The sequence below is a fragment of the Amblyraja radiata genome, chromosome 1, assembly GCF_010909765.2.
Source record: "Amblyraja radiata isolate CabotCenter1 chromosome 1, sAmbRad1.1.pri, whole genome shotgun sequence".
In the NCBI taxonomy this organism is placed as follows: Eukaryota; Metazoa; Chordata; class Chondrichthyes; order Rajiformes; family Rajidae; genus Amblyraja; species Amblyraja radiata.
In genome coordinates this window covers 177,679,787-177,823,965 of record NC_045956.1, presented here as the reverse complement: position 1 = coordinate 177,823,965, position 144,179 = coordinate 177,679,787, and the positions used below count along the sequence as shown (strand labels likewise).

At 46.4% G+C, this 144,179-nt stretch overlaps 1 protein-coding gene and 1 long non-coding RNA gene across 2 annotated transcripts; both read right to left on the bottom strand.

Moving 5' to 3' along the window:
• Positions 1 to 87,255: 87,255 nt before the first annotated feature.
• LOC116985874 (5-hydroxytryptamine receptor 7-like) lies at positions 87,256 to 143,036 on the bottom strand. Its single transcript, XM_033041016.1, has 2 exons — positions 142,531 to 143,036; positions 87,256 to 88,124 (listed from the first exon to the last, which is right to left on the bottom strand). The coding sequence occupies exons 1-2, from the start codon at positions 143,034 to 143,036 to the stop codon at positions 87,353 to 87,355; spliced, it is 1,278 nt and encodes a 425-aa protein (XP_032896907.1). The 3' UTR covers positions 87,256 to 87,352.
• On the bottom strand, positions 109,874 to 136,060 carry LOC116982370. The gene is made up of 3 exons (XR_004414448.1): positions 135,967 to 136,060; positions 111,458 to 111,462; positions 109,874 to 109,886 (listed from the first exon to the last, which is right to left on the bottom strand). It is a non-coding gene; the product is annotated as an uncharacterized LOC116982370 (long non-coding RNA).
• Positions 143,037 to 144,179: the final 1,143 nt, after the last annotated feature.

Below are 144,179 nucleotides of genomic sequence, written 5' to 3'. Positions count from 1 at the left end.
TTTATAAATCAGAGCATTGAGTATAGAAGCTGGGATGTAATGTTAAAATTGTACAAGGCATTGGTGAGACCAAATCTGGAGTATGGTGTACAATTTTGGTCGCCCAATTATAGGAAGGATGTCAACAAAATAGAAAGAGTACAGAGGAGATTTACTAGAATGTTGCCTGGGTTTCAACAACTAAGTTACAGAGATAGGTTGAATAAGTTAGGTCTTTATTCTCTGGAGCGCAGAAGGTTAAGGGGGGACTTGATAGAGGTCTTTAAAATGATGAGAGGGATAGACAGAGTTGATGTGATCAAGCTTTTCCCTTTGAGAATAGGGCAGATTCAAACCAGAGGACATGACTTCAGAATTAAGGGACAGAAGTTTAGGGGTAACATGAGGGGGAACTTCTTTACTCAGAGAGTGGTAGTGGTGTGGAATGAGCTTCCAGTGGAAGTGGTGGCGGCAGGTTCGTTGGTATCATTTAAGAATAAATTGGATAGGCATATGGATGAGAAGGGAATGGAGGGTTATGGTATGAGTGCAGGCAGGTGGGACTAAGGGAAAAAAAAAAAATTGTTCGGCGCGGACTTGTAGGGCCGAGATGGCCTGTTTCCGTGCTGTAATTGTTATATGGTTATATGGTTATATGGTTATAAAGTTTTGTGTTGGGGGAAACTTTACTTTTCTATGTGGGGGAGGGGGGCAGGGTAAGGGGGAAACCGTTTCCCAGTCTCTTCCTGGCGGGGACGCGACTATTTCTCCGAGTCGCGTCCTCGCCCCCCACCTCGCGGCCTACCAGCTGGATCGGAGCGGGCTTTCCTGCCGGGGACCGGGAACCGGACCAGGGCTGCTACAGCGGCGGCGCAGTGCTGGAGTCACCGTGGAGCGGGCGATGCCTACCTGGGTCGCCGTTTGGAGCTCCGGAGCGTTGGGCCGCTGCTCCAACATCGTGGAGCTCTGGTGCGGAGAGCTTCCAACGCGGGCGGCGCTGAACGGCATCGTGGAGTTCTGGGGCGCCATGCAGAAGGCCGCCAGCAGCAGGTCTCCACCCGGCGCCGCCTGCGGACTTTGGGAGCCGCCGACTCCGGTAGGAGGGGGCCGACTCTGTGTCCACGCCGCTGAGGACGTCCCGCAGCCCCGACGTCGGACTTATAACACCCCGGCGAGCGGTCCTGGACATCGGGCTGCCCGTAGCTGCAACTGCGGAGGGCACGGGGAGGCCCTGACCACGGGGAACAATGGAGGAAGAGACTGACTTTGGTGCCTTCCCACACAGTGGGAAACTTTGATTCTGCTGTGTGGGGATGTTTTATGTTAAATTCTATTGTGTGTTGTGTCCTGTTTATTTTTTTTATTATATGGCTGTATGGGAATTCATTTCACTGTGCCATCTGGCACATGTGACAATTAAATCTATCTTGAATCTTGAGATCAGCCATGATTGAATGTCACAGTAGACCTGATGGGCCGAATGACCTAATTCTACTCCTATCCCTTATGAGCTTATGGATAATATGACCCTATGGCTCTAGGAGGCACAAGAACTAAAAGGGACTTGATGGATAGGTGGAAAAAATAAATGGTATGATTACAGAGGATTACAGAGCAGTGAGGAGAGGGATTGGACTTGGTGGGACTGCTCTGCAGGGAGTAGACAGGGACCCTCAGATGAATGGCTTGTACTGAGTAAGTTATGATTCACACTTTTCTGCAGCTGTGCCAAAGCCACTGATTTATAAAGGTTTAACATCAGAGATCTATGCATTGACTCTGTAGCTGTCTCCTATGTACATTAATATTGTAAAATATTTCCTCCTTCTGCTATCCAAGCTGCTTCACTTCACACTTCTCTGCTCTCAACTCGACAAGCAATGTGTCTGCCTATTTGTGCAGCCCACAGCCCCGCCTGAAGCCTACAAACTCTCGCCACCCATTCTGTGTAAAGAACCTGCGCTGCTCGTCTCGTAGAGTAATAGAGTCAAAGAGTTGGGCCGAAGGGCCTGTTTCCACACTGTATTAATCTATGACTCTCTGTGATACAGTGTGGAAACAGACCCTCAGACCCAACTTGCCCACACTGGCCAACCCAGGGGGGCACCGTCCTGTGTGGGTATGGCTGCCCAGCCTGCAGCTGTCTGTTTTGTCATCTCTTTTTTTGTTTTTCAGAGTTTGAGTCTTTTTTAAGTGGGGGTGGGGTGGGGGGGGGGGGGGGGGGGGAGGAGGAAACTACTTTTTAGGGTCCCTACCTGGTTGGAGAGGCGGCTTTTCTCCGGGTAGCATCTTCGACCCGTGCTCGCGGCCTAACAGCAGGGCCTGGAGCAGCGTTTCCTGAGGGGACCTGGCCAGAACCTCGGCTTCGGCGGCGGCGGCACAGCGCTGGAGCGCTATTGCGGAGCGGAGCGGACGATGCCTTGCCTGGGTCGCCGAGCTGGAACTGCGGTGAGCTGGGGCCGCCGATAAAAACATCGCGGAGCTGCGGGTCTGTGGTGGCGGCGCTGAACTTTAACATCAGGAGCCTGGGATCCCTCGGCGAGATCGCCAGTTGTGGAGCTCCATCCAGTGCGGCCAGTTGACTTCAGAAGCCGCGGTCTCCGGTAAGGAAGCGGCCGTTCCAGGTATCCCAAGCCGCTGTGAGGATTCTCCCGATGCTGAAGCACCATCATCCGGCGAGAACTGCCTGGAACATCGGGCCTCCATAAATGCAACTGCGGAGACCTCGATAGGCCCGACAATCGGTGGACATGATGATGGGGACTGGACTTTGTGCCTTCCCCCAAAGTGGGAACCATTGTGGGGGGATGTTTTTTAGGTTTAAATTTATTTATTATTGTTATGTTGTTTTCTTTTTTATGTGCTGCTTTGTCAATATGCTTTTCACTACACCAAGATTAGATTAGATTAGATTATTTAATGACCACACAGTCAAGCTGGTGGAATTCAGGTTCAGTACAGGATGTTACAAGGTAGGCTGATTCCCGTCAAACATAACATAAAACACAACATCATACACTATACAGTACATGCATGGGGAGCATATGTGCTGTTATAGTGTGTTCAGAATTCGGATTGCGTGTGGGTAAAAACTGTTTTTAAATCGAGATGTCTTGGCGGGCAGTGAGCTGTAGCGCCTTCCTGATGGCAGCAGGTGGAAGATGTTGTGAGCTGGGTGGGAGGGATCAGAGATGATTTTCTTCACCCTTGACACAGACCGTTTGTGATGGAGTGATTCTATTGATGGAAGGGGAGTGCTGATGATTTTGGATGCTTTGTTAACTATGCGTTGTAATTTATTACGGGAGTGAGTGTCTAAACTGCTGAACCAGACTGTAATTGATGAAGTGAGCATGCTTTGGATGATGGCTGTGTAGAATTTGATTAGGAGGTGTTTCCTTACTCTAAAATTCTTGAGCTGGCGGAGGAAGAAGAGTCTTTGGTTGGCTTTTTTGTAGATGTGATTTGAATTGATTTTCCATTTGAGGTTATTGCTTATGTGAGTGCCAAGAAATTTGAATGAGTCAGTGGTGGATATGGGTTCGCCTGAGATGAGTAGGGGGGTCTTGGGTTGTGCCTTACGTCTGAGATCAATGATGAGTTCGTGAGTTTTTGATGTGTTGAGTAAGAGGTTATTATCTGTGCACCAAGTGACTGCTTTGTGTGTTTGAGTGTGGTATTCTGTTTCATTATTGTTCGAGATGAGACCTATGATGGTTGTGTCATCTGCGTATTTATAAATTTTAACTGAACTATGCTGGGATGTGAATTGGTTTGTGTAGAGTGAGAATAACCAGGGTGACAAGACGCAGCCCTGAGGGGCTCCTGTGCTGAGGTGCAGGGGGTGAGATATTGTGTTATGTATCTTCACCCTCTGTTGTCTGTTCCAAAGGAAGCTGTAGATCCAGTGACAGATGCAGGGGTCGATGTTCATGTCCGTTAATTTATGGAAGAGTTTAACCGGGTTGATGGAGTTAAATGCCGAACTGAAGTCCATGAACAGGATGCGGGCGTACGTGTTGGCGGTTTCCAGGTGTTGCAGAGTGTGATGAATGGCCAGATTGACTGTGTCTTCCACTGACCTATTGGCTCTGTATGCGAATTGGTGTGGGTCCAAGTTGGAGGAAGTGCTGGTTTTGAGGTGAGCAAGAATAATGCGCTCGAATGACTTCATGGCCACAGATGTAAGGGCAATCGGTCTATAGTCATTGAGGCAGGATGATGTGTTGGACTTGGGCACAGGGATGATGGTAGATTGTTTGAAGCACTGGGGCACTGTACATTGGCAGAGGGATGAGTTGAAGATGCCGGTGAATACAGGGGCCAGTTCTGCTGCACAGTGATGAAGCACTGCTGGGCTGATGTTGTCTGGGCCTGCAGATTTATTTTTCTTCTGTCTCCTGAAGGTAGTCCTCACCTCGGCCTCCTGGATGTGAAATGGAGGGGGAGGAAGAGGAGAGGGGGACAATGGTGGAGGGACTGGAGACTGTTCAAACCTGCCATAGAAAGTGTTCAATCTATCTGGAAGTTGATGATCATTATCTGGGATGGGGGTGGATTTCTTTTTGTAGTTGGTCATTTCCTGGAGTTTTTTCCAGACAGTTCTAGTGTTGTTTGTTGATATTTCTTGTTCTAATTTGGTGGCATAATTGTGTTTGGCTTTCCTTATTGTGGACCTTAATTTATATTTTGCAGCCATGTAGTCCTGCTTGTTTCCAGATTTATATGCAGCATTTTTATCAGTTCTTAATTGTTGAATTTCTTTTGTGAACCAGGGCTTATTGTTATATTGTTTAATAGTTCTTGAAGGGATACAGAGTTGCTCGCAGAATTGGACATATGACGTTACTGTGTCCGTGTAGTCGTGGAGGTCTCCAGCTGCGCGGAAAACTTCCCAATCAGTGCATGCGAAGCAGCCTTGCAGCTTTTCGATGGCGTCTGTAGACCACGATCTAACAGATTTGGGCGAAGTTTTTGAGGATTTTATTTTTTGCCTATACTTTGGGATAAGCAGCAGCATCGCGTGGTCTGACTTGCCCAACGGAGCTCCTACAAAGACACGGTAAGCCTCCTTAAACGGAGTATAGCAGTGGTCGAGCGTGTTGCTCCCTCTGCTGGGGCAGGTCACGTGCTGGTGGTAGTTTGGAAGCTCAGTGGACAGGTTGGTATGGTTGAAGTCGCCTAACACAATTATTGCTGCATCTGGGTATGAATTTTCTGTGTTGGATATATGACAGGCTAGTTCGCTCATGGCGGCGTTAGCATTAGCCTCAGGTGGAATATAAACACCGATTACAATGACCGATGCAAATTCTCTGGGGATGTAGGTGGGTCTGCATGTGGCAGTAAGGTGCTCCAAGAGTGGGGAACATACATGGCTGAGTGAGGTGGAGTTTGTGCACCAGCGTTGGTTTATCATAATGCATATTCCACCACCTTTTGACTTGCAAGATAGTTCAGCTGACCTGTCGGCTCGGTGAAGTGTATATCCTGGCAGCGTTACTGCTTGGTCGGGCACTGACTGATCCAACCAGGATTCAGTCAGGCAGATGGCAGAGCAGTTGCTGTAGTTCCTGTTGGTCTGAATCAGAAGCTGGAGTTCGTCCATCTTGTACCGGAGAGATCTAACATTTGCCAGCAGGAGGGCTGGGAGAGGAGGTCGGAATGGGCGCCTCTTGAACCTCGAGAGGATACCGGAGCGTCTGCTTCGTTTGGCGGTCTGCGGTCCGTGGTCCGCGGTCTGCGGTCGGCTTCGTTTGCCGGTCTGCGGCCAGAATGTAGAGAGACCCGGGGAGAGACCCGGGGAAACAAGCGTTATTTCCTTCGGTAGAGATGGCCTCAGGACTCCGTGGATGTTAAGTTTGAAATTTAGAAGTTCCCATCGGGTGTATTGGATTAAACATGACACATTGCGAACGTATAACACAGACACGAGTACAATAGACAGGAGCACAACTTGTACTGGGGCGCGCCTCGCGGCCGCCATTTTTCTCGGGTTTGTGTATGTGACTAATAAAGAACCTTTGAACCTTTGAACATGTCCCAGCTACACTTGTCCCACCTGCCCGTGTGTGGTCCATAACCCTCCAAACCTGTCCTATCCATGTCCCTGTCTAACTGTTCCTTAAACATTGGGATAGTCCCAGCCTCGACTACCTCCTCTGGCAGCTTGTTCCTTACACCCACCACCCTTTGAGGGCAATAAACAAATCTCCTTTCAACTTTGTCCTTCTCACCGACTGTAACTACCCCAAATTGAACACAGTAGTCTTCATGCGATACAAGGGTGTTGCCAGGACGCGAGGGCCTGAGCTACAGGGAGAGGTTGGTTAGGCTTGGACTCCATTCCTTGGAGTGTAGGAGGTTGAGTGATGTTCTTATAGAGGTGCACAAATTATGAGTGGAATAGATAGGCTGAATGCTCAAGAACAGGGTGACAGCGCTGAAGTAGAGATGGTTGAAAGCTTTAAATTCCTGGGAGTATATATCAGCAGTAACTTCTCCTGGACCACCCATATTGAAGCAACGACCAAGAAAGCACACCAACGTTTCTACTTCCTTAGAAGGCTTAGGAAGCTCGGCGTGTCACCAAGAAATTGGGAGGTCAAGTTCCATTTGTCAAAGACTGGATGTGCCAAAATTTTCTCCAACTAAATAAGGACAAAACGGAAATAATTGTTTTTGGTGCTAAAAAAGAAAGGCTTAAAGTAACCCAACACCTTCACTCTCTGTCCCTGAAAACTTCAAACAAAGCCAGAAATCTTGGGGTCATTATGGATTCAGATTTAAATTTCGACAGTCACATCAAATCAGTAACAAAATCGGCCTACTATCACCTCAAAAACGTAGCAAGATTAAGAGGACTCATGTCAGCTCAAGACTTAGAAAAACTTGTATGTGCCTTTATTACTAGTAGGCTAGATTATTGTAACGGTCTCCTTGCAGGTCTTCCGAAAAAAACTGTCAGGCAGCTACAGCTTGTTCAGAACGCTGTTGCTAGAGTTCTAACAAAGACCAAAACATTTGAACACATTACACCAATTCTTAAATCCTTACATTGGCTCCCTGTATGTCAGAGAATTGATTTTAAAATCCTGCTGCTCACCTATAAATCACTACATGGTTTAGGACCAAAGTATATCACTGACATGCTTCCACTATATAAGCCTTCTAGGCTTATAAGATCTTCTGAAACCAATCTGTTAGTGATTCCCAGAGTAAATACAAAACATGGGAAAGCAGGATTTAGTTACTATGCAACAAATAGCTGGAATAAACTTCCTGAAGATTTAAGACTTGCCTCAACTTTGACCACTTTTAAAACAAGACTGAAAACTTTTATGTTTACTTTAGCTTTCAGCTAAATCTTAACTACATTGCACTTTTAACTTTTGCACTTTTTATAATGCATTTTTAATTTTGCTTTTCTTTTCTTTTAGTTTTTCTATTTTATTTCATTTTATTATTTCATTTTATTGTATGACATGTTTTTATGTGAAGCAATTTGAGTCTGCCTCGTGTATGAAATGTGCTATATAAATAAAGTTGCCTTGCCTTGCCTTGCCTTGTTTAAGACATTTAGAGTATTGTGTTCAGTTCTGGGCACCGTGTTGTGGGAAAGATGTTGCCAAGCTGGAAAGGGTACAGAGAAGGTTTCAGGTACAAGGGTACTGTGAGGCTGTTGCCAGGGCTAGTGAGCCTGAGCTAGAGCTTGAGTAGGCTGGAGCTTAAGTCCTTGGAGCTCCGAAGATGAGGGAAGACCTTATAGAGGTGTATAAAATCGTGAGAGGATTAGGTCGGGTAGATGCACAGAGTCTCTTGCCCAGAGTAGGGTAATCGAGGGACAGAGGACATAGGTTCAAGGGCTTTATTCTTTGGAGCGCAGAAGGTTAAGGGGGGACTTGATAGAGGTCTTTAAAATGATGAGAGGGATAAACAGAGTTGACGTGGGTAAGCTTTTCCCACTGAGAGTAGGGAAGATTCAAACAAGGGGACATGACTTGAGAATTAAGGGACAGAAGTTTAGGGGTAACATGAGGGGGAACTTCTTTACTCAGAGAGTGGTGGCTGTGTGGAATGAGCTTCCAGTGAAGGTGGTGGAGGCAGGTTCGTTTTTATCTTTTAAAAATAAATTCGATAGTTATATGGACGGGAAAGGAATGGAGGGTTATGGTCTGAGCGCAGGTATATGGGACTAGGGGAGAATACGTGTTCGGCATGGACTAGAAGGGTCGAGATGGCCTGTTTCCGTGCTGTAATTGTTATATGGTTATATGGTTATATGAAGGAGAAAAATGTTAATAGGAATCTGAGGGGTGACCTTTTCACAGAAAGGGTGGTGGGTGCATGGAACCACCTACTAGAGGAAGTAGTTGAGGCAGGGACTATCCCAATATTTAAGAAACAGTTAGACAGGTACATGGATTGGACAGGTTTGGAGGGATATGGACCAAACGCATGCAAGTGGAACTAGTGTAGCTGGGACATTTTGGTTGAAGTGGGCAAGTTGGGCTGAAGGGCCTGTTTCCACACTGTATCACTCTATAACTCCATGACTCATTGGAGGCCCTCGGATTATCTTTAATCGGATCTTATTGAGTTTTATCTTGCACTAAATGTCATTCACATTATTGCCTTTATCATGTATCTGTGAATGGTTTGATTGTAATCATGTATTATCTTTCCGCTGAGTGATTAGCACACAACAAACGCTTTTCACTGTATAAACAATACAATACAATACAATACAATACAACGAAACTCAACTAGCAAGTTGTTCCTGTGCATTCTTCTCTGCAGCTGTTTACGTTTCGGCATCTGCAAATACACTCAAGGAATTCTAAAGATATGCAGGTTTGTAGGTTAATTGGCTTCTATAAATTGTCTCTAGTGTGTAGGATAAAACTAGTGTACCGGTGATCACTGGTCGACAAGGACTCGGTGGGCCGAAGGGCCTGGTTCCATGCTGTATCTCTAACCAAATACTGCAGATGCTAGAATCCGGAGCAAAACTCAAAGTGCTGGAGTAACTCAGCTGGTCGGGCAGCATCTGTGGAGGAAATGGATAACTGTCCATTCACTCCACGTATGTCTGAAGATGCATCTCGACCCGAAACGTCACCCATTCCTTCTCTCCACGATGCTGCCTGTCCGCTGAGTTGCTCCAGCACTTTGTGTTTACCACATGCCGCATTAATCTGCTGTTATAACCAGCTTAGGTATCGAGATTAATATCCCTGAATCAATTTTCTATCCAAAAATAATTGTGTTTTGCCTTTACTGACATATTGGCTTCAATGGTCTGAAGATTTATTGCAAAATGGTATTATTATACCTGTCTTGAGAACAATCTGTGAACTATTCACCACAATCAATGGTTATCTTTGATTGATGGTTAAACTTTTGACATTGGTAATCCTCAAAACTTTAGCTAAGTTTTTATTTTTGCTCAGCGATCCTTAGCATTGATGTCTTCAGCTTTCCTGTATCTATACACTGTGGACGGCTCGATTGTAATCATGTATAGTCTTTCCGCTGACTGGATAGCACGCAACAAAAAAGCTTTTCACTGAAAGGGCTGAAAGTGGATAAGTCTCCTCATCTGAGGAAAGACATTCTTGCCGTAGAGGGAGTACAGAGAAGGTTCACCAGACTGATTCCTGGGATGTCAGGACTTTCATATGAAGAAAGACTGGATAGACTCGGCTTGTACTCTCTAGAATTTAGAAGATTGAGGGGGGGATCTTATAGAAACTTACAAAATTCTTAAGGGGTTGGACAGGCTAGATGCAGGAACATTGTTCCCGATGTTGGGGAAGTCCAGGACAAGGGGTCACAGTTTAAGGATAAAGGGGAAATCCTTTAGGACAGAGATGAGAAAAACATTTTTCACACAGAGAGTGGTGAATCTCTGGAACTCTCTGCCACAGAAGGTAGTGGAGGCCAGTTCATTGGCTATATTTAAGAGGGAGTTAGATGTGGGCCTTATGGCTAAAGGGATCAGGGGGTCTGGAGAGAAGGCAGGTATAGGATACTGAGTTGGATGATCAGCCATGATCATATTGAATGGCGGTGCAGGCTCGAAGGGCCGAATGGCCTACTCCTGCACCTATTTTCTATGTTTCTATGTTTCTAATCACCTGGACCAGATGGACTGCACCCTAGGGTTCCGAAAGAGGTGGCTTTAGAGATTGTGGAGGCATTGACAGTGATATTTCACGAATCACTAGTCAGGAGTGGTCCCAGATGATTGGAAAGGCTGCAACATTGTGAGCAATTCTGGGCACTAAATCTGAGGATGGATGTGCTGGCTCTGGAGAGGGTCCAGAGGAGGTTTTCAAGAATGATCCCAGGAATGAGTAGGTTAACCTATGATGAGCATGTGTCGGCACTGGGCCTGTATTCGCTGGAGTGTAGAAGAATTAGAGGGGACTTAATTGAAACATACATAATAGTGAAAGGCTTGGATAGAGTGGATGTGGAGAGGATGTTTCCACTTGTGAGAGAGTCTAGGACTAGAGGTCATAGCCTCAGAATTAAAGGACGTTCTTTTAGGAAGGAGATGAGGAGAAATTTCTTTAGTCAGAGAGTGGTGAATCTGTGGAATTATTTGCCACAAAAGGCTGTGGAGGCCAAGTCTGGATAGTTTGTAAGGCGGAGATAGATAGATTCTTGATTAGTACGGGTGTCAGAGGTTATGGGGAGAAGGCAGGAGAATGGAATTAGGAAGGAGAGATTGATCAGCCATGATTGAATGGTGGAGTAGTCATGATGGGCCGAATGGCCTAATTCAACTACTATTCCTTATAACCTGATGACCTTATGTACCTCGGAACCTCTTTGATGTCTCACAGACTATTCTTGACCGGACCGGATAAGTGAAAAGCGCAACGCTATTCACTTATCATGTAGCTGTACACTATAAATATATTGTCTCTCTTCTGGCTGGTTAGCAGGAAAACAAAAAGCTTTTAACTATTCGTATGTGAGATATATTGTTTGTGCTCACAATCACTACTCAGAGACTAAATCGTGGAAACAAGAAATGCTTTATTTGCGAGTCTGCAGAATCGGGTGCCTCTCCAAGTTGAGACACCCCGAGCTAAGGAAAAACGTCTATTTTTATACAATTCAGTATACAGTCTTTATTGATCGGACTACTCCCCTTCTGACCCCTTCCAATCAGGGTACCGAGGTTCACAATCTTCCAACCCTCCCCTCCGTGCGTCATCAATCATTCCCTCTCCTCCCACATCATACATCGCATGTACATTTATATTAGGTTCTTTGTCATGAGGGGCGTAAAGTTAATATTCATTTAACTTATTAAGCATGCGCAGTATCTGTTCGCCTAACCTATTTAATTGCCTTTGACCTAAAGAATAGCTTCTGTGTTGTCAGCTACATTCCTTACCTCATCTTGTTATTCTACAATGTTATCAACAGCTCTGAAGGTCTGACTGTTTGTTCGAATCACAAGGTTGGTGATTCCAGCTGCTCGGCCCATCACAAGGTCGGTGACTACAATTAGTCGGCCCCTCGCAATGATGGTGGTTTAATCATCTTATCCCTCATACGTAGGTACACGTGACAATAAATTAAACTGAAACTACACGTGACAATAATAAACTAATTAATAATAAGCTAATAATGAATCAAGTTAATTAGAGTTGGATTAGAGTGGATGGCCGGTATGACACTGTTGGGCCATTGGGCCTGATTCCCTGCAAAAAAAACCTGCAGATGCTGGAAACCTGAAAAAAAAAAATGATGGAACCTCTCACCAGACCAGGCAGAGAGAGATAAAACTGTTAAGTTTCTCAAAATATTGACATGAACATTAACACTAGTTCTTGCTCCAAACTTACTGCAACTTACACACTGTAGCAATGTTACAAAATTTTGAGATTTTAAAAATCAAATCTGTAATTTATCCCATCAGATAAAGCATAAAAATAAGTTTAATTTGACACCTAATTCACTTTCATATCTCAAGTATTTAAAAAGTTATGGCCATTTTCATACTCGGAAATTAGCATCTTGTTCCCTATTGATTTTCTATGGACATAACAAAAAAGCTGTGATCGTGAACAGTCAAAAGCCCATAACTTTCTTAAAAATTAAGAGAACTGAATGAAATTTTCAGTTATCATAGATTGAAGCATTCTGAAACAAATATAAAATAATCTTACTTGGATTACCTGAAATTAAAGCATATAATTAGTTAGTTACCTAATTGTAGCTAATTTCAGACTTCAATTACTAGATCTAAACATCTATCCATTTCTTAATAAATGATTAACATTTTTAAATAGCCTAAATGTCCAAATAATATTCACAAATAATTCACAATAAAACATGATTTTTAAATCTCATTTACATTAATTTATAGACCAAATGGAAGGAATTCAGTGTTCAATTGCTGTAAATAAATGCCCATTTAAATCAGCTTTCCAGTGGGTTCCTGTGAACACGCTGGTTTAGAACGTTCACATTGCGGTAGTTTTGTGCCCCCAAATGCCCAGAAAAATACTGTGGGATATAATGGGCCCAAAATGAGCTACTCGCAATATTAAACTTTGTATAAAGGGATCTTTAGAAGCCCTTTTTAATGTAAAAATATACAGTCTAACTTCAATTATGTGCTTTATGAGACCCTGCGGTTGCTGGCGGTCGCGGGTTTAGAGATGGATTTTTAAACTACTATAACTATTATACGAGGCCTTTAAAACTAATAATAGCTTTTGCGACGGGGTCTTCCAGCGATTTTTCGTTAATAATTAACTAGGCTGAACATCTTCGATTTGAACAGCCTAGAGAAAATCGCGTTTTAAACCCGCCCCCCTCTAAACGGCGCCAAAATCGCGCACACCCGCAGCGGCAGATTTTCAACGACGCTTCAGGTAGGCTTTGCAACATACCTACACACTGCAAACGTTTTACAATGTCCAATTAACCTACAAACCTGCATGTATTTGGAGTGTGAGAAGAAACTGGAGCACCCAGTGAAAACCCACGCAGTCACGGGAAGAACGTACAAACGCTGTATGGACATCACCCGTAGTCAGAATGAAACCAGGGTCTCTGGCGCTGTAAGGCAGCAACTCTACCGCTGCTCCACCATGCCGCCATCTTGAGTTTAAACTGATTGTATTCATGTACAGTGTGTTTTATCTGCTTGGGTAGCATGCTAAACAAAGCTATTCACTTTACCTCGGTACACATGACAATAATAAACCTAAATTAAACATAGAAACATAGACATAAAAACATAGAAAATACATGCAGGAGTAGGCCATTCGGCCATTCGAGCCTGCACCGCCATTCAATATGATCATGGCTAATCATCCAATTCAGTATCCTGTACCTGCCTTCTCTCCATACCCCATGATCCCTTTAGCCACAAGGGCCTCATCTAACTCCATCTTACATATAGCCAACGAACTGGCCTCAACTACCTTCTGTGGCTGAGAATTCCAGAGAATCACCACTCTCTGTGTGAAAAATGTTTTTCTCACCTCGGTCCTAAAGGACTTCCCCCTTATCCTTAAACTGTGACCCCTTGTTCTGGACTTCCCCAACATCGGGAACAATCTTCCTGCATCTAGCCTGTCCAACCCCTTAAGAATGTTGTACGTTTCTATAAGATCCCCCCTCAATCTTCTAAATTCTAGCGAGTACAAGCCGAGTCTATCCAATCTTTCTTCATATGAAAGTCCTGACATCCCAGAAATCAGTCTGGTGAACCTTCACTGTGGCAAGAATGTCTTTCCTCAGATTAGGAGACCAAAACTGTACGCAATACTCCAGGTGTGGGCTCACCAAGATCCTGTACAACTGCAGTAGAACCTCCCTGCTCCTAAACCTAAATTAAAACCAAAAGCTATTTGATAATTTTCTTCCATCTGAGATTAAAGTTGTGGGTTCGAGGCTAGCTCTGAGGGATATAACATCATTATTATTTAAGGGCAAGAGTTACTTATCTAGTTCAATTTATGACCGAAGTACAGTTCGTTCGCTCGTGTTTCAGACAATGTAGCTCGCTGTTGGCCTCTATCGTCGTCCAACATGTTGACAGAATTGTCGCCCGACGTGTCACAGAGTGCATCGCGTCGTTGCTTCCAGGGATCGCAACGAGGAGGCTTCTGTCATGATCCCCACCGAGGAACAGTGAAAAACATATTTGTTGTGTGCTATCCAGTCAGCGGAAAGACTATACATGATTACAATCAAGCCGTCCACAGTGTACAGACACGGGATAAAGGGAATAACATTTAGTGCAAAATAATTTCCAATACAGTTCAGTTTAGTTCAGTTAATTGTCAAGTCACCGAGATACAGTGACATGTGTTTACAGGATAAAGGGAATAATGTTTAGTGCAAGATAAAGTCCAGTAAAATCCGATTAAAGATATTCCAAGGGTCTCCAATGAGGTAGATGCTGGGTCAGGGACATTCTGTAGTTGGTGAATAGATGGTTCAGTTGCCAGATAACAACACAATAGAAGTTTCATGTAGGAGCAGAATTAGGCCATTCGGCCCATCAAGTCTACTCCACCATTCCATCATTGCTGATCTATCTTTCCCTCCCAACCCCATTCTCATGCCTTCTCCCCGTAACCTCTGATATCTGTACTAATCAAGAATCTATCTATCTCTGCCTTAAAAATATCCACACGCTTGGCCTCCACACCCTTATGGGGCAGTGAATTCCAATGATTTACCACCCTCTGACTAAAGAAATTCCTCCTCATCTCCTTCCAAAATTTTGAGGCTGTGGCCACTGGTCCTAGACTCTCCCACTAGTGGAAACATCCTCTCCACATCCACTCTATCCAAGCCTTTCACTATTCAGTGAGTTTCAATGAGGTCACCCCTCATCCTTCTAAACTCCAGCGAGTACAGGCCCAGTGCCGTCCAATGTTCATCTGTCAAACTGTCCCTGGATCTGGAGGTGGGAGGTGGTGTTGTGCTTTAGTTTGAAAATTGAAATAATGTATGTTAAACTGAGCATGATTCAGCGCGGAGCAGATGGCTGTCACGATGAGTCCTTCGCGAGTCAAACACCAATGTTCTGATTAACTGCTCATCCATCTCATTCCGCCTGGTTTTTGGGTCGAGCACCTGTGTGCCACGTTTTCACTGCCTTCACCTGCCGGGCGATAGTGAACGAATTTCTCTATAATCTCTTGCAGAATGAGAGGGTTTGGAACAGTAGACAATAAAGCAATAAGCAATGATTTAATGCAGAGTAACTTTCATTTTCAAAGAACAACAAATGATGAGGATACGGAACAATCCTTCTCTCTGTGCCAGCACAATAAAGATAATCTGAGCCTCTGGTTGTTTTCCGATGCTTGCCTGTGTGATTCCATTGATCATAGTGTTTGCCCAAAGAACAACAACTCAATCACCTCAAATAGAAATATAGAAGCATAGAAGGTAGGTGCAGGAGTAGACCATTAGGCCCTTTGAGCCAGCACCGCCATTCAATATGATCATGGCTGATCATCCGAAAATCTGTGCCTCGTTCCTGCTTTTTCCCCATATCCCTCGAATCTTTTAGCCCTAAGAGTAGCAATGTTACAACATTTTGAGATTTTAAAAATCAAGTCTGTAATTTATCCCATCAGATAAAGCAAAAACAGAAGTTTAATTTGACACCTAATTCACTTTCATATCTTCAGTATTAAAAAAGTTATGGCCATTTTCATACTCGGAAATTAGCATCTCGTTCCCTATTGCTTTTCCATGGACTTAACACAAAAGCTGTGATCGAGGACAGTCAAAAGCCCATAAGTTTCTTAAAAATTAAGAGAACTGAAAGAAATTATCAGTTATTATCGATTGAAGCATTCTGAAACAAATATGAAACAATCTTACTTAAATGACTTGAAATTAAAGCATATAATTAGTTAGTTACCTAATTGTAGCTAATTACAAAATTCAATTACTAGATCTAAACATCCATCAATTTCTTAGAATAGATTAACATTTTTAAATAGCCTAAGTGTCCAAATAACATTCACACAAGAATTCACAATATAACATAATTTTTAAATCTCATTGTCATGGATTTATAGGCCAAATGGAAGAAATTTAGTGTTTAATACCTGTAAATTAATGGCCATTTAAATCATCTTGCGAGTGAGAAAAATACTGCCGGTTCATATGGGAAAGATACTGCCGGTTCGTATGGGGGAAAAAATCACCGTTTCGCAACTTAAAATGTGAATTAAAGGCATCTTAAGGAGCACTTTTATACATAAAATAAACGGCTTTCGTTTACCTGTCCCGTACGTGAAATCCGTCCCCATTGTCAGCGTTGACGGCTTTTGAAGCTGATTTAAAAATTACTCCAGTGCTGAACTTGTCGGGCGATTTAAAAAAAAATACACAGAACGCCCGTCGGATCGATTCTTCAGCAAAAGCTTGCACTCCAACAAAATATAATCCAGGACAAGGTAGGAAAAAACGCATTTTAACCCCGCCCCCACCCCCCCCCCCCTCAAAGGCACCAAAGTCGCGCACACGGCCAATGGCAGAATTGCAGCGCCGCTGAATGTAAGTATTGTAACATACCTACTAAAAGCTAAATCTAACTCTCGCATGAAAACATCCAGTGAATTGGCCTCCACTGCCTTCTGTAGCAAATAATTTCATAGATTCACAACTATCTGAGTGAAAAAATGTTTCCTCATCTCAGTCCTAAATTGCCTACCACTTATTCTTAAACTGTGACCCCTGGTTCTGGACTCACCCAAGATCGGGAACAATTTTCCTGCTTCCAACCTGTCCAATCTTTTAAGAATGTTATATGTCTCCAAAAGATTGCCTCTCATCCTTTTATATTCCAGTGAATACAAGCGCAGTTGACCCATTTTTTTAATCATCTGTCAGTCTCGCCATTCCGGGAATTATCTATTGAACCTACGCTGTACTCCCTCAATAGCAAGAATATCCTTCCTCAAATTAGGAGACCAAAATTGCACTCAATACTCCGGGTGCAGTCTCACCAGGGCCCTGTACAACTGCAGTAGGACCTCCTTTCTCCTAAACTCAAATCCTCTCGCACTGAAGGCCAACATGCCAATGGCTTTCTTCACTGCCTGATGTACCTGCATGCTTACTTTCATAGACTGATCTACAAGGACCCCCAGATCCCGTTGTACTTCCCCTTTTCCCAACTTGACGCCATTTAGATAGTAATCAGCCTTCCTGTTCTTGCCACCAAAGTGGATAACCTGACATGTATCCACATTAGTCTGAAGAAGGGTTTCGGCCCGAAACGTCGCCTATTTCCTTCGCTCCATAGATGCTGCTGCACCCGCTGAGTTCCCCCAGCAATTTTGTGTACCTTCGATATTCCAGCATCTGCAGTTCCCTTTTGAACACATGTATCCACATTATACTGCATCTGCCGTGCATCTGCCCACTCACCCGATCTATCCACGTTACCCTGCAGCCTCTTAGTATCCTCCTCGCAGCTCACACTGCCACCCAGCTTTGTGTCATCCGCAAACTTGGAGATGTCATATTCCCTCGTTAATATATGTTGTAAATAACTGGGGTCCCAGCACCGAGTCTTGCGGCCCCCCACTAGTCACTGCCTGCCATTATGAAAAAGACCCGTTAATTCCTACTCTTTGCTTCCTGTCTGCCAACCAGTTCTCTATCCATGTCACTACCCTACCCCCAATGCCATGTGCTCTAATTTTGCACACTAATCTCTTGTGTGGGACCTTGTCAAAGGCTTTTTGAAAGTCCAGGTACACCACATCCACTGGCTCTCCCTTATCCATTCAACTTATTACATCCTCAAAAAAATCCAGAAGATTAGTCTAGCATTATTTCCCCTTCATAAATCCATGCTGACTTTAACTGATCCTCTCACTGCTTTCCAAATGTGCTGCTATAACATCTTTAATAATCGACTCAAGCATCTTCCCAACTACCGATGTTAGGCTAACTGGTCTATAAATCCCTGTTTTCTTTCTCCCACCTTTCTTAAAAAGTGGTTACATTAGCTACCCTCCAGTCCACAGGAACTGATTCAGAGTCTATAGAATATTAGAAAATGATCACCAATGCATCCACGATTTCTAGGGCCACCTCCTTGAGGCCCTGGGATGCAGACCATCAGGCCCTGGCTCTTTTTTTCTCTTCTTAATTCTCTGTTGAGTTCTAAATTTCTCCCAGTCCTCCAGTTTGCTGGCCAATTTATATGCGGCTTCCTTGGATTTAACACTATCCTTGACTTCCCTCATCAGCCACGGTTGAGCCACCTTCACCTGACAGGGATAAACAATTTCTGGAGTTCATCCATGCAATCTTTAAATCTTTGCCATTGCATCTCCACTGTCAACCCTTTAAGTATAATTTGCCAGTCTGTCCTGTCCTAGCCAATTCCCATCTCATACCTTCAAAGTCTCCTTTCTTTAAGTTCAGGACCCTTGTCTGTGAATTAACCGTGTCACTCTCCATCCTAATGCTGAATTCCACATATTATGGTCACTGTTGCCCAAGCGGCTTTGCACAACAAGATGGCTCATTACACAATACCCAGTCGAGGATGGCCTGCCCTCTAGTCAGTCATATGAACTATTTCATGAGGATGGGACTTTCTTTTAACGATATCCACAGCCTAGAATGTCAGAGTCCTCATCAGTTCATAAGTTGTAAGAGTAGAATTGGGTCATTCAGTTCACTAAGTCTACTCCGCAATTCAATCATGGCTGATCTATCTCTCCCTCCTAATGCCATTCTCCTGCCGACATGTTGGTCAGTGTGGGCAAGTTGGGAAGAAGGTCCTGTTTCTGTGCTGTATGACTCTTTGACTCTATTATTAGTCTATTTAAGGCACTGTTATGGGCTTGATTCTCTACTGCCACCCTGTTCATTGAGACTGATAACATCATACAACGCGGTAACAGGCCATTCAGCCCAACATGCCCATGCCAACTAAAGTGCTCCATCTATACTAGTCCCACCTGCCTGCCTTTGGCCCATATCCCTCTAAACCTTTTCCTGTCCATGTACCTGTCCTAATGTCATAGCCCCAGCCTCAACTACCTCCTCCAGCAATCCATTCCATACACTGTGTGAAAAAGTTACCTCTCAGATTCCGATTAAATCTTTCCCTTCTCACCTAACACCAATGTCCTCAGATTCTTGGTTCCACTAGTCTGAGTAAAAGACTATGCATCTCTGCATTTACCCTGTTTTACCCAATCTATTCCCCTCATAATCTAATACACCTCTACAAGATCACCATTCATCCTCTTGTGCTCTAAGAAATAAAGTCCAAACCTGCCCAACCTCTCTCTATAGTGGCGGCACGGTGGCGCAGTGGTAGAGTTGCTGCCTCACAGCGCCGGAGACCTGGGTTCAATCCCGACTACGGGTGCTGTCTGTATGGAGTTTGTTCGTTCTCCCCTCGACCGTGTGGGAGTAAACCGAGATCTTCGGTTTACTCCCACATTCCAAAGACGTGCAGATTTGTAGGTTAATTGGCTTGGTATAAATGTAAATTGTCCATAGTGTGTGTAGGATAGTGTTAGTGTGCAGGGATCGCTGGTCAGTGCAAACTCGGTGGGACAAAGGGCTTGTTTCCACTCTATATCTCATACTAAACTAACCTAAACTAAACTATAGCTCAGGCCCTCAAGTTCTGGCAATATCCTTGTAAATCTTCAATGAAGTATTTCCAGCTTAACAACAAAACTGAACACAATACTCCAAATGTGGCCTCATCAACGTACTTGAGACATGGACTTCTCTCTCTTCATGTCTTTTCATCTCTGGCCTTTGTTATCTGCCCTCCCCCCCCCCCTCACCCCAACTGTATCCACCTATCACTTGCCAGAGAGAGAGAGATACAAGGTGCTGGCTCGAAGGGCCGAATGGCCTCCTCCTCTACCTATATTCTACATTTTCTATGTAAGGAACTGCAGATTTTGGTTTACAAAAAAAAGTGTTGGAGTAACTCAGTAGGTCACCTCTGGAGAACATGGGTAGGTTGCATTTCGGGTCAGGAACTGTCTTCGGACTGATTGCAGAAGGGAGGAAGAATGCTGGAAGAGAGGTGGGGGTGAGGCAATGTCTGGCAAGTGATAGGTGGATATAAGCGAGGAGGCTTTTGAAAGGCAGATGTGGGACAAAGGACTTCTTCTTCTTCCGTATGGCATGCACAGCCTAAAGGTGTAGGACAACTTATTATATTTGATCTTCTGTTTGTGCATGTCAGGTTGATTGCATTAGTCGAAACAGGTTGGACCATGTGAAGGTTGCAATCTCCCACCCCAGACAAAGGGCTGTTGAAAAGACAAAGAGTGTGAGATGAGGAGATAAGAATAGAAGAGACATGAAATGTGAATCTCTGGAGAACATAGATGGTTGAAATATCAAATACTGCAGGCCACAGCATACCAAAGATAGACACAAAGTACCGGAGTAATTCAACGGGTCAGTCAGCATCTCCGGAAAACATGGATGGGTGATGATTTGGATCAGAACCCTTCTTCAGACTGAAAGTAAGTTCATTAGTTCAGAAGTTCTAGGTGCAGAATTAGGCCTTTGGCCCATCAATCTACTCTGCCATTCAATTATGGTTGATCTATCTTTCCCTCTCAACCCCATTCTCCTGCCTTCTCCCCGTAACCCCTGATGCCCGTACTAATCAAGAAAGTAAAGGGGAGGGAACTGAAAGTAGGGAAAGGCCAGAACAAAACTGTCCTCTTAACCACTCTGAGTACTTGTGTTGCCACTCTTAAGGAGTTATGGACTTGGACCCCAAATCTCTCAGACCACATAGAAAAACAGAAAATAGGTAGAGGAGGAGGACATTTGGCCCTTCAAGCCCATGCCACCATTCATTGTGATCATGGCTGATCATTCACTATCAGTAACCCGTGCCTGCCTTCTCCGTATATCCCCTGATTCCGCTAGCCCCTGGTGAATCCAGTGAATTGGTCACCACTGCCTTCTGTGGCAGAGAGTTCCACAAATTCACAACCCTCTGGGTGAAAATTATTTTTTTCACCCAGATATTACAATTCTACCAAGCCAATTAACCTACGTCTTTGGATTGTGGGAGGAAATCGCAGATCCCGGCGAAAAACCCATGCAAGTCACGGGGAGAACGTACAAACTCCGTACAGTACCCGTAGTCAGGATCGAACCCTGGTCTCTGGCTTTGTAAGGCAGCAACTCTACTGCTGCGCCACCATGCCACCCTTTGCTTACTGAAGCATTTGATATTGAATTGAATTGAATTTCTTTATTTGTCATTCAAAAACAAGTTTGAACAAAATTTTGTTGCCATGCAGTCATAACAGTAAAAAAGCAACAAAACACACAAGTAAATATAATTTAACACAAACATCCACCACAGTGACTCTCCTCCAGGCACCTTCTCACTGTGATGGAAGGTAAAACAAGTCTTATCTCTTGTTTGCTTCTTCTCCTGCGGTCAGGCAGTCAAACTGCTGCGTCGAGGCGATCGAGGCTCCTGATATTGAAGCCCCCACCAGGCGATGGAAGATCCTGTGGCCGATTTTAAGCCACGCCGGGCGATGAAAGGGCCTGCGATCGGGCCGATCCAAGCCTTACGATTTGGGGCAGATGAAGCTGCTGTTGCTGGAGTTCCTGAAAATCGGTCGCCAACCAGGGACCTGCGAGCCCCCGACGTTGCAGTCCACAGGGCCCGCGGCCGAAACATCCGAAGTTCCGATACGATACGATACGATACAATTTATTTGTCATTTGGACCCCTTGAGGTCCAAACGAAATGACGTTTCTGCAGCCATACATTACAAACAAATAGACCCAAGACACAACATAATTTACATAAACATCCATCACATTGCTGTGATGGAAGGCCAAAAACACTTATCTCTCCACTGCACTCTCCCCCCCCCCCCCCCCCCCCCGATGTCAGAGTCAAAGTCAAAGCCCCCGGCGGGCGATGGTGAATTGTCCCGCGGCCATTAAAGCCAAGCCGGGTGATGCAAGGTCGCACACCGGGTTCTTGGTGTTAGAGCCCCCGGCGTGTGCTCGCAGAGTCCCGCAGCCATTCCAAGCCGCGCGGGGCGATGGTGTAAGGCCCCGCTCCAGGAGCTCTTCAACCCCACAACTCGGGCGGGAGAAGTCGCCATTGCGGGAGCCCTGAAAAGCGGTCTCCCTCCAGGGACCCGCGGGCTCCCGGTGCCGCCGTCCGCCAGACCCGCAGTTGCAGCCTCCGAATATCCGGGGGTCGGGCCGCAGCAGCGCTCCACCACCGCTCACCCGCTCTGGACTCGGCCAGATCCGCGACGGTGAGGTGAGTAGTCGGCACCAGAGCCCCCGGTCTTCCTGTTGGAGGCCGCTCCTCGTTGCAGCCCCAACGACAACGGAGACCCGACAAAGAAAAGGTCGGGTCTCCCGTGCAGGGAGAGATTTAAAAGTTACCCCCCCCCCCCCCCCCCCCCCCCCCCCCCCCCCACACACATACCCCAACAAAAAATAACAAAAACTACATAAAAACATAGACATAAAAAATGAAAACGCAGACGGGCTGCAGAGGCCGCTGCTGACGAGAGTCGCGCCGCCCACCGTTCCGAAGTCGGGTCACAGCCACAGCGCCACCACAGCCTCCGAAGTCAGCCGGCTCCACGATGGTAAGTCCACAGGTTCTGTGACCGGAGCCCTCAAGGTCGATTCCAGTCGCGGGCCGTCAGCTCCCCGATGTTAGGCCTCAGCGCAGACAGAGATAGGACACGGAAAAAGGTTGCATCTCCGTTGAAGAATGAGATTAAAAACAAGTTTCCCCGACATATACACAACTAAAAATAGACTATAACATACATCTAACATTAACAATAAGACAAATGAGTGGAAAAAAAGGACAGATGGACAGCAGGCGAGCTGCAGCTGTACCACAGTGCCGCCAATTTCCATACCAATTTAGATTTTAAGCACCAGTTTCAGGTGACTAGGCTTGTTAAATGGCTATTTACCAGATGTAGATTTTCAGATGCATACTCAAACTACAGTACCAACACTGCCTGACCCACACTGATCAGCTCATTCATCAGCTGCGACTCCTCTCCACAAATGCTTATGCTGCAGGCAATACAAAGGAGATCCGCCAGGATGTTTAATTCTGTTCAGCTTAAAGATAAGCCATGGAAACAGGCCCTTTGACCCTCAAGTCCACGCCGACCATTGATCACTCGTTTACACTAGTTTACATTCTTCCACATCATCATCCTCTCCCTACAAACGAGGGACAGTTTACAGAGGACAATTAAGGGTCATAGAGTTTTGTCCCTGTCCCACTTAGGAAACCTGAACGGAAACCTCTGGAGACTTTGCGCACCACCCAAGGTTTCCATGCGGTTCCCAGAGGTTGCAGGTGGTTGCCAGAGGTTGCAGGTAATGGAAGCAGGTAGGGAGACTGACAAAAACCTCCGGGAACCTCCGGGAACCGCACAGAAACCTTGTGTGGGGCACAAAGTCTCCAGAGGTTTCCGTTCAGGTTTCCTAAGTGGGACAGAGGCATTATACAGCGTGGAAACAGACCCTTTGGCCCAACTTGCCCACACCGGCTAACATGCCCATCTACACTAGTCCCACCTGTCTGAGTTGGCCTATATTCCTCTAAACCCATCCTATTAGAAACATAGAAAACAGGTGCAGGAGCAGGCCATTCGGCCCTTCGAGCCTGCACCGCCATTCAATATGATCATGGCTGATCATCCAACTCAGTATCCTGTACCTGCCTTCTCTCCATACCCCCTGATCCCTTTAGCCACAAGGGCCTCTGTATTCTTGTACGTATACCTGCCACCCTTTGTGTGAAAAAGTCACTCCTTAGTTTCCCATTAAATCTTTCCCACCTCACCTTAAACCTATGTCCTCGGCTTCTTGATTGCCTTACTCTGGATAAAAGACTGCGCATTTACCTTATCTATTCCTCTCTTTATTGTGTACATCTCTAGGCACAAAACATTTTTTCTAACAGAGAGTTGTGAGACTGTGGAATTCTCTGCCTCAGAGGGCGGTGGAGGCCAGTTCTCTGGATACTTTCAAGAGAGAGCTAGATAGGGCTCTTAAAAATAGCGGAGTCAGGGGATATGGGGAATAGGCAGGAACAGAGTGCTGATTGGGGATGATCAGCCATGATCATATTGAATAACGGTCCTGGCTCAAAGGGTGCAAGAATAGCCTACTCTTGCACCTATTTTCTATTGTCTACTTACCCCAGCTTTTCCTCTAATGATCTTATACACCTCTATAAGATCACACCTCATCCTCCTACACTCCAAGGAATAGTGTCCCAGCCTACTCAACCTCTCCCTGCAGCTCAGGTCCTGGAATCCTGGCAACATCCTCGTGAATCTTCTCTGCACCATTCTAGTTTGTCAATAGACAATAGACAATAGGTGCAGGAGGAGGCCATTTGGCACTTTGAACCAGCACCGCCATTCAATGTGATCATGGCTGATCATCCCCAATCAGTACCCCGTTCCTACCTTCCCCCCATATCCCCTGACTCCGCTATTTTTAAGAGCCCTATCTAGCTCTCTCTTGAAAGCATCCAGAGAACCTGCCTACACTGCCCTCTGAGGCAGAGAATTCCACAGACTCACAACACTCTGTGTGAAAAAGTATTTCCTCGTCTCCGTTCTAAATGGCTTATTCCTATTCTTAAACTGTGGCCCCTGGTTCTTGACTCCCCCAATATCGGTACATGTTTCCTGCCTCTAGCGTGTCCAAGCCCTTAACAATCTTATATGTTTCAATGAGATTGCCTCTCATCCTTCTAAACGCCATAGTGTACAAGCCAAGCTGCTCCATTCTCTCAGCACATGACAGTCCCGCCATCCCGGGAATTAACCTTGTAAACCTACGCTGCACTCCCTCAATAGCAAGAATGTCCTTCCTCAAATTAGGGGACCAAAACTGCACACAATACTCCAGGTGTGGTCTCACTAGGGCTCTGTACAACTGCAGAAGGACCTCTTTGCTCCTACATTCGATTCCTCTTGTTATAAAAGCCAACATGCCATTCGCTTTCTTCACTGCCTGCTGTACCTGCATGCTTACTTTCATAGACTGAAAGACCCCCAGATCCCATTGTACTTCCCCTTTTCCCAACGACGCCATTTAGATAGTAATCTGCTTTCCTGTTTTTGCTACCAAAGTGGATAACCTCACATTTATCCGCATTAAACTTCATCTGCCATGCATCTGCCCACTCCCCGAAGTCACCCTGCATTCTCATAGCATTCTCCTCACAGTTCGCACTGCCACCCAGAGAAATCCACGCATTCACAAGGAGAACAACAACTCCACACAGATAGCAACCGAGATCAGGAATAAACCTGGGCCCCTTGCGTTGTGAGGCAGCAGCTCTACCAGCTACACCACTGTGACGTTGTTTAGAATGGTGAATTTCTGCTATGAAGAAAGATTGACGAGGCTGTTGAAACAGGGAAATGCAGATGCTGGTTTACAAAAAGGCCACAAAGTGCTGAAGTAACTCAGTGGGACAGGTTGTCACGGTGCCTGTTAATGCCTTTGCTGACCACTGGGGGTAGCATAAACTGCATGTTTTATGGTTAATGATGTTCATGTATTTATACCTGTGTGTCATTACCATTTGTGTGACCAATTGAGTGCCCTATTTAAACTCTGATATTTACCTGTTTTTGCTTTGGTTTTCTCATCCTGTGCCCCATACTCTGGTTTATCAGCATTCTAGTGAACTAGACTTGGGGGCATTAGTTTTGTCTTTTTGCATGATTATTGTTTGCTTTCTGTGTGTGTGTGTGTGTGTGTGTGTGTGTGTGTGTGTGTGTGTGTGTGTGTGTGTGTGTGTGTGTGTGTGTGTGTGTGTGTGTCTGTTTGTGTGTGTGTGTGTGTGTGTGTGTGTGTGCGCGTGTGTGTGTGTGTGTGCGCGTGTGTGTGTGTGTGTGTGTGTGTGTGTGTGTGTGTGTGTGTGTGTGTGTGTGTGTGTGTGTGTGTGTGTGTGTGTGTGTGTGTGTGTGTGTGTGTGTGTGTGTGTAAAGGGCCTGTCCCACTTAGGTGACTTTTCAGCAACTGTCTTAGACCTTCAGGCTCGAGGGCACTCGCCTGAAAAACTTCGAGCTGGATCGACCGTCAGTGATGAAACTGCGAGCCGGATCGACCGTCTGCACACACACACACACACACACACACACACACACGCAAACTCATTGCAAGAGCGGGGGCCAGGGAAAGCGGGGGAGCGCTGTCTGAAATTCATACCCGCGATGAACAGGAAGGCAAAAGACGGCTGGCACAGTGTACGGTTTGAACTGATTGTACCCATGTATAGGATATCTGATCCGTTGAGAGGAGACCTGATAGAAGCATATACATTTATGAGAGGCGTCGAGAGGGTACACAGTCAGAATCTTCAGGCATGCGGGGCGGCACAGTGGCGCAGCGGTAGAGCTACTGCCTTCCAGCGCAAGAGATCCGGGTTCGATCCTGACTACGTGTGCTTGCCTGTACGGAGTTTGTACTCAGCAGGGCCGGTTCAGGGCAGCGATAGCTCTGGGGATGAAGCTGTTCCTGAGTCTGGAGGTGCGGGCATAGAAGGCCTTGTAACGTCTGCCGGAAGATCGGAGTTCGAACAGACTATTACAAAGGTGTGAGGAGTCTTTGTGAATGCTGACGGACTTCCTGAGGCACCGTGTGTAGTAGATGCCCTCCAAGGCTGGTAGCTGTGTCCCAATAATCTTGAGTGACTATTCTGTAAGACTTCTGACTTAGTGTTTCTTTAGTGACAGAAAGCTTTAGAGTTAATGAGCCATTTTCCACAGACAACACAAGGTCCATTCCTTCTTGAATAGTGTAGGAAGGAACTGCAGGTGCTGGTTTAAAACGAAGATAGACACAAAATGCTGGAGTAACTCAGCGGGACAGGTAGCATCTCTGGAGAGATGGAAAGGGTGACGAAGGAAGGGTGGAGACCCTTCTTCAGACGGGAGATACATAGATAAGAGAATGTTAGGTGTGAAAACAGGACAAAGGGAATTGAGATCAAGGAGAATGTAGAATAAATGATTGTTAGCTGGGAGAAGGTAACAACTAAGCAAACAGAGATCAAATGTAGTCAGAGAAAGTAGGACTGGTCGGAGAACTGGGAAGGAGGAGGGATGGAGAGAGAGGGAAAGCAAAGATTAGACAGTATCACCGCTCGTAGAACTGGGTGTAGTAGGACTAGATGTTTTTCCTTGACTGGCCTCGTAAGGGTTCTTGTCTGTCGTAATTGTCAGGATGTACACAAAGTCTACTTCAACGTTGAACAGCTCATTGAGTACCAAGTAGACGTTTGCTAGATTTTCCGCTGCTAGGTATGTATGTGATGCTAATGTAACTTGTCACCTACCAAGCTAATTCTGGACATTGTCCAGATCGCATTGCATGAGCGCACAAATTGCTTCATTATCCAAGGAGTTTGTAAATGGACCTCGATATAGTTAAAATTATCAGTAAACAGCCCAAATTCTAACATTGTAATGGAGGGAGAAATTGCAATGAATGAACAAATGAACCATACTTTATTGTCACAAGTGATAAGAAACAAATTAGACCATTCAGCCCATCAAGTCCACTCTGCCATTCAATCATGGCTGACCTATCTCTCCCTCCTAACCCCATTCTCCTGCCTTCTCCAAATAACATCTGACACCCGTACTAATCAAGAATCTATCTATCTCGGCCTTAAATATATCCACTGACTTGGCCTCCACAGCCTTCAGTGGCAAAGAATTCCACAGATTCACCACCCTCTGACTAAAGAAATTCCTCCTCATCTCCTTCCTAAAAGAACGTCCTTTAATTCTGAGGCTATGACCTCTGGTCCTAGACTCTCCCAATAGTGGAAACATCGTCTCCTCATCCACTCTATCCAGGCCTTTCACTATTCGGTAAGTTTCCATGATGTCCACGATGACAAGTCACTATGACAATATCACAAGTGATATTCTTTGTTTCGCATACCCAAGGTATACAAAGAGTTCCCCCAAAAAGGACTCCAACAAAGTTACAAACTATTCCACTTTACCCAAACCATTTTGAACACTGTTTAACACATTTAGTTTCGAGATACTACATGGAAACTGGCCCTTCAGCCCACCGAGTCATCATGTACCATCGATTTCCCAGAAAGAGTCGTGGGTGCATGGAACGAGCTGCCGGAGGAGGTATGTGTAAGAAAGAACTGCAGGTGCTGGTTTAAACTGAAGATAGACACAGTCTGAAGAAGTCTCGACTTGAAACGTCACCCTTTCATTCTTTCCAGAGATGCTGCCCGTCCTGCTGAGTTACTCCAGCTTTTTGTGCTGGAGGAGGTAGTTGAGGTCAGTAATATCGCAACTTTTAAGAAACATTTAGACAGCTCCTTAGATAGGACAGGTTTAGAGGAATATGGACCGTACGCAGGGACTAGTGCAGATGGGATATATTGGCTGGTGTGGGAAAGTTGGACCGAAGGGCCTATTTCCACATTGTATAACTCTGTGACACCCGTTCACATGAGTTCTTTGTTTTCTCATTTTCTCATTCACTCCCTACACACTGGAGGCATTTTGGGGCCATTTAATGGGATGGTGGGGAGAAACCAGAGCACCAGGAGGAAACCCACACAGTCACAGGGAGAATGTGCATAGATATCACCCGAGGTGAGGATTAAACTCTGGTCTCTGTCCATACTTCCTTGGAAGGCTGAAGAAGTTCAGCATGTCCCCAACAACTCTCAACAACTTCCACAGGTGCGCTATAGAAAGCATTGTATCAGGATGCATCACAGCACGGTTTGGGAACAGCTCCATCCAAGACCTCAAGAAATTGCAGAGAATTGTGGATGCAGCCCAGGCCATCACTCAAACCAACCTCCCTTTCTTTGACGATCAACACAAAATGCAAGAGTAACTCAGCAGGTCAGGCAACATCTCTGGCGAAAATGAACAGGTGACGTTTTGGGTTGAGACCCTTCTTTTTGCTGACTGGTTAGCACGCAGCAAAAGCTTTTCACTGTACTTCGGAAAATGTGAGAACAAACAAGAACTAAACAAAACTAGACTGGCATCATTCAAGGTGGGAACTTGAAGTGTAGGCCAAGTTGGGATCAATAAACCATTAAAGATGGCTGCCAACGCTGCACTCAAATATCGACCTGCATGGTTCCAACCATTTACATTTAAATGGTTTCAAAGAGATGAGAGCTTTCCTTGGTTCCTGTTGACTTCAATTCACTTAAGTAAATTCAACATAATTTATGCCTTCATAAGAGGGCAACTTGTTTTTGTAAACAAGCAAAGTTTAGGAAGCACTCAGCAGGCAGCATCTTAATGGAACAGATAGAATACTTAAGGGATTGGGCAGGCTAGAGACAGGAAAAAAATTCCCAATGTTGGGGGAGTCCAGAACCAGGGGTCACGGTTTAAGAATAAGGGGTAGGCCATTTAGGACTGAGATGAGGGAAAACTTTTTTCACCCAGAGAGTTGTGAATCTGTGGAATTCTCTGCCACAGAGGGCAGTGGAGGCCAATTCACTGGATGTTAGATTGAGCTCTTAGTTAGATAGTTAACTAAGAGAGAGTGAGATTTAGCTCTTCGGGCTAGCAGATTCAGGGGATATGGGGAAAAAGCAGGAACGGGGTACTGCTTCTGGATGATCAGCCATGATCATATTGAATGGCGGTGCTGGCTCGAAGGGCCAAATGGCCCACTCCTGCACCTACTATCTATGTTTCTACGTTTCTACTGTATGTTTCTATCTTCAGACTCAATACTTAAGATGATAGAAACATAGAAACATAGAAAATAGGTGCAGGAGTAGGCCATTCGGCCCTTCGAGCCTGCACTGCCAATCAATATGATCATGGCTGATCATCCAACTCAGTATCCTGTACCTGCCTTCTCTGCCTTCCTGATGATGTTTAAGATACTGAAGAATCTATTCCTTCGCTCCATAGATGCTGCCTCACCCGCTGAGTTTCTCCAGCATTTTTGTCTACCTTTAAGATACTCCACATCATTTACTTTCCTTAATAGTTCTCAATTGTTCAATGCATCAATCATACTTCATAGTCACATGTACAGTGAAATTATTTGACTGCATATTTTTCAGCAAAAATCTTACTAGATATAAGCACAATCATACTTGCATTGAGGTGACAATAGAGAATAGACAATAGGTGCAGGAGTAGGCCATTTGGCCCTTCGAGCCAGCACCGCCATTCAGTGTGATCATGGCTGATCATCCCCAATCAGTACCACGTTCCTGCCTTCTCCCCATATCCCCTGACTCCGCTATTTGTGTAAAGTGTGTAAGAATTGTAGACTACACTGAGGCACATTCATCAATCGTAAATTCTAGGAGAATATTTTGGCCATTCAGCCCATCAAGTCTACTCCGCCATTCAATCATGGCTGATCTATCTCCCCCTCAACCCCTTTTCTCATCATAGGTCAACATGTGATGAGCGTTTGTGGGCACTGGGCCTGTATTCGCTGGAGTTTTGAAGAATGAGGGGGGACCTCATTGCAACATACAGAATAGTGAAAGGCTTGGATAGAGTGGATGTGGAGAGGATGTTTCCACTAGTGTGAGAGTCTAGGACTAGAGGTCATAGCCTCAGAATTAAAGGACGTTCCTCGCTTGTGGGATAGTGTTAGTGTGCGGAGGTCGCTGGTCGGCGCGGACTTGGTGGGCCGAAGGACCTGTTTCCGTGCTGCATCTCTAATCTAAACAAAGCACAAAGTGCTGGAGAAAGTCAACAAAGTCGGGCAGCATCTGTGGAAGAAATGAAGAGACGCCGTTTTGGATCGAGACCCTTCTTCAGATCTACAGACGTTGCCTGACCAGCGAGCATTTCCAACATTTTCAGTGCAAAATATTAAAAAAATCAGCGGGTATTTTAGAAATGAATTGCCATCACCGTTGGAATGTCGTGAACGAGAGCAGACTGTGTCTATGACTGTGAAGTATGTGTCTGTGTAAGCAGACTTTGATAGTGTTGGCTGAGAAAGAATTGCTGGCGAGGACACAAGGAATTCCAGGCTCTCCTTCCAACAGTGGCATAGGCATTGGCAATTGAGTCATGGAGTTGTTAGTTATGGATATGTACAGCCCTTTGGCCCAACTAATCCATGCTAACCAAGCTGTCTAACAGAACTAGTCCTACTTGCCAGCACTTTACATAGAAATACATCGTGGAAGCAGGCCCTTCGACCCACCGGGTCTGCAGTTATCTCATACACTAGCGCTATCCGATACTCTAGGGACATTTTACAAATTTACCAAAGTTGAATGACCTACAAACCTGCATGGCTTTGGGGCGTGGGAGGAAACCGGAGCACGCTGATCAAATCCACACGGTCACGGGGAGAACGTACAAGCTCTATACAGACAGTACCCATAGTCAGGATTGAACCTGGGTCTCTGCTGCTGTGAAGCAGCAACTTGACCATCCTAACTGGTACCACTCTCACCTCGGTCACTCCCTTCACTCCCCTTTCCCATTGGGCAAGAGGTACAAAAGTGTGAAAACGCACACCTACAGATTAAGGAACCGTTTCGTCCCGGCTGTTATTTGACAACTGAACCATCCTCTCACCAACTAGAGAACGGTCCTGACCTCCAATCTACCTCATTGGACTCCTTCAAACTCTTTTTAATAGGACTTTACTGGACTTTATCTTACGCTAAACATAATAACCTTTATCCTGTGTCTGTACACTGTGGATGGCTTGATTATAGTCGAGACGTACCGTGGCCCTATCCACGAACTCTACCTCCGCTACATCGATGGCTGCATTGGTGCTACCTCCTGCGCCCACACACAACTCACTGACTTCATCCATTTCACCACTAACTTCCACTCAAATACACCTGGATCATTTCCGACATTTCCCTACCATTTCTTGACCTCACTATCTCCATTGCAGGTGATAGACTATAGACCGACATCCACTATAAACCCACTGACTCCCATGGCTATCTGGACTACGCTTCTTCCTACCCTGCTTCCTGTAAGGACTCCATCTCCTACTCCCAATCCCTCCTTCTTTGCCGCATCTGCACCCAGGATGAGGTGTTCCACAACAGGGCATCAGAGATGTCCTCATTCTTCAGAGAACGGGGGTTCCCCTCCTCCACCATAGATGAGGCTCTCACCAGGGTCTCTTCTATACCCCATGACTCTGCTCTCACTCCCCATCCCTCCACTCGTAACAAGGGCAGAGTCCTCCTTGTCCTCATCTTCCACCCCACCAGCCGTCACGTACAGCAAATTATCCTCCGTCATTTTTGCCACCTCTAACGTGACGCCACCACTCGCCACATCTTCCCATCTCCCCCCATGTCTGCTTTCCGCAGAGATCGCTCCCTCCGTAACTCTCTGGTCAATTCATCCCTTCCCACCCGAACCACCCCCTCTCCTGGCACTTTCCCTTGCAACCGCAAGAAATGCTACACTTGTCGCTTTACCTCCCCCCTTGACTCCATTCAAGAACCCAAGTAGTTTTTCCAGGTGCGGCAGAGGTTCACCTGCACCTCCTCCAACCTCATCTATTGCATCCGCTGCTCTAGATGTCGGCTGCTCTACATCAGTGAGACCAAGCATAGGCTTGGCGATCGCTTCGCCCAACACCTCCGCTTGGTTCGCAATAACCAACTTGATCTCCCGGTGGCTCAGCACTTCAACTCCCCTCCCATTCCGAATCTGCCCTTTCTCTCCTGGGCCTCCTCCATGGCCAGAGTGAGGACCACTGTAAATTGGAGGAGCAGCACATCATATTTTGCTTGGGCAGTTTGCACCCCAGCAGTATGAACATTGACTTCTCTAATATCAGGTAGTCCTTACTTTCTCCTCCCCTTCTCAGCTCTTCCTCCGCTCACTGGCTCCAGCTCTTCCTTTCATCTTCCCCCCCTCCACCACCCTCACATCAGCCTGAAGAAGGGTTTTGCCTATTTCCTTCGCTCCATAGATGCTGCCTCACCCGCTGAGTTTCTCCGGCATTTTTGTCTACCTTTGATTTTCCAGCATCTGCAGTTCCTTCTTAAACAGATAAGCAAATGTCCTGTTACCCTTTCAACCTTCTTTAAAGCACAGAATTATCTATCTATCTATCTATCTATCTATCTATCTATCTATCTATCTATCTATCTATCTATCTATCTATCTATCTATCTATCTATCTATCTATCTATCTATCTATCTATCTATCTATCTATCTATCTATCTATCTATCTATCTCAAAAACTCTTCTGGTTTGCACATTTATTTCTATTTGAGCAAAATACGGTGCGTGATAGCGCTACGATTTTTCACCAGCTCACTCAACGTTCCCCTGTACTGCGAGTGCACAAAGTTTCTTTCCGATCGGTGGTCCATTGTAAAGGTTAGCGAGGTTTAAAGATCTTAAACACCGTGCATGAGCAGATTGATCGTCGCTCCTGCACATAAGCGCCCCGCAGATTAGTAACTCCTCCTGTCACTCCGCCGGACGGTCCGCCCTTCCTGCGCCATCGTGTCTTTACTGAAACTGAGGGATGCTCTGGATGGCTGGCGGAGGTCTCCAACCGAATGCATTTTCAGAGGGACCGGAAGCAGCCCAGCCCGGCACGGAGTCGGAGATGTTGCCGATGTAGCCAAACGGAAAGCGAGACTCTGATCCCGGCGAAGGACAACGACCAACGACCAGCGCCCGCTGTGAGCCCCTTCCCCTCTGGTCCCCCTTGCTGGCTATTGCCCCCCTCCCCTTGATCCGCCCCTCTCCCCCATGGCTCTTCCCCATCTTTTCTCCTCCCTCCCCCCCCCTCCTCTCCAGTCCACACACCCCTCTCCCCCCACAACAACCCACCAGCACACAAACCCATCCCCCCCACAAACCCCCCTCTCCCCCCACACCCCCACCTCCTCCCCCCCAGCCCACAAATCCCCTTCACCCCTCATTGAAACAAAACTAAACTAAACCTACTTACCAAACAGTGAACGGCCTGGGTAGAGTGGATGTGGAGAGGAGGTTTCCACTAGTAGGAGAGTCTAGGACCAGAGGCCAGAGCCTAAGAATAAAAGGAGGCACATTTAGAAAGGAGATGAGGAGGAATTTCTTTAGTCAGAGGGTGGTGAATCTGTGGAATTCATTGTCTCAGATGGCTGTGGAGGCCAAGTGAATGAATATTTTTAAGGAAGAGAGTGACTGATTCTTGATTAGTATGGGTGTCAGTGGTTATGGTGAGAAGGCAGGAGAATGGGGTTGAGAGAGAAAGATAGATGACTGGTGATTGAATAGCGGAGTAGGCTTGATGGCCGAATGGCCTAATTCTGCTTCTGAACTTATGCACATGAGCCAATAATAAGAAATAACTACACCACTAAGATCAAAGGAGTGATTTTCATTCTCTGTAATCCTATTTTATAGTGTGAACATTCTGTCCAAATGATCCCTGTCATCGGAGAGCAAAGTTTACTAATGTAAATACCTTTGGAAGTTTTAGTTCTTGAGCTCGAATCTAATTTGATTTATCAAACAGGTCACAAGCTAAAATTGGAATGTCTTTGTTCTCACACGTGGGAATGTAAAAACTCATCAGCACATTTTACAACTAGTCTTGGGCGGGCGACATGCTGAGTTTGATGCGGCTTGCCTTTTCGAGTCAGCGGGGAAGGGGAAGACTAAGTGGTCAACTTTATTTTCTCGGCTACCTCATGCGGTGAGCCTTTAAGTGCCATCCGTCTTTCGATTTTGCCGAGTGGGAGCAGGACTACACATGATTCACTGCATAGTGATGTTTCAGAACAAGCCGAGTGCTTTAACCAGCCAACAGATCCCTGCCGGGCTATTCATTTCTTTCACTGTGCCTCGGTAGAAGAGTTCGGCGGTAAGGAGAGGAATAAAGTTTCTTCAGTTCCTTACAGGCTTGCAGCTGAAGCTCTGATGTTAACAGTGCCTGTGAGCTCAAACTGACATTGTTACCTGGGCCCCTTGTTGATCCACAACACAATGTAAAGAAGTACAACACTAAGTGTTTAGTTCAGCTTAGTTTAGTTTGGTTTGAGTTTTAGTTTTAGTTTAGTGCAGAATAGTTTGGTTTAGTTCAGCTTACTTTAGTTTGATTAAGTTTAGTTTAGTTTAGTTTAGTTTAGTTTAGTTTAGTATAGTTTGGTTTAGTTTAGTTTAGTATAGTTTGGTTTAGTTTATTTTAGTTTAGTTTAGTTTAGTTTAGTATAGTTTAGTTTAGTTTAGTTTAGTTTAGTTTAGTTTAGTTTAGTTTAGTTTAGTTTAGAGTAGTTTAGTTTAGTATAGTTTAGTTTAGTTTAGTTTAGTTTAGTTTAGTTTAATATAGTTTAGTTTAGTTTAGTATAGTTTAGTATAGTTTGGTTTGGTTTAGTTTAGTTTAGTTTAGTATAGTTTAGTTTAGTTTAGTTTAGTATAGTTTAGTTTAGTTTAGTTTAGTTTGGGTTAGTTTAGTTTCATTGAGTTTAGTTTGGTTTGGTTTGGTTTGGTTTTTAGTTTAGTATAGTTTAGTTTAGTTTAGTATAGTTTAGTTTAGTATAGTTTAGTTTAGTTTAGTTTGGGTTAGTTTAGTTTCATTGAGTTTAGTTTGGTTTGGTTTGGTTTGGCTTAGTTTAGTTTGGTTTCATTTTAGTTTTAGCTTTACATTTTTAGATTAGTGTATCTTAGTTTAGGTTGGGTTGGTTTAGAGATACAGCATGGAAACAGGCCCTTCGGCCCACCAAGTCCACGCTGACCTTCGACCACCCGCTCACACTCGTTCTATGCTATCCCACTTTCTCACTCGCTCCCTACACACTAGGGGGAATTTACAGAGGCCCGATTAACCTGCAAGCCTACATGTTTATGGGAAGTGGGAGGAAACCGGAGCACCCACCCACGCAGTCACAGGGAGAAGGTGAAAAGTCCACACAGAGAGCACCGTAAGGTCAGGATCGAACCCGTGTCTCTGACGCTGTGAGAGCGGCTCTACCAGCTGCATCACTACACCACCCAACTGAAATAACTCAGCAGGTCAGGCAGCATTTCATGAAAACATTGATATGCAATGTATTGGGTCTGCACCCTTTTTCAGACCCGAAACATCACCTGTCCATGTCCTCCAGAGATGCTGCCTGATCCGCTGAGTGTCCTATGCAAGATTCCAGCATCTGCAGTTCCTGATGTCTCCAGGATTAAAACCCCCACTGGTCAACCTGCTATAGGTACGATACCATTAGACTGAAAACAGTGCAGAGAAGATTAATGAGGATGCTGCCAGGATTTGAGCTATAGGGAGAGGTTGGGCAGGCTGGATCCTTACTCCTTGGTGCACCGGATATTGAGGGGTGATCTGATAGAGGTGTATAAGATCATGAGGGGAATCCTGGCAGCATCCTCATTAATCTTCCTGGCGTGGATGTAGCTACTATCCGAGTCGCGTCCTCGCCCCCCCTCGCGGCCTACCAACTGGATTGGCGCGGCCTTTCCTGCCGGATCGGACCAAAGCTTCAGCAGCGGCGGCGAGGCGTTGGAAACATCGCTGAGCAGGCGAGGCCTTACCTGGGATCGCCGCTTGGAGCTCTGGAGTGTTGGGCCGCTGCTCCAACATCGCGGAGCTGTGGGTGCGGAGCTCCCAACGCGGGCGGTGCTGACTTCAACATCGCGGGTCCTGGGACCCTTTGCCGGGGGTCGCCAGTGCGAATCTCCGCCCAGCGCGGCCTGTGGACATCGGGAGCCACGGACTCCGGTGGAAGGTGGAAGGTGGCCGATTCAGAGGTCCAGGCCGCTGAGGATGTTCGGGGTTCCATTGTTCCCGGCGAGAGGGCTGAACATCGGGCCGCCCGTAACAGCGACTACGGGGGGCTCGTGAGGCCCCGGCCACATGTGAACATTGGGGAACATCAGTGAGGAGGTTGACTGGACTTTGGTTCCTTCCCTCACAGTGGGGAACTTTGGTGCCGCTGTGGGGATGTTTGTGTTGTGGACTATTGTGTTCTGTGATTTTGTGTTTTTTTAATTTTATTTTTTTGTATGACTGTAAGGGAAAAAGAATTTTGTTGTCTCTTAATTGAAGACAATAACAATAAATTAAATCAAATCAGAGGATGTAGTTGAGGCAGATGTACAAACCATGCCACACCTACTAAGATGCCCACTTCTTGGTGAACAATGCTGCCTGGAAGATCTAGCGGTGGCAAACGAGAAGGCTGTCCACTGTGCAAGATCCTGGCCAAACATTTGAAACATAGATGAGGGACATGAAAGAAGAAGAAGCTGGTCGGCGCAGACTCGTGGGCCGAAGGGCCTGTTTCCGCTCTGTACCTCCAAACTAAACTCAACTAATGGCATTTGTGCAGTGATCTTGGTGGGAAGAGTTTAGAGGGATTGATAAAGGCTTCCGACCTAAAACATCAACCATTCTTTTTCTCCAGAGATGCAGCCTGGCCTGTTGAGTTACTCCAGCACTCTGTGTCTATCTTTGGTATGAACTAGCATCTGCCATTCCTTCCTACACAGGGTTTAGATGGATTTGGGCCAAACGCTGGCGAACAGGACTGCTGGAAGATCTACTTATTCCAGTATTAAATGGGTTTTTGTGGTTTGTCTGAATGTTGTTTCATATGATTAGGAAACACTTGTTCAGTGAATGCATTGCCTTTTTTGTTAGATTAGTTTAGTTTAGAGATACAGCACGGAAACTGCCCCTTCAGCCCACCGAGTCCACACTGACCAGCGATTCCCGCACACTAAAATTACCCTACACTCACTAGGGACATTTTTACAGTTACACCAAGCCAATTAACCTACAAACCTGTACGTCTTTGGAGTGTGGGAGGAAACCAAAGATCTTGGAGAAAACCCAAGCATGTCACGGTGAGAACGTGCAAACTCCGTGCAGACAGCACCCGTGGTCAGGGTCTCTGGCGCTGTAAGGCTGTAGCTCTACCATTGCAACACCATGCCGTTGATCTACTCAACATGAATGTTAAATTAAAAACACTGAATGCCTCTTTAATCATGGTTGATTATTTTCCAGTAATTCCCTCCTGCAAGAAGTGACCTGGTCAGGTTGTTTATTGAAAGCACAATCCTCTGGACTGCTGTGAAGTATGAAAACACACACCTCCAGATTCAGGGACAGTTTCTTCCCAGCTGTTACCAGGCAACTGAATCATCCTTCCGCAAGGAGAGAGCAGCGCTGAACTACTATCTGCCTCATTGGTGACCCTCGGAACACCCTTAATCAGAATGAGACACAAAAAGATGGAGTAACTCAGCTGGACAGGCATCATCTCTGGAGAGAAGGAATAGGTGACGTTTTGGATCCAGACCCTTCTTCAATATATATTAATGATCTGGATGAGGGAATTGAAGGCAACATCTCCAAGTTTGCGGATGACACTAAGCTGGGGGGCAGTGTTAGCTGTGAGGAGGATGCTAGGAGACTGCAAGGTGACTTGGATAGGCTGGGTGAGTGGGCAAATGTTTGGCAGATGCAGTATAATGTGGATAAATGTGAGGTTATCCATTTTGGTGGCAAAAACAGGAAAGCAGACTATTATCTAATGGTGGCCGACTAGGAAAAGGGGAGATGCAGCGAGACCTGGGTGTCATGGTACACCAGTCATTGAAAGTAGGCATGCAGGTGCAGCAGGCAGTGAAGAAAGCGAATGGTATGTTAGCTTTCATAGCAAAAGGATTTAAGTATAGGAGCAGGGAGGTTCTACTGCAGTTGTACAGGGTCTTGGTGAGACCACACCTGGAGTATTGCGTACAGTTTTGGTCTCCAAATCTGAGGAAGGACATTATTGCCATAGAGGGAGTGCAGAGAAGGTTCACCAGACTGATTCCTGGGATGTCAGGACTGTCTTATGAAGAAAGACTGGATAGACTTGGCTTGTACATGCTGGAATTCAGAAGATTGAGGGGGGATCTTATAGAAACTTACAAAATTCTTAATGGGTTGGACAGGCTAGATGCAGGAAGATTATTCCCGATGTTGGGGAAGTCCAAAACTAGGGGTCACAGTTTAAGGATAAGGGGGAAATCCTTTAAAACCGAGATGAGAAGAACTTTTTTCACACAGAGAGTGGTGAATCTCTGGAACTCTCTGCCACAGAGGGTAGTCGAGCCCAGTTCATTGGCTATATTTAAGAGTGAGTTAGATGTGGCCCTTGTGGCTAAAGGGATCAGGGGGTATGGAGAGAAGGCAGGTACGGGATACTGAGTTGGATGATCAGCCATGATCATATTGAATGGCGGTGCAGGCTCGAAGGGCCGAATGGCCTACTCCTACACCTAATTTCTATGTTTCTATGTCTATGTTGTACTTCCGGTGGTGCTGGTGCCAGCAGCCTCCACCTACAGCCCGGTATCTTTTTGTTTTTTTGTTTATTTAGTTATGTAAAAGTGTGTTTTTTTGTGGGCTTTTTGTGTTTTGATGTGGGGGAAGAGGGTACGGTGCGGGGGATACCGTCCTTCAGCCGCTTCCTGGTGAAGACGCGACTATTATTCCAGTCGCGTCCTCGCCCACTCCCCCCCCCCCCCCCCCCAGCGGCCTACCTACTGGATTGGCGCGGCCTTTCCTGCCGGGATCGACCAGAGCTCCAACAGCGGCGGGACAGCGTTGATACATCGCGGGGCTGGCGATGCCTTACCGGGGATCGCCGTCTGGAGCCCGGGGTGCTGGACCTGCTGCACCGACATCATGGAGCTGCGGTTTGCAGGCTCCCAACGCGGGCGGCGCTGATGGACAGCGCGGGGTCCTTCAACTCGGGAGCTGCGGACTCGGGAGCTGCGGACTCGGGAGCTGCGGGAGGCGGCTGATCGGGAGGTCCGGGCCGCTGAGGAGGAGGATTTTCACTGTCGGGGTTCGGCGTCGGCGTTCCACCGGCCCGGCGTGAGGGCCTGGACATCGGCCCACCCGGGGCGGCGACTGCGGGTGCTAGGAAGGCCTCGACCACGAGTGTACATCTGGGAAGAACGGAGGGGAGGCTGGCTGGACCATGGTGCCTTCCTCACCTTGGTGCCACTGTGTTATGTTGTGTCGTGGACTTTCAGTGTTTGTGCTTTTTTTTAAATTCTATTTTATTTTTAATATGTTTGATTATTTATTATTATTTATTTATATTTATTTTTATGATACTGCCTGTAAGGGAAATTCATTTCGTTGTCTCTAACTGAGACAATGACAATAAAGTTGAATACAATACAATACAATACAATACAATACAATGTTTCAGACTTCTTGATCGGACTTTACTGTCTTTACCTTGCACTAAACGTTATTCCCTTATCATGTATCTGTACTCTGTGAATGGCTCGATTGTAATCATGTATTGTCTTTCCGCTGACTGGGTAGCACGCAACAAAAGCTTTTCACTCACTGTACATGACAATAAACTAAACTGAACTGTCAGAAATGACATTGAATTCAATGGATCGCTGCTGTTTGCAGCATGGCCCAACTCTTCCTGATAGATAGCTCTCACTTCCAGCTCACATTTGATGTAAAATCATTTTTCTCCTCTCAGAGAATCTCCAGTAAGGAAGAAATGGCAAACCGACGCCATACTTTTTTAAATATTTGAAAAATCACATGAATTCAATCTGAGGATAGAATAAAAGATGTACCTGGAGATGTGGAAGAATGAGTTTAGTCAGAGGGTGATGAATCTGTGGAGTGCATTGCCGCAGACAGCTGTGGAGGCCAAATCAATGGATATTTTTAATGCGGAGATTGACAGATTCTTGATTAGTACGGGTGTCAGGGGTTATGGGGAGAAGGCAGGAGAATGGGGTTAGGAGGGAGAGAAAGATCATCCACGATTGATTGTGTGTGCTGTTCATAAGATGCAATATCGTCCGCTTCACCCGTAGCATCACCTTATATCGAACGGAAAGGTTTCTTGAAATGTTTTACCTGAACTACAGTTCATAAATTCATAAATCCAACCTTGTCAATTACACATAAAGTTTGTGCGTTCTGAGCGTGGAGATAGATTAGAGATACAGCATGGAAACAGGTGGTCTGGCCGACCATCGACCGCCCGCTCACGCTAGTTCCTCATTATGCCACGTTCTCATTCGCTCCCTGCACACTATGGGCAATTTAAAGAGGCCAATCAGCCTACAAACACGCATGTCTTTGGGATGTGGGAGGAAACTGGAACATCCGGAGAAAACCCAAGGGAGAGCGGCCAAACTCCACACAGACAGCATCGGAGGTCGGGGTCGAACCGGGGTCCCTGGTGCTGTGAGGCAGAAACATTCTACCGCTGCGCCACCGTGTTTGCCTATTCCAATCAAAAATGTGTATAAATGTGTATGAGGCAGTTGGTTCCAACTCAGGGAAAGATAGAATTTGTAATGAAATGATCAAGTACAGCTATCAAGAAGAAGAGTCCTGATATGAGGTTATTTATCAATGCAGGAGACCAAGTTCAAATAATGGGTCTCTGGGCTTTTCGAAAAAAAAGTTACTTTTCTCAGTAAACTGAAGGGAATCGAATGGATGAGTCAAGATATGTGGGAATGGCTGGTCTGCGCGGAACCGGTGAGCCGAAGGGCCTGTTTCCGCGTTGTATCTCTAATCTAATAAACTAATCTGACGAGAGCATCAAGTAGTTCAAAAGTGTAGCACTGGAGAGAAAGCATGGATTTTAAAAAGTACAAGGGCTGCAACGGGGTTGATTGGAAGATTGGGAATATATCTATAGGATAATCAACTAACAGGAGGCACTGAGTGGTGACGTGAATAAAACACCTTGGTCAGCCAGACTCAACACACATGAAGAATCCTTTCGTACTCTCAAGCATAAAGCACACAATTTGATGAGAATGACTTGGAGATGCCAGTTACCCACAGATGCAGGTGGTCTGAGGTTGGAAACTTTACGATCTCTCTCTCTCTCTCTCTCTCTCTCTCTCTCTCTCTCTCTCTCTCTCTCTCTCTCTCACTCTCTCTCTCTCTCTCTCACACTATGTCTCTCTCTCTGTCTCTGCCTTTGTCTCTCTCTTTGTCTCTGTCTCTATGTCTGTCTCTATCTCTCTCTTTGTCTCCCTCACTCTCTCTCTCTCTTTTCAGTTCAGTTTATTGTCACTTGTACCGAGGTACAGTGAAAAGTTTTTGTTGCGTGCCAACCAGTCAGCGGAAAGACAATACATGATTACAATCGAGCCGTTTATAGTGCATGGATACATGATGTGGTAAATAATGTTTAGTGTAAGGTTATGCCAGTAAAGTCCGATCAAGGATAGTCCGAGTGTCACCAATGAGGTAGATAGTAGTTCAGCACTGCTCTCTGCTTGTGGTAGGATGATTCAGTTGTCCAATAACAGTTGGAAAGAAACTGTCCTTGAACCTGAAGGAGTGCGTTTTCACATTTCTATACCTGTTGCCTGATGGGTGAGGGGAGAAGAGGGAGTGGCCGGGGTGCGACTCGTCCTTGATTATGCTGCTGGCCTTGCCGAGGCAGCGTGAGGTATAAATGGAGTCAACAGAGACTCTGAAGAAGGGTCTCGACCCAAAACGTCACCCATTCCTCTCTCCAGAGATGCCGCATGTCCCGCTGAGATACTCCAGCTTTTTGTGTCTATCTTCAATAGAAGTGACGTTGGTTTATGTGATGGTCTGGGCTGCGTCCACAATTTGCTGCAATTTGTTGCGGTCTTGGATTGATCTGTTCTCAAACCGAGCTGTGATGCATCCTGTTTAAACACTTTGTAAGGTGCATCTGTAGAAGTTGGTGAGAGTTGTAGGGGACATGCCAAACTTCCTAAGTCTTCTAAGGAAGTAAAGGTGTTGGTGTGCTTTCTTGGTCATTGCTTCAATATGGGTGGTCCAGGAGAAGTTGTTGGTGATATTGACTCCTAGATATTAGCTATTACGAATGGTGCTGTCAATGCAGACTGGGGTATGTGTACCACTTCGCTTCTGCATTCGATCACCATCTCCTTTTATCTTGCTGACATTGAGAGAAAGGTTGTTGTGTCGACATCAGGACACAAGGTTCTCGACCTCCTTCTTGTATTCCGTCCCATCATTATTTGGTGGTGTCATCTACAAATTTGTAAAATGAATTAGATTCTGTCTGAGAGATTGATAGTCGTCGTCATATATAGTGTGGAAACAGGCCCTTCGGCCCAACACACCCACACCGGCCAACATGTCCGAGCTATACTAGTCCCACTTGGCTGCACTTGGGACATATCCCTCCAAACCTCCTATCCACGTACCTCTGGCAGCTTGTTCCATACATCCACCACCCTTTGTATGAAAAAGTTACCCCTCGGATTCCTAGTAAATCTTTTCCCCTTCACCTTGAACCTCTGGTCCTTGATTCCCCTACTCTGGGCAAAAGACTCTGTGCATCTATCCGATCTATTCTTCTCATGATTTTGTATCTCTATAAGATCTCTTCTCTTCCTCCAGCGCTCCATGGAATAGAGACCCAGCCTACTCAACATCTCCCTATAGCTCACACCCTCTAGACCTGGCAACATCCTTATAATTCTTTTCTGAACCCTTTCAAGCTTGACAATATCTTTCCTATAACATGGTGCGCAGAACTGAACACAATATTCTAAATGCGGTCTCACCAACGTCTTATACAACTGCAACATGACCTCCCAACGTCTATACTCAATACTCTGACTGATGAAGGCCAAAGTGCCAAAACCTTTTTGACCACCTTATCTACCTGTGACTCGACCTTCAAGGAACCATGGACCTGTACTGTTAGACCCCTCTGCTCTATAACACTACCCAGAGGCCTACCATTTACTGTGTAGGTCCTGCCCTTACTCGACGTCCCAGAATGCAACGCCTCAAACCTCTCTGTATTAAATTCCAACAACCATTCCTCTGCCCACCTGGCCAATCGATCCAGTTCCTGCTGCAATCTTTCACAACCCATCTTCACTATCTGCAAAACCGCTAACTTTCGTATCATCAGCAAACTTGCTAATCTTGCCTTGTATGTTCTCATCCAAATCATTGATGTAGATAATGGGCCCAGTACCGAACCCGGAGGCACTCCACTAGTCACAGGCATCCAGTCTGAGATGCATCCTTCCACTATTACGCTCTGCTTCCTTCCATGGAGCCAACTTGCTATCCATTCGGCTATCTCTCCTTGGATCCCTTGCGATCTAACTTTCCAGAACAGCCTACCATGCGGAACATTGTTGAATGCCTTACTGAAGTCCATGTACACAACATCTACAGTTCTGCCCTCATCAACATTTTTGGTCACGTCTTCAAAAAAATCAATCAGATTTGTGAGACACGACCTCCCATGTACAAAACCATGCAGACAGTCCCTAATATGCCCTTGCCTATCCAAATGCCTGTATATCCTATCCCTCAGAATACTCTCCAGCAACTTACCAACTACAGATATTAAGCTCACCGACCTATAGTTCCCAGCATTTTTGGTGGTGGTTTTTGGAGGGACTGGAGAGTGTGGATGGAGAGAAAGAGTAATAGAGAGACTAAGAGCGAGAGAGAGAGAGAGAGAGAGAGAGAGAGAGAGAGAGAGAGAGAGAGAGAGAGAGAGAGAGAGAGAGAGAGATTGAAATTCAAGTTGACTGCCATTTCAAAGCCATCTCCTGTGTGACTCATATTATAAAATATTCATTTCCACTGTCACTTTCAGTCTCCACTTTCTCTTTTCCACTTGGCAAAATCTATCCCTTTTTCTTTGTTTCATTAAATGAGGATGGTTTAGCTTTGACGGTCGATGGTTCGGGCATTGTGCTACTTCACACACACGTTCGGCAGCTCTGGTTATTTTTTTCACACAGCTTAAAATATAACTCTCTTTAGAGTTATAGAGTGAAACAGGCCCTTCGGCCCATTTTGCCCACAACATGTCCTAGTCTTGTTGACCAGTGTGGGCCACTTGTCCCACCTGCCTGCATTTGGCCCATATCCCTCCAAAGTTGTCCTATCCATGTACCTTGTTTCTTAACTGTCGGGATAGCCCTTGCTTCAACTACCTCCTCTGGCAGCTTGTTCCATACACCCACCACCCTCTGTGTGAAAAAGATACACCTCAGATTCCTATTAAATCTTTTCCCCGTCACCTTAAACCTGTGTACTCTGGTCCTCCATTCACCTACTCTGGGCAAAAGAATCTGTGCATCTACCTGATCTATTCCTCTTGAGATTTTACACACTCTTTGTTGATTATTTTGATCACCAATTAGGAATCGCTCATGGTTCCAGGTCCTTTCGAGGCCCTGCTCTGTAAACCAATCATTTGAACTTACTGGCAGGCTCTAGGGCGGCATGGCATAATTTCAGGCGTGTCTTTGTACTGACACACAAAGACACACTCCTCTTGGCACACACTTTGCATGGTGGCGCAGCGGTAGAGTTGCTGCCTTACAGACTCGGGTTCGATCCCGACTACGGGTGCTGTCTGTACGGAGTTTGTACGTTCTCCCTGTAACCCCGTGGGTTTTCTCCGGGTGCTCCGGTTTCCTCCCACACCGCAGACATGTGCAGGTTTGTAGGTTAATTGGGTTCTGTAAATTGTCCCTAGTGTGTGCAGGATAGAACTAGTGTACAGGGGGATCGCTGGTCAGCGTGGATGCGGTGGTCCAATGGACCACGCCTCATCTCTAAACTAGACACTTCCAGACCACCTTTCTGCAATGTCATTTACAAAAGATTCTCTTTAAAGATGACTTCTTGAAGCAAGCCTTCTGCATAGCTTTCTGATATTTAAAAAAAACACAACATGCTGGAGTAACTCAGCAGGTTAGGCAGCATCTCTGGAGGACGTGGACAGTGATATTCCAGGTTGTGTCTTTTCTCAGCCTCCAGAGATGCTGTGTGACCCGCTGAGTTACTCCAGCACTTTGTGGGGTTTTTTTGTAAACCAACATCTGCTGTTCCCTGTGTCTGTCCTCTACTTTCTGGCCTACACCGTTCCCTGCTTGCGACTGCGGACATCAAGACCAGACCATCCCACACTTCGTGAGTGACTGCTCACCGAGGCTTTTCCCTGGTGGCATCAAAGCCATCCACCCAGTAACTGATGCTGTCCTGGCCTGGATGTTTACCCTTGACCTACAACTTTAGGCTGTGCACGCCATACGCAAGGAGAAGAAGCATGCAGGTACAGCAGGCAGTGAAGAAAGCTAATGGCATGTTGGTCCTCATTGCGAGAGGATTTGAGTTTAGGAGCAAAGAGGTCCTACAGTAGTTGTACAGGGCCCTGGTGAGACTTTACCTGGAGTATTGTGTGCAGTTTTGGTCTCTTAATTTGAGGAAGGACATTATTGCTATTGAGGGTTCAGATGGTTAATTCCCCGGATGTTGAGACTGACATATGATGAAAGAATGGGTTGACTGTGCTTGTACTCACTAGAATTTAGAAAGATGAGAGGGGATCTTATAGAAACATATAACATTTTTAAAGGATTGGACAGGCTAGATGCAGGAAAAATGTTCCCCATGTTGGGGGAGTTCATAACCAGGGGTTACAGTTGAAGAATAAGGGGTAGGCCATTTAGGACTGAGATGAGGAAAAACTTTTTTATCCAGTGAGTTGTGAATCTGTGGAATTCTCTACCACAGAAGGCACTGGAGGCCAAGGCACTGGATGTTTTCAAGAGAGAGTTAGATTTAGCTCTTAGGGCTAGAGGAATCAAGGGATATGGGGAAAAAGCAGGAACCGGGGTACTGATTTTAGATGATCAGCCATGATCATATTGAATGGCAGTGCTGTCTCGAAGGGCCGAATGGCCCACTCCTGCACCTATTTTACTATGTTTCTATTTTTCTATGTTTCTATGTTGTTATGTTCCATGTGAACGAATGAATGAACCAAAAGTTTGCCAAGTGTTTTAAAGTTGAGAAACACTATTGGTTTTGACTGATCTTGGTGCAGCCATGTTAAATGGAGCAGAGTTGATAGATTGCTTTTGAAGTTAAGAACAGTGCAGTGACAACAAATCTAAATTGGATTTGTTATTGGTGCGGTAAGGATTTCGGTTTGTGTCGAGCAGTGTTATTGACCTTGAGGGGTACAAAGAGAACAAAGGGCGATGATGGAGGTTTATCTGACTTTTAAGTTCAATTTAAGAGAAATTCTCTTCAGAGAAGTTTCAAACATCTGTAAAGTGGTGAATTGAAGACAATTAATGGTGTCAGTTGTAGTCATTTTACCTTTGATCACATCATAAGCATCAGTAGGTCATCATTCAGTAAGATCTTCTTATTCTTCTCACTGATTCACTTTCCCTCCCAACACTTTCCCATGGGCCCACCGGGTCCTCACCGACCAGCGATCCCCGCACATTAATATTATCCTGCACACGCTAGGGACAATTTACAATCATACCAAGCCAATCAGCCTACAAACCTGTACGCCTTTAGAGTGTGGGAGGAAACTGAAGATCTCAGAGAAAACCCACGCAGGTCATGGGGAGATCAACAGATAATAGACAATAGGTGCAGGAGTAGGCCATTCGGCCCTTTGATCTAGCACCGCCATTCACTGTGATCATGGCTGATCATCCACACTCAGTACCCCGTACCTGCCTTTTCCCCATATCCTTTTGCTCCGCTATCTTGAAGAGCTCTATCCAACTCTCTCTTGAAAGCATGCAGGGAATTGGCCTCCACTGCCTTGTGAGGCAGAGAATTCCACAGATTCACAACCCTCTGTGTGAAAAAGTTTTTCCTCATCTCCGTTCCAAATGGTTTATCCCTTATTCTTAAACTGTGGCCCCTGGTTTAGGATTCCCCCAACATCGGGAACATGATTCCTGCGTACAAACGTACAAACTCCGTACAGACAAGAACCTGTAGTCAGAATCAAACCTGCATCTCTGGCGCTGTGAGCGCTGTACTACTGCTGCGCCACCGTGCCACCCTAAATGGCTCGTTAATTTGAACTCTATTGTCTGTGTAAACTGAGAAAGGAGATCAGAAAGACAAAAGGGTGTCAGGAGATAGGTTTGGTGGGTAGCATTAAGGACTTTCCAAAATATTTTATAAATACATAAAGGGGAAAAGGGGAAATAGAGAGAGTGGGACCTCTCAGGAATCAAAGCGGTCACCTCTGTGTGGAGCCACAGGGCAAGGTCCTCCATGAGTATTTCTCCTCTGTATTTACTGAGGAGAAAGACAGTAGGATGAAGGAACTTCATTGGAAGTGTCTTGAGAACAGTCAGTGTTACCGTCGAAGAAGTACTGAAGGTACTGTCATGCATGAAGACAAATCTCCATGGCCAATCAGATATATCCGAGGACATGGCGGGAAACTAGAGAGGAAATTGCGGGGGTCCCGGTTGAAATTTACAGTTCGTCCTTAAATACAGGAGAGGTGCCGGAGGATTGGAGGGAAAAAATGTTGTACCTCTTTTCAAGAAGGGCTGCAGGGAAAATGCTGGGAACTATAGTCCGGTGAGTTTAACATCTGTAGTTGGTAAGTTACTGGAGAGTACTCTGAGGGATAGGATATACATGCATTTGGATGGGCAAGGGCTGATTAATGACAGTCAGCATGGTTTTGTACGTGGGAAGTTGTGTCTCACAAATCCGATTGATTTTTTTGAAGACGTGACCAAAAATGTTGATGAGGGCAGAGCTGTAGATGGACTTCAGTAAAGTGTTTGACAAGGTTCCACATGGGAGGTTGCTCTGGAAGGTTAGATTGCCTGGGATCCAAGGAGAGATAGCTGAATGGATTGCAAATTGGCTCCATGGAAGGAAGCAGAGGGTAATGGTGGAAGGTTGCTTCTCAGACTGATGTCTCCGACTAGTGGTGTGCCTCAGGGTTTGGTGCTGGGCCCGTTTCTGTTTGTCATCTACATCAATAATTTGGATGAGAACATATAGGGCAAAATTAGCAAGTTTGCTGATGATACAAATGTTAGTTGTTTTGCAGATAGTGAAGATGGTTGTGAACGATTGCAGCTGGATCTGGATCGTGGCCAGGTGGGCAGAGGAACGGTTGATGGAGAAGTGTGAGATGTTGCATTTTTGGACGTCGAACAAGGGCAGCACCTACACAGTAAATGGTAGGATTCTGTGTAGTGTTGAAGAGCAGAGGGATCTAGGAGTACAGGTGCATGGTTCTTTGAAGGTCGAGTCGCAGGTAGATAATGTGGTCAAAAAGGCTTTTGGCACTGGCCTTCATCAGTCAGAGTATTGTATAGAGGTTGGGAGGTCATGTTGCAGTTGTATAAGACGTTGGTGAGTACATTTCGAATATTGTGTTCAGTTCTGGGCATCATGTTATAGGAAAGATATTGTCAAGCTTGAAAGGGTTCAGAAAAGATTTACGAGGATGTTGCCAGGACTAGAGGGTGTGAGCTTTAGGGAGAGGTTGAGTAGGCTGGGTCTCTATTCCATGGAGCGCAGAGGACGAGGGGTGATCTTATAGAGGTGTGCAAAATCGTGAGAGGAATAGATCGGGTCGATGCATAGGGTTTCATGCCCAGAGTAGAGCAATCAAGGACCAGAGGACATAAATTCAAGGTGAGGGGGAAAAGATTTGGATGTACCTCTAAAGTCAAAAGTGCAAAGTGTAAAAGTCTAACCTTAACGGAAGTTTGAGAGAAAAAGGAATCTGATCATTGACATGAAGATCTAACTCTATTTCTCTGTCTTTTAGTGCAGACCATTTATTGTTTTCATATGGTGCAGATGCAGGATGGCACAGTGGTAGAGTTGCTGCTTTACAGCACCAGAGACCCAGGTTCGATCCTGACTACAGTCTGTATGGAGTTTGTACGTTCTCCCTGTGACCTGCGTGGGTTTTCACCGGGCGCTCCGGTTTCCTCCCGCACTCCAAAGACTTTCAAGTTTGTCGGTCAAATGGCTTAAGTGCCCGTTTCTGCGCTGTATTGCTGAAGTCTAAAATCTAAAGTCAGTCTGCCGGAGAAGACACGGAGTGCTGGAGTATCTCAGCGGGTCAGGCAGCATCTCTGGAGAACATGCATGGTTAATTTATTTGGATGTATCCCTGAAGTCTAAGAGTCTAAAGTCTAAAACTCTAACCCTAAAGGAAGATTGAGAGAAAAAGGACTCTGATCATTGACCTGAAGATCAAACTCTGTTTCTCTGTCTTTTAGCGCAGACCATTTATATTATTTTCGTTTCACATTCACCGACATCTCAGTGGGTGTATGGAGCTTTTTCCGGTCTAAAGTGCAGGCAGTCACATTGTAACTAACTCAAGCATTGCTCACTCAATGTGAAATTGTATTGCTTGCTTGCACTTAGATGAAAACATCAGTCCGAGCTTTAATTATAGGTTAATCAGTCCTGCAGGCATTTATCTGTTTGATCTTATATTTAGGCTTCGCCGAGGCAAAGGGATTAAGAGCAGAGAGGCAATGGGAGAGGATGTGATAGGATGTGACTGAGTGAGCCTTCGCTTTCAGTAAACTGCAAAAAAAAAACACACACATCACCACGAATAGCCGTGGAGCATCGCAGATCCACAAACATTCTCCAGCATCTGGATTTGGAAATGTGAAGCATATTTGCGAAGAATGCTCAGATCCTCGCCACAATGAAAACATCTCTATAAAAGGACCAGGGTTTAGATTATCCTCCGCCTATGTTTCCCTGAGAACTAAAGCCTCGGTTTACGGCTCCAGTTTGTTTAGACGTCTGTGAACCTTGGCATCTCCTCCCAGGCAAAGCAGGGCAACTCTTTGTAAGATCAGGGAACTTTGGCAGAAGTCTAAACTGCAGAGAATGATTTAGACACAAATCAATTGTGAATGTATATCTCTAACTACATAGATATATACACATGCATACGCATATATATATTCCATTAGTGGGAGAGTCTAGGACTAGAGGTCATAGCCTCAGAATTAAAGGACGTTCTTTTAGGAAGGAGATGAGGAGAAATCTCTTTAGGTGGTCAATCTGTGGAATTCTTTGCCACAGAAGGGTGTGGATATTTTTAAGGCAGAGATGGATAGATTCTTGAATAGTATGGGTGTCAGAGGTTATGGGAAGAAAGGCAGGAGAATGGGTTTAGGAGCCATTGAGGATAAATGGGGATCCTGTGGATAGGGTGAACTGTTTTAAATATCTGGGAGTCCACATCTCCGAGTATATGACATAGGCATCACACGCCTCAGCACTCGTGAGTAAGGCAAGGCAGCGCCTTTACCACCTCAGGCAATTGAGGAAATTCAGAGTGTCTCCGAGGATCCTCCAGTGCTTCTACGCAGCGGCGGTGGAAAGCATCTTGTCCGGGAACATTACCATCTGGTTTGGGAATTGCTCTGCCAAGGACAAGAAGGCTCTGCAGAGAGTAGTGCGTTCGGCCGAACGCACTATGGGAACTTCACTTGCCCCCCTGCAGGAACTATACATCAGGAGGTGCAACTCCAGAGCCAACAATATCATGAGAGACCCCTTCCACCCCTGCAACGGACTGTTCCAGCTGCTACGGTCAGGCAAACGCCTCCGTTGCCATTCGGACTGTAAACGCCTATCTCACAAAGGACTAACTCTACTGAACGTTTTTCCTTCCATTATTTATTATGTAAAAGAATATGTGTGTTATGACTGTGTTTATAGTTTGTTTGGTTGTTTGGTTGTTTGTCTTTTTCACAAAAGTCCGCGAGCATTGCCACTTTCATTTCACTGCACATCTCGTATGTGTATGTGACAAATAAACTTGACTTGACTTGACTTGACTTGGAGGGAGAGATAGATCGGCCATGATTGAATGGTGGCGTAGACATGACGGGTCGAACGGCCTAATTCTGCTCAAATTCCTTATGACCATATGAGCTAATGACCTTCGGCCCACCCTGTCCATGCTGACCAGCCATCATCTCGCACACTAGCCCTATCCTACACACAATGGACAATTTTACAACTTTACCGAAGCTAATCAACCTACAAACCCGCACGTTTTGGAATGAGGGAGGAGCTCCCGGAGAAACTCCACGCGGTCACAGGGAAAACGTACAAACTCTGTAGAAACAAAACTCATAGTCAGGCTCGAACCCAGGTCCATGGCGCTGTACAGCAGCAACTCTTTTGCTGCGCCACCATGCCACCCACAATCATTTCCACATATATGCTAGACCAAGTAGGACCCGTTGGGTCCCATCCCCTCAACACGTGGTTGCGGGAATGGAGAGAGGGAACGGTCTGCGGAGTCGCACACACATTAACCACCTCCCACACACACACAAACTACCCCCCGCACATACACAGACACACACTAACCAACCCCCTTGATATTATATTAATATTATTCATTGGGGGGGAGGGGAGAGGGGGACAAGGGAGGGGGAGTGATGGGGGGGGAGGGAGGGGGGGAGAGGGTAATGGGGGGAAGAGGGAGAGAGGGGAGGGGGAGGGGAGGGGGAGATGGGGGAGAGAGAGGGGGGGAGAGAGAGGTGGGGAGAGAGAGGAGGGGCGGAGGGAGGGGGTTAGAGGGGGAGTGGGGGAGAGGAGGGAGGAGAGAGGATGGGAAGAGGAGGAGGGGTGTGGGGCGGCAGCTCGCGGGGGGGCGGCAGCTCGCGGGGGGGCGGCAGCTCACGGGGGGGCGGCAGCTCACGGGGGGGGGCGGCAGCAGCTCGCGGGGGTGGCGGGGGCATCAGTTCGCGGGGGAGACTTCAGCTCGCAGAGCAGACGCAGCACACAGAGCCCACAGAGGCATTGTGACGTCATCAGCCATAGCCGCTCGGTTTTATTTTCAAAGACATTTCAGATTTGTGAACATTTTTATTAATAACTCAAGAAATAAAGCATGAACTTTTCAGGTAAGCCGATGTTTGACTCCAGGGGGTAAATCTCTACCGGTATATGTAAAAAATGTTCCCTTTTGTATGTCGTTTCTTCGAGTAGTGATTTCACACAAACAAATAAACAAATAAACACGCACACACACACAAACACACACACACACACACACACACACACACACACACACACACACACACACACACACACACACACACACACACACACACACACACACACACACACACATCCACATCCAAGATCAGAGTTTTATAGTTATAGGATATCTGAAATGTAGAATTAGAGTTATATGTGTGTGTGTCTGTGTGTGTGTAGTGAATGCGTGTATGTGAGTATGTGAGTAAGTGTGAGTGTGTATATGTGTGTGAGTGAGTATGTGTGAGAGTGTGTGTGATTGTGTGTGTGAGTGTGAGTGTGAGTGTGTATATGCATATACTGTATGTATACAGAGTTGACGTGGACAAGCTTTTCCCATTGAGAGTAGGGAAGATTCAAACAAGAGGACATGACTTCAGAATTAAGGGTCAGAAGTTTAGGGGTAACATGAGGGGGAACTTCTTTACTCAGAGAGTGGTAGCTGTGTGGAATGAGCTTCCAGTGGAAGTGGTGGAGGCAAGTTCGATTTTATCATTTAAAAATAAATTGGATAGGTATATGGATGGGAAAGGAATGGAGGGTTATGGTCTGAGTGCAGGCAGATGAGTAGGGGAAAATAATTGTTCGGCACGGGCTTGTAGGGCCGAGATGGCCTGTTTCCGTGCTGTAATTGTTATATGGTTATATGGATGTGTATATGTGTGTGTGTGTGTGTGTGTACTGTATGTGTGCGAGTGTGTCTATATATATATGTGTGTGTGTGTATGTGTGAGTGTGTGAGTGTTAGCATGTATATGTGTATGTATGTATGTATGTAAGTGTGTGTGAGTGTGAGTGTGAATATATGTGTGTGTATATGTGTGTGTGTGTGTGTGTGTGTGTATATACTGTATGTGTGCGAGTGTGCATGTGTGTGTATATATGTGTGTGTGTGTATATATAATATAGGGATAGAGATAGTTAGAGATGAGATTAAAAATATCTATAGATATAAATGGATATGGATATATTTATGTAAATATAGATAGATATTGATATATATAAAGATGGATATAGATATATTGAGATATAGATATATATTAATTATTAGGACACAAATATAGATGGGTTGAATAGCACATTTGCAAATGATTTGCAGGTGGATATATGAAATGAGCTTCCAGAAGATGCTGTTGAACATTAATAGCCCATTATCTGTTATTTGCACTTTATCAGTTTATTTATTCATGTGTGTATAAATTTGCATAATGGTATATGGACATACTGATCGTTTTGTTGTCAATGCCTACTATGTTCTGTTGTACTGAAGCAAAGCAAGAATTTCATCGTCCTATCAGGGACACATGACATTAAACTCACTTGAACTCACTTGAACACTTGAACTCACGAACTCACTTGAACACTTGAACTCACTTGAACTCACATGAACTTCTACTATGACAGCATTTAAAAGACATTTGGACAGGTAGATCCCCTCGATGGGGGGAAGGTCAATACACGTGATGGACTGGGCAGTGTTCACCACATTTTGCGATCTTCTCTGTTCCTGGGCGTTTGAGTTGCTGAATCAGGCCGTGATGCAACCGGTGACTATGCTCTCCACCGTAATGCGTGGCGGGAGCTTGGAGTTGCTGCCAAGGGAAGTAGCGGAAGCAGATATTGTTGCAACGTTTGGGAGCCATTTACACAGACACAGAAAACAGGCAGGGAATAGATCATAAAATGCTGGAGTAACTCAGCGGGACAGGCAGCTTATCTGGAGAGAAGGAATGGGTGACGTATCGGGTCAAGACCCTTCTTCAGACTGAGTCAGACGAGATTAGTTGAACGGCATCGGAGTCAACAGACACCTGGTGAGCTCAAGGGTTCTCGGGCTTGAATTATACGATGAGGCAGGACAAGCTGGTACCCGTATCCCTGAAGCATAGGTGGCTGAGGGGTTACATCGCCAAGGTTCAATGGTCCAACGGTGCTTTATTGTCAGATGTACTTTGGCACAGTGAAATTGTTTTTTTTGCATACAGCTCAGTAAAAATCTTATTATACATGTGCACAAACATTCATATAAAATCATATTAAGATGAAAGGGGAACGATTTAATCAGAACCCAAGGGGCAACATTTTTACACAAAGGTGGTGGGTGTATGGAACGAGCAGCCAGAGGAAGTAGTTGAGACAGATACCATAATGACATTTAAAAGGCAACTAGACAGGTACATGGATTGGACAGGTTTAGAGGAACACGGGACAAACCCAGGCTGGTCATAGAAACATAGAAACACAGAGATTAGGTGCCATTCGGCCCTTCAAGCCAGCATCGCCATTCAATATGCGCAGCGTGGACTCTCGGCGTGGAGTGGGCGAGCCCTCGCTGGGGCTCACCGGAGGGGAGCGCTCCATTTCGCTGGCCCGCGGCGGCCGGCAGCCTGAAGCCGCGGTCTGCACAGCTCCAGCTGGCGCGGCGTCTGCAGCCCGGGATCCCTCGTGGGGGGACCCGCGGGAAGAAGAAGCTACGAATGCCGGCCCGCGGCCAACTTCTACCGCGAGCCCGGCGTGAACTTACCATCACCCCTGGAGGGGAGCTTCGACCGCTGGCCCTGCAGTCTACGGTGCTTCTGGCTGCGGCGCGAACTTTAAATCTTCGACTTTAAATCTGCGGCCTACACCAGCCCAAAGCCGCGGTCTCCGGTGGGGAAGAGCCGACTCTGGACTTACCTTGACTTTTACCTTGTCCTTTTACCATCTGGACGCCCGCAGCGACGGCTGCGGAGGGTTGAGGTCCCGACCATGGGAGAAAATGGAGGAGGACTGGCCAATTTCTGTGCCTTCCACCACAGTGATGAATGCTGTGGTGGAAGTTTATATTAAATGTTTATTGTGTTTGTGAGTTCTTTATCATTGTACCGCTGCTGACAAATTCATTTCACTTGCACTTTATGTGCAATGTGACGAATAAAACTGATTGATTGATTGATTGAATATGATCATGGCTGATCATACAAAATCAGTATCCCGTTCTTGCTTTCTCCCCATATCCCTAGATTCCGTTCTGAGAGTTATATCTAACTCTCTCTTGAAAACAGAGGCCGGACTCTGGATCAGACGTGTGTAGATGGGGCATGTTGGTAGGCATGAGAAAGTTGGGCCGAAGGGCCTGTTTCTTAGTTGTATGACTCAGGCATAGATAAGGTGCTCCAGGCTAGAGGACATCAGTTTAAGGTGAGAGGGGGAAAGATTTAAAAGAGACTTAATGGCTAATTTCTTCATGCAGTGGGTGATGTTCATATGCAACAAGCTGCCCGAGGTAGCCGTGGAGATGAGTATTGGAGTTTAAAAGACATTTAGACAGGTACATGGATAGGAAAGGTTTAAAGAGATAGTGTGGCACAGTGGCGCAGTGGTAGAGTTGCTGCTTTATGCCCCTGTCCCACTTAGGAAACCTGAACGGAAACCTCTGGAGACTTTGCGCCCCACCCAAGGTTTCCGTGCGGTTCCCGGAGGTTTTTGTCAGTCTCCCTACCTGCTTCCACTACCTGCAACCTCCGGCAACCACCTGGAACCTCCGGGAACCGCACGGAAACCTTGGGTGGGGCGCAAAGTCTCCAGAGGTTTCCGTTCAGGTTTCCTAAGTGGGACAGGGGCATAACAGCGCCAGAGACCCGGGTTCGATCCTGACCATGGGCGTTTTCTGTATGGAGTTTGTACGTTCTTCCTGTGACCAAGTAGGATTTCTCCAGTTGCTCCGGTTTCCTCCCACATTTCAAAGTCATGCACATTTGTAGGTTAATTGGCTTAGATAAAATTGTAAATTATCCCTGTTGTGTACAAGATAGTGTTAATGTGCGGGGACCGCTGGTCGGCGCAGACTCAGTGGGCCGAAGGACTTGTTTCTGCACTGTATTTCTAAACTTAATTGGGAACAGGCCCTTCGGCCCACAATACAGCACAGTGGTATGAATATTGATTTCTCTAACTTCAAGTAACCCTGGCATTCCCTCTCTCTCCATCCCTCCCCCTCCCAAGTCGCACCAGCTTCTCGTTTTCACCCAACAAACAGCTAACAATGGCCTCTTGCCTTTATCATCGTTACTTTTTCGCATTTATTTCATTCATTGTCCTTTATCTCTCCACCTCACTGTCTATATCTCTCGTTTCCAAGTTGTATGATTTGAGTATAGGAGCAGGGAGGTTCTACTGCAGTTGTACAGGGTCTTGGTGAGACCACACCTGGAGTATTGTGTACAGTTTTGGTCTCCAAATCTGAGGAAAGACATTCTTGCCTTAGAGGGAGTACAGAGAAGGTTCACCAGACTGATTACTGGGATGTCAGGACTTTCATATCAAGAAAGACTGGATAGACTCGGCTTGTACTCGTTAGAATTTAGAAGATTGAGGGGGGATCTCATAGAAACTTACAAAATTCTTAAGGGGTTGGACAGGCTAAATGCAGGAAGATTGTTCCCGATGTTGAGGAAGTCCAGGACAAAGGGTCACAGTTTAAGGATAAAGGGGAAATCCTTTAGGACTGAGATGAGAAAAACATTTCACGCAGAGAGTGGTGAGTCTATGGAACTCTCTGCCACAGAAGGTAGTTGAGGCCAGTTCATTGGCTATATTTAAGAGGAAGTTAGATGTGGCCCTTGAGGCTAAAGGGATCACGGGGTATGGGGAGAAGGCAGGTACAGGATACTGAGTTGGATGATCAGCCATGATCATAGTGAATGGCGGTGCAGGCTCGAAGGGCCAAATGGCCTACTCCTGCACCTATTTCTATGTTTCTATGTTTCCCTTATGCCTAACCAGTCTGAAGAAGGGTCTCGACCCGAAATGTCACCCGTTCCTTCTCTCTAGAGATGTTGCCTGTCCCGCTAAGTTACTCCAGCTTTTTGTGTCTATCTTCGGTTTAAACCAGCATCTGCAGTTCCTTCCTACACATGTTTACATATTTTGTGGTGCTGCTGCAAGTAAGAATGTTATTGTTCTATCTGGGACATGTGGCAATAAAACACTGTTGACACTTCACTCTTGATAGAGGATTCGACAGATTATGAGGAGCAAAGTTGTGGTCAGTAGTTGACACAGGATGGCCTCTTGTATGTAATGCTTACAATTTCTTATTCCATTGAGAAATGTCTCACTGGCTCGCGTACAACATATTAATTCTCAGGCTGGTGATTTACTGAAGGATGAGAGGTGGAGACACAAGGAACTGGAGTAACAGAACCTCATTATCTCTAGGATAGCTTGCAACCCAATGGTATGAATCAAATTACAATGTAATACACTCTGCCCCCATCCCTCCCCCCCATTCTCTATCCCGTGACCAGCCCCCCACCACCCATTTCTCCCACTATCTCCCCCCCCCACTCTCTATCCGGTTCACTGGGCCTGTACTTGCTGGAGTTTAGAAGAATGAGGGGAGACCTTATTGAAGCATTCAGAATAGTGAAAGGTTTGGAAAGAGTGCATGTGGAGAGGATGTTTCCACTAGTGGGAGTTTAGAACTAGAGGTCAGAGCCTCAGATTTAAAGGACGTTCTTTTAGAAAGGAGATGAGGAGCCGACGGGGGGGAGAGAGGGGAGGAGAGATAGGGGGGGAGAAAGAGGTGGAGGGAGAGAGAGGGGGAGGGAGAGAGAGGGGAGGGGGAGAGAGGGGAGGGGGAGAGAGGGGAGGGGAGAGAGACCCAAGCCGAGACCCAAGCCGAGGCGCGAGCGGGCGGGCGAGCGAGCGAGCGTCAACCAAAGGAGCGCCGGTTGGGCTGACGCAGTCTTCAGCTACGATCTTTGGTCTTCAGTCGACAGTGCGACTTTTGAACAATGGGGGGAGGAGGGATGGGTGGGAGGTAACGTCAGTCGCAGCGCGAGAAGACGCCAGGCAGGCAGATTCATTGTCACGTCATCAGCAAAAAACAGGCTTTGTGATTTCAAAGGTTTTTTTGGGGTTTTTTTGGGAATTTTAACAATCACCATAGATTGATTTACGACTGATTTCAAAGTTTGATCTGATTTGTGAACATTTTTATTAATAACTCAAGAAATAAAGCACACAATTTTCAGATAAGCCGATTTCAGACTTCAAGGGGTAAATCTCTACCAGAATATATAAAAATGTTCCCGTTTGCGCGTTGTTTTTTCAAGAAGATGTGAAAAGACACAAACAAATAAATAAATACATACACACACATCCAAGATCAGAGTTTTATAGTTATAAGGATATGATTAAATCAAAATCATGAATTATAAATTCACATTTCAAAAATGGTTTCACAATTCAGTAGTACTTCTTCTTCTTGCGTATGGCATGCGCAGCCTAAAGTTGTAGGACAACTTGTTCTATTTGATCTTATTTGATTATGCACGCTGGGTTGATTGCATTAGTCGAAACAGGGCGGACAACGTGAAGGTTGCAATCTTCCACCCCGGTAGTACTTATTTTCAGTATTCCATACTGATATTTGAGAATACATGAGTTGCATGCAAAAAAATGATTTAAAAAAATCCAGTTTCTGTGTAGTACGTTCTATAGCATGTATGTGAAAAATACCGATTTACCCAACAAAATACCGATTTTCAGCCATCAAAACACGGAAATGCTCGGTGAAACTTGGCAGCTCTACAATTATTTACAATCACATTGTGTTTGATAATTCAAAATGTGATTTGTGATCTTGTTTATGAGTCATCATGGAACTAGAATTTGTTATAATAGTCTGACAGTAAAAGAGGTTCGCATGAAAGCGATCATATGTAAATGCACCATTTAATGTTTCAATTTTCATGATGGAAATTGAAGTCGAACTAAATGTTGTATTGATATCACTATTCCATGTTGAAATTGATGTGATGTGAAGTTGTTAGGTCAGGAGGACCATTAAAGGTGCACTGCACTGCACACACTCTTCTTCTTGCGTATGGCGTGCACAGCCAAAAGTTGTAGGACAACTTGTTCTATTTGATCTTATTTGATTGTGCACGCCGGGTTGATTGCATTCGTCGAAACAGGGTGGACCACGGGAAGGTTGTGTGAGGGATAAGATGATTAAACCACCACCATTGTGAGGGGCCGAAAGGTTGTAGTCACCGACCTTGTGATGGGCCGAGTAACTGGAAACACCAACCTTGTGATTCGAACAAACAGTCAGACCTTCAGAGCTGTTGATAACATTATAGAATAACAAGATGAGGTAAGGAATGTAGCTGACAACACAGAAGCTATTCTTTGGGTCAAAGGCAATTAATTAGGTTAGGGCACAGATACTGCGCATGCTTAATGAGTTAAATGAATATTAACTGTACGCCCCTCATGACAAAGAACCTAATTTAAATGTACATGCGATGTATGATGTGGGAGGAGAGGGAATGATTGATGACGCACGGAGGGGAGGGTTGGAAGATTGTGAACCTCGGTACCCTGATTGGAAGGGGTCAGAAGGGGAGGCGTCCGATCAATAAAGACTGTATACTGAATTGTATAAAACAAGATGTTTTTCCTTTGCTCGGTGTGTCTCAACTTGGAGAGGCACCCGATTCTGCAGACTCGCAAATAAAGCATTTCTTGTTCCCGCGATTTTGTCTCTGAGTAGTGATTGTGAGCACAAACAATATATCTCACAGTTGCAATCTTCCACCCCACTGCACACACTAACACAGTCGAACAATAACAGGCAATCAAATCAATACACAAAACATTTTCTAAAAAAAGGTTTTCTTTACTGCAAAAACTTACAGTATTTTATTTTGAGTTTTTGCATGCTCCTTTATAACATTTTACATAACATTTTACAACAGTACGATATGATTATTAAAACAAGGACAACATCAATTCTTGATTTTAAAAAATGTGCACATCAATTACCCCCAATCATCCCATTCCACCCACTCATTACTCATGACTTAACCAAAATTATTTCTGAAATATTGGTCATAAATCTGGTGCAAAAATGCTCCAAACGAAGGCTCAGAATGCACCAGAGATCATCTAAAACCCCAGAGCTTCCAGGGCCCGCGAGGGACTTCGAGCTTCGCGCTCGTGATAACATTTTCAAATAAACTTTTTGTATTCCTGTCATGCCACCCCCCTTTGTGAATGTATGAACTTATGTCAAACTTGTACAAGAGGTAGAGCAAAGGGGAAGATACAGAGTGCAGAATATAGTTCTCAGCATTGTAGCGCATCAGTTCCACAATGGACGATGGGCAGTAAGTGTTTGAAACCAATACCCGCACGCCATGAATAAAGCAAAAGACAAGAATAATTCAAGAGCAGGAAACTGGTTTTAATACCAGAGAATATAAGAAATGCAATCCTGGGTCTCTGGTGCTGTAAGGCAACAACTCTACTGACGCACCAGTGTGCCACCTTGGACTGTATGCAAAAAATAATAATCTCACTGTACTTCGGTACATGTGATAATAAAGAACCATTGAACCATTGGCAGTCCTGTCTCCCTCACCTTGCAGGGATCAAGGACTTTACTATGTTCTGCGCATCAATATGTCTGGGAACTGCTGTTACATTTTGTAGACTGGTTGCAATTAACTGAATTCTATGCAATGATTAGTAGCATTCACTTTAACAAAAAAATGTCTTCTCAACAAGTGGATGTTAAAGATTCCATGGAGCTATTTCAAGAATTGGGAGCTTTCCCAACGTTCTTGCCAATATACCAGCAGCAGTAAAAAATAATTAACTGCTCGTTCACCCTGGGGCAGATTACGATGGAAAGAGTGTAGGAAGGAACTGCAGATACTGGTTTACACTGAATGTCTATAGACAAAAGATCGGGCAGCACGGTGGCGCAGTGGTGGAGTTGCTGCCTTACAGCTCTTACAGACTCGGGTACGAAACCGACAACCATATAACCATATAACCATATAACAATTACAGCACTGAAACAGGGCATCTCGGCCCTACAAGTCCGTGCCGAACAACTTTTTTCCCTTACCTGCCTGGAAACCCACCTGCCTGCACTCGTACCATAACCCTCCATTCCTTTCTCATCCATATGCCTATCCAATTTATTTTTAAATGATACCAACGAACCTGCCGCCACCACTTCCACTGGAAGCTCATTCCACACAGCTACCACTCTCTGAGTAAAGAAGTTCCCCCTCATGTTACCCCTAAACTTCTGTCCCTTAAAACAGGTGCTGTCTGTACGGAGTTTGTACGTTCTCCCTGTGACCCATGTGGGTTTTCTCAGAGATCTTTTGTTTCCACCCACACTCCAAAGACGTACAGGTTTGTAGGTTAATTGGTTGGTATAAATGTAAATTGTTCCCTAGTGTTTGTAGGATAGTGTTAATGTGCAGGGATTGCTGGTTAGTACGGACTCAGTGGGCCGAAGGGCCTGTTTCCGCGCTGTATCTCTAAACTGGAAGAGGTAGAGGGGGGGGGGGAGAGAGAGAGAGAGAGAGAGAGAGAGAGAGAGGAGAGAGAGAGAGAGAGAGAGAGAGAGAGAGAGAGAGAGAGAGAGAGAGAGGGAGAGAGAGAGATGGGGAGAGAGAGAGAGAGAGAGAGAGAGAGAGGGAGAGAGGGAGAGGGAGAGGTAAAATTGTACAACAAAATATGTTCAGTGTGTGTATTTATATACAAACAATAATAGTGCAATGAGATGAGGATAAAGGAGATGAGGAATGTCTTTAGTCAGAGGGTGGTGAATCTGTGGATTTCAATGCCACAGATGGCTGCGGAGATCAGGGTCATTGGGTATATTTAAAGCGGAGATTGATAGGTTTGTGATTAGTAAGGGTGTCAAAGGTTATGGGGAGAAGGCAGGAGAATGTAGTTGAGAGGGTGAAATAGATCAGCCATGATCGGGTAGTGGAGCAGACTCGATGGGCTGAATGGACTAATCCTGCTCCAAAGTCTTGTGATCTTTTGGTTTTATGGAAGAATTTGGACACAAAGAACTGCAGAAGCTAATTTACAAAATAAAACACAAATTACTGGAGTAACTCAGCAGATCAGGCAGCACTTATCCATGTGGAAGACATGGACAAATGTCATTTTGGGTCAGCACCCTTCCTCGGGCAGTAGATTTATTTAGGCTGAGAATTAGCATTAACATAGAAACATAGAAAATAGGTGCAGGAGTAGTAGCAATGTTGCAAAATTTTGAGATTTAAAAAATCAAGTCTGCAATTTATCCCATCAGATAAAGCATAAAAATAAGTTTAATTTGATACCTAATTCATTTTCATATCTTCAGTATTAAAAAAGTTATGGTCATTTTCATACTCGGAAATTAGCATCTGGTTCCCTATTGAATTTCCATTGACTTAACACAAAAAGCTGTGATCGAGAACAGTCAAAAGCCCATAACTTTCTTAAAAATTAAGAGCTGTATGAATTTTTCAGTTATTTTAGATTGAAGCATTCTGGAAAAATATGAAACATCTTACTTGGATGACCTGAAATTAAAGCATATAATTAGTTAGTTACCTAATTGTAGCTAATTACAAAATTGACCGTTGTGACAGAAATAGTAATAAACACACAGACTGCCTTAAAAACATTTTAAAGTTATATTCTCAAGATCAGAACTTTAATATTATTGTATTGTATGCTGTAAGTCCGTAACAGATAGGTAAATAAATTACAATTTCTAGCAATAGACCAAGTCTTTATGGAGAAGATCAGTTGCTAGCTGGTACATTGGCATATCATAATCAGTAGCATCATCATACTCCTCAGATTGTAACCAATAAGCAACTCGCTTCTACCGTCGTCTCCGCCTCACAGCGCACTTCCATGGGAAGGAGTCCTCGCCCCCCAATGATGACCCCTTTTCCCGTCTCCAACGCACCCCCTCCTCGTGGAACCCCCCTCATAAAGTCCCGGCTCTGGAACTCTTTATCCAGAACTGCCGCCGCGACGTCAACCGCCTCAACTTCTCCACTCCCCTGTCTCACTCTAATCTTTCCCCCTCTGAACGCACTGCCATTGAATCACTCCGCAAAAACCCAGATTGGGTCATCAAACCAGCCGACAAGGGAGGTGCCGTGGTAGTCTGGCGCGTCGATCTCTACAAAGCTGAGGCCACGCGCCAACTCTCGGACACCTCCTCCTACTTACCCTTGCACCATGACCCCACTGACGAGCACCAGGCCACCATTTCTAGCACCATCACCGACTTCATCAATTCCCACGCCCTGCCCGACCAAGCTTCCAACCGCATCGTTCCCCAGCCCCGCACGGCCCGTTTTTACCTTCTCCCCAAAATCCATAAACCCGGTTCTCCCGGCAGACCCATTGTCTCTGCGTGTTCGTGCCCCACCGAACTCATCTCCACATACCTTGACTCCATCCTATCCCCCTTGGTCAAATCCCTCCCCACCTATGTTCTAGACACCTCAGACACTCTCCGCCGCCTCCACGCATTCCACTCTCTGGGCCCTCACCCCCTCATCTTCACCATGGATGTCCGGTCACTCTACACCTCCATCCCCCACCAGGATGGCCTCGGAGCCCTCCGGTTCTTCTTCGACCAGAGGAGCAACCTATACCCAGCCACTGACACTCTCCTCCACTTAGCGGAGTTGGTCCTCACCCTCAACAACTTCACATTTGACTCCTCCCATTTCCTCCAAACACAAGGCGTAGCTATGGGCACACGCATGGGCCCCAGCTACGCCTGCCTCTTTGTCGGGTACGTTGAACAATCCTTGTTCGAGACGTACCAGGGCCCCATCCCCGACCTCTACCTCCGTTACATTGACGACTGCTTTGGGGCCACCTCCTGCACCTACACACAACTGACTGACTTCATCCACTTCACCACCAACTTCCATCCGGCACTCCAATACACCTGGACGATTTCCGACACTTCCCTACCATTCCTTGACCTCACCATCTCCATCGCAGGGGACAGACTCCTGACCGACATACATTACAAACCCACTGACTCACATGGCTATCTGGACTACACGTCTTCCCACCCTGCCCCCTGTAAAGACTCCATCCCCTACTCCCAATTCCTCCGCCTACGCCGCATCTGTTCCCAGGATGAGACATTCCACACCAGGGCATCGGAAATGTCCTCGTTCTTCAGGGAACGGGGATTCCCCTCCGCCACCATAGATGAGGCTCACACCAGGGTCTCATCCATACCCCGTAACACTGCTCTCTCTCCCCATCCCCGCACTCGCAACAAGGGCAGAGTCCCTCTGGTCCTCACCTTTCACCCCACTAGCCGCCAAATACAACACATATTCCTCCGCCATTTCCGCCACCTCCAACGTGACCCCACCACTCGCCACATCTTCCCATCTCCCCCCATGTCCGCCTTCCGCCAAGACCGCTCCCTCCGCAACTCCCTCGTCAATTCTTCCCTTCCCTCCCGCACCACCCCCTCCCCGGGCACTTTCCGTTGCAACCGCAAGAAATGCAACACCTGTCCCTTCACCTCCCCCCTCGACTCCATTCAAGGACCCAAGCAGTCGTTCCAGGTGCGACAAAGGTTCACCTGTATCTCCTCCAACCTCATCTACTGCATCCGCTGCTCTAGATGTCAGCTGATTTACATCGGGGAGACCAAGCGTAGGTTGGGCGATCGTTTCGCCGAACACCTCCGCTCAGTCCGCAATAACCTACCTGAACTCCCGGTGGCTCAGCACTTCAACTCCCCCTCCCATTCCCAATCCGACCTCTCTGTCCTGGGTCTCCTCCATTGCCAGAGTGAGCAACAGCGGAAATTGGAGGAACAGCACCTCATATTCCGTCTGGGGACCTTGCGTCCTTATGGCATTAACATTGAATTCTCCCAATTTTGCTAGCCCTTGCTGTCTCCTCCCCTTCCTTAACCCTCTAGCTGTCTCCTCCCACCCTCCCATCCGCCCGCCCTCGGGCTCCTCCCCCTCCTCCCCTTTTCCTTCTTTCTCCCACCCCCCATCAGTCTGAAGAAGGGTTTCGGCCCGAAACGTCGCCTATTTCCTTCGCTCCATAGATGCTGCTGCACCCGCTGAGTTTCCCCAGCAATTTTGTGTACCTAGCAACTCTGTACACCTTGTTTATAGAAACATAGAAAATAGGTGCAGGAGTAGGCCATTCGGTCCTTCGAGCCTGCACCGCCATTCGATATGATCATGGCTGATCATCCAACTCAGTATCCTGTACCTGCCTTCTCTCCATACCCCCTGATCCCTTTAGCCACAAGGGCCACATCTAACTCCCTCTTAAATATAGCCAATGAACTGGCCTCAACTACCTTCTGTGGCAGAGAATTCCACAGATTCACCACTCTTTGTGTAAAAAATGATTTTCTCATCTCGGTCCTAAAAGACTTCCCTCCTATCCTTAAACTGTGACTCCTAGTTCTGGAGCCCTATCCTCAACTTTTCAATTTTGGCATTGTAAACTACAAGTTTTTGCTCTTGTCTGCAATGTCTTTCTGCCCACTACTTTCCCATTAAGGATGTCCTGTAGATCATCACATTTGGAGTAGTCCAAATTCGGATAATCTCTGCGAATGCTGTCTAAATCAGTCTCTTTTGCTGGGCATTTGGATTGACAATTTTGCATTTCTTCTGAGACATCTGTTTAAAATGAAAAGGAAAAAAAAACACTGAACAGCATTAACAGAAACAAGTTATTATTTGCAGTTTTAGAAAAAAGGTAGAAATTATAAAGTTAAACGCTAAAACAAATAGTAAATACCCAACAAAAAATGAATATTCATCAGTTTCATCAAATCAATTAAATTCATCTAATCAATTAAATTAATCTAAATTCAATTACTAGATCTAAACATCTATCCATTTCTTTAGAAAAGGTTAATTTTTTTAAATAGCCTAAGTATCCAAATAACAAACTAATCCCATTCACACAAGGATTCACAATATAACATGATTTTTTAATCCCACTGTCATGAACATATGCCAAATGGAAAGAATTTAATGTTTAATTCTCATAAATTAATCTAGAAACATCCACTCTCAATATAATCAAAATTATTATTTTTTGCACAATACATGTGACTAAAACTGTTGTGGATATTTAGTATAAAAATATTGATTATGGGTACACAATTACACAAATAGACGATTTATGACATGATTGTCCAAAAAAAAAGAGAATTTGAATCATCTTGCGAGTGGGTGTTTCTGGAATGCGATCGATTGGAACGTTGCCGTTGCCATGAATTTTAAGGGCATATCGCCAGGCAATGACATGGCTGAATCGTTTGGGGACTAAATAACATTTTTGCGCCGTAAAATTGGACTAAAGCCACCCTAAGAAGCAAAATTATATGTGAAATAGACGACTTACCCTTTGTTTTGTCCTGATATTACGATCCATCACGTTGGAGGCGTCGAGGACGTTTGAAGTCGCTTTTTACTTTAATCCAACTATTAAATTGTCCAGCGATTTAAAAAAAAAAGAGAACGGAAGTCCGATCGATTTTTCTTCATCGACTAGCAGCCCGAGGAAATCCCTCTCCGACAAGCGATACAAACCTGCATTTTAATCCCGCCCCCTCCTCAAAGGCACCGTAGCCACACACACAAGCAGTGGCAGATCTGCAGCTCCACTGAAGGTAGGTTTTGTAACATCGCTAGGAGTTGGCCATTCGGCCAGTCGAGCCAGCACCGCCATTCAATGTGATCATGGCTGATCATCCAAAATCAGAACCCCGTTCCAGCTTTTTCCCTTGATTCCCTTAGCATGCAGTGAATTGGCCTCCACTGCCTTCTGTGGCAGAGAATTCCACAGATTCACAACTATCCGGGTGTAAATGTTTTTCCTCATCTCAGTCCTAAATGGCCTACCCCTTATTCTTAAACTGTGACCCCAGGTTCTGGACTCCCCCAATGTGAGGAACATTTTTACTACATCTACCCTGTCCAGTCCTTTAAGAATTTTATGTTACTAGACCAGGTGCAGACCCATTGTTCTACTAACATACCTTGGTCTGCTCCCCCAATGGTGTGCATTAGAGAGCTGATGAGGATGTTTTTGAAATGGGGCTCTCCCCGACGTCACTGAAAGGATTATTCTGTTTCACTGTGCCGTTGAGAGGGGGGGGGCATTGTGACGTCACTGGAAGCTGGTGTTTTAAAAGGTATTTTTTATAAACTTAAATCATGAATAAGTCGGGGGGGGGGGGTGGTTATAACCCAGGGCGGGGGGGTGGAGGCAGGTGTGAATAACCTTGGGGGGGGAGGTGGGGAGGGGGTGGAGGGTGTGAATTACCAGGGTGGGGGGGTGGGGTGGGGGTAGAGGGAGGGCGTGGGGGGTGTGAATAACCAGGTTGGGGGAGGGGGCGGGGGTAGGGGGAGGGAGTAGGGGGTGTGAATAACCAGGTTGGGGGAGGGGGTGGGGGTGTGAATAACCAGGGGAGGGAGGGTGAGGGGGTTATGGCACTCAGCAGCTTGGGATCCCATTGTGATCATCATCACTGGATATCCAGGAAACAAGGCTGTCTGTGAGAAGTTGCGGTTACCGTTGACAACGTCCCATTTCGATGTCATTGTGGCACTCGACAGCTTGAGACCCCCTTACGATTGGTGCACTGTGAGTGGCCTTGTGACATCATCATTGGAAAGTCCTGGGAAAAGGCTGTGGGTGAAAACCAATATTTGCCTTTTTTTATTAAAATTTGAATCGTCAATGACATGAAATACAGGATGAAATCTTGTGAACCTGATTACTGCATGGAGGGGAAAAATGTGAGTCAGAATATGTACAAATGTAAGCGCTACCATGTAGCGTTTTAACGAAGATAGAAAAACACATTCAGACACACACACGATGACACTTTTAATAGCATTTTGATTAGTGGTAACAAATTAGCCTTAATGCTAATGTAATTAATTACACAATCTGGAGCTCTTTTGATAAATGTTGGTTTCGTGAGCACTCAATGATAGCACTTACTTGATCGTCATAAAAATCTATTTGGCTTTCATATCTTCTTCAAGAACAAAACTATCCTTGTCTGCCACTGTACTGATTCAGAGCATGGGAACAGGCCCTTGGGCCCATCGAGTCCGCTCCATACAGCGATCCCCGCACACTAGGGACAATTTACACATACACCAAGCCAATTAACCTGTACGTCCTTGGAGTGCGGGAGGAAACCGCAGATCTCGGAGAAACCTACGCAGTCACGGGGCGAATGTACAAACTCTGTACAGACAGCACCCGTAGTCAGGATCAGGCCCGGGTCCCCGGCGCTGCGAGCACTGTCAAGGCAGCAACTCTACCGCTGCACCACCATGACCACCGTGACAGCACCCGTAGTCAGGATCAGGCCCGGATCTCCGGCGCTGCGAGCACTGTCAGGCAGCAACTCTACCGCTGCACCACCATGGCCGCCCAGATACAGATTAGATAATAATCCAAATCAGATCCAAGATGGTGGCCAACCAGGCGACTCTTTGTGTGCTGGTAAACTGAGCTAAATACTGTAAGTTTAGTTTAGTTTAGAGAGACAGCGCGGAAACAGGCCTTTCGGCCCACCGGGTCCGCACCGACCAACGATCCCCGCACACTAACACTATCCTACACCCACACTAGGGACAATTTCTACGCTTATAACAAGCCAATTAACCTACAACCCTCTACGACTTTGGAGTGCGGGAGGAAACCGAAGATCTCGGAGAAATCCCACGCAGGTCACGGGGAGAACATACAAACTCCGTACAGACAGAGCACCCATAGTCAGGATGGAACCCGGGTCTCCGATGCTGCATTTGCTGTAAGGCAGTAACTCTTCCACTGCGCCACCGTGACCACCTTGACACAAAAACAATCATGTCTGTTGGAATTTAGAAAGGTAAGATGTAATTTCTTCGATCAGAGGGTGGTGAATCTGTGGAAATTCATTGCCACAGACAGCTGTGGAGACCAAGTCAATGGATATTTTTATGGTGGAGATTGACAGATTGTTGATTAGTACGGGGGTCAGGGGTTACGGGGAGAAGGCAGGAGAATGTGGTAAGGAGGGAAGAGAAAGATCAGTCATGATTGAATGGCGGAGCAGACTTGATTGGGAGATTGGCCTATTTCTGCTCCTTGAATGTATGAACTTATGTCAAACTCGTACAAGAGGTAGAGCAAGGGAAGATACAGTGTGCAGAATATAGTTCTCAGCATTGTAGCGCATCAGTTCCACAATGGATGATGGGCAGTAAATGTTTGAAAATACTACCCACACCCCATGAATAAAGCAAAAGACAAGAATAATTCAAAAGCATGAAACTGGCTTTAATAGCAGAGAATAGAAGAAATGAAATCTAAATGTATATCTTTTCATAATTTAGACTTTCATCTAAAAGTTCTATCATTTGAAGCAATTTTTTTTTTTTTTTTTAATGCTTTCATAACTGTTGTCAGTGTGTATCTTAGCACATAGAATATTGAACATAGAACAGAACATTACTGCACAAAGACAGGCCCTTTGGCCCACAATGTCTGTGCCGAATATGATGCTGTTAAACTGATCGCATCTGCCGAAGATAGACACAAAAAGCTGGAGTAACTCAGTGGGACAGGCAGCATCTCTGGGGAGAAGGAACAGGTGACGTTTCGGGTCGAGACCCTTCTTCAGACAGATGTCAGGTGAGAGGGAGATACATAGATAAGGCAGTGTAAGGTGTGAAAACAGGACAAAGGGATCTCATCTGCCTAGACATGGATCCAGGTCCCTCCGTTCCCTGCATGACTATGTGCCTTCCTAAAAGCATCACAAATAGAAACATAGAAACATAGAAAATAGGTGCAGGAGGAGGCCATTCGGCCTTTCGAGCCAGCACCGCCATTCATTGTGATCATGGCTAATCGTCCCGTATCAATAACCCGTGCCTGCCTTCTCCCCATATCCCTTGACTCCACTAGCCCCTAGAGCTCTATCTAACTCTCTCTTAAATCCATCCAGTGACTTGGCCTCCACTGCCCTCTGTGGCAGGGAATTCCATAAATTTGCAACTCTCTGGGTGAAAAAGTTTTTTCTCACCTCAGTCTTAAATTACCTTCCCTTATTCTAAGACTGTGGCCCCAGGTTCTGGACTCGCCCAACATTGGGAACATTTTTCCTGCATCTAGCTTGTCCAGTCCTTTTATAATTTTATATGTTTCTATAAGAAACCCCCTCATCCTTCTAAACTCCAGTGAATACAAGCCTAGTCTTTTCAATCTTTCCTCATATGACAGTCCCGCCATCCCAGGGATCAATCTCGTGAACCTACGCTGCACTGCCTCAATCACAAGGATGTCCTTCCTCAAATTAGGAGACCAAAACTGTACACAATACTCCAGATGTGGTCTTACCAGAGCCCTATACAACTGCTGAAGAACCTCTTTACTCCTATACTGAAATCCTCTTGTTATGAAGGCCAACATTCCATTAGCTTTCTTCACTGCCTGCTGTACCTGCACGCCAACTTTCAGTGACCGGTGTACAAGGACACCCATGTCTCGCTCTACCTCCTCCTTACCTAACCTAACCCAAATGACTCTATCACACCTGGCTCCACCAACACCAGCACAGTGGGGCAGAGGTAGAGTTGCTACCATACAACACCAGAGACCCCGGTATGATCCTGAATATGGGTGCTAGTTTATTAGTTTAGATATACAGCGCAGACACAGGCCCTTCGGCCCACCGGGTCCGCACCGACCTGCGATCCTCGCACATTAACACCATCCCACACCCACTAGGGACAATTTTTACAGTTACCAAGCCAATTTACCTACAAACCTGTACGTCTTTGGAGTGTGGGAGGAAACCGAAGATCTTGGGGAAAACCCATGCAGATCACGGGGAGAACGCACAAACTCTGTACAGACAGCACCCGTAGTCGGGATCGAACCCTGGTCTTCGGCGCTGCATTCACTGTAAGGCAGCAACTCTACCCCTGCGCCACGGTGACAGCCTGGGTGCTGTCTGTATGGAGTTTGTGCGTTCTCCCTGGGACCGCGTAGGTTTTCTCTGGGTGCTCCGGTTTCCTCCCACATTCCAAAGGCGTGCAGGTTTGTAGGTTAATTGGCTTCTGTAAATTGTCCCTAGTGTGTAGGATAGAACCAGTGTTTGGGTGATGGCTGGTCGGCATGGACTTGATGGGCCGAAGGGCCTGTTTCCACGCTGTAACTCTGAAACAAATCAAACTAAAAACTACCCCTGGCATCACATCCCAGGTACCCACTACCCTCTGTATAAAACAACTTGCCCCACAATTCTTCTTCAAACTTTACCTCTGTAACCTGCTAGCTCTGCCCTCTAGTCTTTGACATTTCCAATCTGGGGACAAGGTTCTGATTGTCAAATGATCATTGCATGGGATCAAATAGGCCTGAGTTAGTTTAGTTTAGTTTACAGCACGGAAACAAACCCTTCGGCCCACCGAGTCCGCACCGACCAGCCATCCCCTCACACTAACACTATCCGACACACACTGGGGACATTTCACATTTACACCAAGCCCATTAGCCCATAAACCTGTACATCTTTGGAGCGTGGGAGGAAACTGAAGATCGTGGAAAGAACCCACGCAGGTCACGGGGAGAACGTACAAACTCCGTGCGGGAAGCACCCGTAGTCAGGATTGAATCTGGGTCTCTGGCGCCGTAAGGCAGCAGCTCTACCGCTGCGCCACCGTGCCGCACCACCTCACTTTCCAAGAACCAGCAGGCATATAAGGGACTGAATGGCCTCTTTCAACCATCGGGAAAGATGTGAAGCCTATAGAGAGGCTGCGGCGGGGATTTAGGTTCAAGCTTATTGTTGTCATGCATACTGAGGTAGAGTAAAATGCTTTGTTTTGCAGGGCAATTGTCAAGAAGGATGAAAGATAGTGATGAGAGTGTTTAAGACCATGTATAAACGCGCAGTCTTTTACCCAGAGTAGGGGAATCAATAGCCAGAGGACATCGATTTAAAGTGAGCGGCGAAAGATTTAATGGGAACATGAGGGGGATGATTTTACACAAAGGGTGGTGGGTGCATGGAACAAACTGATGGAGGAGGTAGTAGAGGCTGGTACAGACCTGATTTGATTCCCGGCCTGTGCTGAGGACACAGTGAAGACAAAAACAAAAACTCCCCCTCAACCTCTGTTGAATCTGTGGAATTCTTTGCCACAGAAGGCTTTGGAGGCCAAGTCAGTGGATATTTTTAAGGCAGAGATAGAATGATTCTTGATCAGTGCAGGTGTCAGAAGTTATGGGGAGAAGGCAGGAGAATGGGGTTAGGAGGAAGAGATAGATCAGCCATGAATGAATGGTGGAGTAGACTTGATGGGCCGAATGGCCTAATTTTACTCCTATCACTTATGACCTTATGACCTAACCTCTAATATTCCAAAGAAAACAATCCAGGGATACAATCCGGATTAGTACGGGTGTCAGGGATTATGGGGAGAAGGCAGGAGAATGAGTTTAAAAGAGAGCGATAGATCAGCCATGATTGAATGATGGATTTGATTTGATGGGCCGAATGGCCTAATTCTGCTCCTTGAACTTATTGGTAAATCCCTACTGTTTCAAAAGCAAAACATTCAAAAGAAAAGAAAACTTGGTAGACATTTCCCTTGACATTTCCACCCTGGGAGAAAACGTTCTGGCTATCTCCATTATCTATTCCTCTCAAATATTCATACCATTTTACTTACTTTCGAGTCTTAAATTCCTAGAGACATGTACAGTGTGGAACAAGGCCATTCAGCCCGACTCATCTATGCTGACCAGTTGACGTTCATCCATGTTAATCCCATCTCCCAACACTTGGGCGGCACAGTGGCGAAGCGGTAGAGCTACTGCTTTACAGCGGCAGAGATCCCGGTTCGATACCGACTTGGGGTGCTGTCCGTACGGAGTTTGTACTTTCTCCCCGTGACCTGCGTGGGTTTTCTCCGAGATCTTCGGTTTCCTCCCACACGCCGAAGACGTACATGTGTGTAGGTTAATTGGCTTGGTAAATGTAAAAATTGTCCCTAGTGGGTGTAGGATAGTGTTAATGTGCGGGGATCGCCGGTCGGCGCGGACCTGATGGGACGAAAGGGCCTGTTTCCTTGCTGTATCTCCAAACTTTGAGATCTTCAGTTTCCTCCCACACTCCAAAGACGTGCAGGTTTGTGGGTTCATTGGCTAAGTATAAAATATTTTTAAAATTGGCGTTAGTGTGTGTAGGAATGTGTTAACGTGCGGGGAATGCTGGTCATAAGGTCATAAGTGATAGGAGTAGAATTAGGCCATTCGGCCCCTCAAGTCTACACCGCCATTCAATCATGGCTGATCTATCTCTCCCTCCTAACCCCATGTGGGGACTCGGTGGGCTGAAGAGCCTCTAAACGAAACTAAAACTCAACTTGGTCCATAGCCTCTTACGCCTAGGAAACTCACGTGATTCAGATTAGTTACTGCAGAGTGTTTGATCATTGATGAAGACTAAATCGCTAAATAAAATTATTTCAAGCCTCAGAGAATTGCAGTTATTGGCTTTTTATGGTTGAGTGCAGAAATGCACTCAGTCCACTGCCAGTCTACACTGAGATGCTGCAGCAATTTTCCAATCTAATTACTGATGGATAAAATATGTTTTATTACATTGCCTTTCATCGATTCTGCTCGAACTGAATTTCAAGACTAATTTTGATATTTATATGAGCCACACTCAGCAAATTGACTGTTAAAACCGTGCAGATAAAAGCCTTGCTCTGAGATTTGTTTCTGTCTGGGTAAAATGATGATGCTATTTACTGCTTCCACTAATTGTCCCCTCAAGGCACTGGCTAGATTATGTTGGGTCCATCAAACTATCCTGCTGTATTCATGCTGAAAGGACCAAATTAACAGGAGCCCAACATCTGATCATTTCAATCCTGAGCTTTCCTAGATCCTGAATTTAAATGCCCCAGTAAACCCCCTCAGCTGCTAAAGACCAGCTTCCTCCCACAACCTCTCTTGGAGCCGTAGAGTCATCCAGCGTGGAAACAGGTCGTTCGGCCCAACCTGCCCACACCGACCAACATGTCTCGTCTACACTAATCCCACCTGCCTGCATTTTGCCCATATCCCTCTAAACCTCCTATCCATGTACCTGTCTCACTGTTTCGTTTAGTTTACTTTAGTTTAGTTTAGAGATACAGCGTGGAAAATGCCCATCGGCCCACCGATTCCGCACCGACCAGCGATCCCCACGCACTAACACTATCCTACACAAATTAGGGACAATTTACTTTTATACCAAGCCAATTAACCTCCAAACCCGAACATCTTTGGAGTGTGGGAGGAAAGCAAAGATCTCGGGGTAAACCTACACAGGTCACGGGGAGTACATGCAAACTGCATACAGACAGCACCCGTAGTCGGGATCGAACCCGGTTCTCTGGCGCCGTAAGGCACTAACTCTACCGCTGTGCCACCAAGCCGTGAGAGTTTCCCAATCCCCAGACCCTCAGTCTGACGAAGGGTCTCGACTTGAAACGTCAGGAGTTGAGAAGGAATTTCTTTATTAAGAGGGCAGTGAATCTGTTGAATTCTCAAACATTGCGTTAGTACCTCTCAACTACCTCCTCTGGCAGATCGTTCCATCACCACCCTTTGTGTAAAAAAGTTACCCCTCAGTTTCCTATTAAATCTTTCCCCCTTGCCTTAAACTATGTCCTCTAGCTCTCGATTCTGGCAAAGAGACTGTGCATTTACCCAATATATTCCTCTCATAATAGTGATAAGATCACCTCTCATCCTTCTGTGCTATAAGCAGGTTCTAGCCTGCTCACCCTCTCTCTATAGATCAGGCCCTCAAGCCCTGGCTACATATTTGTAAATATTCTCTGCACCCTTTCCAGATTGCAACATCTTTCCTATAACACCAGTTTCCAAAACTGAACACAATACCCTAAAAGTAGTCACACAATGCTGGAGTAACTCAGCAGGGCAGGCAGTAGCTCTGGAGAGAAGGAATGGGTGATGTTTCGGGTCGAGACCCTTCTTCAGACTGATATCAGGAGAATGGGTGGTACAGAGATAGAATGTAGTCGGAGGCAGTTAGACTGGTGGGAGGACTGGGAGATGGAGAGAGAATGGGAAAGTAAGAGTTACTTGAACTTAGAGAAGTCAATGTTCATACCACTGGGGTTTAAGCTGCCCAAGCAAAATATGAGGTGCTGTTTCTCCAATTTGTGCCATGCCTCACTCTGACGATGACATCGAACTAAACTACGGGTGCTGTCTGCACGGAGTATGTATGTTCTCCCTCTGACCGCGTGGATTTTATCTGGGATCTTTGGTCTCCTCCCACACTCCAAAGCGGTACAAGTTTGTAGGTTATTCGACTTGGTATTCATGTAAATTGTCCCTAGTGTGTGTAGGATAATGTTAATGTGTGGGCATCGCTGGTCGGCGTGGACCCGGTGGGGTGAAGGGCCTGTTTCCGTGCCGTATCTCTAAAACCAAAAGTAAAACTAAATGCTACTAGGAACTTCATCAAGGACACTGGGCTAAGTAGCATTACCTACACCTTTCCACCAGTTAATAAATCGCAATGGCAGAATTATGCAGAGAATCATCTCTTACAGGCATCTTCCTTATAGGCTAAGATGATGACGAATGCCTGGAATGCACTGCCGGTGGTGGTTGTGGAGGAAGAGGGGAGACCTGATAGAAGTATATACAATTATGAGAGGCATAGTCAGTCAGAACCTTCTATCCAGGAAATACATAGAAAGATAGAAACATAGAAAATAGGTGCAGGAGTAGATCATTCGGCCCTTCGAGCCAGCACCGCCATTCAATATGATCATGGCTGATCATCCAAAATCAGTACATCGCTCCTGCTTTTTCCCCATATCCATTGATTCCTTTAGTACACGGAGCTAAATCTGACTATACCAAATATTAAAAGGCAAATCTTAAGGTGAGATGGGAAACATTTAAAGGAGATGTTTAGTTTTGAGATACAGCTCGGAAGCAGGCCCTTCGGCCCACCGGGTCCGCGCCGACCAGCGATCCCCGCACATTAACACTATCCTATACAATTTTTACATTTACCAAGCCAATTAACCTTCAAACCTGTACGTCTTTGGAGTGTGGGAGGAAACCGAAGATCTCGGTGAAGACCCACGCAGGTCATGGGGAGAACGTACAAACTCCGTACAGACAACACCCGTAATCGGGATCGAACCCGGGTCTCTGGCGCTGCATTCGTTGTAAGGCTGCAACTCTACCGGTGAGCCACCGTGAGGGGCAGGTTTTTTTTAGGAACGGATGTGAAAGTCGGATAACACAGCCTTGCCAACATTCTCTGTTTTTTTGTATTTTTTTTGTTATTTTTAGTGTGTTTTAAAAGTTTGTGTAAATGTTCTCTGGTTTGTTTTATGTGGGGGAGGGGGAGGGGGAGGGGTTCGGGGGAACCTTTTTTTTCAATCTCTTATGGGCCTATCCCACTTAGGTGACTTTTTAGGCGACTGCAGGAGACTACGCCACATGTTTGCCACATGTTTGCGGGTGGTTGCCGGGGAGTCGCCTTCATGGTCGACAGGAGTTCCCGCATTCTGGGAACTAGTCACGGCCCCATTATGGTCACCGCGAATTTTTCAACATTTTTTTTTAAATTAGCGGTGACTAGAATGAAGCCGCCATGGAGGGTAGCGAGAATTCTCGCGCCATAGGTGGGTCGCCAGGAGGTCCTGGTGGGTTGCCAGGAAGTCGAAGGTTTCGTAGGTTGTAGCCGGTGCTGACTGGTGAATTTCATTGCCTCATTGGGGGAAAAAAACGTAAGCAGTAGTTTTCAGAACCAAGGATAACCGACCGGTAATGTTAATGTCCGCCGAGCTTCACAGCCGTGTATCTCTGGCTTCTTAAAAGTTGTCTCCACTCCTTCTCCCTCCTTCTCCTTCCTTCTCCCCACTTCAACCCCCCCCCCCCCCTCTCTTTTAAAGGACTTACCGTACACTGTGCTTTAGCCATCTTAATTACAATGCCAACCATCTTGTTCATCGCGGTGTGTGTCTGTATCACCTTGAGTTACCGAGGTCTAAAAATGTACAAAAACGTGCGTGAGCAGATTGATCTCTTCTCCTGCCAGTCAGCGCCGCACAGATTAGTCTCTTCTCCTGTCACTCTCAGGAACGGTCCGCCCCTTCCTACATCATTGCGTCTTTACTGGAGTTGAAGATGGCTGGCGGAGGTTTCCAACCGGACATTCGGATGGATCCGAAGCAGCCCAGCCCCGCCTGAAGCAGCGCCGCCACAAGCAGCAGCCCAACCCCACCCCAAACACCAGCCCAGCCCAGCCCCGCCCTAAGCAGCAGCGCAGAGTGGGAGACCCGACCTAGCCCAGCACGGAGTCGCTGATGTCGCCAAACGCAAAGCGGAGATTTTGATCCCGGCGGAGGAGAACGACCGGTGACCAGCGCCCGCTGTGAGTCCCCATCGCATTGTCAGTTCCAGCCACTACCCCTCTGGTCCCTCTTGCTGGCTTCTCCCCCTCCCCCGTGATGCCCCCTCCCCCATGACTCTTACCCCGTGTTTATCCGAGCTCAATGCCCCCCCCCACACACATCCCTCTCCCCCCACACCCCTCTCCCCCCACATAACCCCCCCACCCACACACCCCTCACCCTCAAGCCCCCCTGCCCGCACACACCCCCAACACACACCCCCACACACCCCGCCACCCACACATCCCCCTGCCCACACCCCCACAGCCTACCCCACACTCACCCATCACACCCCCTGGACACCCGCCCCCACACCCCCCCACCCCCACCCCCACACACCTCTGCCCCCACAAACCCACCTCTCCCACAACCCCCTCCTCCCCCACAACGCCCTCCCCCCACTCCCTCACCTCCCCAACCACACATACCCCTCCTCCACTACCACCCCACACCCGCCCTGCCACACACCCCACTTCCCTCCCCCATCCCCTCCTCCCCTCCCACACATGAAGAGGAGGAGGAGGGAGTGCTCGGGGATGAGGGGAAATGAGCCACGCCTGCGCCGTTAGGGGCTATGGGTGAGTGGTGGAATATTGCGTTGGGGGAACGGGTGAGTGGTGGAATATTGCGTTGGGGAATCAGTTGCATTGAGGGACCAGGCCTCCCGTGTTACTGGGACACAACTGGTCCCACTTAATCTAGTTACATGATTACAAGTGAGCCATTTACAGTGTATAGATAGATGATAAGGTAATAACTTTTAATGCAAGGTAAAGCCAGCAAAGTCCGAGCAGGTCATGACCTGAAACATCACCCATTCGTTCTCTCCAGAGATGCTGCTTGTCCTGCTGAGTTACTCCAGCATTTTGTGTATACCAAAGTCCAATCCAGGATATTCCGAGGGTCACCAACGGTTCAACACAGCTCTCTGGTTGCGGTAAGATGATTCTGACTGTGGTTCAATCTTGACATGTTCGATCCTAACTAAGGGTGCTGTGTGTACGGAGTTTGCACGTTCTCCCTGCGACCTTGTGGGTTTTTTCAGGGTGCTGCGGTTTTCTCCCACATCCCAAAGACATGCGAGTTTGTAGCTTGGCTTCTGTACATTGCCCCTGTTGTGTAGGATGCGAAAGAAGGAAGTAGTTTGATTGGGTAATCGTTGCTCAGCGCAGACTCAGTGGGCCAAAGGCTCTGTTTCCGTGCTGCATCTCCATAACCAAGTGAAATTAGTCAGCATTAACTCCATAGGGGGGATTTGGGGATCTTACTCTGAGCCTTTTGGCCCCATGACTGCGTGAAATGGAAAGTAAGGTGAAGCGAATTGCAGTCATTATAATAGAGCTCGGAGCTGCTTTAAATATCGTATTGCTCGTTTAACTGAGAATAATGCTTTTATGCTATTGACAGTTATTTCCATAATAAACCTAATCTGTGTAATTATGTTGATAAGAATGCTAATTTGAATTACCATCTAGTGCACCAGATCCTTTTCATGTTTAATAAAGACACATCTTGACGTGGTTGGAGGCAGAAGGCAAATTATATTCTCAGTGGCGCGCAGAGATTCTGGAAACAGATGTGATGGAAGGAACTGCAGAAGCTGATGCTGCAGAGTCTGAAGAAGGGTCGCGACCCAAAACATCACCTATTCCTTTTCTCCAGGGATGCAGTCTGACCCGCTGAGTTACTCCAACATTTAGAAACATAGAAACATAAAAAATAGGTGCAGGAATAGGCCATTCGGCCCTTCGAGCCTGCACCGCCATTCAATATGATCATGGCTGATCATCCAACTCTCAGTATCCTGTACCTGCCTTCTCTCCATACCCCCTGATCCCTTTAGCCACAAGGGCCACATCTAACCCTCTTAAATATAGCCAATGAACTAATAATAATAATAATACATTTTATTTATGGGCGCCTTTCAAGAGTCTCAAGGACACCTTACAAAAATTGAGCATGTATAGGAAAAACATGTAAGGGGAATAAAATAAATAGTAGAGACATGACTAGTACACAAAGTAAAACAGAATTCAATACAAAACACAGCATGAGGCAATTAATGCACAGATGAAAAGGGACGGGGACGTGGGGCTAAGGATAGGCAGAGGTGAAGAGATGGGTCTTGAGGCGGGACTGGAAGATGGGGAGGGACACGGAATTGCGGATCAGTTGGGGGAGGGAGTTCCAGAGCCTGGGAGCTGCCCTGGAGAAGGCTCTGTCCCCAAAACTGCGGAGGTTGGACTTGTGGATGGAGAGGAGACCGGCTGATGTGGATCTGAGGGACCGTGAGGGTTGGTAGGGGGAGAGGAGGTCAATGAGATATGTGGGGGCCAGATGGTGGAGGGCTTTGTAGGTGAGGACCAGGATTTTGTAGGTGATCCGGTGGGAGACGGGAAGCCAGTGAAGTTTTTTGAGGACTGGAGTGATGTGATGCCAGGATTTGGTGTGGGTGATGAGTCGGGCGGCTGCGTTCTGGACCAGTTGGAGTCGGTTGATGTAGGTGGAGCTGATGCCAAGGAGAAGTGAGTTGCAATAGTCCAGTCGGGAGGAGATGAAGGCATGGATGAGTCTTTCAGCAGCAGGCGGTGTGAGAGAGGGTCTGAGTTTGGCGATGTTGCGGAGATGAAAGAAGGAGGTTTTAATGACATGGCCTCAACTACCTTCTGTGGCAGAGAATTCCAGAGATTCACCAATCTCTGTGTGAAAAATGTTTTTCTCATCTCGGTCCTAAAAGATTTCCCCCTTATCCTTAAACGGTGGCCCCTTGTTCTGGACTTTCCCAACATCGGGAACAATCTTCCTGCATCTAGCCTGTCCAACCCCTTAAGAATTTTGTAAGTTTCTATAAGATCCCCCCTCAATCTTCTAAATTCTAGCGAGTACAAGCCGAGTCTATCGAGTCTTTCTTCATATGAAAGTCCTGACATCCCAGGAATCAGTCTGGTGAACCTTCTCTGTACTCCCTCTATGGCAAGAATGTCTTTCCTCTGATTAGGAGACCAAAACTGTACTGTTTTGTGTCTATATACTGCCCGGTCTATGCGGATTCACGCAACCTTCCACGTATCCCGGGTTAAGCCTGTGTCTTCCAGCTCCCTGTCTCCTGCTCCTCTGCTCCCTCTGCCAACCCGCATCATTGACTGGGGTCCGGTGTACACGGTGAAGCAATGGTGATGTCCTGGTGGCGTGGCAGAGGGATCCAGTACCTGGTTGATTGGGAGGGCTACGGGCCAGAGGAGAGGAGCTGGATTCCTGCCTGTGACACCCTGGACCCCTCCCTGATCCGTGACTTTCATCAGCAGTATCCGGACCAGCCAAAGAGGATGCCAGGAGGCTTCAGTGGGTGGGGAGCTCCTGTTACAATGGCCACGTCTTCAGACACTTGAAACTCTTTCCACACTCCTCCCCTGAGCTATTTGGAGTTACACCTGCATTTAATCTGCTCACCTAATCTATCACCTGGTGTAAATATCTGAGATCATCAACAATTGGGTGCCGACTAATCAGTTCTGCATTCTGTTGGTTCGATAGCAGTTCTGAGTTCTGTCGGTTCCTGGTCTATATCTGTCGGTTCCATTCGTGTCTGGATTTTGGGATTTTTTCAGTACTTCTCAATGAGCCTGCGTTCGAGTCCTTTCCATTTCGGGGCCTTCTGAACTCTTTGACTCTATCTCTTCACACTCTGATTATAACAGAGGTATCATTTAAAGGACACTTGGACAGATACATGATAGAAAAGGCTTAGAAGGATATGGCCCAAACACAGACAAATGGGACTAGCTTAGATGGGGCATGTGGGTAGGCATTGACCAGTTGGGCCGAAAAGCCAGTTTCTCTGCTGTATTCACTGGTGCTGTTTCCTGCAAACATGCAGAATTCAACAGCATTGTCACCTCTGCCGCCCATATTCACCCTGCCCTCATCTTCACATCATCAATTTCCAACTCTTCCCTCCATTTTCCAGATCACTTTGTCTCCAACTTAGGATTCAGGTACCATCTCCGGAAAACATGGATAGGCCATTCAGTCCATCAGAACTACTCCACCATTCAATCGTGGCTGATCTATCTATCCCTCCTAAACCCATTCTCCTCATAACCTCTAACACCCATACTAATCAAGAATCTATCTGTCTCTGCCTTAAAAATATCTACTGATTTGGCCTCCACAGCCTTCTGTGGCAAAGAATTCCACAGATGACACGGATAGAAAATTGGTTGGCAGACAGGAAACAAAGAATAGGGATTAACGGGTCCCTTTCAGAATGACAGGTAGTGACTAGTGGGGTACCGCAACGCTCGGTGCTGGGACCGCAGCTATTTACAATATAAATCAAAAGATTTAGATGAAGGGATTCAAAGTAACATGAGCAAATTTGCAGATGACACAAAGCTGTGTGGCAGTGTGAACTGTGAGGAGGATGTTACGAGAATGCAGGGTGACTTGGACAGGTTGCGGGAGTGGGCAGATGCATGGCAGATGCAGTTTAATGTGGATAAGTGAGGTTATCCACTTTGGTAGCAAAAACAGGAAGGAAGATTATTATCTAAATGGTGTCAAGTTGGGAAAAGGGGAAGTACAATGGGATCTGGGGGTCCTTGTTCATCAGTCTATGAAAGTAAGCATGCAGGTACAGCAGGCAGTGAAGAAAGCGAATGGCATGTTGGCCTTATCACAAGAGGAGTTGAGTATAGGAACAAAGAGGTCCTTCTGCCGTTGCACAGAGCCCTAGTGAGACCACACCTGGAGTATTGTGTGCAGTTTTAGTCCCCTAATTTGAGGAAGGACATTCTTGCTATTGAGGGAGTGCAGCGTAGGTTTACAAGGTTAATTCCCGGAATGGCGGGACTGTCATATGCTGAGAGAATGGAGCAGCTGGGCTTGCATGCTCTGGAATTTAGTAGGATGAGAGGGGATCTTATTGAAACATATAAGATTATTGAGGGTTTGGACGCGCTAGAGGCAAGAAACATGATCCCGATGTTGGGGGAGTCCAGAACCAGGGGCCACAGTTTAAGAATAAGGAGAAAGCCATTTAGAACGGAGATGAGGAAACACTTTTTCACACAGAGAGTTGCGAGTGTATGGAATTCTCTGACTCAGAGGGTGGTGGAGGCCGGTTCTCCCGCACTCCAAAGACGCACAGGTTTGTTGGTTAATCGGCTTGGTAAAATGGTAAATTTTCCCCAGTGTGTGTAGGGTCGTGTTAATGTGCAGAGAATTTGGAACCTTTTTCCCGATCAGAAACGTCACCTATTTTGGTTCTCCAGTGAAGCTGCCTGACCCGCTGAGTTACCCCAGCACTCTGCGTCCTTTTTGTTTGGTACATGGTCACTCACTATACTGCAAGCGACCAAGAACAAATGTCATTCTCCCCCTTTTCTTCAACACTTTAAGAATGAGAAAGCAGCAGAGTCATTTTTAGTTTTCTGTTCAATGTTTATGTCTCCGACAATAACCAGTAAACTATCCAGACTTTGATCACATTTCTGCCTGTTCACAACTTAACGGTAGATTTACTACATTTCAACAATAATTACACTTAATCGGTTATAATGTGCTTTGAGACATCCTGAGGTGATGAAAGGTGCAAGTTAAATGCTCGTCCTTCTTTCTTCTGCAGCTGTGATTGCTTTTTCGCAAATAAATCTACATTTCCTTACAACAAGGCATCCTGGTTTCACATTTTCGGATATTACAAATATAAATCGACTGACTTGGTCCTCATTTTTTTTTCTTCTTTTCAATTTCAGTTTACGCTCCATATATTTCTCCATGTAATTCAGTCTGATTTTCTTTCAAAGTCAATGTATAACCCGTTTGACGGCAGTGATGGCCATTTCCTTCCGTTTTGCCCGGGAATTCCTGCCGCAGAATGATCAGTCGATCCTCTTGATCATTCTCATATTCATCGTCTTCACCCCAATCAGATCTCCTCCAGAAACTTGCTTGTCATGGAGTCGTACAGCGCGGTAACAGGCCTTTCAGCCAAACTTGCCCACACCGACCAAGATGCCCCATATACGCTCGTACCACCTGCCCGGGTTTGGCCCATTTCCCTCTGAACCTTTTCCTATCCGTGTACCTGTCCAAGCATCCTCTGATTTCCTTCCACATTCTTCTCCTCATCTCCTGTGGATGCTATTGGATGTAATGACGGTTTGCTCTATTGTCTGCCCATTTACATTTTTTGATCGATCAGCTTGTAAAGTAAATATAATGTGTCGCTCTTCACGGCTGGATCGCTGACCAGAATAACCGGAGTTACAATTTGTATTTGTTTGCATCGACACGAGATCAGACATTTTGTGAAATCATGTTCCCAGAGCAGAACTAGGTCATTCGGCCCATCGAGTCTACTCTGCCATTCAATCATGCAGATCGCACATGTTCATAAGTGATAGGTGCAGAATTTGGCCATTCGGCCCATCAAGTCTACTCCGCCATTCAATCCTGGCTAATCTATCTCTCCCTCCTAATCCCATTTTCCCATAACCTCTGACACAGTACTAATCAAGAATCTAACTGTCTCTGCCTTAAATAATATATCCACTGAGTTGTCCCCCACAGCCTTCTGTGGCAAAGAATTCCACAGATTCACCACCCTCCGAATAAAGAAATTCCTCCTCATCTCCTTTCTAAAGGAACATCCTATAATTCTGAGACATCTAGTCCTAGACTCTCCCACCAGTGCAAACATGCACTCCATATCCACTCTATCTAAGCTTTTCATCATTCTGTACATTTTAATGTAGTCCCCCCTCATTCTTTGAAACTCCAGCGAGAACAGGACCAGTGCGGTCAAACGCTCATCATATGTTAACCCACTCATTCCTGGGATCATTCTTGTAAACCTCCTCTGGACCCCATCCAGAGCCAGCACATCCTTCCTCAGATATGGTGCCACAATGGCACTACACAAAGGGTGGCGTGATGGCGCAGTAGTAGAGTTGCTGCCTTGCAGCGCCAGAGACCTGGTTCGATCCTGACTACGGGTTCTGTCTGTACGGAGTTTTCACGTTCTCCCCGTGACCTGTGTGGGTTTTCCCCAGGATCTCCGGTTCCTCCCGCACTCCAAAGACGCACAGGTTTGTAGGTTAATCGGCTTGGTAAAATGGTCAATTGTCCCCAGTGTGTGTTGGGTCGTGTTAATGTGCTGGGAATTTTGGAACCTTTTTCCCGATCCGAAACGTCACCTATTTTGGTTCTCCTGTGATGCTGCCTGACCCGCTGAGTTACCCCAGCACTCTGCGTCCTTTTTGTTTGGTACATGGTCACTCACTATACTGCAAGTGACCAAGAACAAATGTCATTCTCCCCCACCTACATCCCCTTTTCCTCAACACTTTTAGAAAGAAAAAGCAGCAGAGTCGTTTCTAGTTTTCTGTTCAATGTTTATGTCTCAGACAATAACCAGTAAACTATCCAGACTTTGATCACATTTTTGCCTGTTCACAAATTAACGGTTGATTTACTACGTTTCAACAATAATTACACTTAATCAGTTATAATGCGCTTTGGGACATCCTTAGGTGAGGAAAGGTGCAAGTTAAATGCTTGTCTTTCTTTCTTCCAATTACGCTGGAATGGATTTCGGAATCTGTGCTCCTGTGTTGCTTTGAGGTTTACTTATAATGGCAGCCAAAGCTTCAGCCTAGATGTAGCATGGACCATCCTCTTGGGTTTTCCCGGCCCTTGTGTCCAAGGGTTAAAACGAAGAGCAAAATATCCATCATCCTGATACATTCGTCCTTGCTTGGGAAGGAATTGCAGATGCTGGTTTCAACCAATGTTGGACACAAAATGCTGGAGTAACTCAGCGGTACGGGCAGCATCTCCGGAGAGAAGGAATGGGTGATGTGAGAAAGAGCTCGACCCGAAACGTCACCCGTTCCTTCTCTCTGTCCCATTGAGTTACTCCAGCACGGTGACAATCATCCTTGTGATGGTTAATGTCTAAACAAAAGTAGAATTTTAATTCTGCAAATTTTCAACGGTGCCCCAAGCCTAGCCAGTAACTTCTTCAAATACAGTCAATAAGTCCATAAGGCAAATTTCTTTCTTGTGCAGCTGTGATTGCTTTTTCGCAAATAAATCTACATTTCCATACAACAAGGCATCCTGGTTTCATATTTTCGGATATTACAAATATAAATCGACCTACTTGGTCCTCGTTTTTTTTTTCTTCTTTTCAATTTCAGTTTACGCTCCATATATTTCTCCATGTAATTCAGTCTGATTTTCTTTCAAAGTCATTGTGTAGCCCATTTGACGGCAGTGATGGCCATTTCCTTCTGTTTTGCCTGGGAATTCCTGCCGCACCAGGATCGGTCGATCCTCTTGATCATTCTCATATTCATCGTCTTCACCCCGATCAGATCTCCTCCAGAAACTTGCTTGCCATGGAGTCGCAACAGGCCCTTCAGCCCAACTTGCCCACACCGACCAAGATGCCCCATATACGCTCGTACCACCTTCCCGAGTTTGGCCCATTTCCCTCTGAACCTTTTCCTATCCGTGTACCTGTCCAAGCATCCTCTGATTTCCTTCCACATTTTCTCCTCATCTCCTGTGGATGCTACTGGATGTAATGATGGTTTGCTCTATTGTCTGTCCATTTAAATTTTTTGATCGATCAGTTTGTAAAGTAAATATAATGTGTCACTCTTCACGGCTGGATCGCTGACCAGAATAACCGGAGTTACAATATGTATTTGTCTGCATCAACACGAGATCAGAGATTTCGTGAAATCATAAGTTCCCGCAGCAGAATTAGGCCATTCGGCCCCTCGAGTCTACCCCGCCATTCAATCATGGTTGATCTCACATGTTCATAAGTTCTAGGTGCAGAATTGGGCCATTCGACCTTTAGAGTCTACTCCGCCATGCAATCATGGCTGATCTCACAAGTTCATGTGATAGGAGCAGAATTGGGCCATTCGGCCCATCGAGCCTACTCTGCCATTCAGTCATGGCAGATCTATCTCTCCCTCTCAACCTCATTCTCCTCTGACACCATGATCCCCTGTAGTTCCAGTGCCGCTTCTTGTCATTACCACTTTCGGTTGGCTTCTCGCTTCCTCGTAGGGAGGGGGAGCAGCGGCTGCGGTTACAAAATGCAGTCGTGTCTCTCGGTGGCCTTGAGCGCCTCGTGCATGCTGGCGGCTGACAGCCTCCTGTTGATGTTCCTGTACTTGCAGCGCAGCAGGTTCCAGAAAGTAGTCCTCAGGTCGCGGTTGAAGAAGGCGTAGATGAGCGGGTTGATGAGGGAGTTGGTGTAGCCCAGCCACAGCAACGTTCTCTCCAAGCGCAGGGGCATGCAGCTGCACTTGATGCCGCAGATGAAGGGGCGAGTGGCGGACAGCAGGAAGAAGGGCAGCCAGCAGAAGGTGAAGGCCCCCACGATGATCCCCAGGGTCCGGGCTGCCTTCTGCTCCCTTTTGAAGATGGAGATGTTCTTGCGGTCGTGCTTGAGGAGCTTGGACAAGATGGCGCACTCCTCCACTGCCTTGGACCGCTTGGTGGCACGGTGGGCGCGGGCATCCTCCTCCATGTTGTAGACACCATCCTGCTCGTACTGCCGGGGGATGCCCATGAACTTGTGCTTCTCCGCGCTCACCTTCGCAGCTTTGTATATCCGGTAGTACATAATCAACATGACAGTCATGGGGATATAGAAGGCCACTCCCGTGGAGTAGACGGTGTAACCAAAGTCTTGGCTAATGAGGCACACCCGGTCCACCGTGACATTCTTGGCCCAACCAAACAATGGTGGTAGGGTTATGGACGCCGACAGGAGCCAAACAGTCATCACCATTCTGGCCATGGACCTCCCGTTTTGCCTCACTGGGTATGTCAGTGGCCGTGTTATTCCCAGGTATCTGAAAGACAAATTCAAAGCAGTGGAAAAATTTAGAACATGATAGACACAAAGTGCCGGAGTAACTCAGCGGGCCAGGCAGCATCTCCCGAGAATGTGGATAGGTGACGTTTCAGGATCGTGGCCCTCCTTCAGGGTTTTGTGACTTCAGACTCTGAAGAAGGGTCCCGACCTGAAATGTCACCCATCCATTTTCTCCAGAGTTGCTGCCTGACCCGCAAAGTTACTCCAAAGTTACTCTATCTTTGGTATGAACCATTATTACAATAGAAGAGGGAGTTGGTTAATCATGGTGGTGCAGCGGTAGAGTTGTTGCCTTATGCCCCTGTCCCACTTAGGAAACCTGAACGGAAACCTCTGGAGACTTTGCGTCCCAAACAAGGTTTCTGTGCGGTTCCCGGAGGTTGCAAGCGGTTGCCGGAGGTTGCAGGTAGTGGAAGCAGGGAGGGAGACTGACAAAAACCTCCGGGAACCTCCGGGAACCTTGGGTGGGGCGCAAAGTCTCCAGAGGTTTCCGTTCAGGTTTCCTAAGTGGGACAGGGGCATTACAGCGCCAGAGACCAGGTTCGATCCTGACTACGGGTGCCATCCTTACGGATCTGCATGTTCTCACCGTGATCTGCGTGGGTTTCCTCCGGTTTCCTCCTAAATCCCAAAGACGTGCAGGTGTATAGTGTCGAGTGCATAGGCTCCTGTATATTGTCCCTAGCCTGTAGAATGAAACTAGTGAACCAGTGATTGCTGGTCAATGCGGACCCATTGGGCCAAAGGGCCTGTTTCTACACTGTATTTCTATACCTGTTCTGCCATTCACACCTGATCTTTTAGCTCAGCGGTATTTTTCTCCACAATGTCCAAATCCCTTATTCTGTGTAATATATAAAACTCTATTGATGTCTGAAGATAGTCACAATATGCTGGAGTAACTCAGCAGGACAGGCAGCATCTCTGGATGGAAGGAATGTGTGACATTTCGGGTCGTTGCCCCTGAAAGTCTTGAATCTCTCCCCTTATGTCTATTCCCTCTTGTTTTTGAATCCTCTACCTTTGGAAACAGAATGTGCGTTTTCGAGCTCAGTCTGAAGAAGGGTCTCGACCCGTTGAGTTACTCCAACATTTTGTGTCTATCTTCCAAAGAGTTACTATCTTATATAGTATGTAGGCTTGGATAGAGTGGATGAGGATTAGTGGGAGAGTCTCGGATTAGGGGTCATAGCCTCAGGATTAAAGGACGTTCTATTAGGAAGGAGATGAGGAGGAATTTCTTTAGTCAGAGGGTGATGAATCTATGGAATCACTGAAACATAGAAAACAGGAGCAGGAATATGCCATTCGGCCCTTCAAGCCAACACCGCCATTCAATATGATCATGGCTGATCACCCTAAATCAGTATCCTATTCCTGCTTTCTCCCCATATCCCTTGATCCCGTTAGCCCTAAGAGCTGTATCTAATTCTCTCTTGAAAACATGCAGTGAATTGGCCTCCATTGCCTTCTGTAGCAGAGAATTCCACAGATTCACAACTCTCTGGGTGAAAACGTTTTTCCTCATCTCAGTCCTAAAAGGCCTACCCCTTATTCTTAAACTGTGACCCCTGGTTCCGTACTCCCCTGACATCGGGAACATTTTTCCTGCATCTAGCCTGTCCAATCTCTTAAGAATTTTGTATGTTTCCATAAGATCCCCTCTCGTCCTAAATTCCAGTCGATCTATTCTTTCATCACATATCAGTCCTGCCTTCCCGGGAAGACTGTGGAGGCCAAGTCAGTGGATATTTTTAAGGCGGAGATAGATAGATTCTTGATTAGTACGGCCGTCAGAGGTTATGGGGAGAAGGCAGGAGATGGGGTTAGGTGGGAGAGATAGATCAGCCATGATTGAATGGTGGAGTAGGCTTGATGGGCCGAATGGCTCAATTCTACTGCTATCTCTTATGACCTTATGAAAGAAGTCTCTTTTCATCTCAATCCTAAATGTCCTTTGATCCCTGGTTCTGGACATGACACCCACCGAAAACATCATCCTTGCTTCCACTCTACAGTTGTTAGAATTATATGCATTTCAGTTAGAACAGTTCCCATTCTTCCAAACACAACAAAACCCTGCTGGTCCACCAAAGACCAGAGACAGTGAGGTTGGAGCCGGCGATGCCGGTGGTAGAGGAGAGGGAAGCGGGGTCTGTTCCTTCTGGAACTTCTGGAAGTGGCGGCACTGGTGAACGGCTGCGGCTCGCCTGCAGTCCGTTTGTTTATACTTTTTTGTGTTGTTTTTTTCGTTTTGTTTAGCTAAGTTTTTGGTTTTAGGTTGTGTTTATGTGTGTGGGGGGGAGGGGGGAGGGGGGGGGGGGTTGAAACAGGGCTTGCTGTCTCTCCCTTCAGTGGAATGCAACTTTTTTGTCGTATCCCCCTTCTCTGCCTCCGTCAGGACTCGCCCTGGGCTCGCTCCCGTGAGGGCGGCCCAGCTTGGGGCTGGAATGGTGCTCCCGTGAGGGGCTGTGACGCTCCCGTGAGGGCGGCCTGGCGCGGGGCTGAGACGCTCCTGTCGGGGCAGCCCAGCTCGAGGGAAACGGCGCTCCCGTGTGGGCGGCCCAGCCCGAGGGAAACGGTGCTCCCATCGGGGCAGCCCAGCCCGAGGGAAATGGCGCTCCCGTGGGGGCGGCCCAGCCCGAGGGTGGATCGGCGCTCACGTGAGGGCGACCTGGCTCAGGACTGGAACGGTGCTCCGGTGGCTGAGACAGCGTTCTGGCGGCGGCGGCCTGAATCCGGGGTTCGGCCGCGGGCCAGTGGACGACGTCGTCAACAGCTGCGTCCGCTGGACTGGAGGGCGGCAGCTTCGACCACCCCGGGCCGCGGTGTTTGAACCGGCCCGTTGCGGAGCTCGGTGAGCCGCGGGACTGACTTACCATAGCCCGGTGGGGTATCGCCTCAGCGCAGAGGGAGAAGAGGAGGGAAGAGACTGCAGCCCTAAGATTTTTGCCTCCACCACAGTGAGGAGGTGCTTGGTGGACTCACTGTGGTGGATGTTAATTTGTGTTTACTGTCTGTTCTGTTGTCTATTATTGTATTATTGTATGTATGACTGCAGGCACGAAATTTCGTTCAGACATGAAAGGTCTGAATGACAATAAAGGAAATTCAATTCCACCGGACCCTCGAGGTCGGTTGCAGAAGTCTCCCAACCCCCAGGGAACAAAGGTGGACGGGCGAGGAGAGGACAAAGGAAGGCGATGGCTGGAGGCCCTGCAGCAGCCTGTGTATGCCTGGAATTGGCACATAGAAACATAGAAAATAGGTGCAGGAGTAGGCCATTCGGCCCTTCGAGCCTGCACCGCCATTCATGGCTGATCATGGCTGATCATCCAACTCAGTATCCTGTACCTGCCTTCTCTCCATACCCCCTGATCCCTTTAGCCACATGGGCCACATCTAACTCCCTCTCAAATATAGCCAATGAACTGGCCTCAACTACCTTCTGTGGCAGAGAATTCCAGAGATTCACCACTCTCTGTGTGAAAAACGTTTTTCTCATCTCGGTCCTAAAAGACTTCCCCCTTATCCTTAAACTGTGACCCCTTGTTCTGGACTTCCCCAACATCGGGAAAAATCTTCCTGTATCTAGCCTGTCCAACCCCTTAAGAATTTTGTACGTTTCTATAAGATCCCCCCTCAATCTTCTAAATTCTAGCGAGTACAAGCCGAGTCTATCCAGTCTTTCTTCATATGAAAGTCCTGACATCCCAAGAATCAGTCTGGTGAACCTTCTCTGCACGCCCTCTATGGCAAGAATGTCTTTCCTCAGATTATGAGATCAAAATATAGGCATCGCTCATAACAACTCGAGTGTGGACTGGACTTGGAAAATGACTTCAAAACATGATGCCACTTGCATGCAAGCTTAGTAGACTATTTCTGTACAATTCGAAGATAGACATAAAATGCTGGAGTAACTCAGCGGGACAGGCAGCATCTCTGGAGAGAAGGAATGGGTAACGGTTTGGATCGAGACCCTTCTTCAGACTGTCTGCCTGTCCCACTGAGTTACTCCAGCATTTTGCATATATCTTCGATTTAAACCAGCATCTGCAGTTCTTTCCTACACATTTCTGTACAATTGTTCAGCTTAGTTTGGAGATACAGCGCAGAAACAGGCCCTTCGGCCCACCGAGTCCACACTGACCAGCGATCCCCGTACGCTAACACTCTAATGGGTGACTTTTCAGGTCGAGACCCTTCTTCACAGGACATCCTTCATCTGAAGAAGGGTCTCGATCTGAAACATCACCCATTCCTTCTCTCCAGAGATGCTGCCTGGCCCGCTGAGTTACTCCAGCTTTTTGTGTCTATCTTCTGTTTAAACCAGCAGGAAGTTCCTTCCTACACTGTGACTGCTGGTTTGGAAAGAGTGAATGTGAACAAATCCCTCAAAAGTGAGATGCTTCTTTCAGAAGATGATGCCAGATGTCAATGTGTTTGCCAATAAATAATAATTCTAGGCTCTGTTTCCTCACTTTACACAGCAACCTACTTACCAATGTTTCACACAAATAAAGAGAGACCAAGCTTGTCATTTCAACAAAATCTGAAACTTGTAGTCGGCTAAATTATGCTTTAAAACACCGCAGGAAGAAACTTCATTCACATACATACATAGAAAATAGGTGCAGGAGTAGCCAGCACCGCCATTCAATATGCCTGTCCCGCTGAGTTACTCCAGCATTTTGTGTCTCTCTTCGGTTTAAAGCAACATCTACAGTTCCTTCCTACACACAGTGAACAGTTACAGGATATAGGAAATAACGTTTAGTGCAAGATAAAGTCCTGAAATGTCCAATTAAAAATAGTCCGACGTCTCCAATGAGATAGATGGAAGGTCATGACCACTCCCTTGTTGGTGACTGGATGGTTCGGTTGCCTGACAATGGCTCTGGATTGAAGCCGTTGAACACCTGCTTGTCGTGCTGCGTGCTCCGCTGGGCTCCTCGAAGTTCTGCAACGTGGCGGCGGGTGGTCGTTATCGCTGCGCGGGCTCGGGGAAGCGTGGTGGAAAAGTGGCTGTGGCGGCCATCGCAGTGGACGACCTCCTCTCTGTCTCCCCCGCCCAATCGTCTGATCCCCTCTCTCTCTCCCCCCTCTCTTTTCCCCCTCCTCTCTCTCTCTCCCCCTCCTCTATCTCTCTCCCCCTCCTCTCTCTCGCCCCTCCTCTCCCCCTCCCTCCCTTCCACCCCATCCCCCTCCCCTCACCACCTCCCCTCCACCCCCTCCCCCCTCCACTCCACCTGCCGGCCCCCCCTCATCACCCTCCCTCCCCTGCACCCCTTCCCCTTCCCCGCCTACCCCCCGACCTCCCTCTCCCCCCTCCCTTCCCCCCGTCATCACCCTCCCTCCCCTGCACCCCTTCCCCGCCTACCCCCCGACCTCCCTCTCCCCCCTCCCTTCCCCTCACCTCTCCCCTGCACCTCTCCCCCTCAGTTCCCCTACCCCTACCCTCCCCTCCACCCTCCTCTCCCTCTCTCACACACCCTCCCCCTCTCTCCCCCCCCCCCCTCGCCTCCCCCTCTCTCTCACCCCTCTCTCCCCCCTCTCTCTCAGTCCTCTCCCCCTCTCTCTCTCACCCCTCTCCCCCCTCCTTCTCCAGCAAGAGGCCGGGATCACCTTATTTGAACATTTCATGCTTTATTTCTCGACTTATTCTCCATTCATTACTGATTAAGTCAAAAGACTTTGAAATTAAAACCACCAGCTTCAAGTTATGACGTCACAATGGCTCCGCTAGCAGAGACAGGCCTCAATGAAGATTTCACCCCATATTTGACACGTTATTCGCGATTAAAGCTTTAAAAATGCCAACTTTCACAAGGTTTTTACATACTCTGATTCACACCTTTCCCCTCGAGGCCGAGAGCACTTTCACTGTACATGTTATGCTTTATTTCTCGACTTATTACTGATTAATTGCCTTGAATCTCAAACCGACCAGCTTCAAATGATGACGTCTTTGAATTTCAAACTGACCAGCTTCGAATGGTGATGTCACCATGGCAGCTTGAACTGATGATGTCACAATTGGATTTTTTTCTAAGTAGCACTGCTGAGGGAGGCAAGGGGTGCTTGAATCTTACGTTCGGGAACAGCTTGAGTTGGAGGACAGCACATCCCGTGGGGGCTACGGGTAGGGAACGGGTGCGTTGGGGGAGCAGACCCAACGGGTCTACACTTGGTCTGGTAACTATATAAACTTTCTTCCGTAATCAGGGAATGATTCACATCACATCGTATAGTGATAGGCCTCGACAGAGTGGATGTGGAGAGGTCTTTTCCAACAGTGGGAGAGTCAAGGACCAGAGGTCATAGCCTCAGAATTAAAGGATGTTCATTTAGGAAGTAGATGAGGAGGAATTTCTTTAGTCAGAGGGTGGTGAATCTGTGGAATTCATTACCACAGAGGGCTGTGGAGGCGTAGTCAATGGATATTGTTAAGGTGGAGATTAGCAGATTCTTAGGTGTTGAGCCGAGATGGTCCCGCGAAGGTCGGGCGTGATTACATGCGTATGCACAGCCGTCTGGAGCGCGTGACGTCATTTGAAGATGGACACAAAGCTGGAGTAACTCAGCGGAACCGGCAGCATCTCTGGAGAGAAGCAATGGGTGATGTTTCGTATCGAGACTCTTCTTCAGTCTGAAAAGAGTCTTGACCCGAAACTTCACCCATTCCTTCTCTCCAGAGATCCTGCCGGTCCCACTGAGTTACTCCTGAATTTTGAGTCTATCTTCAATTTTTTTGGCACCGCTCTTTTTTTTTTTTTTTTCTTCTTTTTTTAACATTAAAATGATTTTGTTTATTGCACCAACGAAGCATTAATCAGGGCCATCTAAACAGACAGCTACTGTGAGAAAATACATTCATCTGCTATCCGCTGAATGCACGAGTGTTCATCTTCAGGGACTGACGTCAAACAGAGACAGTTCTCATCGCACAGCTGCCAGACAAAATAAACCCACAGTGAGCTACAACTGTCCAAGTGGAGTAACGCTTCCAACCAGAGTCAGTGCTGAGGGAATGAGCCCGTATCACTGCCACAACAAGTGTCGGGAGCGGTGCAGGCCAGGGCTGTGCAGAATAGTGGCTAGACAAGGAGAGGCTGGTTTGAGGGGAATCTGAATGTCAGGCTGTGTGGTAGACATTGGCCAATGTAGCACTGACACACAAACATAAACACCCACAAACACACACACACACGCACACTCAGAGACACACACATACAGTTCACACACACACACACACACACACACACACACACACACACACACACACACACACACACACACACACACAACAGAGTTCACACTCCCAAAAACACACATATAGTTCACACACTCACAAATACAGACACACGCATACACACACGAACAAACACACATGCACACAGACCCAGACCCACACACACTCATACCCACACACACACCCAGATCACACACTGGCATACGCACACACAACAAAATCTCTAAATGAAACTAAACTGAATTGAAATGCCACTTGGGTTGGACGAGTTGGACCAAAGGGCCTGTTTTTCATTCTGTACGACTACTCTGTGAAATGAGAATGTATTTCTGTTCATCCGATTGTAACCTACACGGGTAGCATTGAGGATGTCTCTAAGTGGGCTCTTCATTCTGGATGTGTGCGGCGAGTTCGTTGGACAGCCTGAGTCGTTGACCCTTCCAGTTGAAGTGCGACGGGGGCCCGGTTTCTGGTCCACTGCTGGTGTATTCAAAGTGGCCGCTAAGCTCAAAGGCCAGGGCGGACTTGACCAGTCCCACGCCACCTGTTCTCTCCGCTCTGGGAGTAGAAGTGGGGGCGGATCCGGACCACAACGGCCGTGAGCCCCAGGCCGAGTTCGGCGATCGTTTGCCTGCTTCTGCGGCTGTTGAAGGTGAGACGTGTCACGCCAGGGTCTTGGGCCTGTCCCACTTTGACCGTCAGTTCCACGACAGGCTGGTGGCGCGCTAAGATTACGTTCACTACAAAAATTTCGGAGCCCCGCGCGATGTCGCACACAACTCCGCTCTTCTAAGTGGGACCGGCCATACGATGCCCGTGCGCCTCAATGATACCACGAGGTCGCGTAATTTGTGTGCCAAGGACACGTAAGTGGGACAGGCCCTTATGGGGTTATGGGGAGAAGGCAGGAGAATGGGGTTAAGAGGAATAGATTAATCAGCCATGATTGAATGGTGGAATAGACTTGATGTGCCGAATGGCCTAATTCTACTCCTGTCAATTATGAACATGAATCATCTGATCGGATCGAATGAAAGAGAGAGACGAGAGACTGCAGACTCTGGAATCTTGGCCATTTCCCATCACAGATGCAGCCTGACCACTCAGTTCATCCAGGATTTAGTCTTTTGTTCTAGCTGTAATCGAATTGCATGCATAATAATTGGCAAAACACAAAGTGCTGGAGGAACTCAACTGTGGAGGGAATGAACAGACAGCTTTTCAGCTTTTCAGGTTGGGCCCCTTCTTCAGACTGCAGTATCATCAGTCTGGTCCTTCCACAGAGGCTGTCTAACCCACTGAGTTTCTTCAACACTTTGTGTTTTACTTTAATATATCAGGCAACTGAAGCATCCTACCGCAACCAGAGAGCAGTCATTTGTGACCCTCGGACTATCTTTGATCGGAATTTAGTGGCTTCACCTTGCACAAAACGTTATTCCCTTATCATGCATCTGTACACAATATACAATATACAATAGACAATAGGTGCAGGAGTAGGCCATTCGGCCCTTTGAGCCAGCACCGCCATTCAATATGATCATGGCTGATCATCCCCAATCAGTACCCCGTTCATGCCTTCTCCCCATATCCCCTGACTCCGCTATTTTTAAGAGCCCTATCTAGCTCTCTCTTGAAAGCATCCAGAGAACCTGCCTCCACCGCCCTCTGAGGCAGAGAATTCCACAGACTCACAAATCTCTGTGAGAAAAAGTGTTTCCTCATCTCCGTTCTCAATGGCTTACTCCTTATTCTTAAACTGTGGCCCCTGGTTCTGGTCTCCCCCAATATCGGGAACATGTTTCCTGCCTCTAGCGTGTCCAAGCCCTTAACAATCTTATAAGTTTCAACTGTGAATGAATCGATTGTAATCATGTAATGTCTTTCCATTGACTGCTAGCACGCAACAAAAGCTTTTCTCTCTACCTCGGTACACGTGACAATAAACTAAACTGAACTGAACTGAATTTTAATTATTAAAAAAGTTGCTACCAGTGTTATCATTTTATGCATCGTCTTCACGAGGACTCAACAAACTTTTTATTCTGCCATTGAGCATTTTGTGATTCTGGCACTTAATGCAACTAGAGAAAAACTTTTTTTTAAATTACTAATGTCCTCCCTTCTCTTTCCGACTGACTCCTCCACTGATATAACAGTGGCATTAGCGTTCTTTCTGTTTCATTGCTGCCATCTTTGATCTGCTGGCCATTACCTACCTCCAATCAATAAAATATATTTTCCTTTCAGTTTTTGGTGACTTTGTGTGCGTACCATTTCAGCTGCCCACGTTATTTTAGTATGGTGCACTTTCGTGTGACTCATGGAGTCATGCAGCACAGTAGCAGATGTAATGTGTGTGAAGGAACTGCAGATGCTGGTTTAAATCGAAGATAGACACAAAAACCTGGAGTAACTCAGCGGAGGTACACAAAAAAGCTGGAGAAACTCAGCGGGTGTATAGAGCGAAGGAAATAGGCAACCTTTTGGGCCGAAACCCTTCTTCAGAACTGCTGGAGAGAAGGGGGGTATCACAGAGGGGGGGAGCAGTTAGAGAGGAGGTTGTGAAACTGTCTCCGGAGAGAGGAGGAGAACTTCTTCAAAGTAGGCATACCTTGAGGAGATTTCGCAGTGGAGTAGACAAAGTGTTTAAGAAGGAACTGCAGATGCTGGAAAATCGAAGGTACACCAAAAAGTTGGAGAAACTCAGCGGGTGCAGCAGCATCTATGGAGCGATGGAAATAGGCAACGTTTCGGGCCGAAACCTTTCTTCAGACTGTAACTCAGCGGGACAGGCAGCAACTCTGGAGAGAAAGAATGGTGGCATTTCGAGTAAAGACCCTTCTTCAGACTCATCATCTAACTCGCCCATGCCGACAAAGACGCTCGGTTCATAAGCGATAGGGGCAGAATTAGGCCCATTGACTACTCCACCAGTCTGAAGAAGGGTTTCGGCCCGAAACGTTGCCTATTTCCTCACCCGCTGAGTTTCTCCAGCACTTTTATCTAACTTCACCATTCAATCATGGTTGATCTATCTTTCCCTCCTACCCCATTCTCCTGCCTTCTCCCCTTAACCCCTAACACCTGTACCAATTAACTATCTATCTATCTCTGCCTAAAAAATACCCGTTGACTTGGCCTCCACAGCCTTCTGTGGCAATGAATTCCACAGATTCGCCACCCACTGACTAAAGAAATTCCTCCTCATCTCCTTTCTAAAGATACGCCCTTTAATTCAGAGGCTATGAACTCTGGTCCTAGACTGTCCCACTAGTGGAAACATCCTCTCCACATCCACTCTATCCAGGCCTTTCACTAATCTGTAAGTTTCAATGAGGTCCCCCCTCAACCTTCTAAACTCCAGTGAGTAGAGGCCCAGTGCCGTCAAATGCTCATCATATATTAACCCACTCATTCCCGGGATAACCTCGTCCCATTTACCCACATTTGGCCCATGTTCTGCTAAATCCTCTCTTTCCATTTATCTGCCCAAATGTCTTTTAACTTTTGTTATTTTATCTGCCTCAACTATTTCTTCTTTTAAAAAAATCAAAATAAACTTTATTCAGGATAAAAAATATTACAAAACAAGAACTGTGCAAAATTCCTCCGACATTCTCCACAGCTGTACATTCATTCATTCGTGTTATATTTGGTTGTGTACCCAAAAATACATAATTATACAAGGCTGGAGTAACTCAACGGGACAGGCAGCATCTCTGGGGAGAAGGAATGAGTGACATTTCGGGTCTCAACCCGTCCTCAGTCTGAGGAAGGGACTCGACCCGAAACGTCACCTATTCCTTCTCTCCATAGATACTGCCTCACCCGCTGAGTTTCTCCAGCATTTTCGTCTACCGTCGATTTTTCCAGCATCTGCAGTTCTTTATTAAACACTTCCCACTCATGTGGCACCCTAGGGTGATATCCCTTCCCTTGTTTGAGGGTCGTCTCATAAGTTCATACGTTTTTAAGGAATCGGGGCAGAAATAGGCCATTCAGCCCATCAAGTCTACTCTGCCATTCAATCATGGCTGATCTATCTCTCCCTCCTAACCCCATTCTCCTGCTTTCTCCCCATAACCTCTGACACCCGTACTAATCAAGAAAGACCCTCCACCACATTCTGCCCCTCAACTGTTTCGTCTGGCAGCTCATTCCACTCAATGTGAAAAGGTTGCCCCTCAGGTTCCTATCAAATCTTGCCCCTCACACCTTTTTTTTTTTTTTTTTTTTTTTTTAAAAGGTTCAAAGGTTGATTTATTGTCACATACACCTAGATGTAGTGAAATTCTTTTTGCCAATGCAGCACATAAAAAAGAATACAAACATAACAATAATAAATAGCTTTAACATAAAAACATCCCCCCACAATGGTTCCCATTATGGGGTAAGGCACAAAGTCCAGTCCCATCCCCAATGTCCACCCATAGTCAGGCCTATTGAGGCCTCCACAGTTGCCTCTACGGAGGCCCGATGTTCCAGGCCGTCCTCGCCGGGTGATGATGTTCCGGCGTCGGGAGAGTCCTCTCAGCGGCTTGGGAACCCTGGAACGGCCGCCTCCCTACTCGAGACCGTGGCTTCCGGAGCCGACAAGGCCGCGCCGAATGGAGCTCAACTGGCGATCTCGTCGAGAGATCCCAGGCTCCCGATGGAAAGTTCAGCGCCGCCGCCCGCAGTCGCTCCACAGACCCGCAGCTCCGCAACGGACCCAGCTCACCGGAGTTCCAGCTCAGCGACCCAGGCAAGGCACCGCCCGCCCCGCAATGGTGCTCCAGCGCTGCACCGCCGTCCTCAGACCCACAGCTCCGCCGCCGCCGATGCCAGTGCCGTCGATGCCGAGGCTCCGGGCGGTCCCCTCGCTCCTCGGACCCGCAGCTCCGCAGCCGCCGCCGATGCCGCCGCCGCCGATGCCGATGCCGAGGCTCCGGGCAGTCCCCTCAGGAAATGCCGCTCCAGGCCCGCTGGTAGGCCACGAGGACGGGTCGAAAGTGCAGCCCGGAGAAAAGCTGCATCTCCGACCAGGTAGGGACCCTGAAAATTTGTTTCCCCCTTCCCCCCCCCCCTCCCAACACATAAAAAAGCTAGAACTCCTTAAAAACAAAACACTAAACTAACTAAAAATAAGAAAAAAGAAATGAAAAACAGACAGCTGCAGGCTAGGCAGCCATACCCCCTACAGGTCGGCGCCCTACGGCTTCTCATTCATGATTACCTTACTCTAGGGAAAAGGCTTCCATTCACCCTACCTATTCTCCTCTAACTCTCTGTGTGAAAAAAACTTGCCTCGTCCCTCTCCTTTAAACGTTGCCCCTTTCACCTTAAAGCTATGCCCCCTTGTTACTTTAGACTTTACTTTAGACCTTAGAGATACAACGCAGAAATAGGCCCTTCGGTCTATGCTGACCAGCGATCCCTGCACACTAGCACCAGCGATCAGCCTGTACAATAACACTCTCCTACACACTAGGGACAATTTTAAAACTTATCAAGGCCAATTAACCTACGAACCTGTACGTCTTTGGAATGTGGGAGGAAACTGGAGCATCCAGAGAAAACACATGCAGTCACAGGGAGAACGTTCAATCTCCATACAGACAGCACCCCATAGATAGGATCGAACCCGGGTCTCTGGCATTGTAAGGCGGAAACTCTACAGCTGCGCCACCGTGCCGTCCCAGATAAAGAGACCACTGTGCTATACAAATGCCACTCCCAGTCAAACTCCTCGGTCTTCCTTTCAGATTTTTGTAAGCTGCGGTATTTTACTTTTGAGGTAAAGAAGGTGCAGGTGGGAGACATAATTGTATTTATTACTGAATTACTTCCAATTTTGATCCTGTGATCCTGCTTTAAATCCAACCCTTCTCCGTGACAATATGATATGAGTGCATTATAAGGTCATGAGGTCATAAGCGATAGAGAGGTCATGCGGTCATAAGCGATAGAGATGGTCTAATTCTAGATATAGGAGTAGAATTAGACCATTCAGCCCATCGTCTACTCCGCCATTCAGTCATGGTGATCTATCTTTCCCTCTCAACCCCATTCTCCTGCCTTCTCCCCATATCCGCTGACACCCGTACTAATCAAGAATCCAGCTATCTCTGCCCTAGCATTCTTGTAAGGCTCTCTAGATAGTCACAACATGCTGGAGTAGCTCAGTGGCTCAGGCAGCAACTCTGGAGAAAAGGAATCGGTATAGTTTGGCGTCGAGACCCTACTTCAGACAGGGCACAAGTCTGAACAAGACAAGTCTGCAGAAGGGTCTCGACCTGAAATGTCAGCTATTCCTTTTCTCCAGAGATGCTGCCTGATGCATTGAGTCAAGGGCCTGTCCCACGAGCATGCGACTGCAGGCGGCAAGCGCGGCCTAACGTGATCGCTTGAGCCGTACGGCCTCGCGGAGCCGGTCCCACTTCGATCGCCGGAGCTATATGGAGTTGTGTGGAGCTGGTCCCGACACCACGCGGGGCTCAGAAAAACTAACACCGTCCAAAAATTCCACGCTGCAACGGCCTACCGGCCCGCAGCCGCATTGAGGCCGTATGCATCACCTCGACGCCGTATGCAGCGTCTTGACGGCGTACGTCTAGCGTGAACTTCCCACGGACTTCGCTCGAACTTCACGTCAACTCGTACGGGATCACTCGACGTCCGCGCGGCCCCCGCTTACGGTTTGGTCGTGCTCGCCGCATGCAGTCGCATGCTGGTGGGACAGGCCTTTACTCCAGATTTTTGTGTCCATCTTCTGTTTAAACCAGCATCCACAGTTCCTGCCCACACAGTCTTGCTCTCTAATTGTGATTAAAAAAGAATCTGCACTGCAGAAATTAAATGGGTCACAATATTTGATTTTGAGCTATTCTTTTCCATACTTACTACTCCAGTTCTATTACTTAGCCAGATAATTATCTAATTTGTATTTTAATCTGTGCTGCCTGTGAATCTACAGTATGCTACTGCATATTTATCCACATTCTTACCCCCTGTAGATAGACATAAAGTGCTGAAATAACTCAGCGGGTTCAGCAGCATAGTCATAGAGTCATACAGTGTGGAAACAGGCCCTTCTGCCCAGCTTGCACACACTGACCATCATGTCCCACCTACACTGGTCCCACTTACTTGCCTTTGGTCCATATCCCTCCAAACTTGTCCTATCCATGTACCTGTTCAATTGTTTCTTAAACGTTGGGATAGTCCCAGCCTCAACTACCTCCTCCGGCAGCTTTACAAACTCCCACCACCCTCTGTGTGAAAACGTTACCCCACAGATCCCTATTAAATCTTTTCCCCTTCACCTTAAGCCTCTGCCCTCTGGTCCTCGATTCACCTACCCTGGGCAAAGGATTCTGTGTATCAACCAAATCTATTAATCTCATGATTTTATACACCTCTACAAAATCACCCCACATCCTTCTGTGCTCCAAGGAATAGAGATCCAGCCTACTCAACCTCTCCCGATAGCTCAGACCCTAGAGTCCTGGCAACATCCTCGTAAATTTCCAATAACATGTTGGTAAATTTACCAACATCTGGTTGCTCTGGATTCCTCCTGCATCCCAAAGACATAGAAACATAGAAAATAGGTGCAGGAGGAGGCCATTCAGCCCTTTGAGCCAGCACCACCATTCATTGTGATCATGGCTGATCGTTCCCTATCAATAACCCATGCCTGCCTTCTCCCCATATCCCTTGACTCCACTAGCCCCTAGGGCTCTATCTAACTCTCTCTTAAATCCATCCAGTGACTTGGCCACTGCTCTCTGTGGCAGGGAATTCCATAAACTCACAACTCTCTGGGTGAAAAAGTTTTTTCTCACCTCAGTCTTAAATGACCTCCCCTTTATTCTAAGACTGTGGCCCCTGGTTCAGGACTCGCCCAACAATGGGAACATTTTTCCTGCATCTAGCCTGTCCAGTCCTTTTATAATTTTATATGTTTCTATAAGACACCCCCTCATCCTTCTAAACTCCAGTGAATACAAGCCTATTCTTTTCAATCTTTCCTCATATGACAGTCCCGCCATCCCAGGGATCAATCTCGTGAACCTACGCTGCACTGCCTCAATCACAAGGATGTCCTTCCTCAAATTAGGAGACCAAAACTGTACACAATACTCCAGATGTGGTCTCACCAGAGCCCTGTACAACAGCAGAAGAACCTCTTTACTCCTATACTGAAATCCTCTTGTTATGAAGGCCAACATTCCATTAGCTTTCTTGAACGGTTTTTAGGTTAATTGGGTTGTGTAAATTCCCCCTATTGTGCAGGATGCGAATGTGGGATAACATAGAACTAGTGTACGGGTGACTCGGTGGGCCGAAGGTCCTGTTTCCACGCTGTATCTCTAACCTAAACTAAACTAAACGAAAAGAAGACAGTTGTTAGGTCATTATCCCTGTACTGTAGGATGGATGGTGCTATATACTGGTCTGGTCCCTAATGAAGGCGCTATTAAACTTTAAAAAAACAAAGAAGAATTTGAATATGTGAAATTAAAACAGATATACTGTCATCATCTCATTCCTGGTTGTGAGAGCTCTTTGTGTGCAAAAGCTGCAGTGTTTCATACAACTCAACAGGGACCCTACGTTATATTGTACTTAATTGGCGGCAAAGGTCTCTCAAACATGGAGAAAGGCATTGCATAGCACATTGCACTGTCTGGTAAGCAATAGCTCCCTTCAGACACGTCTGCTATCAGTAATCAGTTTAGAAACATAGAAAATAGGTGCAGGAGTAGACCATTCATCCCTTCAAGCCAGCACCGCCATTCAATATAATCATGGCTGATCATCTAAAATCAGTACCCCAGGATGTACAGGATACAGGTAATTCGGCGATAGTTATGTTCTTAAGAAATATCACAATTAATAATAAGGGGTAGACCATTTAGAAATCAGATGAGGAAAAACTCTTTCGCCCAGAGTTGCGAATCTGTGGAATTCTCTGACACAGAAGGCAGTGGAGGCCAATTCGTTGGATGTATTCAAGAGATAGTTAGATTTAGCTCTTCGGGCTAACGGAATCAAGGGATATGGGGAGAAGGCAGGAACGGGGTACTTATTTTGGATGATCAGCCATGATCATATTGAATGGCGGTGCTGGCTCGAGACTCTTCTTCAGATGGAGTCTGGAGCCAACAATGGACCATTGTGGGCTCCAGCCTTCCTTGGTCATCGGTGCTGGCTCTGATTTGTTCTGTACCAGTTCATACCTCTGTTTATCTCACCCCTTTCTCTCAGTCTGAAGAAGGGTCTCGACCCAAAACGTCACCCATTCCTTCTCTACAGAGATGCTGCCTGTCCGGCTGAGTTACTCCAACTTTTTGTGTCTATCTTATGTCCAAATGTGGACTGAGATCAGAATAATCCAGCCCAAAAACCTTTCTCTTTTGCTTCCTTATAAGAGAATCCTGAGGAATCCTGAGGTAATGCAAATGGGCGGCATGGTGACCTAGAGTTAGAGCTACTGCCTTAAAGCGCCAAAGGCCCGGGTTCAATCCTGACTACGGGTGCTTGCTCAGTCAGTCTACTGAGAGGTCCCAACCCAAAAGATCTCCTGACCATTCCCTCCACAGATGCTGCCTGACCAGCTGAATTCCTCCAGAACTTTGTTGTTTTGATCGTCAGCATCTATGGTCCTACATCGCGGAAACAGGCCCTTTGGCCCAACATGCCCATGCTGACTAACATGCCCCACTTACATTTGTACTGCCTGCCTGCGTTTGGACTATATCTCTCTAAACCTGTCCAATCAATGTACCTGTCTGAATGTTTCTTAAACATTGTAATAGTCCCAGCCTCAACTACCTCCTCTGGCAACTCGTTCCATTTACCCACCACCCTTTGCGTTTAAAAAATGACACCTCAGTTTCCTATTAAATCTTTCCCTTGTCTACTGAAGTGAAATAGGAAGGAGCACACATAGGCATAGGGCCGGTGGCCCAGTGGAAGAGTTGCTGCCTTACAACGCCAGAGGCCCGGGTTCGACCCTGACTACGGGTGCTGTCTGTACGGAGTTTGTACGTTCTCCCCGTGGCCTGCGTGGGTTTTCTCCGAGATATTCGGTCTTCCCCCACACTCCAAAGACGTACAGGTTTGTATGTTAATTGGCTTGATATAATTGGAAATTGTCCCTAGTGTGTGTAGGAGAGTGCTCGTGTATGGGGTGATCGCTGGTCGGAGCGGACTCGGTGGGCCGAAGGACCTGTTTCCACTCTCTATCTCGAAACTAAACTAAGCGTTCGGGGAATCTTACAAAAGACAGTTGTTGTAAATGGAGAACAATATTATTCATTCAAGATAGACACAAAAAGCTGGAGTAACTCAGCGGGACAGGCAGCATCTCTGGAGAGAAGGAATGGGTGACTTTTCGGGTCGAGCCTCATTCAAGAGATGTTGTTTTCACTGGAACAGCAGACATATATTGTCCATCCTTAATTACAGAACTGGGAGCCAGTTCAAAGCCTAACAACACCAGGACAAATCACATAACATAAGAACTTTATTCCCTGAAAGACATTAATGGACCACCTAGGGTGTCCATGACCATCTGTTGCTCTAGTGGTAACCATTAAAGACCAAATGTTTTGATTCCAGACACTATTAATTAAGTCAATTTAAATCTGCCATAGTTTTAAGCTCCTGACTTGAAATGAATGATCCAGTCTACATGTTCCAGTCACTTCACCACAGTGCCACAGAATACTGCTTGTTAATATTGATCCATAACGATGTCTTACTGCTCATTACATTTACTCCTGACTTCCACAGTGTCTACGAAAGCAGTAGAATTCTGCTTTTGAAGAATAGATTTTCAGCAGTCGGAATTCAAAATATTTTATGCATGACCATAACTGACAGTGCTAGCGTGCGGGGATCGCAGGTCGGTGGGAACTGGGCTTGTTTCCGAGCACTGTATATCTAACTAAACTAAATTAAACTAAACCACCTCAAAATGACAATTGACACATAATAAGGGGCAAGAGGAAATCTTTTTGTCATGGATTTGAGGACACAGCTTTTATGTGAAAGGGACAAAGTTTAAAGGAAATATAAAAGGATGATGGGTATAGATGGGGTCGACAGTCAGAACCTTTTTGTCCTGGGTGGAAATGTCCAACAATAGTGGGCATCGCTATAAGGTGAGAACAGGGAAGTTTAATGGAGATGTGCAGGGCACGCTTTTTACACAGAGAGTGGTAAGGGCCTGGAACGCATTGACAGGGGTGGTGGTGGAGGAAGATACGATAGTGTGCGCTTAAGAGACTTTTAGATAGGCACATGGAAGTGCAGGGAATAGATTGATATGGATCAGGTGCAGGCAGATGAGACCAATTTAACTTGGCATCATGTTTGGCACAGACATTGTGGGCTGAAGGGCCCGTTCCTGTGCTGTACTCTTCTATGTACTATGAAACATGTGGGGTAAGATTTTTACACAGAGGATGGTGGGTGCTATGAGGTGTGATGGTGGTGGAGGCAGATACGATAGTGGCATTTAATGGGCTTTTAGAAGGTATGGTGGTTTTGAATAGAATGTATTTGAATTTCATCTACTGAAAGTCTGAAGAAGGATCCCGCCTCGAATCGTCACCTATTCATATACCTCCAGAGATGCTGCCTGACCCGCTGAATTACTCTAGCATTTTGTGTCAATCTTAGCTGACATATCCAACCTGTTCCTCAGTACATGTAACCACTCAATTAAACTAATGGCCAAAATAGACTTCTACCCCAATTGTGAGGTCAGGAGGAAATGCATTGATCCATAGACTCATCGTTATGGATCAATATTAATAAACGTAGGGAATGATATTAATCATGTACAGGCAGAGGAGATTAGGTTAGCTTGACATTACGTTTGGCAGTTCAGTTCAGTTCAGTTCGACACAAGCATTGTGAGTCGAAAGGCCTGTTCCTGTGCTGTCCTCTATGTTCTATCTTCTGTGAAATCTTTACTGAACCAAAATAATGCGGCCATAAGAAATGGAACTATCATAAGAGGAGCAATTTAACTTGTGGGTCAATTCCATTGTGGTTTAGTGGAATGTAAAGTAATCTCATTGAGACTGAAGAGGTTCTGAGACAAGGTAGATTTAAAGGTTGTGTTTAACAGACCTTTGGTTAAACACGTGGATATGCAGGGAATTGAGCAATATGGATTATTTGCAGGCAGAAGAGCACTAAACATGAGTTTAGAAACATAGAAACATAGAAAATAGGTGCAGGAGTAGGCCATTCGGCCCTTCGAGCCTGCACCGCCATTCAATATGATCATGGCTGATCATCCAACTCAGTATCCTGTACCTGCCTTCTCTCCATACCCCCTGATCCCTTTAGCCACAAGGGCCACATCTAACTCCCTCTTAAATATAGCCAAAAAACTGGCCTCAACTACATTCTGTGGCAGAGAATTCCAGAGATTCACCACTCTCTGTGTAAAAAATGTTTTTCTCATCTCAGTCCTAATAACCATATAACCATATAACCATATAACAATTACAGCACGGAAACAGGCCATCTCGACCCTTCTAGTCCATGCCGAACACATAATCTCCCCTAGTCCCATATACCTGCGCTAAGACCATAACCCTCCATTCCTTTCCCATCCATATAACTATCCAATTTATTTTTAAATGATAAAAACGAACCTGCCTCCACCACCTTCACTGGAAGCTCATTCCACACAGCTACCACTCTCTGAGTAAAGAAGTTCCCCCTCATGTTACCCCTGAACTTCAGTCCCTTAATTCTCAAGTCATGTCCCCTTGTTTGAATCTTCCCTACTGGGCAAGAGACTCTGGTTTAATAGATTTCCTTTTTATCCTTAAACTGTGACCCCTTGTTCTGGATTTCCCCAACATCGGGAACAATCTTCCTGCATCTAGCCTGTCCAACCCCTTAAGAATTTTGCAAGTTTCTATAAGATCCCCCCTCAATCTTCTAAATTCTAGCGAGTACAAACTGAGTCTATCCAGTCTTTCTTCATATGAAAGTCCTGACATCCCAGTAATCAGTCTGGTGAACCTTCTCTGTTTAGTTTAGTTTATGGCCATGTGTACCGAGGTACAGTGAAAAGCTCCTGTTGCATGCTAACCAGCAAGCAGAAAAACAATACATGATTATAATCGATCCATTTACAGTGTAGAGATACATGATAAAGGGAATAACATTCAATGCAAGACAAAGTTTAGTAAAGTCTGAATAAAGATAGTCCAAACATCTCCAGCGAGGTATATAGTAGCTCAGAACCACTCTTCATCTCTTGATAGGATGATTCAGTTGCCCGATAACAGCTGGGAAGAAACTGACCCTAAATCTGGAGGTAGATAAAAATGCTGGAGAAACTCAGCGGGTGAGGCAGCATCTATGGAGCGAAGGAAATAGGCGACGTTTTGGGTTGAGACCCTTCTTCAGACTGATGTGGGGGTGGGGGGGGGGGGGGCGGGAGGAAGAGGCAGAGACAGTGGGCTGTGGGAGAGCTGGGAAGGGGAAGGAAAGAAGGAAAAAGCAGGGACTCCTAAAATTGGAGAAGACAATGTTCATACCGCTGGGGTGTAAACTACTCAACCAAAATATTCATGTCATATGGTGAGAGAATGGAGCGGCTGGGCTTGTACACTCTGGAGTTTAGAAGGATGAGAGGTGATCTCATTGAAACATTTAAGATTGTTAAGGGCTCGGACACGCTAGAGGCAGGAAACATGTTCCCGATGTTGGGGGAGTACAGAGCCAGGGGCCACAGTTTAAGAATAAGGGGTAAGCCATTTAGAACGGAGACGAGGAAACCCTTTTTCTCACAGAGAGTGGTGAGTCTGTGGAATTCTCTGCCTCAGTGGAGGCAGGTTCTCTGGATGCTTTCAAGAGCGAGCTAGATAGGACTTAAAAATAGCGGAGTCAGGGGATATGGGGAGAAGGCAGGAACGGGGTACTGATGATCAGCCATGATCACATTGAATGGCGGTGCTGGCTCGAATGGCCGAATGGCCTACTCCTGCACCTACTGTCTATTCTCTATTGTCTATTGTCTAAATCTTTCCCTCCCTCACCTTAAACCTACGTCTTAAACCTCTGTGTAGAAAGGAACAGCAGGTGCTGGTTTACACTGAAGATGGGCGCAAGTATCAGCGGGTCAGGCAGTATCTCTGGAGAAAAGGATTAGATGATGTCTCAGGCCAAGACCCTTCTTCAGAGTGAGATTCAGGGAAGAGAGTAACTATAGGAGGGGGAAACTGCCTTTCAGGGTCCCTACCTGGTCGGAGAGGCAGCTTTTCTCCGGGCTGCAGCTTCGACCCGTCCTCGCGGCCTACCAGCGGGCCTGGAGCGGCGTTTCCTGTTGCGGACCGCCCAGAACCTCGGCTTCGGCGGCGGCACAGCGCTGGAGCGCTATCGTGGAGCGGGCGATGCCTTGCCTGGGTCGCCGCGCTGGAGCTCCGGTGAGCTGAGACCGCCAGGAACAACATTGCGGAGCTGCGGGACTGTGGAGCGGCCAGCTGCGGGCGGCGGCGCCGAACTTTACACCGGGAGCCTGGGATCTCGCGACGAGATCGACAGTTGTGGAGCTCCAACCGGCGCGGCCTTGTCGGCTTCGGAAGCCGCGGCCTCCAGTACGGAGGCGGCCGTTCCAGGGTTCCCAAGCCGCTGTGAGGACTCTCCCGACGCCGGAGCACCATCACCCGGCGAGAACGGCCAGGAACATCGGGCCTCCGTAGAGGCAACTGTGGAGGCCTCAATAGACCCGACTATGGGTGAACTGGGGTTGGGGACTGGACTTTGTGCCTTCCCTCATTGTGGGAGCCATTGTGGGGGGATGTTCTTTGTGTTTAAGACTCTCATTGGTGTTATGTCTGTATTCTTTCTTTGTGTGCTGCAAAATGGCAAAAAGCATTTCACTTCATTACACCTAGGTGTATGTGAATGTGACCAATAAAATACCTTTGATACCTTTGATAGATATGAAAAGGCACAAAGAAACAAATGAATGAAAGGTATGTGAAAGGACATATCAAAGCCTACAAAGATGATCAAGAAAAGGTGGAGCCCACAATGGTCCATTGTTGGCTGTGGAGAAGGTGATAACGAGTGGAACAAAGAGTGAAACTCAGCAGGAAACTTGTACAGTGACAGAGAGAGAAGTGGATGCAAGGGTTACTTGAAGTTAGATAAATCGATATTCATATCGCTGGGTATGGTTCTCGATTCCACTACTCTGGGCAAGAGACTCTGTGCGTCTACCCGATATATTCCTCTCATAATTTTGTACAATATGATAGGATACATAGAAACATAGAAAATAGGTGCAGGAGTAGGCCATTCGGCCCTTCGAACCTGCACCGCCATTCAATATGATCATGGCTGATCATCCAACTCAGTATTTTGTACCTGCCTTCTCTCCATACCCCCTGATCCCTTTAGCCACAAGGGCCACATCTAACTCCCTCTTAAATATAGATATACGATACGATAAAACTCTATTAATCCAAGGAGGAAATTGACCTGCCAACAGTCATAAAACACATGAAACATGAAATTAAAGTGATGAGTGGAAAGGATTGGGGATGTGCAAAGATTGGGGGGGGGGGGGGGGGGGGGGGGTCAAGTCAATCTTGATCTCATTGAATGGCGGAGCAAGCTCGAAGGGGCCATATCGTCCTATCTACTCCTTCTTCTGCTTCATCCAATGTGTGTACATTACATGAAGGGTTGTGCTGCCATCTAGTGCACTGGTTGCTGGCTTAACTGATGGAGTCGAAAACAAATTAACATGGCAAATGCTGGCAACACTCAGAGGGTCAGGCAGCAGTGGTGGGGAGAGAAACTGAGGTATAATTTCAGGTCGACAATCCTCCCTCAGAATTGGAAGAACTTCAAAACTAACAAAAGGTGCTCAGTTCCAGAGGCATAGGTGGGGTAGACAATCTGAACCTTTTTCCCAGGGTGGAAATGTCTAAGGTGTTAGTTTAGTTTAGTTTAGAGATACAGCGCGGAAACAGGCCCTTCGGCCCACCGAGTCCGCGCCCACCAGCGATCACCCCGCACACTAACACTGTCCTACACACACCAGGGACAATTTACAATGACACCAAGCCAATTAGCCTACAGTCCTGTATATCTTTGGAGTGTGGGGGGAAACTGGAGCATCCAGAGAAAACGCATGCAGGTCACAGGGAGAACGTACAAACTCCGTACAGACAGCACCCGTTGTCAGGATCGAACCTGGGTCCTTGGCACTGTGAGGCAGCAACTCTACTGCGCTGCACTTTAGGGCATAGCTTTAATCTCCACCTTAAAAATGCCTCCACAAGGCCCCCACTGCCGTCTGTGGCAATGAATTCCACAGATTCATCACCCTCCAACCAAAAAAGAAATTCCTCCTCATTTACTTTCTAAAGGTACATCCTTTTATTCTGAGGCTATGGCCTCTGGTCCTGGACTCTCCCACTAGTGCAAACATCCTCTCCAAATTCACTCTATCCAAGCTTTTCACAATGCGGTACATTTCAATGAGGACCTCCCCTCATCCTTCTAAACTCAAGCTGTCAGTTACTGGACCAAGCACAATGACTCCTACTCTGCGTGTTAATGTTTTCTGAAGCTGAATTGAGTTAGACTGATTGACTCATCTTTCCCTCTGCCTGCCAACTTTGTAAAAAAGATCAGCAATTCTGTACCAGCAACACAGTTGGTAAATTACTAAACTTCTGGGCCATTAATCCAGAGACATTGAATAACTCCATGAGGTAAATTGAGTCCGCACCTACGTATGCTGGGGAATCGTAATGAGTAAATAAATTTGTACTTAAAGGAAAACGATGGGATGTATATAGCTGCTGCATCTTGGCAAAAACACATCAAGTTCAGTAATTACTTTCAGGGAACAATTTGGTGGTGAATCTGAGGAATCCTGCAACAGGTACATGATTAGGACAGGGTTAGAGGGATATGGACCAAACGCAAGCAGGTGGGACAAGTGTAGATGGGACATGTTGGGCAGTGTGGGCAAATTGGTCCGAAGAGCCTGTTTCCACTCTGTACGACTTTATGACTCTAATTCATTGCCACAGTCGGCTGTAGAGGCTAAGTTATTGGGTATTTTTAAAGCGGATTGACAGGTTCTTGATTAGGAAGGGTGCCAAAGGTTATGTGGAGAAGGCAGGAGAATGGGGTTGAGAGGGAAAGATAGATCGGCCATGATTGAATTTGGGGGTAGACGCAATCAATGGGCTGAACGGCCTAATTCTGCTCCCATGGCTGATAACGTGAGGATATGCTGTTATCTTTACTTGGTATGGACTATGTGTAACCCCACACCAACAAGTGCAGTTACATTGAGTCAAATAGTCAGACAACAAGGAAAAACACCCTTCAGCCCATTTACCTCATGTTGACCATCAAACACCCATTTACACTCATTCCCAACAACACACCACCACCCCCCCCCCCCCCCCCAACCTATCTCAAACCTACAGTTCCCTCTAAATTTCCTCTCATCCAAAAGATGTGTGAGATTTAAGCTTGCAAGGATGCACCATCAGTTCCCAGGACCAGCTTCTTCCCTTCTGTTATCAGGCTTCCAACTCACCCCATTGAGTACATTGGACATCGATATGCTACAGTATGCTACAATATTGAGAACTATATTCTGCACTCTATATCTCTATGTATATGTTTGTTGTGCTGCTGCAAGTAAGAATTTTTAGGTTCCGTTTCAGGACACTAAGTTTCCATAAAACACTTGTGACTCTCTTGACTTAGTCTCTGGGACTGATGTGCTACAATGCTGAGAACTACCTTCTGCACTCCAAGCATCACAGCACGGTTTGGGAACAGCTCCATCCAAGACCCCGAGAAATTGCAGAGAATTGTGGACGCAGCCCAGACCATCACACAAACCAACCTCCCTTCCATTGACTCCATCTACACCTCACGCTGCCTTGACAAGGCCAGCAGCATAATCAAGGACGAGTCGCACCTTGGCCACTCCTCTTCTCCACTCTCCCATCCGGCAACAGCTATGGAAGTGTGAAAACCCACACCTCCACATTCAGGTACAGTTTCTTCCCAGCTGTTATTAGGCTACTGAATCATCCTACCACAAGCAGAGAGCAATGCTGAACTACTATCTACCTCATTGGAGACCCTCAGACTATCTTTGATCAGACTTTACTGGCTTTATCTTGCACTAAATGGTATTCACTTTATTCCCTTTATCACGTATCTGTACACTGTACATCCAGATCCCTTTATCACGTATCTGGATGGCTCAATTGTAATCAATTCTTTTCTTTCCACTGACTGATTAGCACGGAACAAAATATTTTCACTGTACCTCGGTACACATGACAATAAACTAACCTCAACTCCACTCAACCGTTCTTCCATTTTGGCTCTATCTATTAAGCTTAAGTTTTAACTCATTGTTTCTATGTATGGTATATCTGATCTGCTTGGAAATGCATCCCTCCAGATTCAAGGAATGCTATTATCAGGCAACTGAACCATCCTCTCACCAGTGCAGTGCTCACCTCTTACCTACCACATTGGAATTTCAGTTTTGTTTTTAGTTTGGAGATACAGCACGGAAACAGGCCCTTCGGCCCACCAAGTCCGCGCCGAGCAGTGATCCCCACACATTAACACTAGCCTACACACACTAGGGACAATTTTCCGTCCACACCAAGCCAATTAACCTACAAACCTGTACGTCTTTGGAGTGTTGGAGGAAACTGAAGATCTCGGAGAAAACCCACGCAGGTCACGGGGAGAACGTACAAACTCCATACAGACAGCACCCATAGTCGGGATCAAACCTGGGTCTCTGACGCTGTGAGGCATTTGCTCTACCACTACGCTACCGTGCCGAAGACCTTTTAACTATCTATAATCGGACTTTATCTGACTTTATCTTGCACTAAATGTCGCGCCCTTTATCCTTTAACTGTACACTGCGGACAGCATGATTGCAGTCATGTCTAGTCTTTCTTTTTACTAGATAGCATGCAAACAAAAAGCTTTTCACTGCACCTCGCCACCCGTGACAATAATAAACGAAACTAAAACTAAGCTACAAAACAAAGCCTTTTCATTGTACCACATGGCACTAAAAAACCTCAACCTAAACCTGGAGCTTGATTTGGCTTCCGTAAAATTGCCCCTGGTGTGCAGGGAGTTGATGAGAAAGTGCAATGACATGGAACTGGTGCGAACTGGTGATCGATGGCAAGCATGTACTGATGATACGATGGAACTTTATTTATCCCAGGAGGGAAATTGGACTGCTAGTAATCATAGAACACAACGAGTTACATGATGCATTAAATTATGACCAGTGGGAACATGACGTGTGGAAAGTCCAGGATTTGGGATGTGCAAAGATTGGGAGAGGGAGGGGGAGAGGGAGGGGAGGGGGAGAGGGAGGGGAGGGGGGGAGGGAGGGGAGGGGAGTCAGTCTACCCCATGACAGAAGGATGAGCAGTTGCACAGTCTGATAACCACAGGTAAAAAGGATCTCCTGTGGCGTTCAGTGCTGCATCTTGGTGAGTTGAAAGGCCTGTGACCATGCCATAAACTAAACTAAACTAATTCAAAAGGTCACTGCCAACAACCTCGCAGACACTGAATGAACAAATATGTTAAAAACTCAAAACAATGGAAAGCATTTTATCCGGATGCATCACAGTTTGGTTTGGGAACAGCTCCAACCACGACCACAAGTAATGTGCAGAGAATTGTGTACGCAGCTCAGACCATCACACAAACCTACCTCCCTTCCATTGATTCCATCTGCAACTAACTCTGCTTCGGCAAGGCCAGCAGCATAATCAAGGATGCCGCATCCCAGTCACTCCCTCTTCTCCCCTCTCCCATCAGGCAAAAGCAAAAAGTGGGAAAACGCACACCTCCAGATTTAGGGACAGTTTCTTCCCAGCTGTCATCAGGCATCTGAACCGTCCTATCAACAAACTTGAAAGCAGTGCTGAGCTCCCATCTACCTCATTGGAGACCTTCATACTATCTTTAATCAGGGCTGGACTTTATCATGCACTATACATTATTCCCATTATACTGTATCTCCACACTTGATTGTAACATGTATCGTCTTTTTGCTGACTGGAGAGCATGCAACAAAAGGCCTTTCACTGTACCTCGGTACACATGACAATAGACTAAACTACACTAAACTACAGCATGGTGGCGCGGTGGTGGAGTTGCAGCCTCACAGCGCCAGGAACGTAAGGCCGATCCTGACTATGGGTGTTGTCTGTACAGAGTATGTACGCTCTCCTGAGACAATGTGTGTTTTCTCCGGGTGCTCCGGCTTCTTTCCACATCCCAAAGAAGTACAGGTTTGTAGGTTAATTGGCTTCAGTAAAGTTGAAATAGTCCCTATTGTGTAGGATAGTGCTTGTGTACAGTGTGACTGTTGGTCGGCGCAGACTTGTTGAGCCTGTTTCCGCACTGTATCACCAAAGTCTAAAGTTGAAACAGCAGCCTTGCAAGTATTTCACACTGGAAGCCTTACACGGGTGCATTAAACTGTGAAGGTCCACAGGCTGAGATTGAGAATAATCCATCAGGTACAGTAGAGACATTTGCATTATGTGTAACTAATGATAACCTGTGTGGGAGTACATGATGCTGACGCAAGATACCAAAAGTGTTCCTATTATCAGCATTTATTTGCTGAACCATTGTCAAAATGAATGAGGCATTATTTCTGTTATTGGCTGCAGAAAATGGAGAGATTCTACCCATCTGAAGCAATAGAGTTAGAATTGTAGTTATACAATTGACAATAGACAATAGGTGCAGGAGTAGGCCATTCGGCCCTTCGAGCCAGCACCGCCATTCAATGTGATCATGGCTGATCATCCACAATCAGTACCCTGTTCCTGCCTTCTCCCCATATCCATTATCTTTAAGAGTCCTATCTAGCTCTCTCTTGAAAGTATCCAGAGAAACGGCCTCCAACACCCTCTGAGGTAGAGAATTCCACAGACTCGCAACTCTCTGTGTGAAAAAGTGTTTCCTCATCTCCATTCTAAATGGCTTAACCCTTATTCTTAAACTGTGCCTCCTGGTTCTGGACTCCCCCAACATCAGGAACATGTTTCCTGCAAATACCACACAGTAGCAAGCCCCTTCAAGTCTCATAAGATCAGAAGATTATGGATCCTATCCATGTAACAATTAAGCACATGGATAGGTACACAAAATTGCTGGAGGAACTCAGCGGGTGCAGCAGCATCTATGGAGCGAAGGAAATAGGCGACGTTTTGGGCCGAAACCCTCTAAGCACATGGATAGGACAGGTTTGGAGGGATATGGGCCAAATGCGGGCAGGTGGGAGTAGTATAGCTGGGACATGTTGGTCGTTGTGGGTAAGTTTGGCCGACGGGTCTGTTTCCACACTGTATCACTCGTTGACTACGACTCTATGACTCTATGACATAGGCAGAATTAGGCCATTCGGCCCATCGTGTCTACTCTGCTATTCAATCATGGGGTTTTTTTTGTTTTGTTTATTTTATTAGAAGTTAATACAGTACAAAACAGTACAGTGGAACCTAATTTTAGGTGCCAACTATGTCATACTGTAATCCATTCTATGTACAACCTCTACTTTTATGTTTTGAGAAGGAAGTAAGCAAGACAAGAAAAAGAAAACAATAGAAAGGGGAAAAAGAGGAAAAATAGATGGTAGAGAATAGAAAAACGTGAAGTGTGTATATATAAAAAAAGAAAAAGTGGAAAGTAGAAATAGGAGAGAAGGCCCCTTAAAAGAGAAATTTTCAAATCTTTATTCGGAGATGTAGATCTATCTATCATGAACTGAAATCAGCAATCCTTATGGTACCGCTGCATCACATGATTCCAAAAAGTCGATGAAAGGAGACCAACTCCTTAAGAATTGGTCATATTTATCTATTAGTCGGAGTCTCATTTCTTCAAGGCGTGCTTTGTCCATCATATTCCTAATCCACATTTTAACAGTTGGTATGGTTGTAATTTTTCCAAAATTTAAGTATCAATTTCTTTCCAATTATTAACCCATAATTTAAAAAAAGTTTTGGTCTTTATTTAAATTGATATCTTCTGCTATTATTCCAAATATAATCCATTCCGTTTTAGGTTCTATTGTGGACTTGAAAAGCTTTGTAAATATATCAAATATATCGCTCCAAAATTTATTCAACTTTGTACATCCTACAAATGAATGTGTTATATTAGCGTTTTGAAACATACATTTATCGCATCTGGGAGAGACGTTTGGATAAAATTTATTCAACCTCGTTTTTGAATAATATAGTCTATGTAATAATTTGAATTGAATTAAAATATTCAATCATGGTTGATCTATCTTTCCCCCTCAACCCTATTCTCCTACCCTCTCTCGTATTAATCAAAAGTCAAAGTCAAAGTATCAAAGTTTCCTTTATTATCATTCAGACCTTTCGGTCTGAACGAAATTTTGTTGCCTTGCAGTCACACACATAATAAAATAACAAAACACACAATAAACAGAGTGGCCAACTATCTGCAGAGCCAAAAGAGATGGGGGAGATATTGAACAGTTTCTTTTCTTCGGTATTCACCAAGGAGAAGGATATTGAATTATGTGAGGTAAGGGAAACAAGTAGAGTAGCTATGGAAACTATGAGGATCAAAGAAGAGGAAGTACTGACACTTTTGAGAAATATAAAAGTGGATAAGTCTCCAGGTCCGGACAGGATATTCCCTAGGACATTGAGGGAAGTTAGTGTAGAAATAGCAGGGGCTATGGCAGAAATATTTCAAATGTCATTAGAAACGGGAATAGTGCCGGAAGATTGGCGTACTGCGCATGTTGTTCCATTGTTTAAAAAGGGGTCTAAGAGTAAACCTAGCAATTATAGACCTGTTAGTTTGACGTCAGTGGTGGGCAAATTAATGGAAAGAATACTTAGAGATAATATATATAAGCATCTGGATAAACAGGGTCTGATTAGGAACAGTCAACATGGATTTGTGCCTGGAAGGTCATGTTTAACTAATCTTCTTGAATTTTTTGAAGATGTTACTCGGGAAATTGATGAGGGTAAAGCAGTGGATGTTGTGTATATGGACTTCAGTAAGGCCTTTGACAAGGTTCCTCATGGAAGGTTGGTTAAGAAGGTTCAATGGTTGGGTATTAATGGTGGAGTAGCAAGATGGATTCAACAGTGGCTGAATGGGAGATGCCAGAGAGTAATGGTGGATGGTTGTTTGTCAGGTTGGAGGCCAGTGACGAGTGGGGTGCCACAGGGATCTGTGTTGGGTCCACTGTTGTTTGTCATGTACATCAATGATCTGGACGATAGTGTGGTAAATTGGATTAGTAAGTATGCAGTTGATACTAAGATAGGTGGGGTTGCGGGTAATGAAGAAGAGTTTCAAAGTCTACAGAGAGATTTATGCCAGTTGGAAGAGTGGGCTGAAAGATGGCAGATGGAGTTTAATGCTGATAAGTGTGAGGTGCTACATCTTGGCAGGACAAATCAAAATAGGACGTACATGGTAAATGGTAGGGAATTGAAGAATGTAGGTGAACAGAGGGATCTGGGAATAACTGTGCACAGTTCCATGAAAGTGGAATCTCATGTAGATAGGGTGGTAAAGAAAGCTTTTGGTGTGCTGGCCTTTATAAATCAGAGCATTGAGTATAGAAGTTGGGATGTAATGTTAAAATTGTACAAGGCATTGGTGAGGCCAATTCTGGAGTATGGTGTACAATTTTGGTCGCCTAATTATAGGAAGGATGTAAACAAAATAGAGAGAGTACAGAGGAGATTTACTAGAATGTTGCCTGGGTTTCAGCAACTAAGTTACAGAGAAAGGTTGAACAAGTTAGGGCTTTATTCTTTGGAGCGCAGAAGGTTAAGGGGGGACTTGATAGAGGTTTTTAAAATGATGAGAGGGATAGACAGAGTTGACGTGGAAAAGCTTTTCCCACTGAGAGTAGGGAAGATTCAAACAAGGGGACATGACTTGAGAATTAAGGGACTGAAGTTTAGGGGTAACATGAGGGGGAACTTCTTTACTCAGAGAGTGGTAGCTGTGTGGAATGAGCTTCCAGTGAAGGTGGTGGAGGCAGGTTCGTTTTTATCATTTAAAAATAAATTGGATAGTTATATGGATGGGAAAGGAATGGAGGGTTATGGTCTGAGCGCAGGTATATGGGACTAGGGGAGACTATGTGTTCAGCACGGACTAGAGGGGTCGAGATGGCCTGTTTCCGTGCTGTAATTGTTATATGGTTATATGGTTAAACACAAATTTAACATCCACCACAGTGAGTTCACCAGGCACCTCCTCACTGTGATGGAAGGCAAAAGTCTTAAAGTCCTTGTCTCTTCCCTCCTTGCTCTCCCTCTGCGTTGAGGCGATCCAGGCCTCCGATGTTGTGACCCCACCGGGTGGTGGTAAGTAAGTCAGTCCCGCGGCTCAACAGTGCTCCGCGAATGGGCCGGTTCAAACTCCGTGGCCCTGGGCGGTCAAAGCTACCGCCCTCCAGTCCAGCAGACGAAGCTGTTGCCGCGGGAGCTCCGGAAAAACAGGTCACCAACCTGTGACCTGTGAGCTCCCGACGATGTCGTCCACTGGCCCCCGGCCGAACCTCCGAAGTCGGGTCGCCGCCGCCTCAGCTCCGAGTCGGGCCACCACCGAAAGCCGGAACGCCGCCTCAGCTCCGAGTCGGGCCGCCGCCGCCTCAGCCCCGAAGTCGGCTAGCCTCGCGCTGGTAAGTCCTGGCTGGCTCTGCCTCCAGAGCCTCGAGGTCGGTCCCAGTTGGAGGCCGCCAGCTCCGCCATTAGGCCTCAGTGCAGACGGAGACAGAGACGGGGGATACGAGAAGAAGAATCGCACCCCCCCGAAGGAAGAGACTAAAACAAGTTTCTCCCACCCCCCCCCCCAACACATACACAACCTAAGAACTCAAATTAACTAACTAAAACAGGACAAGAAAACAACAAAAAAAAGAAAGAACAGGCGGACTGCAGGCGAGCCACAGCTGCTAAGGCAGCGCCACCACCAGAATCCTTACTAATTCTAGCTCAGTCATAATCCCATGTCTTCCGCTTCCTTACACCAAAAGTATTCCAAACTTGTGCAGATCTGTTGGTTAATTGGCCCTAGTATGTAAGATGGAACTAGTGTGCGGGGTGATCGCTGGTCAGCTGGTCACGGTGTACATGGTGTACACGGTGGGCCGAAGGGCCTGTTTCCACGCCGCACCTCTAAACTAAACTAAACTAAACTATTGGGCTCTGAAGGACAATGCTTACATTTACACCAAGCCAATTAACCTACAAAACTGTACGTCTTTGGAGTGTGGGAGGAAACCGAAGATCTCGGAGAAAACCCACGCAGGTCAGGGGAAGAACATGCAAACCCCATACAGACAGCACCCATAGCCAGGATCGAACCCGGGTCTCTGGCGCTGTAAGGTAGCAACTCTACCGCTGCGCCAAAGTGAAGACAATACCCCAAGTTCTTCTTGCCTCCAGCAAGTATTCTCCCTCCAAGTGAGATTGTGAATAGAATCGGGATGAATGGTTGTTGGGCTTCACGAAAGAACAGCAAGCATCTGTGAAACCTTCATCCCAACTAACGCCTGTCAATGTGGCTGGCAGACATTGCTGTGGTTGAGAAAATAAAGAGGATTTTAACTCCTAAGATAGACACAAAATGCTGGAGTAACTCAGCAGGACAGGCAGCATCTCTGGATGGAAGGAATGGGCCACATCTCAGGTCAAGACCCTTCTTCAGACTGAGTCAGGGGAGAGGGAGATACAGAGATAAGGAAGAGTAAGGTGTGAAAATGAGAGATCAAAGGGGAAGAAGTTCAACAGAAATGTAGATAGATCATTGTTAGCTAGGGGAGGGTGACAACGAGGCAGACATAGTAAAATGTAATCAGCAGGAGATTCTCCAAACTAGCTGGAGAACTAGGACTGGGGAGGGATGGAGAGAGAGGAAATGTGAAGGTGGAGATCAAGGAAAAGGTCATTCTTAGCCAGGAGCAGGTGACAACAAAGCATACAGAGATAAAATGTAATCAGGGACAGTCAGACTGGTGGGAGAACTGGGAAGGGGAAGAGATGGAGAGAGAGGGAAAGCAAGGGTTACTTGAAGTTGAGAAGTCAATATTCATACGGCTGGGGTGTAAGATGCCCAAACGAAATATGAGGTACTGTTCCTCCAATTTACGCTGGGCCTCACTCTGACAATGGAGGAGGCCCAGGACAGAATGGTCAGTGTGGGAATGGGAGGGGGAGTCTAAGTGTTTAGCAACCGGGAGATCAGGTAGGTCGAGGCGAACTGATCAGTTGGAATCCCAATCTTGAATTCAATAAACTCAGGCAATCAGGAGATTAGCATCAACTTTAATCCATATTTCATTATTCATGCTATTTTGGGACTAATTAAATATTGCTGCTGTCAGCGTGCTATACGTCAATAACGTTTAGTTAACCACCTGATAAAAGGAAAAAACTCACCACGACTGGCCCCTTGTGAGTTCCTCAATCACATCTCAGTCTAATATGAGTCTTAGTCGTATTATCACCAACATGTACTTTCAGAAGAGGAAGCGCACAATTAACGTTAATTGCCTATTAAAAGTATGAGTCAAAGTTAAAAATAAGGAACAAATGATTGTTGGAGAGCTAAAACAGTCAGTCACTTCCACATCCCATTGCCTAAGGGTGATCCCAGTTGGTGATGGGAAGGAACTATAACAGAAGGAGGTATCAGGAACGAAAGAGGCGAGAGAAAGTAACAGCAGGAGGCACCTATAATGATGAAGAACTGTATATATTAGAGCAAAACACAAAATACTGAAGTACAGGCGGCACGGTGGCGCAGCGGTAGAGTTGCTGCCTTACTGCGCTTACAGCGCCATAGATCCAGGTTCAATCCTGGCTACGGGTGCTGTCTGTACAGAGTTTGTACGTTCTCCCCGTGACCTGCGTGGATTTTCTCCGAGATATTCGTTTTCCTCCCACACTCCAAAGACGCACAGGTTTGTAGGTTAATTGGCTTACACTGGTCGGTGCAGACTCGATAGGCCGATGGGCCTGTTTCCGCACTGTGTCTCTAAACTGAAACTAAGCTAAACTCAGTGGATCAGAGAGCATCTCTGGAGGGAACAGACAGATGGCGTTTCTATCAGGTGAAGGGTCTCAACCTGAAACGCTGCCTGTCCATTCCCTCTACAGATGCTGTCTAACCTCTTGTGTTCCTCCATCTCTTTGTCTTTTGCCAATTATTATGCACGCAATTTGGATACAACTTGAACAAAAGACTAAATCCTGGATGAACTGAGCGGGTCAGACAGCATCTGTGTTGGGAAACGGCCAAGTTCCAGTGTCTGCAGTCTCGCGCCCCTCTCCTTGATTCTGGCCAATCAGTTGATTCATGAGTTCATAATTGACAGGAGCAGAAATAGGTCATTCGGCCCATCAAATCTACTCTGCTATTCAATCATGGCTGATCTATCTCCTTCTTAACCCCAGAACCAAAGAGGGAAGGAAAAGGAACAGCGGGAAGCACCTAAAAGTTTAAGAACTGTACATATTATAAAGCGCAAAGTGGTGGAGGAACTCAATGGGCCAGGCAGCATTTCTGGAGGGAATGGATGGATGATTTTAGGGTTTTAGGGTTTAGCGTCTAGATTTTGACCCACCGTGTCCACGGCGACCAGTGATCCCTGCACATTAACACTATCCTACACCCACTAGGGACATTTTTTACATTTACCAAGCCAATTAACCTACAAACCTGTACGTCTTTGGAGTGTGGGAGGAAACCGAAGATCTCAGAGAAAACCCACGCTGGTCACGGGGAGAACATACAAACTCCATACAGACAGCACCCGCAGTCGGGATCGAACTCGTATCTATAGCCTTGAAAATAACCATTGCATTCTGTGGCAATGAATTCCACAGAATCACCACCTTCTGACTAAAAACATTCCTCCTCATCTCCTTCCTCTAGGAGCATCCAATTCTGTGGCTGTGGCCTCTGGTCCTAGACTCTTCCACTAGTGGAAACATCCTCTCCACATCCACTCTATCCAGGCCTTGATCGCTAGATGTCCCTCGAATACCACACCAGCTGATGTGTAAACTGCTCAGTCATAAAAATATCAAAAATTGGATCCGATTCAACTGCTACCCAATCTCCACAGACCTGAATTTTCCAGCAGCTATATTCAAGAAGCAATCATGAAGTTGATGCCATGGATTGCAGCAATACTGGATCTTAATTTAGGGATACAGCATAGAAACAGGCCCTTCGGCCCATCGAGTCAGCACTGACCAGTGATCACCCATAACCTAGTTTAATCCCTCATGCTAGGGAGCCAATTAACCTACAATCCCGTATGTATTTAGAGTATGGGAGGAAACCGGAGCACCGGCGAAGCCCCATGCAGGTCACGTGGAGAACCATATAACCATATAACAATTACAGCACGGAAACAGGCCATCTCGACCCTTCTAGTCCGTGCCGAACACGTATTCTCCCCTAGTCCCATACACCTGCGCTCAGACCATAACCCTCCATTCCTTTCCCGTCCATATAACTATCCAATTTATTTTTAAATTATAAAAACGAACCTGCCTCCACCACCTTCACTGGAAGCTCATTCCACACAGCTACCACTCTCTGAGTAAAGAAGTTCCCCCTCATGTTACCCCTAAACTTCTGTCCCTTAATTCTCAAGTCATGTCCCCTTGTTTGAAACTTCCCTACTCTCAGTGGGAAAAGCTTATCCACGTCAACTCTATCTATCCCTCTCATCATTTTAAAGACCTCTATCAAGTCCCCCCTTAACCTTCTGCGCTCCAAAGAATAAAGCCCTAACTTGTTCAACCTTTCCCTGTAACTTAGTTGCTGAAACCCAGGCAACATTCTAGTAAATCTCCTCTGTACTCTCTCTATTTTGTTGACATCCTTCCTATAATTAGGCGACCAAAATTCCCCATACTCCAGAATTGGCCTCACCAATGCCTTGTACAATTTTAACATTACATCCCAACTTCTATACTCAATGCTCTGATTTATAAAGGCCAGCACACCAAAAGCTTTCTTTACCACCCTATCTACATGAGATTCCACTTTCAGGGTACTGTGCACAGTTATTCCCAGATCCCTCTGTTCACCTGCATTCTTCAATTCCCTACCATTTACCATGTACGTCCTATTTTGATTTGTCCTGCCAAGATGTAGCACCTCACACTTATCAGCATTAAACTCCATCTGCCATCTTTCAGTCCACTCTTCCAACTGGCATAAATCTCTCTGTAGTCTTTGAAAATCTACTTCATTATCCACAACCCCACCTATCTTAGTATCATCTGCATACTTACTAATCCAATTTACCACACCATCATCCAGATCATTGATGTACATGACAAACAACAGTGGACCCAACACAGATCCCTGTGGCCCCCACTAGTCACTGGCCTCCAACCTGACAAACAACCATCCACCATTACTCTCTGGCATCTCCCATTCAGCCACTGTTGAATCCATCTTGCTACTCCACCATTAATACCCAACCATTGAACCTTCTTAACCAACCTTCCATGAGGAACCTTGTCAAAGGCCTTACTGAAGTCCATATATACAACATCCACTGCTTTACCCTCATCAATTTCCCGAGTAACCTCTTCAAAAAATTCAAGAAGATTAGTCAAACATGACCTTCCAGGCACAAATCCATGTTGACTGTTCCTAATCAGACCCTGTTTATCCAGATGCTTATATATATTATCTCTAAGTATCCTTTCCATTAATTTGCCCACCACTGACGTCAAACTAACAGGTCTATAATTGCTAGGTTTACTCTTAGACCCCTTTTTAAACAATGGAACAACATGCGCAGTACGCCAATCCTCCGGCACTATTTACGTTTCTAATGACATTTGAAGTATTTCTGTCATAGCCCTTGCTATTTCTACACTAACTTCCCTCAATGTCCTAGGGAATATCCTGTCCGGACCTGGAGACTTATCCACTTTTATATTTCTCAAAAGTGTCAGTACTTCCTCTTCTTTGAATCATATAGTTTCCATAGCTACTCTACTTGTTTCCCTTACCTCACATAATTCAATATCCTTCTCCTTGGTGAATACCGAAGAAAATAAATTGTTCAATATTTCCCCCATCTCTTTTGGCTCTGCAGATAGCTGTCCACTCTGACTCTCTAATGGACCAATTTTATCCCTCGTTATCCTTTTGCTATTAATATAGCTGTAGAAACCCTTTGGGTTTACTTTCACCTTACTTGCCAAAGCAACCTCATATCTTCTTTTAGCTTTTCTAATTTCTTTCTTAAGATTCTTTTTACATTCTTTATACTCCTCAAGCACCTCATTTACTCCATGCTGCCTATAATTATTGTAGACCTCCCTCTTTTTCCGAACCGTGTCCAATTTCCCTTGAAAACCATGGCTCATTCCGATTTTTACTATTTCCTTTCAACCGAACAGGGACATAAAGATTCTGTACTCTTAAAATTTCACCTTTAAATGTACTCCATTTCTCTTCCACATCTTTCCCATAAACAAAATGTCCCAATTTACTCCTTTTAAATCCTTTTGCATCTCCTCAAAGTTAGCCTTTCTCCAATCAAAAATCTCAACCCTAGGTCCAGTTCTGACCCTCTCCATAATTATATTGAAACTAATGGTATTGTGATCACTGGTCCCGAACTGTTCCCCAACGCATACCTCTGCCATCTGACCCGTCTCATTTCCTAACAGGAGGTCCAGCACCGCCCCTTCTCTAGTAGGTACTTCTATGTACTGCTGCAAAAAACTATCCTGCACACATTTTACAAATTCCAACCCATCCAGCCCATTTACAGAATGTGTTTCCCAGTCTATGTGTGGAAAATTGAAATCTCCCACAATCACTACCTTGTGCTTACTACTAATATTTGCAATCTCCTTACATATTTGCTCTTCCAATTCTCGCTCCCCATTTGGCGGTCTATAATACACCCCTATAAGTGTTGCTACCCCTTTCCCATTTCTCAGTTCCACCCAAATACCCTCCCTAGACGAGCCCTCTAATCTATCCTGCCAAAGCACTGCTGTAATATCTTCCCTGATAAGCAATGCAACACCTCCACCTCTTGCCCCTCCAATTCTATCACACCTGAAGCAACGAAATCCTGGAATATTTAGTTTCCAATCACAGCCCTCCTGCAACCATGTTTCACTGATCGCCACAACATCATACTTCCAGGGTCAATCCAGGCTCTAAGTTCATCCACCTTTCTTACAATGCCCCTAGCATTAAAATATACACATTTAAGAAACCCACCCTCTCTTATTCTCTGTTTATTGTCTTTTTTTTCTCTCTCCCCTACATTTTGGGTCAGAGTGCTACCATTCTCTGCCTCCTGCCTCACACACTGACTGCTAGCTTTCCCAATTTGAGTCCCTCCCCCCAACCATACTAGTTTAAAGTCTCCCCAGTAGCCTTTGCAAATCTCCCCGCCAGGATATTGGTCCCCCTCGAGTTCAAGTGCAACCCATCCTTTCTGTACAGGTCGCACCTTCCCCAAAAGAGGTCCCAATGATCCAGAAACTTGAATCCATATCCACTGCACCAGTCCCTCATCCACTCATTTATCCTCCACCTCGCTCCATTCCTACTCTCATTGTCGCGTGGCACAGGCAGTAATCCTGAGATTGTTACCTTTGCAGTCCTTCTCCTTAACTCTCTACCTAACTCCCTAAATTCTTCTTTCAGGACCTCTTCTCTTTTTTTACCTATGTCGTTGGTACCTATATGTACCACAACTTCAGGCTCCTCTCCCTCCCATTTCAGGATTTCTTGGACCCGTTCAGACACATCCCTGACCCTGGCACCAGGGAGGCAAACTACCATCCGGGTCTCTTGTCTGCGTCCACCGAATCGCCTATCCGACCCCCTGACTATAGAGTTCCCTATTACAATTGCCCTCCTCTTCTTTTCCTTACCCTTCTGAGCAACAGGACCGGTCTTTATGCCAGAGGCCCGGCCGCTGTCGCTGCCCCCAGGTAGGCTGTCTCCCCCACCCTTACTCAAACATGAGTACTTATTTTCAAGGTGTACAGCCACCGGGGTACTCACCAGTCCCTGCCTCTGCCCATTGCCCTTCCTAACTGTGACCCAGTTTTCTGTCTCCCGTGGTCTTGGAGTGACCACCTCCCTGTAACTCCTATGTATGACCTCCTCGCTCTCCCTGAGCAGACAGAGGTCATCGAGTTGCTGTTCCAGGTTCCTGACACGGTCCCTTAGGAGCCCCATCTCGACGCACCTGGCGCAGATGTGGACGTCTGGAGGGTACTCAGACTGCATGACCTCCCACATCTGACATCCAGAACAGTAAACTGCCCTGGCCCTCATTCTCCCCCTTATCCGTACGTGAAGACAGCACCCATAGTCATGATCAAACCCGGGCCTCTGGCGCTGTTGTTGGCATGATGTGGGCAAGCCAGCATTTACAGCTTGCAGTGAGGACAATTGGAGACAAGCACATGAGAGGAATAGGTCGGGTAAACACAACATGTGTAAGAAGGAACATGTGTAAGTAGGGGAATAGAGAACTAGAGGACATTGGTTTAAGGTGAGGGGGGAAAGATTTACTGGGAACCTGCAGGGTAACTTTTTTACACAAAGGGTGGCGGGTGTATGGAACGAGGTGTTGGAGGAGTTAGTTGAGGCAGGGACTATCATAACGTTTAAGAAACATTTAGACAGGTACATGGATAGGGTAGGTTTGGAGGGATATGGACCAAAAGTATGCAGACATACTAGTGTAGATAGGGCATGTTAGTCGACGAGGGCAGGGTAGGCTGAAGGGCCCTGTTTCCACGCTCTGTAACTATAGACTAGGACACATGATATGTGGCTTGAGTCCCTTGTGGGGCAGGCTAGGGAGAAGATTGTAAGTGTTGTCATCCCCAAGCACAACTGTGAAGTGATCAGAACAGATTTTTTTAAGAACATCATAAGACTATCTTATGAAATCATTAATGAAAACCACTAACTGAATTTGATTTACACCAACAGTCTTTGCAAACTCATAAGTTATCTGCTGGCAATCCAGATTCCGAGCTACTAAACCATTAGCAATCTCATCCATTATTCTTAATATATTGCTTCCCATTTGGAAAAGATATTTGTATTGACAGAAATTAATTGATTCACTCCTCTCGAAAGAGCTCATTGAATTTAAGCCAATTAACTGCAAACCTTTCCATTTAATGAGTTAATGTTGGCTGGAGCCAAATAACAAATGAGGAATTTGTTTAAGAAGGAACTGCAGATGCTGGAAAATCGAAGGTACACAAAAATGCTGGAGAAACTCAGCGGGTGCAGCAGCATCTATGGAGTGAAGGAAATAGGCAACGTTTCGGGCCGGAAGGGTTTCGGCCCGAAACGTTGCCTAACAAATGAGGAAGATTGACACTAAGTGCCATGGTAACAAAGTGCAAGAGTGGTGGGTGTATGGAACAAGCTGCCAGAAGAGGTAGTTGAGGCAGGGACTATCCCAACATTTAAGAAACAATTAGACAGGTACATGGATAGGACAGGTATGGAGGGATATGGACCAAACGCAGGCAGGTGTAGCTTGGACATGTTGGCTGGTGTGGTCGTTGGGCCGAAGGGCCTGTTTCCACACTGTATCATTCTATGATTCTATGACTTTATAACTCAGCGGGTCAGGCAGCATCTCTGGAGAAAAGGGTCAGAAGGTCATGTGATAGTAGAATTAGGCCATTTGGCCCATCAAGTCTACTCGGCTATTCAAACATGGCTGATCTATCTCTCCCTCCTAAACTCAATCTCCTGCCTTCTTCCCATAACCTCGGACACATGTACTAATCAAGAATCTATCTATCTCTGCCTTACAAATCTCCATTGATTTGGCCTCCACAGATTTCTGTGCCAAAGAATTCCACAGATTCACCAACCTGTGATTTAAAAAAATTCTCCTCATCTCCTTCTAATAAGGATGGGTGAGGTTTCGGGTTGGGACCCTTCTTCAGACCACATGGTTGTCTGAAGAAGAGTCCCAACTTTAAAAGTCACCAGCAACAAGTGGCAATAACCTAAACTGAAATAAACTAAACTGAGACTCTAAACCTCCACATGTTTGGGAAGTGAGTGGAAACCAAACGACCACAAGGGCGGCACGGTGGCGCAGCGGTAGAGTTGCTGCCTTACAGCGAATGCAGCGCCGGAGACCCGGGATCGATCCCGATTATAGGTGCTGTCTGTACGGAGTTTGCACGTTCTCCCCGTGACCTGTGTGGGTTTTCTCCGAAATCTTCGGTTTCCTCCCACACTCCAAAGACGTCCAGGTATGGAGGTTAATTGGCTTGGTAAATGTAAAAATTGTCCCTAGTGGGTGTAGGATAGTGTTAGTGTGCGGCGATCGCTGGTCGGCGCGGACCTGGTGGGACGAAAGGGCACGTTTCCGCGCTGTATCTCCAAACTAAACAAAGCTAAAACTAAACTAAACCTGGAGGAAACCTGCACGGTCGCAGGCAGCGATGTGCACACTCCACATGGACAGCAGCCGAGGTCAGGATCGAACCTGGGTCTATGGTGCTGTGAGGCAGCAGCTCCACCAGCTGTATCATCGTGCCGCCCACAGTGGTTAAAGATTAACTATGGCCCAATGCACAGAAGTAGTCTGGCCTGACAGAACAGATGGAGCCATGAGTTAAAGCTTCATCCTCGGTCAGTGCTCCATTCCTGACTGAGTCACGGCTAACAGCTCGAAAAGAAGATTCAAAGCCATATTTCTGACATTTAAAGGAATTTAATATGGTTTCGCTGTCATAGCAACACAGTGCTAAGGAAAAGAGCCACCAAACAATTCACACGCTTCACTCTCTCACCCTCCATCCCCCCTGACCTAGTCGTCCAACCAGTTCCACTGTTCGCATCCTCGCATCCCTCTTGTTATCCCACCTAGGAGCGGCACAATGACGCAGCGATAGACTTTCTGCCGTACAGCGCCTACAACGCTGGAGTCCCGGGTTCGATCCTGACTACGGGTACTGTCTGTACGGAGTTTGAACGTTCTCCCCGCGACCTGCGTAGGCTTTCTGCAGCAGCTCTGGTTTCCTCCCACACTCTGAAGACTAAAGGGCCTGTCCCACGAGCATGCGACTGCATGCGGCGAGCGCGACCAAACCGGAAGCGGGGGCCGCGCGAAGGTCGAGTTAGTGACGTGAAGTTCGAGCGAAGTCCGCGGGAAGTTCGCGCGTGAAGTACGGCATCAAGACGTTGCGCACGCCCGTCGAGGCGGTGCGTACGGCCTCAATGCGGCTGCCGGCCGGCAGGCCGTTGACGCGCGGAATTTTTGAACACGATCAGTTTTTCGGAGCCCCGTGCGATGTCGGGACCAGCTCTGCACAACTCCATACGACTCCGGCGATCGAAGTGAGACTGGCCACGCGAGGCCGTACAGCTCTAGCGACCACGTTAGGTCACGCTTGCCGCATGCAGTCGCATGCTCGTGGGAAAGGCCCTTTACACATATGTAGGTTAATTGGCTTCGGTAAGAATTGTAAATGATCCCAAATTATCCCAATTGGAAGCGGCCATTCCAGGTGGCCCAGCCGCTGAGAGGACTCGCCCGACGCCGGGGCAACACCACCCGGTGAGAACGGCCAGGAACATCGGGCCTCCGTAGAGGCAACTGCGGTGGCAGGCCTGACTTTGGGTGAACTTGGGGCTGGGGACTTGACATTGTGCCTTCCCCCACAGTGGTATCCATTGTGGGGGGATGATTATCTGTCTCTACGTAATCCTGTTAGTCTTTGTCCAAGATGGCTGCCGTGAAGAGAGAGTGGACGCTGGCACGCTTTAGCTGCCGCTGCTCTCTCTTCACATTGTGTTTTTGATTTTCTTTTGGACTGAATTCTGTTTTTAGTTTGTGTTTCTGTGATGTCTTTATTATTTATTTTACTCTGATTATATGTTTATATTCCTGTTAATCTATGTAAGGTGTCCTTGAGATGTCTGAAAGGCGCCCAACAAATAAAATGTATTATTATTATTATTATTACGATAGAGTTAGTCTATGGGGATTGCAGTTCGGCGTGGGCTGAAGGGCTTGCTTCCACATTGCATCTGCAAACTAATCTAAACTAAATTAAATTAGGTTTCTCTATCGTTTTACTCCATTCTTCCCATTGTCATCATATTCCTAAAAATACCATGCAGAGAATCATTACTTCTAATCACAAACGCAATTTCCGCCTACATTCTCTTGGCCCAATTTTCCAGCCAGTATATACTTTAACTGGCGTGGAGCGTGTCTGGAAATGTAAACAGCAGTAGCTTTAGTTTCAAGTTGATATTAGTAAACTCAAGGAGAGGTTTACTCCATGTAGGGAGAGACGGTGGGACACAGAGCAGAAAACTTGAAAAGGCACAGCGCAGAAATAGATCCTTAGATTTGCAATGTCCATGACGAACACAATGAACATTAATCACAGGTTAACTCATCTCCTCAGCCTGTGTGTGATCCATGTCATGTCCATAAGGGACAGGAGCAGAATTAGGCCATTCAGCCCATCATGCCTACTCCATCATTCAATCACGGCTGATCTATCTTTCCCTCTCAACCCCATTCTCCTGCCTTCTCCCCATAATCCCTGACACTCGCACTAATCAAGCATTTATTAGTCTCCACCTTAAAAATATCCATTGACGGGCTCCATAGCCTTCTGCGGGAATGAATTCCACAGAGTCACCACCCTCCCTCTGACTAAATAAACTCCTCCTCACCTCCTTTCTAAAGGTATGTCATTTTATTCTGAGGCTATGGCCTCTGGTCCTAGACTCTCCCATTAGTGGAAATATCATAAGATCATGTGATAGGAGTGGAATTAGGCCATTCAGCCCATCAAGTCTACTCCATCATTCAATCATGGCTGATTTCTCTCTCTCTCTCTCCTCACCCCATACTCCTGCCTTCGTCCCATAACCTCTGAAACCCGTACAAATCAAGATATCCCTCCACATGTCTATCCAAAAGCCTCTTTAACGCTACTATCATATCTATCTCCACTGCCACCGTTAAAGGCACCACCCACCCTCTGCATAAGAAAACGTGCCTCACACATATCCTTTAAACTTTGCTCCTCTCACCTTAAACCTGTGCTCTCTAGTCTTTGACATTTCCAACTTGCTGATAAGGTTCTGACTGGCCACCCTCTCTATGGTTCTCAATGATTCAAAGATTCAATGATACTTTAATTCAATGATATTTTATTGTCGCATGCATCAAGGCACAGGAAATTCTTTGTTTTTGTTTACAATCGGGTAACATCGTAGAGCAGAGCTCACCCAGGCAGTACGCAAAGTGTCGGCATGTTTCTAGCACCGACAAAGTTACAAAACGTCTATTGAACAGTCTCCCTTTCATTCTCAGCGGCCCCCTGACGTGTCCCCCCTTCAATCTCGACCTCACCCCACCAAGTCCCCCCTTGGTTCTTCGTCGCGACCTCTCTTCATTCTCAGTGCCCCTCCCCCTCCGGCCCCTCCTACATTCTTAGCTGCCCCTCTGGCCGGGACCGCCTTCGTTCTTAGTGGACCCCCACGCCGAGTACCCCCTTCAGTCTTGGCGGCCCCCCATCAGGCCTCCCCTTCGTTTACTGTGCCCCTCCATGTCAGATCCCCCTTCATTCTCAGCATCCCTTCACTGGGACACCCTCCATTCTCATTGTGCCCCCCCCCCACCCCGCAGGGTCCATCCCTCATTCTACGCGGCCCCCCATGCCAGGTCCCCTCTTTGTTCTCAGCATTCCTTTGTCAGGTCCCCATTTGTCCTCGCCGGCCCTCCTCACGAAGAATAAGGGGCGGGCCATTTGGAACGGGGATGAGGAAAACATTTTTCACCCAGAGAGTTGTGAATCTGTGGAATTCTCTGCCTCAGTAGGCAGTAGGGGCCAATTCTCTGCATGCTTTCAAGAGAGAGTTGGATAGAGCTCTTAAAGATACTGGAGTCAGGAGATATGGGGAGAAGGCAGGAACCGGGAACTGATTGGGGATGATCAGCCATGATCACAGTGAATGGCGGTGCTGGCTTGAAGGGCCGAATGGCCTCCTCCTGCACCTGTGGTCTATTGTCTATTGTCTCTGGACGGCCCTCCTTGTTCTCAATGGCGTGGGTCTCCCTACCCTCACGGCTCACGTCTGTGTCTCTCTCGGCGACGTGGGTCTGATTATTTTATAATGATGATTATTTTATAGAGCCGTGCCTTGTTGGTTCTCATTATTTTATACACGCGTCAGATCTTCCTTCAACAGAGAAAACAATCCAAGCGACACAGTGAATACAAGCCACAAGCTCTTCTATAAAGTTGCTGTGATCTTGCTCTCCCATCTCCGCACCCACGCCATGATCCCAGACCTTAACACTTCCCACGCCAGGTCAACAAGGCATCTTTCCCCATGTTAGATGCACAAACATAGCAAGACGGCTTGTATACAAGAGATAGTTTGTGAACAAAGTCATGAGAGGAATTGATTGGGCAAATGCGCAGTCTCTTGCCCAGAGTAGGAAAAGCAAGAACCAGAGGACATAAAGTTATCGAATATACAGCGTGGAAACAGGCCCTTCGGCCCAACTTAACCACAACGACCAGCATGTCCCATCAACACTAGTCCCATCTGCCTGTGTTTGGCCCATATGACCTGTGTAGGCAGGTTTGCCACTGCTACACGGGTGGTTTTAAACTGAATAAGGGGGGTGTGGTGTCAAATGGGATAGTCGAGGATGGAGTTAAAGGGAAAGGGTTTCTTAAATGTGTGAGCGGAGAGACAGAGGGGTGTAAAATGAGGATAGAAGCAATAGGTAGCAAGGTGAAAAGTAAATTAGCAGGCAGACAAATCCAGTGCAAATATCAAAAAGGGCCACTTTTCAACATAATTGTATAAGCGGTGAGAGTGTTGTAAAAACAAGCCTGAAGGCTATGTGTCTCAATGTAAGGAGCATTTGTAATAAGGTGGATGAGTTGAATGTGCAGATAGCTATTAATGACTATGATATAGTTGGGATCACGGAGACATGGCTCCAGGGTGACCAAGGTTGGGAGCTGAACATTCAGGGATATTCAATATTCAGGAGGGATAGACAGAAAGGGAAAGGAGGTGGGGTAGCGTTGCTGGTTAGATAGCAGATTAACGCAATAGAAAGGAAGGACATTAGCTTGGAGGATGTGGAATCGATATGGGTAGAGCTGCGAAACACTAAGGGGCAGAAAACGCTAGTGGGAGTTGTGTACAGGCCACCTAACAGTAGAAGAAGAGTTGGGGATGGCATCAAACAGGAAGTTAGAAATGCATGCAACAAAGGTAAAACAGTTATAATGGGTGACTTCAATCTACATATAGATTGGATGAATCAAATTGGCAAGGGTGCTGAGGAAGAGGATTTCTTGGAATGTATGTGGGATAGTTTTCTAAACCAACATGTAGTGGAACCAACGAGAGAGCAGGCTATTCAAGACTGGGTATTGAGTAATGAGGAAAGGTTAGTTAGCAGTCTTGTTGTGCGTGGCCCCTTGGGCAAGAGTGACCATAATATGGTTGAGTTCTTCATTATGATGGAAAGTGACATAATTAATTCAGAAACAAGGGTTCTGAACTTAAAGAAAGGTAATTTTGAGGGTATGAGCCGTGAGTTGGCCGAGATAGACAGGCAATTGATTCTTAAGTTGTTGAATGGCGGAGTAGACTCGATGGGCCGAATGGCCTAATTCTACTCCTGTAACGTGAGCTTGTGAATGACGGAGTAGACTCGCTGGGCCAAATGACCTAATGATGCTCCTATGATTTATGGACATGAACCAACATAGGACATAGAACAGTACAGCACAGAAGCAAGCCCTTCTGCCCACAATGTTTGTGCCGAATATTATGCCAAAAAATCACTTCAGCCTGCACATGAATCCAATGCTTTTTAAGTACCACTATCATATTAACTTCCACCACCATCCTTGACCGCACGTTCCAGTAAAAACAATGTTTAAATTACACTTTATTTTACTTACTTCTTCCCGACCCTTCTGAAGGATCGAGACCCTTCTACAGACTGAAGAAGGGCCTCGACCCGAAACATCACCCATTCCTTCTCTCCAGTGATGCTGCCTGTCCCGCTGAGTTACTCCAGCTTTTAGTGTCTATCTTCGGTTTAAATCAGCATCTGCAGTTCCTCCTTACACTAAACTAAACTAGATTAAACTAGACTAGACTAAACTAAACTAAACCAAACTAAACTAAACTAAATCGGAGGGATATCAGCCAAATGCAAGCAAATGAAACAAGCCCAATTTGCCAACTTGGTCAGCATGGGCAAGGTGGGTTGAAGCAAAGATCCTATAGCAATCAAGATAGACCACTCCTTCTAAATGCAATTGGCCGACGTGTAGTACGCAACGGAGCGGAACATGGACCTTTTTTTCATCCATTTCTGTAACACGACCCGGCCCGCAGTGTAATTAACGTTTGTGTTCATAAATTATCATTCTGAAAATAAGAAAATTTTTACCAAAGAACTTTTATTTTTACGAGCATGTTTTTGTAACCGGCTTCCGTCTCCGCACTAGTATCCTATGGGATCTTTGGTGCGGGGACGGAAGCCGGTTACGGAAATGGGGCCGAAAATTACCCGTGAATTTGCCCATGACCGTACTACGTCTTTCTTGTCGAGTGATCTATCGTGCTCGCTATAGGTTCTTTGGGCTGAAGGGCTTGTTCCTATGACTCCATGAGCGGGTGAAATAAGGCGGACTCTCCCGTGTCAGGGGCAAAGTTTAAAGGAGATGTGCGGGGCAACTTTTTTGTGCACACAGGGTGGTGAGTGCCCACAAAATGCTGCCAGGGGTGGTGGTTGAGACAGATACGTTAGTGACTTTTAAGTGGCTTTTGGATAGGCACATGGATATGCAGGGATTGTGGGCGGGGGAGCGGGGGTGGGGGGGTGGGGGGGATATGGATTATGCACAGGTAGATGAGATGATCTTGGCATCATGTTCAGCTCAGACATTGTGGGCTGAATGGCCTGTTATTGTGTTGTACTTGAAATTAAGATGGAAAGGGTTGTAGAGAAGATTAAGGTGCAGAGAAGATTATCCCATATCAACTCCTGTTTGTCAGCTATAAAAACCTGGATGCAACATAACTTCCTCAAACTCAACAGCGATAAGACAGAATTCCTCCTCATAGGCTCCAAATCCACACTCAGCAAAATCATTAACCCCACTCTCACCATCGACGGCACCACTGTCTCCCCATCTCCCCAGGCCCGCAACCTTGGCGTGATCTTTGATTCCACCCTCTCCCTTGAGCCTCACATCCGCCATGTCATTAAAACCTCCTTCTTTCACCTCCGCAACATCGCCAAAATCAGACCCTCTCTCACACCTCCCGCTGCTGAAAGACTCATCCATGCCTTCATCTCATCCCGACTGGACTACTGCAACTCACTTCTCCTTGGCATCAGCTCCACCTACATCAACCGACTCCAACTGGTCCAGAACGCAGCCGGCCGACTCATCACCCACACCAAATCCTGGCATCACATCATTCCAGTCCTCAAACAACTTCACTGGCTTCCCATCTCCCACCGGATCACCTACAAAATCCTGGTCCTCACCTACAAAGCCCTCCACCATCTGCCCCCCCCCCCCATGTCTCACTGACCTCCTCTCCCCCTGTTGTTCTCCCCATACGTTCATGTTCATAAGTGATTGGAGCAGAATTAGGCCATTCTCACTGACCTCCTCTCCCCCTACCAACCCTCACGGTCCCTCAGATCCACATCAGCCGGTCTCCTCTCCATCCACAAATCCAACCTCCGCAGTTTTGGGGACAGAGCCTTCTCCAGGGCAGCTTCCAGGCTCAGGAACTCCCTCCCCCAACTGATCTGCCTCAAGACCCATCTCTTCACCTCTGCCTATCCTTAGCCCCACGTCCCCCTCCCTTTTCATCTGTGCTTGAATTGCCTCATATTGTGTTTTGAATTGAATTCTGTCTTTAATTTGTGTACTAGTCATGTCTCTACTATTTATTTCATTCCGCTTACATGTTTTTCCTCTACTTGCTAAATTTTTGTAAGGTGTCCTTGAGACTCTTGAAAGGCGCCCATAAATAAAATGTATTATTATTATTATTATTAAGTTGGAAAGTGTGCAGTGAAGAGTTACGTGGATGTTGCCAAGAATTAGGGCCTGAGCTATAGGGAGATGTTGATCATGCTAGGACTTTATTTCTTGTGGAGCGCAGGTGGATGAGAGATATATAAGAATGTGGGATCGGGTAATTGCACAGTCTTTTACCTGAAGTAGGGGAATCAAGACCCAGAGGCATATGTTTAAGGTGAAGGGGTAATGATTTAATAGGAACTTGAGGGGCAACATCTTTGGTCCGTATATGAAAGGAGTTTTTGGAGGAGAAGGTAGTTGAGGCAGGCACTATCACAACGTTTAAAAAACATTTAGATAGGCACATGGATAGGATAGGTTTAGATGGATGTGGGCCAAATGCAGGCAAATGGGTCTAGTGTACTTTAATTTAATATAATTTATTGTCACGTGTACTGAGGTACAGTGAAATGCTGTTTTGTTGGGTGCTATCCAGTCAGTGGAATGACAATAGACAACAGACAATAGACAATAGGTGCAGGAGAAGGCCATTCGGCCCATTGAGCCAGCACCGCCATTCATAGATACATAGATACCTAGAAAATAGGTGCAGGAGTAGGCCATTCGGCCCTTCGAGCCTGCACCGCCATTCAATATGATCATGGCTGATCATCCAACTCAGTATCCCGTACCTGCCTTCTCTCCATACCCCCTGATCCCTTTAGCCACAAGGGCCACATCTAACTCCCTCTTAAATATAGCCAATGAACTGGCCTCGACTACCCTCTGTGGCAGAGAGTTCCAGAGATTCACCACTCTGTGTGAAAAAGTTTCTTCTCAACTCGGTCCTAAAGGATTTCCCCCTTATCCTTAAGCTGTGACCCCTTGTCCTGGACTTCCCCAACATCGGGAACAATCTTCCTACATCTAGCCTGTCCAACCCCATAAGAATTTTGTACGTTTCTATAAGATCCCCTCTCAATCTCCTAAATTCTAGCGAGTATAAGCCAAGTCTATACAGTCTTTCTTCATATGAAAGTCCTGACATCCCAGGAATCAGTCTGGTGAACCTTCTCTGCACTCCCTCTATGGCTATAATGTCCTTCCTCAGATTTGGAGACCAAAACTGTACGCAATACTCCAGGTGTGGTCTCACCAAGACCCTGTACAACTGCAGTAGAACCTCCCTGCTCCTATACTCAAATCCTTTTGCTATGAAAGCTAACATACCATTCGCGAAAGCTAACATACCATTCAATGTGATCATGGCTGGTCATCCCCAATCAGTACCCCATTCCTGCCTTCTCCCCATATCCCCTGACTCCGCAATCTTTAAGAGCCCTATCTAGCTCTCTCTTGAAAGTATCCAGAGAACCAGCCTCCACCATCCTCTGAGGCAGAGAATCCCACACTCTGTGAGAAAAAGTGTTTCCTCATCTCCATTCTAAATGGCTTACCCCTTATTCTTAAACTGTGGCCCCTGGTTCTGGACTCCCCCAACATCGGGAACATGTTTCCTGCCGCTAGCATGTCCAAACCCTTAACAATCTTATATGTTTCAATAAGATATCCTCTCATCCTTCTAAACTCCAGAGTGTACAAGCCCAGCCGCTCCATTCTCTCAGCATGTGATTATATATTATTAAATTTAAGCCCTCCACAGTTTACAGATGCAGGATAAAGGTAATAGCATTTGCTGCAAGGTAAAGTCCAGTAATGTCCGATTAAAGATAGTCCAAAGATCTCCAGTGAGGTTGATGGCAGGTCAGGACTGATCTCTAGCTGGTGATACGATGGTTCAGTTAATGAAAATGCAAATTGGAGGAACAACACCTCATATTTCGCTTGGGCAGCTTACAACCCAGCGGTATGAACATTGACTTCTCTAACTTCAAGTAACCCTTGCTTTTCCTCTCTCTCTAACCCTCCCCCATACTAGTTCTCCAGCTAGTTCCACGGTCCTCCTGATTAAATATTACTGATTGTGTGCCTCGTTGTAACCTTCCCCTCAGCTAACAATGAACCATTCTACATTTCCCTTGAAATTCGTCCACTTTGATCTCTCTTTTTCACACCTTACCCTTCCACATCTCTATGTCTCCCTCTCCCTGGACTCTCAGTCTGAAGAAGGGTCTCAAATGGAAACGTCACCTATTCCTTCTCTCCAGAGATGGTGCCAGTCTCACTGAGTTACTCCAGCATTTTGTGTCTAACCCTAGATGAGTAAGTATGTAGATGGGACATGTTGGTAGGTGTGGGCCACTTGGTCTGAATGGCATGTTTCCTTGCTGTATGACTGTGACTGCCATTCCATCTCCTCTGTGAGAGGTCCATGTCCTGTGCCTATTAGGACGGCATGATGGTGCAGTGGTAAAGTTGCTGCCTTACAGCACCAGAGACCCGGGTTTGATCCTGACTACGGGTGTTGTCTCTATAGAGTTTGCACATTCTCTTTGTGACCGCGTGGGTTTTCTCCGGGTGCTCCGGTTTCCTCTCGCACTCCAGAGATGTACAGGTTTGTAGATTGTGTAGGGAGGAACTGCAGGTGCTGGTTTAACAGATGACAGATTCAGAAAGCGAGAGTAACTCAGCGGGTCAGGCAGCATCTTTGCAAATGGGACTGAATAGGACTGAAGAAGGGTCGCGACCCGAAATATCACGTATTCCTTTTCTTCAGAGATGCTGCCTGACCGGCTGAGGTATTCCATCTTTCTATGGCTGTCCCACGTTTGTAGATATATTGGCATCAGTAAAAACTGTAAATTGTCCCTAGTGTGTCCCTAGATGGAGCTAGTCCCTCGGTGGGTCGAAGGGTCATGAGTCAAGAGTTTTGTTGTCATATGTTCCAGACAGAACAACAAAATTCTTACTTGCAGCAGCACTACAGAATATGTAAACATAGAACACTGTGAACAATATAATAAATGAGAAATTAGTGTGTGTGTGTATAGAGAGTCATAGAGTACAGTGTGGAAACAGGCCCTTCAGCCTAATCTTCCACACCGGCCAACATGTGCCGGCTACACTAGTCCCACCAGCCTGCGTTTGGTCCATATCCCTCCAAACCTGTCCTATCCATGTAGCTGTCCAACTGTTTCTTAAAAATTGGGATAGTCCCAGCCTCAACCACCTCCTCTTGCAGCACATTCCATACACCCACCACCCTTTGTGTGAAAAAGTAACTCCCCAGATTCCGAAGAAATATTTTACCATTCACCTTAAACCTATGTCCTCTGGTCCTCGATTCACCTACTCTGGGCAAGAGACTCTGTTCATCTACCTGATCTATTCCTCTCATGATTTGTATACACCTCTTTAAGATCACCCCTCATCCGTCCTGCGCTCCAAGGAGTACTGGCCTACTCAACCTCTCCCTGTAGCTCAGACCCACTCGCCTGGCAACATCCTCCTAAATCTTCTCTGTACCCTTGCCAGCTATATATATATATATATATATATATATAAACACACACACACACACACACACACACACACACACACACACACACACACACACACACACACACACACACACACACACACACACACACACACATATACTGTATATACTGACATACACATATACAAATATACACATATTTTTCAGTCGGAAGAGGGGTCTCGACCTGAAACGTCACCCATTTCTTCTATTTAGAGTTTCTGCCTGTTCCACTGAGTTATTCCAGCATTTTGTGTCTATCTACACACACACATACACACACACACACGCACACATCAAAAATAGCGGAAAAGGGTACAGAGAATACAGCGATATCAGTCTATTCATCAGTCACTGAAAGTAAGCATGCAGGTACAGAAGGCAATGAAGAAAGCTAATGGCATGTTGTTCTTCACAACAAGAGGAGTTGAGTATAGGAGCAAAGAGGTCCTTCTGCAGTTGTAAAGGGCCCCAGTGAGACCACACCTGGAGTATTGTGTGCAGTTTTGGTCTCCAAATTTGAGGAAGGACATTCTTGCTGTTGAGTGAGTGCAGTGTAGATTTACAAGGTTAATTCCCGGGATGGCGGGACTGTCATATGCTGAGAGAATGAAGTGATTGGACATGTATTCACTGGAATTTAGAAGAATGAGTGGAAATCTTATTGAAACATATAAGATTATTAAGGGATTGGACACGCTAGAGGCAGGAAACATGTTCCTGATGTTGGGGGAGTCCAGAACCAGGGGCCACATTTTAAGAATAAGGGGTAGGCCATTTGGAACAGATTTGAGGTAAAACTTTTTCACCCAGAGACTTGTGAATCTGTGGAATTCTCTGCCTCAGAAGGCAGTGGAGGACAATTCTCTGGATGCTTTCAAGAGAGAGTGAGATAGAGCTCTTAAAGATAGCAGAGTCAAGAGATATGGTGAGAAGGCAGGAACGGGGTACTGATTATGGATGATCAGCCATGATCACAGTGAATGGCAGTGCTGGCTCGAAGGGCCGAATGGCCTACTCCTGCACCTATTGTCTATTGTCTATTCTACTGAGATTTACATACATACATATATATATGTGCTCCTTCTTCCCTGTGGCTATCAAACTGTACAACTCCCCTCTCTGTCATGGGGTAGACTGACTCCCCCTCTCTCTCTCTGAGCCCTCCCCCCCCCCCTACAATCATTGCACATCCCCAAGCCTTTCCACTGGTCACTTTAATTTCATGTTTCATGTATTTTGTGTTTTTTATTACTTTTGGCAGAACAATTTCCCTCCTGGGATAGATAAAGTTCTAACGTATCATATCGTCTAAACATATACATGTACACACACACCCCCACATAGACAAACATATATATACACACACACATCTGTATATGTGCGTGTGTGTGTGTGTGTGTGTGTGTGTGTGTGTGTGTGTGTGTGTGTGTATATCCACGCTGTATCTCTGAAGTAAAGTAGGAAGAGAGGGGACATCACTGACCTGTCGACGCTGATAACACACAGGGTCATGATGGAGGCAGTGCAACACATCACATCCATGGCGATGAAGACGTTGCAGAAGACCTTGCCGAAGAGCCACTCTCCGCCGACCAGGTCGGTGATGATGACAAACGGCATGACTGCCAGCGCGACGGACAGGTCTGCGGCGGCCAGGCTCACCACCAGATAGTTGGACGGCTGCCGTAGCTTCTTGACGATGCCCACCGAGATGATGACCATGGTGTTGCCGGCGATGATCCACAGGGTGATGATGGACAGCACCACCCCGATGATCACCTTCTCCACGTCGCCGTACAGCAGGAGCTCCTCGCCACAGTCGGTGGAGTTGGTCAGGTTGGCCGGCACAACCTCGGCCCCTTGCCCCAGCGAGGGGAAAGGCGAGTCGGTGGCGAAGGGCGAGAGAGCCAGCTCCTGCCAATGTCCACGGCTCTCCGCGCTGTCCAGAGACCTTTGGCCGAGGTGGATGGAACCGGCGTGGACAACCATCGCTGGCTGTGGGGCTGTGGGGCTGTGGGGCTGTGGGGCTGTGGGGCTGTGGGGCCGCTCCGAGAAGGTATCTCGCCTCTGGAGAGAAGCACAAAAGATGACCCACCAAACGCAAAACCCTCTTTAAGACAGGGCGAAGTCGGGACACCCTCTCCCCATCGCTTCCCACCCGATCATCCGACTCTCACATCGCAGATAGACACAGAAACGTTGGAGTAACTCAGCGGGACCGGCAGTATCTCTGGGGAGAGGGAGCGGGATGGCGTTTCGGGTCGAGACCCTACTTCAGACTCACGCACCACTCCAATCTTGCAGATATCTCCAGTTCCGTGCAGTCCAATAAAAAAAAGGGAGGGGGAGAGTTGGCGTCGTTGACAATCTCGCCTCTCCCACGTCCTTATCTCCTTGAAGCTCCCTGTCCACCCGGGACAACGCTAGCGACCGATTCCCTCCTTCAACCCGACAGTTACAGACCTGCCCGCTTTAAGGTGGGCACACACGCCAACATCTCAGTTGCCTCCACGCGTAATGTTCCGCTCCACAACTCTAACCCCTTTCCCTTTCCCCCCGAGTCACGCTAAACACAGGCGCGTCCAAACTCAGAATGAACATATATATATACCTCTAAGATAGACAAAAATGCTGGAGAAACTCAGCGGGTGCAGCAGCATCTGTGGAGCGAAGGAAATAGGCAACGTTTCGGGCCGAACCCCTTCTTCAGACTCTAAGATATTCAGACTCAGAAGAAATATCTGTCATTATTGTCAACGTTGGAATAATATGTCCAGGAACGTTCGCCCAGCCAGCGAGCGAGCAAAGCCACAAGCATCGCAATCCACCTTACTCCAGCATTATGTGACTATCCTGAAGATGATATAAATCTCCCGGGCGTGGGTCAATCGGTTCTTGTTTGGCGACGGAGTGCAGGTATTTAACTGAGAGGTGCGAAAATCTGCGCCGCAATGTCAGACTGTTGTCTGTTCTCGCCGTGAGACCGAGTGGTTTGGACGGGGGGGGCAGAACCAGGATGGAGTGGGAGGGGGAGGGTGAAAGCGACCCGCTGTATTTACGCAAAGTGAGACCCCCCTCCCAGGGGCGAACGGTCTAGTCAGCGCAGGGGGCTGTAGGAACTCAACGGGTCAG

Coding starts and splice junctions, on each gene's coding strand:
- LOC116985874 (XM_033041016.1), bottom strand. CDS start 143,036: ATGGTTGTCCACGCCGGTTCCATCCACCTCGGCCAAAGGTCTCTGGAC. Junction 88,125..142,530: donor TGTGTTATCAGCGTCGACAG/GTCAGTGATGTC, acceptor TTTGTCTTTCAG/ATACCTGGGAATAACACGGC.